Source organism: Nesoenas mayeri (assembly GCF_963082525.1).
Source record: "Nesoenas mayeri genome assembly, chromosome: 1".
NCBI lineage: Eukaryota > Metazoa > Chordata > Aves > Columbiformes > Columbidae > Nesoenas > Nesoenas mayeri.
Window position 1 is genome coordinate 115,879,585 of NC_137541.1, and position 144,179 is coordinate 116,023,763.

Here is a 144,179-nt window from a genome sequence, read left to right on the forward strand (position 1 = left end):
CCTCACAGATAAGATACAGAAATATGGCTGTACCAGTGACAGTGTCTATTCATAGCTGAACAATCTTCCTACAGGCTTTGGGAGTCTAACTCATAGCAGTTAGACTCTGAGAAACTCAATTTTTTAAGCCTTAGTCAACGCTCTTGACAAGGTAGCCTTGCCAACAAGCCAGAAAGAAGTGGACCCTTTAGTTTGTAATATTTTTCTTTATTTTGCTGCTTTTACCAGTGTTACATTTTAAAGTGGTCTTTAAGTTATGTATACAGTTGCATGTATACAGCAGCCGTATATGTAACTTGTATACAGTAGCTATCCTAGAAGCAATTAATCCAGCATGTGATTTTTCTTATTTTAATTACTGTTTGATTTTGATTTTCATGATCTGTTTGTTTTACATTTGTTGAGGACCATTTAAATTATTGTTTAAGCTGCAAGGCACTGTTAACGGCATAAAATAGTAAACATGTTTATATTTTCATAATGTAATATGAATCCCCTTTCCAAGCCAGATCCTGTCTGTTAAGACAAGATCTTCCTAGTGTACGTTCACTTTTAAATCAGGATAATCAGAGATTGCCAATCCCACCCCAGCATGTAGACGCAATGAGCAGTTGTTTTCATGTTTTAGTGTGCAATTTGTACAATACCCAGGGAACTAATGTAATTTGATTTCCTGTGGATTTGTGTTCTTTGTCTTCAGATCCTCTTTCTTACTAAGATAACCTCAGGCAGGTAGTCCTCTGGTCTATACACCCCCTGCTAACGGGACCACCCAGGGACTGCCTGCTGGGCTCCTGGCCTGGTGGTGCCAGGTGCCGGCCCTTAGGGACGGTCCTCTCCAGCACGGCCACCTCCCCACCACATGGTGCTTAGATAATAAGAGGGTTGCTGTGAACACTCAGAGCAGTGCTTTTGTAAAATTATACCAAAAGTGCATGCTCTGCACTCTTGGTAAGGCCTGCTTGGATACAGCTGGAGGGTGACGTGGGCCTGCAGGGGCTCAGCCTGGTAGGATCTCATTCCTCCTACTGGTAATGACCTGCTCCTGAAACAAGCTACCCCTGAGCCTCACAGAGGTTTTGTCTTAGAGGAAGCTAGTTGGTTCACCCGAAAAAGAGAGCTTCAGAGAGGACTAAGGTATGTGCTGCATGGGGTGGCCAGGGTAGCAGAGCCCAGGAGCATTTGGAGAGCTGTGTGATGAATGGGTAACACAAACCCAGGTGAGACCCATGGTCTTCACCATCACACACTCAGCTCTCCTCACCACTAACATCCCATTGCTTCACCCCAAACACCCTCCACCCTCCTTGGCTGTTGGCTGAGCAAGAGGAGACCTGCAGTGGGCCTGGGTGTGAGCCATCACCAGGCATCGCCTGGGACAGCCGTGATAACCTGGTCCCCTCTCCCAGCAGGATGCTGAGCTGGTTACTCTCTTCTACCCGATCACTTGTGATCTCTGCAGGAACAAGATATCTTCCTGACGCCTTTGGGCAGCAGGTTTCAAATACAACTGAGGGAGCCGGGGAGTAACAGAACAACTGCATATATCTAAGTTCCTTAGAAAAGTCAAACAAAATTAAGCCAAATAAGGTGGAAATCAACTTTGTCTCCCCCATGCCCTAAAAAAGAAAAACACAGGACCCCCAACTGTCTTGAAGTGACCTTCTCATAAAAGAACACCTTAATGATAACCTTAATAACTCATGCTTTTCTTTTTTTTTTTCAGTTTTTCCTGTGTTAGTGAAAGTCAAGGAGATTTTAGAACAAATTACTTATTCTTTGTTTTGGTGTTTGTTAGTTCCTTCCCAGTAGCCGACATTTTGAGCTTTTACATTTTAAGTGAGGTAATTTTGTCATCTGCAAGTTCACAGCATTAATGCTTTCATTAATAAAAAGGCAAAACCTGATACATTACATTAACTTTTATGGGTTTTGAAGTGAATTATTCAGGATAAAAAAAAGTCTTGCTGGTTGCATTAGCAATATTTACCCCTTGCATTATGTTATTTCTTTTTAGTGTGTTTTATCACTGGCAAAAATACAGCAGGAGTGCAGCTGGTGGAATTTAGGGTTTTTTAACCAAATCTTTGGTTTTTCCTTTATCCTTAAGCAGAAATATATCTTTAAAGCAATAAGCATTATTTTGAAGAGACACTTGAGCACTATGTGGGGAGAGTTCCCTTTGGTGATACACTTCTGACAGTTGTGCACCATTCTGCCTTGTCATCTATCCATAAAATCATTAAGTCCTTATGTCCTGCACAGGAGAAGATTTTACTTGGCCAGGAATCTTCGCAGCAGTGTCCATCCCAGCCTTCCAACCATCCTCCAGTTCCACCAAGTGCATGATGAGAAGCTAATTCATTGTGGTCTAAGGTATACCACTTACATCTAGAGTGCATCTAATCAAACAGTGCAAAGCTCAACAACTCTCATTTGTCATAACTGCAGAGGAAACACCAGCTACAGCAGAATAGTCCTGGATCCTATCCCTGCGTGTCCAGGAATGTAATATCCTTCATCCAGCGCATGATAGCAAGCAACGGAAACTAAATAACCATTTTGCCTCAGGAACGTTTCACACACAATATAAACAAAAAATTCTATAGAGGAAGTGGGTGAATGTTTCTAACAAAAGGGTCATTTCATCCTAATCCCTCAGACCTGATCATCAGGAGAAACCTCTTGAAGGTGGGCCTGGGAACTATGGGCTCAGTTATAACTCTGCACAGTCCCAGAAGCCAGACACTTAGCAGAGGTATGTTTTTGACATTTTATAAATTCCCTTCTCTTCTCTCCTGTTAACCTCTCGATGTTTTACAGGTTATAAAGTGTGAGTCTCTCTTTTTTCCCTCAGAAGGTAGCAAGCTTCAAATTTCTCCATCTCTTACGCATTTTACCCTCTCCTGCAGCGTGCCCCACACTTGACAGGTACCAATTACCTTAATTTTCAAGCAATGATCTAATTGGTACATAACCAGCTAAACTCCAAGCAATCAGTCTGAATTATCTTATAGACTCATAGAATCATGGAATAGTTTGGGTTGGAAGGGACCTTTAAAGATCATCCAGTTGAAGCCCTAGATCTTTGAGATCTGTTGCTTTGATTTCAGTCCTGAAGACTGTCTTTGTACATCTGAAAGTGTCTGTATTCTTCAACTATGACAGTTGGCATGTTAAAGAAATATTTCCTCTTCCTACAAACCTCATAGCTGCAGCAAAATGTTCTATCATCTTTACCTGATATTTCATAATCAATATATCTGTGCATTGTTAAGGTGCTAGAAAAGCTACACTATGCCTTATAATTATTTCTTAGTTTATAACTAAGAACACACAGAATGTAAACATTTAACAATACACTACATACACCTGTATGACAGGGAGGAACTCAAGGCTGTGTATTTTTTTTTCACATTTACTCCTGTGTGAACAGCTGTGAAGTTGTACCATTGCATTATGCACTTTTACATATTTATTTAACACTTCTAATAACATTGACGCTGATAGCTCATATTTTGATTACCATGGGGTATTTTAAGTATAATCTGCATATTTTTGCTGTACAAAATAACATAATTTATAGATTATTTCATCTTGCAGTGCTAGAGATATCTATGAAGTCAAGGAAAGTTTTCCATATACACGTAAGGAATAGCAAGTCAAAGCTAATTAGCACAGTGAGAATTTGGGAGGAGAATTTGCTTACTGTATTTGAAATTTTCCACATCTCAGGTGAGCTGATCAAGCAAAGAGTGCATTGTGACAAGCTGCAAGGCTGATTATACACTTTTGTATTTGTTTGAAATAGTATTTCCATGCAAATATGCAGTAGTTTCCTAAGTGAATGTCTACTGCTTACTTAGACAAGAATAATACTTTTCTTTTTGCTCTTTTACAAGACAGTTGGCTTCAAAATTTTACATTCAGAGAAGCTGAGTAATGCATTCAATGTAAGCAATTTTTTGCCCCTTTAGCTCTACAGTAGGTTTTAGTGAAACTTCCTTAAAAGATATATTCAAGAAGGGAGAAAAATGTGCTGATGTGCTACAGTTATGTGGTAAATGATTAGATAGGTAATTGAATATTTTTTAAGCTTAAGCTTTTATAAAAGCTAAAACTTTTAGCTTGTATTTTTCTTTAATCGGGTAAAGAAATAACAGGTTTATTAATAGCAAGAATAGCAGAGCTTTCTAGCATACTCAAAATTCAGCATGTTGTGTTCTGCTGTACCAAATTGGAATATGGGATGAGAGAATCCAAGCAATGTTCATTGAAAATAAGAAACTTAGTTTATATTTTTTGTATTCAGCCAATATGAGAGTGAATATTATCAATCAGAAATTTAGATGGTCTTTTATGAACACATGAAAGAAAGATGAGAAAGGCAACAACATCCTATTTTTTCTCTGTTTCTGTTGCTGTTCCTCTGTATAATATGCAGACAACCTAAAATCTGGAAACATGCTCCAAGTTAAATTCAACAGTGTTATAAAAGTAATCTTCATTTTCTGAGATATCTCTTTGGTCTTTAACTAGGAGATTATGGAGTTAGAAAACAATATTCCTTCCAGAAAATTAAGAAACAGAGTTTGAGGAAACTATTTACCAGATGGTTTTGAATTAATCAGGTATTATGTCAGAGAGTATGTACTAATATGACCTAAAATACTTGATACTACATTTTGCCATTGAGGGCCTCTATATGGCTTTCAGGGATGACCTTTGTTCATCATTAAAAGTAAGTGAACAAAATACTATCAGCCAGATGTAGAAACTGAAAAAAAAAAACCCAACCAACAAAAAAAAACCAAAAACCCCAAACATAATCTTGATTAACTCTTCGCATGTATGAGACTGAGCCAGTCTGTCATGTATTGGTTCTTGCAAGCACCATCAGCATCTAAATTCAGCACCCTTAAGGCAACTCCAAGATGCTACACCTGAAAAATGTGTACAGCATGATGAGCCCCACATTTCCTGAGTCCAGATGACAATTTAAAAACAATTATTTGAATAATAAACTTATGTGTGGCTACCAAGAACAATCTGGACCCAAAATTTTCAATCTATACATGAAACAATGGTCATCTTATAATTTCTACTCCCTGATACAATGAATTAAGCCTTTCAAGGAGGGAAATGAAGAATAATGCTTGACTGAAGTCAGACAGTGAGTATCTTCATGTGCAGGATAGATACTCACTTAGAAGATTAGCCATTTCCTGAACAGCTGACCAAAACTTGAATCATACTAATGTCCATGAACATTAAGCAAAGGGCATAAAAGTAGTTGAATCAAACAGCTGTTTGCTATTAGAATGAGTGTTCTCAAGTACTATGTAGGTAATATTTGGACAATGTATCTCATTGCTTAGGATAAGTTAAAGAAACCATTCTCTGGAAATAATTGTTTCTGCACAGACTTCCATTATCACATTTCTCACCCTATTTTTCTCTCCCATTAGCTGCCGTGGCACCTCATCTATGTCTGGTAAAACAGATAAGTGGTTGTCATCAACCCCACTACACAAAATACTCATTATATCTGCTCTCTGAATACTTCAGATGCTCTGAGCAGCACATTTCTCTTCCTCTGGCGCAGGCAGTTTGTCATACCCTTGCCTTCTGTGTGCTGACTAAGGGAAACGAGAGTTGCAGGGTTCCTGCTGGCCATGACGGCAGGCGCTCCCTTCTCAGTGGGCTCCTTGCTCAGCTCGCTCGTAGATGCAAAACTCGCTTCTGGGCAGCTATTCTCCTGGTTGAGAACCCACATTTTGTATCTCCTAATTGTGCTAGTACACACAGCACTGCTAGCTGGGTGAGGGAGGTGATTGTCCCGCTCTGCTCTGCACTGGTGCGGCCTCACCTGGAGCACTGTGTGCAGTTCTGGGTGCCACAGGATAGAAAGGACATAAAGCTACCAGGGAGTGTCCAGAAGAGGGATACAAAGTTGGTGAAGGGTTTGGAGGGGAAGCCATATGAGGAGTGGCTAAAGACACTGGGTTTTTTCAGCCTGGATAAGAGGAGACTGAGGGGAGACCTCATGGCGGCTACAGCTTCCTCACAAGGGGAGGAGGAGGGGCAGGCGCTGAGCTCTTCTCTCTGGTGACCAGTGACAGAACCCGAGGGAATGGCAGGAAGATGTGCCAGGGGAGGTTTAGATTGGACATAATGAAAAGGTTCCACCCAGAGGGTGGTGGGGCACTGGAACAGGCTCCCCAGGGAGGTGTCACGGCCCCAAGCCTGACAGTGTTCAAGAAGAGACTGGACAAGCCCTCAGACACATGGTGTGAACTGTGGGGTTGTCCTGTGCAGGGACAGGAGTTGGACTCGATGATCCTTGTGAGTCCCTTCCAACTCAGGCCATTTTGTGATTCTATGATAATTCTGACAGACTGAAAATTATGGAGCCATTTGCACTTTCTCCACAGCTGTGGGAGAAAGGAAAGCAGCTCCAGGGGCAACGGAGGAGTGGGGCCAGTCATGCTCGGGGAGCCCCTGCCTTTCCACACAGCCTGCTGAGGGACACCAGGTAGCCACATCTGACAAGGTGTGCCATTTGTAGGTGGTTGCAACGTAGTGAGATGTACCCAGTTGAAATGACTATGGTTTGGCAGGTCAGGACCCTCATTCTCTTTTGAAATAGAGAAGACTTATGGTGGATTTAGCCCACTAAGCGGGACCTAGATCTGTGCTAATCTGCAATCAGCCCCAGTCTTTCAGCCATATATTTCTGATACTTCTAACATTCCTTGAATAAAGGTTCAAGGAAAACTTCAAAGTCTACTATTGCTCAGTGAAATGAATACTAACTAATGACATTAATTTATGGACTTCAGTCAGATTCTTCACCTGAGTAAGGAATTAAAATTTTGTAATGATGTATAGTCACAAATTAACATCCGTAAGAACTGCTGGCATTTTTGTTCATCTACTAAAAAATCTTACAAGATGGTTGCATGATTCAAGACTTTTTTTTTTGTCATTTCAGAAAATAAAGGAGTAACTATTTTGTCTCTGAGAAGTTAAAATACATAATTTTGTTCATTTTTGTTTGGTTCGATATATTCTAGTAAAGATTTTCAGGAAAAAAAAAAGTACCCCTGAACATGTATTACTTCACGTGCATGTAGAAGTATAAACACAGGAAAAGGCAAACATTTAAAAGGACATTATGAACTGAAATTTGACTCTCATTCTAACCAAAGAAGTAATTGGTAATAAGTTTAAAAGTACAACTACAGAATTCTAGTAGTTAAGATTTCAAAAAGAAAAGTAATTTGTTGGTATCAAATTTGTCCATTTGGTCTCAATTTGTAACTCGGAGCAGTGCAAACATTAGAAATAGTGGCAAGCCAATTGGATTTTTAAAGTGTGTTTTGGCTAATATTAAAAAAGGCAAAACATAGAAATAGACTTTTGTTTACAGCCTAAACTTCAGCTTTTGTCCCTTGATGTTATTTCCATATATTTAGATCTTGAATTATGCTTACCTTCCCAAAATAATAGGATAAAAAACAAATGAAAAAGAATTAGTGTACTGAGAAAAAGCAGATTGCCTCACAAGTTCTAGCTTGCTTATTGCCTTCTACCATTCTGGCTACAAAGGCAGTGCTATTGCTCAAATATTACTACCACTAACTTCCCAGCTAAAATAACACTACTATGGCAAAAGTCCTAGTATGAGTTACTCCATATTTACCAAACGTATTTTATATGTATGTAATCCCTCAGAAAGGCTACATGGCTACATAAAATTCAGTATGGCATAAAGTTAGTCTGTATTATGTTCTGAAGTACCTGTTGCAGTGAGATAATGGAATAGCAATATAATAGCAGTTACCACAATTCAGTCTTTACAAGTCAGCAATGTCAACTGACATTTGATTATAATAATGTTTTATGAAAAGACAAATAATGGGGTTTTTTAGAGAAGTTTTTTGACAATGGGAACTATTTTTGCAGGTGACTGGCAATCAAATATAGACAGCCAAGAAAAACTTCTGGCAAAAAAAGAAGAGTGGAGTGACAAGCAGGTAACTAAAGGTTCCAAAATCCTACTACTGTACATCCTCCACTGTTAAATCCCTCTTTAGACTGGAAAAAAAAAAAACCCCTTCCATCCCAAGAAAGAAAAAGAAAACTGGTTTTACAAAATTATGAACTTCCTTCCTGTACTTATTTTTAGATTTAAGCTTTTCTGACAAATTATTTTATAAAGCTCAGATAAAACTATTGACACAAGATCTGAAATGGATCTGTGCTTTGGTTCAAATCATGTTACCATGCTTGTTTAAAATACTCTTAAATATTTTTTTTTCCCTATTGTTTCTTTCTCTATGATCACACCTCTGCACCCCCCCCTTTTTTTTTACATTCCAAAACTGCATAGTAGCCTTTCTTCTACCAGACTACCCTGTTTTGAAATCTTTAATGGTTTCTTGACAATACCAGTTTCACACGATCCTGTTGTCTAGCTGTTCCTCTGCCTATCAGTTCCCCTTGAGCCTTTCAGACAATTTCAATAAACTTTGAACAAGGGACAAGGGTTTCCAATGAGAATTCCATTCCTACAGATTTTGGGAAGATTGTTAGCAAGAGGAGGAAGAAACGCAAAAGACATACCCACTATTAGAAAAGCAAGTACAATTTAGTTATTATACCTCCTGGTTGCTATTAGCTAATTAAGATCCTGACTAGTCCAGCACATTTCATAGACTCATAGAACAGTTTGGGGTGGAAAGGGCTTTAAAGATCATCCAGTTAAAGTAAAACAGGCACTTTAGCACATGAGGGATGTAATTCAAGGTTGGAAGGGAACAAGATGCTCAGCCATAAGAAAACAGACCTCTTTAGTTCAATGCGCACACAGCAACTCTTGTGTTTAGGAACCGTATGTAAAGGAAAATAATCATCACATAATATGTAGCAGATAGAATTACGTGAACAGCCTCCTTCAACTTTATACCAGTGCAATGACAAACACTCTGTGTGCAGAGATGCATTCAGAAAAACTAAGAAAATGGCAGTAGTTTGTAAATCTACAAAATTTCTTGCAGGTTTTTTTTTACAACATTCTTATCTAGCACACTTAGGAATAACATCATTGACAAGTTTAAAGAACAGTTCCCTTCTTCCCTTACTCTAGTCCTAAGGCTGGAAGGAAGTCAGACTTCTTCAAGGTTCATGTGGATGAAGAGGACCATATGCTTGTCAAATCAATTTGTTAAACTCTGTCCAAAGCCTATGAAATGGACGCTTTTCACATGGACATCACATGGTTTATCTGAGGACAGTTCGGCTAAGAACCAACTACACAGGAAAAATGAAGTATTCTGAATTGCTCCCTCTCTAAAAGATATGCTTTTGGGCCTGTAAACAGTTGTTTTCATAACTGATCTCTTCTAAGCATTTGGTAGACATATAGAGAATTTCTGCTTATGCTGTTCATTTAACCCTTATTTGAACAACTAAGCAAATAACAGGAAAATGCCACACCATTTTTCCCATCATAAGAATTGTTCCTAATACAAAAACATCCTTTCTTCAATGTAAAAGACCACAGTTCCCTACAGAATATTTATCAAATTTCTAGGATTTCTACCTAAGCATGCATTCTTTTGTATCTACAAGTATGGAGCATAAATTGGGTTTAACTGCTTCAAAGAAACTTTCAAGAGTGAAATGACGCTCACGCCAGCATCACTGTTAACATCTCATACAACCAGAAATCAAAAGTGGAAAGACAGAAAGTTACAGCTATGAAGGGAAATCTTACACTGATGTGAGGAACGGAGAAACTAAAACGAAATGTCAATATTCTACCTCTATTTGTAACATAAAAGATTTGGCAACACAGAACAGTGTTTGCAACTCCTTGATATGTTACTTCTACTGGATTTTTTTTTCTTAATTTTGAATGTTAATTTAAATGTTCAGTAAGTGCCGTTTGAGACCTCAGTGTGACACACCTCACATCTGTCCCCAGGATTGTATGGAAGGTAGAGACTACAGCTGAGTTTCGGAATACACACACTATACCTAACTTTAAAAATCTGGATTCTAGCTTTGTTCCAAGTAGAAAAGCCTTAATATATGGTGTCTAGATATAGTAATTATATGCTGAACATGTTAAACTCATCTTAATTATTTGTCATTGCAATAACTTTATTGGGTTTCACTTACCAATTTAAGGGATACAGAGAGCAAAGTTCTCACTGAGCTGCTTGGCATTTTCTCATCAGATACACTAATCACCTGCCATGATGGCTAAAGAATATAGCTGTCTCAGGGCCCTGAAGGCAATAATGGGGTCCCTTGGCAGCCTCCCCCAGGGCCTGCCTGCACCCCTTCCCAGGACCCCATTTCAGCCCAGCCAAGCAGTGAGGTGTCCAATGCCCAGGACTGGGGCTGCTCTGGTGGCCCTGGCTGCTCCTGGCTGGTGGGTGGGATGAACCCAGGTTTCCAGGGCCTGATCGGATGCCCTGGGGAGGCCCTGATGGTCAGGGGCCCCAGGGAAAAGATGGGGGGGCCTGACAAGACCTGTGACATATGGGGAATATCTCTGCATATCTCTTGAATCCTCTTTGATTTTCATCTTGTCACCCAACCAATGGTGAACAACAACCTCTGCTCTGAGAGCAAGTGTGGAAATATCAGACACTGCTCACCACTCATTATTCCCAGGATGAAAATATCATCTATGTAATGTTTTGTGACCAGTGTGATATAATTATGCTTGATATTTGAAATGACAACTGTGAAAAATAAGTTTTATTTCCACACATCATTATTGCCAGAATAATATCCAAAATATACACTGCATAAACCAAAGACTTGGGCAAGTGCAAAGGACTCCCTTACTGGCACTTACGTGAAAGGACAAATAAGTCAATGAAAAAATATGTAAACCAAGAAGATTACTCATGTGCTTAAGTGATTTACTGGATTGGGCCCAAAAATACTGAAAATGTTGCAACATTGATCCTTGATGTGATCCCTTACAACAAATCTTAATGTCCAGGCAGTAACTTGTTTGATTTCCAAGCAGTGTTTTCTTTTTAAGAGAAACTTTGCTTATCTGCTGATTTATTTATTTTCTGGGAGCTGGCAGATACTATGTAATGCAGTGTCTAAGAGGGTGAACAAAAAGGAAAAAAATGATCTTTCAAAGGTCTGTGGTAAAATTCTGCTTTCTCCCTTCTGTTACTGCTCTTTTATGCTACCAGTTGCAAAGCTCTATAGCATTACTCTGCATCAGCAACATCCTAAGTTTCACCTTTGTCTATGGAGCAGTGTGGCAATACTTAGAGTTTAACAACTGGGTATAAACGCACCTATTAACACAGAGTTTTCCTTAATTCTGAACCATTCCCTTGCCACTATGTTTCATTTTTCCTTTCTTTTGGGTTAGTCAACGAACAACATAATGAGCTAGCTTGCAACTGGTCTCATTTTGTTTGATAGGCTGGGTTGAGTGCATAAGCTGGGAAGCCTGAACAGAAATGTTTCCATTCCCCACATTTTCATACTGAATTAAAAATGTTGCAAAAGGATTTCTAATCATACCAAGGATTATGTACACAGGGGAGTTAAACAAGAAGAAGTACCAAGGAATATATTATTCTGTCATAGTTCTCTGAGTTACCACTTGTTTTAGAACAATTAGCAAGTTTTGCAAGTGTTTACTGTCTCCTGTCTTCATACCACGGATACTCTTTAATCGGGACTTTATCTCACTGGTATCCTTTCGTTTCCATAGTTGCTGGACAAAGGTAAACTGGTAACATTTATCTGTAATACTGGAGAGGGCGGAAAAAAAGTTACAATCTTTTCCAAAGTCATCGCACCAGAGGAGCCACAACACCAACCCTGGAGATCTCTGCAAGCCCGAGTGAAGAGTGATGGGTACAGATTTTTGTTTGGGAGAAGAGGGAGAATTCCCCAGTCAGAAGCCTGGTGTGCAGTTTGCTTGTTCAGCAACCACAAAGTGTCATTACCGTCCCAATATCTTCTTTTATTTGGTGCCATAAATAGCTGTCTACTTCAGCCTATTGCGACCTTTGATTAGCATGGCCACAAGCAACTGCCGCCCTGTCAAAGCACTTCAGAATATACTTTTAAAACAGGAAGGTCAAATGTAAAAGTAAGGGAATAAGCATGAAGCCATTTTTTCCCCCATACAAGTGCAAAATTCCTCTTGTATCTCATTACGCTTCTGCAAACTGTATATAAACTCTAATCTAAGATCATAAAAATACCACCAAAGCTGAAACTACTGGAAAGCTGAAGAGGAATCAGTTTGTTCCAAACCTAAGGTTTCAATTAAACTAATGAGAGCTTCCACTCCTCTTGGGTGAAGGAACCCTTCTTCACAAGAGGGAATACTTGCTACAAGTTGTAAGAGTATTGTTTCTACAACTATTGTTCATATGTTGTTTTTTTGTTGACTTTTATGTGAACTGACAGTCAATTTCTTGGCAGATGGTTGAGCACATTATAAAAATCCGCTGAGGTGTCACTGTTTGGCTCTGCCAAAAAAGCCACAGTAGTTAGAAGGAACACAGTATTTGGGCTGCCATTAAGACAGGGGTCTACTTAACAATAAAAATAAATGAACCTCAATAAACACAGCAGTTAATTTTTAAGGATAAGAAGTGTCAAAAAATATACAATTGTTTGAGGTGCCATTGTGGCTCTAAGTCACCAAAACCAACAAAGAGCTCAAGGGAGAACACCGTGGCAGGCAAGGAAAGTCAAATGCATTATAGTTGCCGTAGTTTAAAACACTCTCCCAGGAGAACAAACTAGATAAATTGCAAATAGGAGAGAAAATTGATAAAGAAATTGATAAAGGACAAAAAAGGAGAAAGGAGGCCACAATAACATGCTCAGAGGAATGAAAAACAAGATAAAAGTGCTCTTCTTTTTATGATTACACATATTTCTAACCCAAATATAAACAGGCTTACACTTACACAGATTTTCACCATAGTTACGGCTTTTTGTTGTTGATGAAGAAAAAGCATGTAAAAATATTCTCAGTAAACAATTGCTACATTTGTGCAGTGATGATGCAGCTGCATCCTTTGTTAACTGAGTGGTTAATGTAGAGATGTACTTCAGATTTCCTTCCCAAAGAACACTATCTAATCATTAGCAAAAACAAGGACTAACTCAAACTTTGATAAAATAGGAAATAACAGTAGATATCACCACTTGGTTTTGAGCTCTACCTTTTTACAGAGAACAACCCACCCACAGCTCCTGCAATGAGCAACTGGTATTTTAGTCTTTGTCAGTGCATGGTCCAAAAGATAAACTTTTTGCACAAGAGCTAAGGCTGTTAGCTCCAGCCTCTTGGGCAAATTCCAACCCATGCAACACAAATTCCACCCGTGTTTTCAGCTGGATACTGTATTTTTCACTTCCTGCTCTGAAATTCTTGAATAGTGCTGTTAAAATAAGACTCCAACCTTGGAATACAAACAAAACAAAAAGTTAAGCATTATTTCAGGTATCCTCCAAGACCAAGTTTCCTAAACTTCTGTCCTTCCACAAGGCACACTTTCACATTTTTCTCCAGGTTTTAAATCCAGGTTTAAAGTTTCCCTGGTTACTATAACATACAGAGTATCTACATAGTGTGGGATTCTTGACGCTGTATAGCAGTCACGCACGTGGAAGGAAGAAACGAGCAACAGAAGATTCGTTTAGCTTTTTAAATGCTGCCATCCCCACACCAGGTATCTGTGCTGAGAGAGGCAGCGTTTCACTGAGGAATGAAGTCACCCCTGCGTGCACCCATGTCAGCTCCGAGGCCCAGCCCGCGGCCTAGCAGGGGCCAGTGCCCGAGGGACGGGACGGGACGGCCCGGCCGTCGTTGCGCTGACCGCTGCGACAGCCACAGCGACCGCGCACGCACTGGCAAACCCCGCCTCCCGCCTTGCTCGCCCAGGGTGTTCCCAGCCCCGGGCGACGAACGGGCGCCCCGCAACCGCCAGGGCTTCCCGCCCGCCTCCGGCCGCGAGTGGGCAGCCGGGGCGCCTCTGCCTCCCCTTCCCCCGGCTTTGTCCTCCCGCCCTCTCGCACGGCGACCCGAGAGCGGAGCGGTGCGGCCCGCCACCGCTTATCGGCCGCCACCGCCAGGCCCAAGGGGACGCGCCGGCGTAACGGCCGCAGCTGCCGGCCCGGCGAGGCCCAACGCGGCGGCAGCGGAGGGGAAGGCCGGGCCCAGAAGGCAGCGGCTGCGTGACGTCATTATCCGGGCCCTCCGCGCGGTTCGCCCAGAGGGTCACAATGGAACCCGCTCGAGCCCAACCGACGTGAAACAGGCGCGCGCGCGCACACATACACACGACACCGTCGTCCTCCCCCCCGCCTTCCTCGCGCGCGCTCCCCTTCGCACACACGGGGGTGGGGGTGGGGGCAGGCGGGCCGCGGCCCGGGCCTCGCCGCTGCGGCGTGAGTGACAGCCCGGGGAGACGGGGGCGGGGAGCGCGTCACGCCGTTGGGGTGGCGGAGCCGCTGCCGCGCTAGGTCTGGGCCTGCGGTGCGGAAGGCTCTGCCGGGGCCGCCATCTTGCCCAGGGCCTGGCCAGACGGAGGTGCGCCGCCGCCGTCGGGAGCGCGAGCAGCCGCCGCCGCGTCTCGCCTCGCTCCCTCCCCCCACCCCCCGCCCTCCCCTGCCCCCACACGCACGGAGCCGTCAGCGCGGAGCGCTCCAGCCGCCCGGGCCGGCCCCTCCGCTGCCACCTTCCTTCCTGCTCGCCTGCCTGCCTGCCCCCGCGCACAGCGGCCGCTGCCGCCCAGCCGAGCCCCAGGCCCCGGCGAGAGGCGCGGGGTGCGTGTGCGCCCCCTCCCCCGCGTGCGCCCGGTCCCCGGACGGGGCGGAGCGGAGCGCGCAGGCCCCGACCAAGCCCCAGCCAGAGTCGAAGCCCAGGGCCGCCGGGCAGGAGCTGGTGACGCAGGAAAAACGCCCCAGCGGTGCCGCCGGCGCCGGAGAGAGCGGAGCAGCCAGGTCCGGGATCTGAAGCGCGGGCAACGGCGGCAACTTCGCCTTCTTCCCTCCCGTCGCAGTACACGGAGCCTGCCCGGGGGGTCCCGTGGAAGCGGAGCCGCCCCCTCAGTCAGCCGGCTGCACGTCCGGGATCGCGGGGCCTGGCATGAGACTCTGCCCTGCTGGCTGCCTGGGATGAGGCAGTCTCCGGCCCTGTTCCTTCGGCAGCATCCAGCAGGGCACCTGGCCGTCGCAGCAGCAGCCGCGGGACAAGGGGAAGCCGTGCGGGGGTGAGTGGCGGAGCGCTGTGCCCGGGCGGGGCCGGGGCCGGAGCCGAGGCCGGGACGCGGCGAGGCGAAGCGGCTGCGCGGGGGCAGCTGTTCCGTGCTGCAGCCGGCGGCCGCCGCCGTGCAGAGCGGAGGGGAGGCGCTCCCCGGGGATGGGGCTCCCCGGGTCGGGGTGCAGGACAGCGGGGTGCGGCGGGGAGGAGGGGGCGAGCCGGGCCCCGTGGGGCGGCGAGCAGGGGTGGGGATAACGGGCGGCGGGTGGCGGCAGCGCCTCCCTCGCAGCCCCCGGCGTGTGGCCCTGCATCGCTGGTGTTTTGGAGGGCAAGGGAAAATGGCTGACGGCTCCTCATCCTCTCCCCGGCTGCCGGGGAGTGGAAGTGCTCCGCGCCCCTCGCGGGGCTCTGCCGGCCGGCCTCTCCCGTCGTTCCCCCCGGTGCCGCCGGGCGAAGAGGGCCCGGCGGCTCCCCGCAGCGCTGCACCCAGCTTTGCCTCCCCTGGTTCTCGCTTCCCTTCGCACTGAACGCCATTACTGAGGTGGAGTGATTGGAGCCGTGTAGGCCCGGGCGACGCCTGGAAATAAGGCCCTGCCGAGGCGCTTTGCCTACAGTCTCAATGAAAACCACCAGCACCAGCTCCTTCACGCCCGCTGTAAACATTATTAACGCGTAGGCCACTCCTCTAGTCTCGGCTTCCAGCAGCCCTATTTCGACGCACAAAAAGCGTTCGTGGATTTTCTCTTATTCTTCCTCCAGTTCGCCCTGCTGCTTATTCTCAAAGTTATGTCTTGGGGCTCGTCTGTTGCCATTTGTTTTAGGCAGTATAACCCTCTCCCCTTGTCCAAGGTGTGTGTCAGGGGTAGTTGCATGCAGTTTGGCTACCGATATTCTCTGTTACTGTCCTCAAGAAAACCAAGAGTTTCACCAGTTGGATGGGTTATTGGGGTTTCTTGTGTGTTGGTGATCACGTTATTTAACGTGTGCTGTCCCACCTTGTGCAGTATTGTTTGTATACTGAGAGAATAGCCTTTGAAAAAGATATATTTTATTCTTAAGTGATTTTGTTTTCATAGAAGCATCCAAAAGTGTTGAGGTTGTTCAAAAGACGTCATATTTCATTTTCAGGTTGCTCTCTCAGAAGTATTTTGGAATGTGCAATAATACACGACACAGGAGCGTATAGGAAAAAGTTATTTCACAAAATAATTGTTCTTATTAAAGGTTCAAGGGACTCCCAAGCTCACTGTAGACATATTGTGTCTATCTCAGCTGTCTTCGTGTTGTCTGTACAACTTGATTTATATTCACAGTTCTGCAATTATATTCATATCCCTGGAAGTCTGTATCATCCTGAAGACCCTCTGAGGTCATAGGCTCAAAGCTAGCACAAGGCCCACTTTTGCTGACCTAGTTGCAGAACTAGGACCTGTATTTTTAAAAAGTTGTTGAATTTAATATGCAACGTTAAGTATACTAGTGGCAACACTTGTTACAACAGACTGGGTAACCTGTGTTTTCCAGGTTCTCAAATGCCTGACAAATGGATGTTAAAATTGTTAAAGTTTAGGAGGAGACTGACAGGTGTTTGGAGGATTGACCTTTATTATGGAATTGAAATAGTGTCTTTAGTAAGAAATACGTAGGGTTGACTGAAATATGCAGGCAGTTAACTTTATTCTTCATCTTTTAAGGTTTTGCTTTGAGAAACTGGCAGGACTCCCCACCATTCCTGATCAAGTAACATATTTATGTCAGCAAAATCTAAGTCGTACAAAAGGGTGTTGGATTTTTTGTTTTTTACTTGTTTGTAGGTTTAGTGTTGTTTGTTTTTTTTAATAATGCTTTTGATTCTTTGAGTTTAAGTAATGTTGATTCTTTGAACTAACAAAATGTAGTAGGACATATCTAGAATTTTGGGGAAGCATATAAAATACATGTATTGGTTATTCTGTTGCAATACACTGGACAATAGCGATGTTTAATGGTAGCTTTGAATGAAAAACAATCATAAAGCTGCAGTGGAAGAAACTCAAGTATCAGCATTGAGGGGGGGAAGGAAGCTAGCTAAAAATAAATGAAAAATAAATGTAAGATTGTATCATAGCATATTTTTAACTTTTTTCCTTTTTCTCCAATATCTTATGTACTTTTGTGTAGGTTTTCTTAATGTTATTTCTTTTGGCTACCCTCTTAGTCTTTCCAGGCCGCAACTGCTTCATGTCTTGCAGAATTTGCCCTTGTGGTGATGCTTCTGCCGATTGAATTGACAGGAAGACTACATCTGGAGGTGGTAATCAATAAGAATGGTGGTAGCAAAACTATTTACTCTTTCTCTATCTGTGAAACACTGTCACCCTTATATAAACATTTTATTTCCCACATTGTGGTGCATTTGTACTCAGAAGTAGAGCAGTGCAGCTACTCTCTCTTCACACTTTTAGGTTTATACATTTTATTAATATTGTGGAATTTTTACAGGTGAGACTCAGGATAAAAATAGTGTATTAGTGCGTATTGACAAAATTAAGTAGGCTTCTAAGAAATCGAAGGTACCTGTAATACCTTTGTTCCAAGACATCTTGCATTTAATATAGAAATTAATTTAGGACTTTCCAGTATAATACAGCTTTTGGTAAAATATGTAGGAATTCAGTTATTTATTAGTTGAACAAATTGCTTTAAAGTAATTTAAAGTTATGTTCCTATCAGCTGTGTATTAAAAATATATTAAGTTCAGAACTTATTTCAGGTATTTGAATGGCAGCTGCTTTTGTGTTAGGCAGTTCTCTGAGTGTTTGTATATATATATATATGTTATTTCTTTTCTCAGAAATATTGTTTTATATATCCTAAGACATCTACAAACTGTAGGTATATTTTGAAAACATGCTGAGCAGGATAGCCTCATTTGTGAAATAAATAAATCAAAGGTGTTCCTTACTGTTTTTCACTCAAAGTGCATTTTTTTTGTTGTTTTAAAAAACAGACCGCCCCCCAGCTCCAAAAACTATTACACTTACTTTAATTCTTTTTCTTGTAACCACAAATATTGTTTAATTAAATCAGTAGTCTTGCTTATCCAGTGCTTGCAGAGACCAGTGTGAAGTGGTTGTCTGAAGATGTAAGAAACTTTACTGGGCTTTCTGTTCACTTGAAAAGCTATGTATGTGAAGGCTTTTGTGTCCTTTAGAAAATTGTTTCCTGGATGCTAGCATTAGTGTTAAGGTGAACATGTGGACATGGTATCTCCTGTTCAGGAATCTTAAGTTTTTCTTACAACATGGATGTGCCTCCTCTTGAAACTCTTTGTAGCTGCATCCAGTTTTTTTTATCCATATCACTCTCGTTTAAAATCTGAGTTCAAAATTTAAAGCTGTACTTAAAGGTATGTTTTGGGAATAAGCTTGGTAATATCTGTCTTCTGTTGTAGTACCATGCCTTTTGCAAAGCTAGCAATGCTGTGTGGTGTTGCTGTAGACTTGTCTTACATCATCCACAATGTTTGTGGTATATAAACACACAACTTTTTTTTTTTAAACGTATCTGAACTTTGTTATGCACAGTGTCTCCCTGACACAAACCTAAAGAAAAAAGAATTAAAAATTAAGCTACACCACTATACCTGCACCTTACCATCAGTGTAGAACATTCACCACAATCTTTATTTTGCTCCATTTTTTTTAAGAGGTTCTTATTCTGCAGTATCCAGTAGTGATGAATGTCAGTTGCTTAGCTGTCTTGCCAAGCAATTTGTTATGTTTAGGAGGAGTGGTTTGGTAAACCTTTGTATTGCAGAATGGTAGTTAAAAGAAACAGTCTTTCCATAACAGGAGCAAGGGATGGAAAGAAGGTCTTTCATAAGCATATGCTTGCATGCAGTAAGACTTGAATTTCTATACTTGAGAAGTTTGAGCTACTTTGGATTCATGTGTTAGAAAAATGCAGTGACATTTTCCACATATAAAATCCAGTTTTTGTTTTCTTATTAACGTAGGAACGTCTTCAATTTCTCACAGTTATAATGAATTACAGCTTTGTAATGAGTTGAGGTATCGTTTTGAAACAGTTACGTTGTGTTGGCTGTCTCTGTTATGCTAAAGGCTATAGCATGACTTGGGAATATGGTTAACAAAAAAGTTCCTTCTGCACTCATAACAGAACCTTGTTTTGACTTGAGATTTTGTTCTTTAGAGTCTTGAATAGATAATGGCAAAAAGCTGTTCTGTCATGACTTTACACCCTCAAAATGTCAACTATTGCATTTCTGAGACATTGCAGTGTCCTCTTGAGCCCATTGTGTGCTTTGAGCGCTTTCTATAGATCTAGTTTAGTAAAATAATTTAAAATACTGAGTGTTGATAATGTTACAGGAGAGCTGTTAATAACTTTCCTCACAAGAGGAGAGGAGGAAAGTAAGGTCCGTCTTAAAGTAGCCAATTGTGACTTAGTGTGAAATCTTCTTGCTTCTTTTTTTTTTTTTTTTTTTTTCCTTCCTCTGAGGGAGCTTAACAGCACAACTGGTTCCTTTTGCATTTTCTGTTGTGAATTTTCTGATATTCGCTTTGTTTCATAAGAAGCCATTAGTTTATTCATTTTATTTGAGAGTTGTATTCAGTCTGCTTGATATGAAAGCCTTTTGGTTGCCAGCTGTTGATGTGTTCAAATAATAAAAATTAAAATGCTGGGGAAAAAAACCCCATTTTGATACATCTGTGTTAACAGGCTTACTTTCTAAAAGAAACATTACTGATGTATGGTTTTCTTAAAGGATTTGTTAGTATTAACTGTGAGAGTGATTACTTGCTTTTGGTTAACGTCTTTTTGTTAGTACACCTCCAAAAGAGATTCATGGCATGTAAATTTAAATCTAGTAATGTTTTGAATTTGAATAATGTTTTAGTGGAACAGTCTGCCCAGGGAAGTGGTGGAGTCACTGTCCCTGGAGGTGTTTAAAAGACATATAGGTGAGGCTCTTAGGGACATGGTTCAGTGTTAGATTTAGGTTATGATTGGACTCAATCTTGAGTAATTTAAAATGATCCTACAATTCTATGAATGCTAGTATTTTTCTAGTTTTTCATCAAGTTAAAATGAAGCCTGCTTTAGAAGTAATGGATCGCTATCAGGAACATTATTGTGGGCAACTTCTATTTGTAGCATACTTGATCTGCTTGCAAAAACAGCATGTAACCCTGTTTTGTGATTTACACAATGTAATTGCCAACAGAAAAATGTTATTTTATTGCATGTAGATCTTTGCATGGACCTCTTAGCACATCATACTGTTTGGTAGTTAGAATTTAGCCATGAATTTACTCATAGGGGGAATTCCACATTGCATCATTCCTTAAGGATGTACATCTCTGAATGGAGAATTCTTGCAGAAGAAACCTCTTTTCCAAATATTAAAGAATTTCAGGCCTACCTTTTTATTAAGCTTTCATGTAAAGTACCCAAAACTCGAGTAGTAAAAAATTGTCCCTAGAAGAGCCTTTGTTTAAGACAAGTAATGCTATTTTTGTAATAGCTAAATGGCAACATGGAATGACACGGAAATGTACCTGATAAATTCCATAGACTTCAATCCTTAAAGCACTTCATTGCTGCTTAACCTTTTGTCTAGCTTCAGTAAGACTAGGTGTGGGAGGAGGAAAAGGTGGTGGTTTGGATTAGGGTCCCCTGAAATGGTGAAAGAAGAAAAAGGATGTTATTTAGAAATACGTTCAGTAAAGAAAAAGACAGTAGTGATATGTACTAGGTAGGGTCCATCTGTTACTAGACAGGCTTTTTTTGGTTGGAGGAAGTGTCCTCACCGGCACTGTGGTGTGGGATAGTGGCGACAGGTCTGTATTGACAGTGGGTGGAACATCAGTTTTCTTCTCCAGAAATGAAAATTGACAGTGAGGTGAAGAAAAGCCTCTTACTTTTCTAATATGAGAAAGAACATTGTTGTCAAAATATACTGGGATCTTAGAAAATGAGCCTTGCATCTTATGGTGTTTAATTTTTTCTACTGTCTTAGCAGTGGAGTACTTCAGTGTGTTTTTGTGTAAGTTTCAACAGAACAAGTCCATGAATTTGAAAGTTAAATGAGAAAGGTGGATCTGCTTTGCTTAATTTTTAGGCGAATAGGTTGGTGAAAGACCAAAATTATGATTAACCAAAAGCTTAAACTGTATTTTAATCTATATTTTATATTAGACTTCTTATATTTCTAATTTAGAAATAAGATGTTAATTGTTTGGTGATTTATAACATTTCCTTTTAATGCTTTTTCCTGAATCATTAGCCTGTGAGGATTTCAATTGTTTTCTTTTTAACTGTGACATAAATTATCTGGATCTTGGAGGTGAAAACTCCAGGTACTTGTTCTGCAGTTTCAGGCTCCACTTTTGCATAGCCCTCCATTTGCGTTGACCTGTCTTCCAGACAGAGGTTTATTAATCACAGTGGGACCTTAAAATCCCCGGTGCTTTTCCTTGCTGCTTATAATTGTGTGTGAATGTGTATACATGCAGGTGTGGGTCTGTGCATACAGACATACAATGGGACTTTTTTTAAGGTGATGTACTGACTTTTCCCCTGGGTGAGGTAGTAATGTCAGATTTCTTAAGTGCTTTATAGCTCCCTTGCTGTCTTGGAGTTTCTTTATGGTAGTTCTGGTGATTAGGTAGGAAAATAACCTCCAGATTGCCTGAAAATTCTTACTGTTCTTATTCTTGTGGCAGTTTAGCCAGATTGCTGCAGTTGACAGTTTGTAACGTGTCCAGTGAATATGTAGCTCAAAACATGGATTCCCCTTATGGCATTTGAGAAGCCATTAATTTCTTTCAATTTCCTTCCATGTTTTAAGACTGGGAAAACAGATTTTTTTTTTTTTTTTTTCCATAAAATGTAAAGCTTTGAAATGAAATAAAAAGCTTAATTTTCATCATTGTCAATGGATGCAGCAAGGTTAGCATAGTGGTAGTGTGAAACCTTGCTGTAAGTTAATTTGTCTACAGCCATGGAAAAAAAAAACAAAACACTTGATCTATATCAGCCTCTGGTTAGCAGGTATATGACTGAAGTTTTTCATTTATCTGCACCATCCTAAGATTTTTGACCAGGCAAAGAAGAGTTTGGTGATGCATCCTGTCATGAATTTTCCTTTTTCTTCGTATCACTTTCCTGATAATGGAATGAATATTTAGAACCACTAGCAACTTCTGGATGTGATGCCTGGAGGCAGCTGGATGAGGATAGTCAGTGACCGACATGATGTTAGTTTTGTTTTGTTACTGGCAAGTAGGTAGCAAAATGAGAGTTTGGAGATTCATATGGACTGTGTTGATTGATCCCTAGTTGGTACTTCAGAAGATAATTTTTTTTTGGAAATTGAAACTGTACTCAATACTTTATGTGCTGTTTGTCTATATGCTTTGTATATACTTAGATGTGAATATCACACAGGAAGACTGAGATGTTGTAGAAGTTGTATACATTATCTAGACCACCGGCAAGTAACTAACAGTTGAGAGCAAAGAATCAAAATCTCTCCTGTGAGAGCTGCTTCAGCCTTTTTAGTATGTACTTACAGTATACTACACCTTAAATACAGTTTGAGGGATTTTCAGTATTGATGAGCCACTGTGGTTCTTTATGGGTCTGAAAATACGATATATAGTAGTATTTCACACTTAAAATAAAGACTAACCCTTTAGTTCTACTTTGTTTATTCCAACAGCAAGGTTTTACTTTAAATGTGAGTTTATAATTGTATGTCATTTAACTGCTGAGTAACAGTTGTCCATCGGAATTCTGTATTCCATATCTATTTAACACAATCAGTTCTCTAGTGTATTTGACAAATTTATTTTCTCAGAACTTCTGTGCCAGAAATGGGAGGAGTGGGGAGGGAAAAAGCCTTAATGACTATGTTGACGTTTAAACAGTTCAGCTGTAATGGTTTTTACATCTATAAGAACTATGAAGACATTTGGGGGTTACATTTCTGAAGACTGGTACAATAGGTATAAAAAACTTGGCTTCTTTCACAAGCTGTTTGTTTTCTCTTAAGATACTTTAAGATGTTTTCTCTTAATAAGAAATGAGGATTTTTTTTGTTTAAATTTTTGTAGTTTAATCCTACTTGTCTGCTTTAAAGAAATGTTGTGGTGAGATTTTATCGATCTCATAAAATCAGGGTCTATGCATTTACGTTTTTTCTTTTCCTTCCTGAATATCTTCTGTTTAATTAATTCTGTATTTTCTTGTGCTGTTTTTCCTTGAAAATGTTACTTAGGAATTCAGAGTGCCCGATTATTTTAGTGGGTCTCTTCCTTCAGACTTTTTTTTCCTTTCCCTTGCTCTCATATGTCTGGGTAGCTCATGCTTCTGGGTAACTAATGTTTTGTTTCACCAAAATTGGTGAGATTAGGTATACACTTTGAATAGACTTCCTTGCTTGGAATACAGTGTCTTCTTTACAGACAACAGCTTGTCACAGGGTGTGCATAATCAGGTTTGTGGTTTTTTGTGTTTTGTTTTGTGTTTGGTTTTTTTTTTTTCTTTGCTGAATCTGTGAATATGAGGTTGATGTTTGAGGTACCTTACTTTTGCTGAAATGCTTGATAAGTGCAAGTGAAAAACATTTGGTTCCTTCCCACCCCAATTTAAAACATAAATTGAATTTGGATAGGAATGTTACTTTTTTTTTTCCCAGCTACAGTATGTATTATTTCATCAGGACTTGATATTTGTAGTACTTCAGAGCAGATTCCTCAGCAGACCTAAAAGCTTGATTTTTTTTTTTTTTAATTAATTTTTCAGTTGAATTATCAGATGGCTCAGTGAAGTTGCTTATAAATTGTGTGCAGTCGAAAAGAAATGATGCAAAGAGCCTTGGAAGAGATGCACAAGCCATGATCTATTTAAGTATTTTACCATTTAAGGGGGATATTTTCACTTGAACCGGAGGTAATTTAAGAAGATTCCTCTAAGTTCACATAAAGGTGGAAAATGGAGAAATGTGAGAATTAAACTTGTCATTAAACCTGTGTTGTGTAGTGTTGCCCCCTGCCCCACTTAATGGTGAACTCTTCCTCCCTTTGGATCTTTCACTCATTCAGTTTGGAAGATGGATTGAATTGGATTGTCATTCAGTATTTTCTCTTTGGAACTCATTCTGTAAATGCACGTGTTACATCAGTCTAAATTCCACACAGGGTAGAATTATTACTCAGTTAATAAATTTGATAGGTGCTTTTTACTCTCAGCCTGTACGTTTGCCAGACATTAATGTATTCTTTCTTACATCACTCTGTAAATTAAAAGATTTGTGTTATCTTTTGGTTGATTGGTGAAGAACTGAGGCACAGAGGCTGTAAACTTCAGAAGTACCTCCTGTCATAACTTTTCAACAGATTTTTGTTAGATGTTCAGGTTTTACAGACAAAGTAAACCAGTGCCCAGAAAAACAATAGGAGGATGAAGAGGCTAATCTCAAAAAGGTATGATTTTTCTAGCAACATATATGAGCAACACACATACAGAATTAACTTCTCGGGGGTTCTGTATAGCTGCCTTAAAACCCAGAGATTTCCCTTTGGCTTCTGCAGTTCTGTTTTCTTTTCTTGTAAAATATCATTTAACTTCTGCAACAAATAACATATGGACAGTTTCTCTTTCTGATACCTCAGTTGATTACTGTCTACCCGTGGGACTTAGTTTGATGGAAACTAACTTTATTTTGATGGAAATGAAATTAGAGTGGAAACCAGATTACTCTGAAAAACCCAAATTATTTAGAAGAAAAATGACAAATGGAGCCGTTGATAAATCTAGAGAGCAGGCTCTGTCTCACACAGACACAAAATTTTATTATATGAAAATTTCCTAAAAAGTAGTAAGATATTGACTGTCACAGTGGATACAGCTATTGTACTCAGTTACTGACACTCTGTCATCTCTCATTCCAGTTTTTGTGACCTGAATTTCCAGATAATATTTGAATTGTGCAGTCTTGTTTACAGTTTCATAACTCTGGCCTTTTTTTGTCAGCAGATATATTATTTTTTGCCAGCTTCTGTGTTTTACATCATCTGCATTACCCGCTGTAGCTTTGTCACTGATTTATGTACTTGTGGTCAGATTATTCAAATTCTTACTGCTAAGTTAATTTTCCCGACTCACTGTGATCGGTTAAGCATTCCGCTGGCTTTATCATAATTTCCAGGGCAAAAACAGTTTTTTGCCTTCACCTTGTTAGACTTCACACTTAGCCTGATTTGCTCTGGCTACTTAATGTTTCTTTCATGACTGAACTTGTGCTGTTCATGAACTGACATTCCTGAAATTTATCATATACTGAAGAGCTTTCTCTGCCTGGGTGTTCTTGTGATATGCATTACACTTGAGAAAAAATTTGGTCTTTTTGACTCTTCTGTGTTGTCAAGACTAATTTCTGTTCCAATGTATGTGAACCTTGGTTAATATCATAGCTCATATGTGCTAACTGTAATTACCCATATTTTGTTTCCTTCCTTCCCCCTCCCACCCTCTCCTTTCAGGGTGTATTTGATGATGGATTTACACTGGTGCTAGAAGAGTTGGTTCTATCTATGGTTATGTATTCTTCCTGTTCCTCATGCCCTTGTTAGTGCTCATATGGTGTGTGATGCAGCTCAAAACTAAAATGATTTTTATTCCCTTCCCCCAGTTACCTTTCAGCCAGATTGACTTCTTAATCTGGTTGAGTATGTGGTGACGCAAGGGCTAATACTAGTGTTGAGAAGGTGGCTGGGATGGAAGTGAGCAAGATGGTCCTCCTTCTCGAGGCAGTGGAGACTTACCTGATTTCAGACAGACTGTGAAGCTGTACCTTCAGCTAAGGCTTGTCCACATGCAGAAATACAATGAAACTTCTGTTTTAAAGTTTATCAGGGTATGATACTCCTACTGGAGAATAAGATTGCTGTTTCTCACCAAGGTTCCAATAATGGAAGCAGAAAAGATCCATATATGCACTGTGGTGGCAAAACTACCTTATGAGAGTTCGGACACTGTCACTTTGTGGTAGCTTAAGCACTGCCCCTAAAAAGAACATTTACAACTTTTGTCTTCTCCCTCTTGGCCTGTTGGTGGATTCAGCTGAAAACTGCTATCTTTATTTTGTGTACTAAAGGGAGGTGCTCTTTAGCAAGGGGGTTTATGGGATTTAGCAGTTAACCATTTTCAGTGCAGGGAGATTAGTAGTAATATGTGGGTTTGGGTTTTTTTTGTTTTGTTTTCTTGGTGAGTTTTTTTTTAGTGACACTGGTTTTCAGACAGAGCTGCAACAGAGTTTTAAAATCCATCCTCAGTCTTTAGGATGTGGTAGTAATTGATCATTATCTCCTGCATTTCTCAATAAAGAGGGTTATGACATACTTCTTGATAGATTTTATAGATACAAGAATATTAAGTTTCTGGGACAGTAGAGTCACTTTCTGTTTTTGTGAGGGAGTGGGTATAGTGGAAATAAGTCTCCTGTTTCCAACCCTACTTTGTTCTCAGTATACTTTCTAGGGGCTTCCTTACTTGTTCTTATCTAACTTCTTCTGTCTACTATTTACTTTTTTTTTTGCGTGTATATCAGACTATGGCCTTCATCGTGCTGGCAAGAAGGAGCATTAAGACAGAGAACAGAACTTCTGTTCATGTTGCCACTTCTTATTTCCCTGCAGAGAGGCCAGGATTTTTAAGGGGGGTTATTATACAAGTTCTCTGGAGCAGATAGATCGTTTTCAGTGATTTTTTTGAGCATTCAATCTACTTAGGCGGATGGCTTGTATAAGTTCAGTTGCAATGGAGCACATGTAAGGCAGTCTTAAAAAAAAAAAGCTATCAGCTTGTAATACCTCTGGTGAGCTTGTGCAAGCTTCATTTTTCAGAGTGAGTATCTAACTGAAATGGTTGTAAGGCAACAGGAAATGGCAAAATGTTTATTTGCAGGTAGCTAGCATGGAACTGTACAAAAATCTCCAGGCCGAGTTAGGCAGTTTTTATATTGAAAACTAGTTGGAAGTCTGGTGAAGTTTGTTAAGCAGCTATGAAGAAACTTATTAAAACATTACTTTCAATTCTGGTAGCACTTTCTTCTATATTTGAGACATTTTAAATTATGCTTGATGATGATGGTAGTACCTGAGTTCCTGTGGTTGATTTGTGCTTATCTAGCATTAGACGAAAAGCAGAGTTTAAGAAAAAAAAGTGAAATTAAAACTAGTACAGTAACGGGAATACTTAGATTATTTGAATTTAAAGCATTGCAAAATATCTGAGTATTTCACAAAGTTAATTTTGTCATGATTCAAGAATGTAAAATGCTTCCAACTTAATATCTGGTTTAGATGCTGTACCGTGCTTGAATTATTTGCAGTTAACCAAGCAATAATTTTATACTTTGAGGGAAAATTTCTGTAATGTGTTGATAATGTCACTGGATGGTAGGGATATAGATTAATAATACTACTTATTAGTTAATTAAAGATTTTTTTTTCTTAGTGTAATGTTTAGCATAGTGTAGGGAAGCCCTTAAATTCTCCATGGAGAAAACATAAAGGGAGTCCTAAGGGGCTAGTCTGATTTTTGCAGGCTAACTTTAAACTTCACTTTTCTAACAGAAGATTTATATTAATACTGTAATTGTGGTAGTGGCATTGGGTAGTGCACGCTATGGTGATACATCAGGTGCTGTGTATAAGCATGATTTGACAAAGAATAGTGCGCAAGTAAAATGTAGAAATAACATTGTAGTAATATCCATAATTCATTGGCTGAATGGCTTCAGACAACATTTCAAATATTTATAGTACTGAGTTTCATAAAGCCTTAAGTGCAGTATACTATAAATAATTTTATGTCTTAAAGCCAGAAGTGGAACGAACCTAGAAGGTGCTATTATGCCTCCCTTGAAATACTTGGAAAAGAATGAAGGTAACAAAAGCCATTCAGCAACTACAAGTAGCCTGGTAGAATGTATGAATCCCATCAGAAATCACAGAAGCCATGATGTATTTATGTATCTCCGGGTGAAGCCCAGGCTAGGGATGCCACTGAACATGAGAAAATATGATTTGGGCATTGGAACCGTTTGACGGGATCTTCAAAGGATGGAACATTGAAGTGTTACTTCCTTTTTTGCTCTATTTCCTGGGAAGAATTCAATTTGTAAATAGCGTTAAATTGCTCTAGTATAGCAGATCAAAGGGAGTGTTTTGATTTAAATTTCTTTCATTAAGTTTTTAGATTGTCTGCAGTTAATGTTATCTGTTATCCCTGGACAGTTGGACTACATAATAATAGTATGTCCCTTCCAGCTGAAAAATAAGTATATTCTTAAGGATTTTTTCCTGTTCCTCACAGGAGGAGACAGGTACCTCATAGTTGTAGCTTCATCAGCCAGCCTACAAAATTGCACTAAAATTGTCTGAGTTTTCTTTGTGCGCCCTGCAGCAAAAGAACACAACTTCCAAGGAGGTTTCAAAGGTCAGCTGAGCTAGAGGGTAAAGGTTCTTAGCAATTATTAAGAACAATTATTAACAACTCCCCAGAAGAAGTAAGATATTTGTGGATAATTTTCAGAATTTACAAAACTCATGTTCATCTCTAGTTAACCTTAGGACCTGATTTAGAGAGAAATTATAGAATCTAATGCAACCTAAAATGAAAATAAAAACTTCCTGTGGAAGTTCTGGATATGTATCAAAGGTTTAACTGTCACACTGACAATCTCAGATACAAAACCAAAAGCTTTTACAAAGTTGAAAGTCAGAAGGACTTTTTTGTGAAAGAAGGAAGAAATGTCCATTCTTAAAGATGGAATTGAAGTAGCTTCTGAAGTGGTTAAGAAACTGGAGTTTACAGTTTGGAGGAAAAATCTGCATAGGTGCATCAGCATTTCTTTATTTTTGTCAACCCAAATGTGAATATTGCAGACTTCTTATGGCAAATCTGAAGAAAATGTCAAAAAGACCCAAGAAACAAGCAAAAACCCCACATTTGCTGTGAAATGATGTAATGCCCAAACACAAACAAAATCAAGTAGGCTTAAGCTACTGTGGAGTGTTTAATTGGTGACATTCATCTCCCAAAGACAAAACAAAAGTGAAACTGTTAGCTTTTTACCAGCAGAACTGTCGGCCTCGTTTTAACTTGCTTTAGTACTTTAAAAATGGATACTGCTTAAGACAAAACTGTAAATGTAATAGACCATTTACTTGTGTTAGTGGAGTTGTGTGAAAAGTTACGTCAACAAAATCAGATTTGATTTGTTTGTTTTAACATCACCTTGTAGAAGCTAGTATACTTCTTGGGTTGTATGAATTTACTTTCAAGAAGGCTAGACTTTGGTAAAAATGGTGTTTACTGCTCTTTCTCTGGCATGATTGAACTGCTTTTAAGACATTTCTGCTGAAGTGCTTTTTTGTTTGTGTGTTGTGTGGGTTTTTTTGTTTTGTTTTTGTGTATGGTTGGTTGGTTCTTGGTGTTTGTTTGTTTTTTTTTAATAGTGTTGAAACCTTACCAGTATTCTTTCCTGTGCATAGCTGGTAGTAATTTTTTTGTACCTGACTATTACTGATTTTGTTTGAAACCTATTAAATCGAGGCCTTCCTCCCCATTTAGTTCTGTATTTTGCCTATATGTCTACTGTCTGCTTTAATTTCCAAGCAAAACTGTAACAATGTCACAGCACTTAGTTCATCATATGCTGGAAGATACAATTCCTAACACCTCCCTCTCAGTGGGAGAATGGCAGTGGTTGAAAATACTATTTCAGTGTTGCTGGTGTTCTGGGAATGCATTCATCATCCTCCCTTCTCACTTAGTATGAAAAATAGTGTTACTGAATATATTACTCTTTATCCTTTATGCTTTAAAAATAATGTTTAAAGATGGTTTCTGTGCATGGACATTATTTTTAATTGCAAGTGTAGCTATATATAGTTGGTAGTGGTATCATTTGGTCGTCTTAGTTCTATATGCTGTTCCAAACAGCCAGTAAATGTTTTCTTGTGTGACTAGCCAAAGATCTGCAAAACACACATTTTAGATACGTTCGTACTGTTCTTGAAGTCTACACCTTAAAAGCTCTTAGCGTGAAATAATATTATATTTGTAACTTTGGGCTCCAGAACTGAAAGGGAAATATTATGTCATTTAGAAAAATTGTGTATCTCTTCTCAGTAGGGAGAAGGCAGGTCCTCACTACTTTTTCTGATTTTGTTCATTTGCTTGATTAGCAATTACTGCTTTTTTTTTTTTTTTTGAGAAGAACATGTCAGTTACAAATACAACTCATATGGTATTTGCCTGATGGCTTCTCAATTCTTTTTCTTCTTTGACAGGCCAAAAAATTGAAGAAGAGAGTAGAACAGCAGTCTTAATGGACATCTTTATGCCCTTATGTCAAGGAAATAAGATAAATAGCAGTTGAAAACTCCAGAACAACTAGGCTGCCTTGGAAGTGGATGGTCTTTGGTGTTCTGTCCTGTGGTCAGTCTTGTAATGAGTTCAGATACTTGATTCAGCATGTTACACTCTCATCTCACTGGGCAGTTAGTTGGTGTGGAGGGCATCTTTGTTGCTACTTACTTTTTTTTTCTAGATGTAAAAGACTGTAACTCACAAGTTTATCAGTTCTGCAACCAAAATTATATGCTTCTGTTAAAAAACCCACAATCCTGAGATTTATTCTTGCTATAGTCATGTTTCCCAATGTATGCAAAGTTTTCTGTGTGTCCTTTTTTTCTAGGTAAATGGCTATGGCACTTGGCTATGTTAGTGCACATTTTATTTTACCAAGTTTATCAGATGATCCAGATTACTCTGTGACATGTTCTAATTGTTTATCACCCCATTATTTTGTGTCCCATGCACAAAATTTATTAGTAATTTTATAGTTTTGTTTATGTTATTGTTAATATTGGGTAGTATGGGATTGAGAATTGGTATGTGAAGGGTTTGGCTAGGAATGTTGTCCCTGTTTGTTAAAATCATGTTAATCTGGTGTAGATCAGTGGAGATTTTTTTAATCTGTTTTGTTTGCTGTAAGTTTAGTCAGACAAGCATGTAAAAATGTGGTATGGAAATTCAAGTAGTCTCTGACTCCTTTCACAGTTATGGTAAAGGAAAGTATTAAATTGATTTAATTTATTAAATTGTAGGAAGTTGCATTAGTGGCTATGAGTTTCACTAAATGGGTTTATGCCCAGAGATGGTAGTTTGATTTCTACTCTCCATTAGTCCTACTCCTCCCCACTTCCTTTCTGTGCTATTTTGGACTATATCCTGTTTTTCAAGTTCTAGTAGAAGTTACGTCTGTACATTTCTCTGGATTCTTGGTCATATTGTATTCAGTGCAGCTTGAAAATATTTAGTATAAGTTTTTAATTTTTAAATATATAACATTATAAATATTGGAAACAGAGTTTTTTGTTATGACATTGATGCATCTTTTGCGTTTAGATTCAGAGCAGAAATACTACTTACTATCAGGGTGTAAGAGTCGGAGATATGTATATAAATATAAATTAATGATTTATATGGTGGTTGATAGGATGTTTTAAATGTATTAATTATGAATGATAGTAATAGGTGTGTCCCAGGAAACATATATTAATTAAAAAATAAGGATAATCAATTAGAATAAATTGCATTAAATGAATTGCATTAAAAAAAAATTGGATACATCATTCTCTTATGTTAGTATATTGCAATATGTTTATCAAAAACTAAATTTTATCCTCAAGTGCAGACAAAATGCAGTTTCATTTTCTACAACATTAGTTGCTCCTTGTAGCAAAGAGGCAGAGCAGTTAAGTTGAATATGAAGTAACATTGAAAGTTAATTATCCCTTTTTTAAATGAAGATTTTTTTTTTTTTTAATAAGTCTAATAGTGTAACATCTTGAAAATATTAGCGTTTGGATAATACTTTAAGGAACAAACAGGGTTCTTGAAGTTTTCTGGAGTGAACTTTGTTATGTAGCTTGGAGAGGTGCGACTATTGCATCCATTTTAGAACCGGATGAACAGCTTGAAGTATTTGATATGGCCAATGACCAAACTACAGATTTCCTAACCAGAAATAAGGAACGAAGAGCATTTAATCAGTCTTTGGTGCAAACTTCAGACATACTGTTTTCTTAAAGTAGTGGTAAGTAGCCATGATATAATAATAGTTATTCCCTAGATGGTAGACTGTCAACTGTGAAGGTGTGTATTCCTTTTAGTCTAGAATATGATTTAAATGTAAACATTAGACTATGATTTGTTCTCCCTCATAGTGTTCTACTGCTGCCTGTAAAGGACTGAGGTTGCAGTTGGACCCACAATATCAACTCCATTCTAATTGGCTCCATGCTAATTTGGGTTGCAGAAGGACAGCTGCCTGCATAAATGAACTGTAGCATAATTGGAAAAAAGTATAGCATTTTGTTGCTTAGCAGCATGAGATTGAATCTGACTCTGTCTGAAACAAATGAACATATTAAAGTTCTAAGTTCTGGGTTTTTTAATTTTATTTTTGAGGTTTTCCTGTTGTAGCTTGTTCTGTTAATACAAAGTGAAAGGAAGTCTTTCTCACTTGTTTGCATGTTCCTTTTGAGTTCAAGAAAAGGGCTGCATAGTAAGTGAAAGTCATAGTTCAAAACATTTAAGCATTTTTAAGATAGATGTTAGTATTTTCCAGATAGAAGTTACTAAGTTTGCTTTCCTTATGTTATGGTGAACACATATATTAGTGCTTTTTTAATAATTCACTTGGCTTCATGCTGTTCTTGGAAAGTCTAGTTTGTTTTACTGTTGTGACCAATATCCTTATCTCCCAGCATAAAATCCCACATTATGTAGCTACTTACCAGTGCCTTCAATGTAGTATTTTCATCACTTGGAAATGTTGAAAATAAGAATTTAAATAATAGAATTGCAGGGTCTGTAAATTTTATGTCCTTCCTCCTCCTGTCATTGAGATACATTGAATATTGTTGAGAATACAGTTTTGTGCCGGTTGAACCAGTGTAGCTCCCACTGAAAGCTCCAGAGTGATCATGCCGGGTGAGAGACCCAGTCTTGCTCTGCACTCTGTCCGTGTCAGCGGCCTGGAACAGATGCGTTCAGGAAAGCTTGGCAGCAAGGCCACAGCTCACTGGGGGCGGGGTGGGGTGGTTAATCGTCTTAACATTGGCTGGTTTTATATGTAAGACATTGACTGCACGCTTGGTGCTGTGTCTTTGGCATTGTTCTCTATGTGCTGTCACACCAGCAAAATACTTTTCCTTTAGAACAGGAAGCAAAATGGACTTTTCTGTTTGGTAGCCAAAACTAAGCGTATGATCCTGAGACCTGACCTCTTGTTACATTATCTGGGAAAAAGCATCATGTACCTTAGGTAACCAGTGGTACACTGTCTGTTAAATGCATCAGGAATTGCTGGCAAGTGGAAGTCTTTTAGAGAAAGACAGTTTTTGCTGCTGTCCAGTTCCACTTTGGGGCCTAACCTTCATTGATAATTGCCTTGAAGTAAGACAGCTGAGTGGTGTAAAAGATTTCTTTTTTTTCTATTTTTTTTTTTTTTTAATGAAGTCTTTTGGAAAGTTATTCCATGTGGAAGCAAGAAATTATTACATTTTGAAAATGTCCGTTTTGTTGCCTTGACATGCAGGGCCAAATACCGTGTTCTCAGCCTTAACCTGAATACAGTTTGCTTTGGTTAGAATTTCCTGGCCTCCAAGCTTGATATGTCAATAAGAATTTTATATCAAAACTGAGAAACTTTTGATGGAAGGGGGATCAGCTTTTAACCAGAGAAGCCTGAGGAGAGACTTTACTTCTAATCACCTGAGAAGGGAATCTGAGAACCATAAACTTAGGATACCTGAAACAGTTAAGTGTAGTCAGGTTCTGCTCTTTACAGTATTTCTCAAGTCAGGTTACATGAGAAACCAGATATTGTCTAGTTTTCTGTTTGGAAATTTTTTTTTCAGAAGGTGAAATAATCTGTGTGACTTTGCTCTAACAGAGCTATATTTAAAAAAAAATGCTCTTTGTATCATTAAGCCTCCTATGTCTAGTTGCTTTTTTTTGTTGTTGTGGTGATGATGATTTCTTTTTTTAATAGTGATGGGATAAATACTGAATTCTCTATCCCTATTCTTGAATTATGTCCCATATGTCAGTGTTTTAGTTCTTTTAACACAGGATTTAAATACGGCATTTTCATTTCTTAGCGGTGGTTGAACTTTGTTTCCCCTAAATCTCATCCATATTAAGGCTTCATTCTTTGAATGTCCTCAGAAATTTAAATTTCCAACCAGACCTTTGCATGACGTATTCTCTAATGCTCTGAAATGTGGGCAGAAGACAATAGGATCAGACTGTCATACCTCTAAGTCAGTATCTCTAATACAGATAATATTTGTTACTCAGGAAGGAGGAAACATCATTGATTAAAGCTAGTATTTGTGGCAGCATTCCTCTACAGTCTCTTCAGCATAGAATGCTGTGTAGCTGGCATTTGAAGATCTGAATGCATTTAGATGACTCCTTTGAGGTCATATTTATGGGGTTGAGAGTTGTGGTCCCTCTGCTTTGCTCTTGACCTGACAATAAGCAGCAATGCTTTCTTTTGGAATTCCACTTTCTATGCTTTTACTGCTTGCCTAGTGTATGGTAGCTGCAGAAGCATCTTGTATGAAGTGAAGTTGAATACCATTAAGTAGATGTAGCTTAGCTATGGTTAGTCTCAACACTAAGCTTTGAAGTTAAAATCCTGAAAGAGCTGAAGTCTGTTTCAGGTCATTCCTCTTTTAATTTTTCATGTGATATTGAGAGCAAATAGAATGGTACATTTGCATGGATGTTCCCAATGCTGCAGAAACCTGTGCTGCCAAGTGTCTTAATTTCAGATGTATGTGGAAAGATAAAATAAAAGATTACTTGAAGTCAACGTATTTTTCCATGAGAATAGTTTTAGTTCATAGCAATTATAGTTACTGACAATCTGTCTTTTACTGTGTCACTTAGAAATTTACTGCTTTGAAAGAATGTGTTGGAGTCTAATGCATGAACATTGACTACTAGGAGAGGGAATCTAAATTAATTGTCTTTGTAATATAAACTATTTGAAATAACCTTTTCTGTGCTGCGTATCAGGTATTTTTTAAGCATTGAAAGTTAGACACTTCTTGCTCTACTGAATAGTAGCCTAGTGACAAGTCTTTCATTAATCATTGAATGCATTTCAATTTTAGTGCACGTCAATGTTAATGAGAAAATTGCTGGGACCACCAGTTTTCTATTCTGATTATATAAATAATTTCTTCCTTCCTGAAAGATACAAGGAACAGAGAAAGAAAGACAAATGTGTGGGGGTGTGTATAGATTGTAACTACTGAATTAGGTCAGTGTTACGGTTTTGGGGGAGATGTTTCCAGATGAGAAGGTGTTTTGATTGAAATAAAGGAACAGGGTAGAAGGTTAGACTTACAAGTCTAGAATTTTTAGACTAAAATCACATCATAACCCTTGTGATGAGTCAGTATTTTTCAGGATTTTAATAAGACAGTTCCCAGAATCCTATATGAAACAAATCTGTGATGCCTTTCATCCTAAAATTTATATTGCTGCAGTTAAGCTTTTTTTGCAGTATGACACTTATGGTGAAAAAGCATATGATCTGTGAGATCCCATTCATGCAGGAATGTCATTCTATAAATAATGCTGGACAAAAAATAATTATTTTTTCTTAGCATAGCTGTATGATTTTTTAGAAAGCTCTGTTTTTACATGTTGAGTAGACTAGTATCCTGGCATACATTGTTACCACACTGCAGAATAGATTTTGTGGCACGTATCCTCATTTGTATATAACCAGAAGACTTGAAATAAAGGAAAAATAGGTCTGTGTCCCTATATAGGTCCTAGGTTATGTACATGTATAATGAATTATATGTTGAGGTCTGCTACTGTCATCTGTCACCTTGTTTTTGCCTTTTTTTTTTTTTTTTTCCTGAGACTCTGTAGTATAAATAGCTAATTTAGGAGAAAGGCTGTATGTATTGGGATATTTCCTTTTGAGGAGGTGACTTTGAGAAACTCAGATGAAAACTATTCTAGAAGTCAACTGTATTAGAAAATTATGATCCTGGATCATTATATGCTAAAATGCCATCATTTGTATTCGTTGTTTCATGTTATACTGTAACAGAGTAATATGTACATACAAATACATTTGCTTCTGATCTAGCTTTTATCCAGGAACCTATGCCTGATTTTTTTTCCTGGCTTTTGAAAAGGTGCTTGATTTCTTTTCTTCCTCAAGCAAAATTAACCTCTTCTGCCACACAGGTGGGAGATTGCTGGCTGTGGAAGCTGAGGTGTGAGGCTCAGATGTGCAGCTGCACTGAACGCTGGAGCCTGGAAGCAGAGGCCCGTTGCAGAGGGCAGCACCTGCCCGGCCGCCTCTGGGCTGTCTGCTGGTGCTCTGGTGGGATGCTGCTTGCAGCAGCTGGTGGTTTCACAGTAGGGAGCATGCTGAGGCAAAAAGCCCTACAGTTGTCTTTTGCTAGTGTTACTAAAATGGCAAGAAGTTGGGGGAAGCAAAAGCTGACTTTCACTTATAATTTAGTGGTGGATCAGGGTGTCATAAGGAGATGGGCATTCACTCAGTTGGCAATCAAAAGCCAATGTCAGTGGGACTCAGTCTGCATAGCCTCTGTAGTGGTTTAAACCAGGACAGCCTTGTAGATCACTTGATAAACAATGGAGTATTTAGTTTGTCATTTAACGGGTGCCTGTCTCCATCTTGACACTGTATCAAAACATCCATTCAAAGCTTTGGGTAACAGTGATAATTTTTTTTTGCATGGCTTACTGTACTGAATAAAAAATATCAAATATTGTAGAAATGAGAGGTATGTAAAAATTAATATGGTCTCTATTAGAATTCAGCTGGATACAGGCAGTTTGAATTTTTTCTGTTGGGCTGTCTCTTTACTCAAAACCAAGGTGTCACTGCATCAGTTTACATTTGTTTATAAAAAAATCACATTAAATAGGTGTAAAGGCTATTTTTTAAGTGGAGCCAAACTGCGTTGGTGAGTTTTAACTGTAAAAAAACTGAAATTGAGTAGTCTCAATTAAAGAAGTGATGGGTATTTGAAATTTCATGGGTAATCAGTTCCAGAGGTATTAGAAAAGCAGTGTGTTGTTCTCTGTGGGCATGCAGTTTGATGTTTTAAAACATAAATCAGTGGCTGAAAACTGGACTGGTAAATTATTCCCTTCTAATAATGTTTAAAATGCATTAAATGGATGGTGATTTGTGCTTATGTAAATATGTTTGTATACTCTGTAACTAGAAGGAAAATACCTGAATGAGGATATCATTGCAGTTTAGAATATGCAGATGCTACACGCAGCAGTTGGACTATTTATTAGGGGTGGAGTGGTTTTAGTTAGCTGCAGCATAACTTGAAGTTGAGAATATCACATGAATGGAGAGAAGTGATGAACTTGCTTTAGAATTTGGCCTTGTCTTGTGCACATGGCCAAGCCAAGTGCACTTTCTCTGGAAGCTGTAAAATACACTTTTCTGTGAATGTAATTTAAGTAACATGTATAGAGTATCGTGATTAGAGTGTTAAGCAAACAGTCACTAAATAAGAGGAAGAAAAAGGTGGATTAGTCCTTTATGTAGATTTCTTGTATTTACTAATGTCTACAAAATTCTGTATATTTTTGTAATACAGGTTTTTACTCTGTGAATTTACAAGATTTTGAATAAGTTGATTATTTCAGTAGTAGTTTTCTTGTATCTCCTGGTTAAATTATGTCGCTTGCCTTGAGCAGAAAGGAATTTACAAGAAGTCTTTGACCAGATCCTTCAGCTAAGCATAGAGGCAAACTCTGAGGGTAAATCCATGGTAGTGTAAGTCAGTCTTAACAGGAGAGCTGCAGTTTTGTCGTGGCTCCCTGGCTGGCATTAGGATGAGTCCTCTCTCTGGCGGTCCAGTACACTAGTTAAGGTAATTAAAGAAACTGAAAATTAATTACAGTCTTTGAAAGTTTGTGGGGTTTTGTTGTTGTTTACTTTAGTACTTTGAATTGGTTCACTTCATAATAGTTCAGCCAAAAGCATTAGAATAAGAAAAATGTGAGACTGAAGCAGCTTGCGCTTCATGTAAGTTAATGTGGAACCACAGCTGCTAGTGGTCACTTTTTTATACAGTTTAAGCAAACCTAGAGCAGCAGTGTAGCTGAAAGGAGCTGTTTCACCATTTTCCTGCTGCTTTACCTCATTCCTGTTATGGTGGTGATTGAGGAAGGTTTGTTGTGAGAAGAGTTGACTTGGGGCGGTTGAAAAGTACAATAGGAGTTGGCAGAAGTTTGATTTCATTGGTTTATGCAAGTACCTAGAAGGCTTAATCAGCTAGTGCAGAGGAAGTGACTGCATTGAACTGCAGTAGACTACAGTGTGTGAGTGTGTGTATGTATATATATGTATGGCAAGAAGCTTAGTTTTGTTAAGATTTTCTGCCTAGTGATCTTTCTAAACATCGACAGAAAATAAATACTGAAAGAGGAGGGCATTTTAATAGGTGCATTGATTACAGTTATTTTTTTAAATTGCATTTAAAAAATAATTTTCTTCCTAAAGAAAATCTGAGTTGGTAATGCCTTTGTTCTGAACTTAGCAGGCTTAACTAAGTCCTGTGAATGTGAATTCTGAAGGGTGGGGATGAATTACAATTGACTGTATTCAAATAATATTGTTTTATTCAGAAGTGAACGTTATTTTAGTGACAGTATTCAAGAACTCCAAATTTGTTGGTGCTGTTAATATTGGAGGCTGGGCAGGGTAGGAATAGCGTATTCAGGCTTGCAAATTTGAACAATTTAGGAAAGGATTTTAAAGTGTTTTGGAGAAAGAGAACAGCATTGAAAATTAATTTGAGATGAGATTGCATATTTGTAACTGGTTTATTATGACTAGTGTTACAGCAGAATTTTCAGTCTAACTTGTTAACTCAAAGATTTTGCTGATTGAATCAGGAACTTAGCACTGACAAATGAATGTTGCTGAGAGCTCATATAATTCTCTCTACCACCCTACTTGGCTTTTGAGCTTTCTGAGTACTATTGTTGGTTTATGTAGTGCTCGGAAGTCTGAGCTGCTTTGAAAATTGATGTTTCGTCTTCAGTGGTTACACAGTGGTATATAGTGGAATTGCTGGTATAATTTAATGCAACTTTTTATTTCTGTATTTAAATGATGCACAGTGAAGCTGAAATGCATAGTGATTATTGAAGTGTTGGTATATCATGATTATAAAATCAACCGATAAATCTGATGTCACAATTTTATTCATATAATCCACTAAAATACTTGGTGGGATGTGATGGGCTTTGCAGTGGGCCTGAAAGGCCCCTGGACCCAACCTTTCACAGACATGTGCTGGACGAAGGGAACACAGCTCAAATGCCCTGAGTAAATACTGATGTGCTAATAGAAGATTGACTGCAAGGTCTCTATTAGTCTTAGCTGAGGTAAACATCTCCAGTTCCCTCTCAGACATCTGCAGTTGGACAGTGTCAGGAGGAGAGTATGGGAAAAGATGACAAATTTGGCTGTTTATGCTCTTAACCAGGTCATTTCTACATAGACCTCAATCAGCACCCTTGAATTCAAATTGAAAACTTACTGTAGCAATTCAAGTACAATAGAGTCTGCTGCATTTTGGATGTGTGTCAGTTTCTCAGTGGTTATAGAGGTAATTATCAGTTTAAGTTTTCCTTAGAACATTAAAATCAGCCTGAATATTTGGAATGTTACCTCCTGCTGATGTCTTATCATGTTATATTTTCCAGGTACAGATTACTTTTGTATGTATGCGTCAATATACCATATTGTCTTTTTTTTTTTTTCCAGGTTATGCAATGGTCTCTGCAAGATGGCGTGTTCTTGAGTTGGAGCTTTTTAAAGCAAGCATATGCTGGTACTTCAACTTTACTAAGTGGACTATAATTTCTTCTCTCACAACAACTACCTAAGCAGACAAAATTGCAAAGATCTGCCCTGTGTCGAGTATGACAGCCACGACTCGTGGCTCTCCGGTAGGAGGGAATGATAGCCAGGGCCAGGCTCCTGATGGACAGTCCCAGCCTCCCCTCCAGCAGAATCAGGTATGATGTTAACAATCAATTTGTCTAAAAATAAAGGGTTTAGTTCTTTAGAAAAAATGTTTCTGAATTATTTGAGTTTGTGTATTCCTAGAGATATCTAGTTAAGTTAGGTATTTTTGTGTCTGTGTCTGGAAGTACAAAAAGATTTTGAGGGATGAAGGCAGTGCTGTTGGCAAACTAGATACTGTCAGGGAGCACTGCATTGCAAAGATATTCCTTTTTCAGGCAGTGGCATAGTTCTTTCAAGCATATTTATTTTGGATAGGAAGCCCTCATAGAATAGTATCAGAAGCTTCCTCAGAACCGTATTGTAGAGTTACCTGCCACAGATTGGTGAAACTATCCTCTGGGTCCAGTTTGATGCTGAGTTCTGTAAAAGCACTTATTGGATAAACGCTTACAAGTGGGTATCAGCTCTTTAAGATCAGCTTAATTGAGGTCTCTGTTCATTGTACTAGAATTTCTGAACAATGTAGTATGTTTCTGTTGAAGAGGTTATCCTGCTTTCAAAAGACAAGCAAAAACTTTCAAATACTATATCATAATGTGATGATTCTTTTTTGTTGGGGAAAAATACCAGAAAAGATGCATTTAAACAGTGCAGGCAAACAATATGTAAAAGAAAAGCCACACTTTGTAATTTAATTATGAAGATGATAATTAATACCGTGAGGTTTAATTGTTGTTACTTCCTGAGAATTAACTGTTTTTTGGAACCTCTTTGGTAAGCTGACCTTGGCTGCCAGGTAAGGTCCCACTCTGTTGCTCACCTCCTCCACCTCAGTGGAATGAGGGAGAGAATCGCAAGGGACAAGTGAGAAAATGTATGGGTTGGGATAAAAGCAGTTTAATACATGAAGGTAAGGTGGAGAAACAAGTGATGCAAATGCCATCACAACTAGCTGATGGATGCCCAGGTAGTCCCCAGGCAACAGCTACTTTGGAAAAAAACTTCTGCCTCTGAGTGTGACACTGTATGATATGGATTATCTCTTGGGTCAGTTCGGATCAGCTGTTGGGACTGTGTTGCCTCCCAGCCTCTTGTCCACCCTCAGCCTACTTACTGTTGGGGGACACAGTGAGAAACAAGAGGCCTTGAATCTGTGCAAACACTACTCAGCAACAGCCAAAACACTGACGTGTTATCAGTACTGTTTTGGTCACAAATCCGAAACCCAGCACCATACAGGGTGCTGTGAGGAAAATTATAACTCCATGCCAACCAGACACAGTACAATGTATGAAAAATGTTCTGGAGGGTTTGATCCTCCCATGTTGTCCTAAATTTTGCTGTTGTGATTTGAATCTTTACTGTCAATTCATACTATTTCTATATAAGAATAAGCGTACATCTACAAAATGCATTGTATTTTGCATGGCCCATCAAAATGGGCTTAACTGTTCATGTTCTTGGAGGTTGGTTAGTAGCCAGCTTTAGTAGCATGTTACTTTTTTTTAGCAAACTTTTTTAGAAAATGATTTCTTCTGTGCTGTTGCTGAAGTTGGTCTTTCTACATAAAATAGTCATATTTTCTGCAGAAGGCTGAGAAAAACTAGAGCATCCATATAGTCTCTGTTTTCACCTTCTGGGTAGGTGGTCTGCTTAGAAGTCTGTTACAAAACAGCCCACTTTCCTCACTGGAAAAGTAACTTGATTTTTAAACTGTCAGGATAGGAAGCATATAGCACATTTCATTCTCTGTGTTTTTTTGTTCAGAGACACAAAATCGAATTATTTTCTTATATTTTATGATGACAAGTACTTACTTCAGGTGATTCTTTGAAACACAATGTGAAGGAAAAATGCCAAAGTAAGTGGCACGTAAGTGCAGACAGTATTTAAAGTATTTTCCATACCAATTTTAGACTTCTTCACCTGATTCTTCCAATGAGAACTCCCCAGCTACCCCGCCTGATGAGCAGGGCCAAGGAGATGCTCCACCCCAGCTTGAAGATGAGGAGCCTGCATTTCCACACACAGACCTGGCAAAGTTGGATGACATGATCAACAGGTATTTTCACACATTTTTCAGAGGGTGTGGATTATTTGGGCAAATATCTTGAGAGTGGAATCAGGATTCTTCCATCTTTGATTCACTGGATTTCTTGAAATACTTTTTTTCTTTTTAATTGCGTTAGAGTTGTGAAAAGAGGCTCAAATCAGAGTTGTTTGGTGTGGTTTTTTTTTTAATGGAGTGCTCATCAGGGCCTACAGAGATGTATATCCTTGCCCTATATTAAACATTACAAAAAGGAAAGGATTCTTCATTTCTAAGAACCACAATTGAAATACAGTGGGGTTTGTTCTGTTTTTGAATATAGGCCTCGATGGGTTGTTCCTGTATTGCCAAAAGGGGAATTAGAGGTTCTTCTCGAAGCTGCTATTGACCTGAGTAAAAAAGGTAAGCTGAAAACAGAATTAATGATTATTGGGCCAGTGTGTAAAGTCTTTTCTTGTTCTTTTGAATGCCTGGTGGAGGCTTAAAAATTGTTAATTATTTCTGTTAAAATGCTGATCCTGAAGATTGTGTCAGAGTGGTTTGCAAAACCTTCATAGATCAGGAATTTTAGAAAGTCATCAATGTAGTTTGAAATTAGGTGCCTTAGCATGAGTAGTGAAGTTGAATAAGCACACAGCAGTAAAAATCTTGTCAGTCCTGTCCTACCTGCTTTCTGTATTTGATATCAGACCTGGTGGGTTTGATTGTTGTAACAGATACTAAAACTCAATTCTAGTTTTTTAAAAATAAGTTACTAATCTAGATTTCCATATATCCTGCCATAAATTTTTGTTAAAATTTGGCATGTACATACTTTTGAGAATATTAGAAAAAAGCTAAAATTTTACACAGCATGACTTAATAATTCTACCATATTGCTTCTGTGTCTGACTTGCTTGGAATTAGGACGTTTCTGTATCAGGACTGTGTGTGTGCTTGCTAAATTATACTAGTCAGATTGACAAGTTTGTTATGTGTTCTGGAAAGTTCCTTATCCTAGAAAGTTGCTATGTCTCCTGTTCTGTTCAGTGTTTGTTGCCCTAGTACTTGAGTAATACCAGAAGTCAGATAAAAATATTTTTCAGGGTTATCTTCACTTAGCAGCTAGTTGTGTTTTAAATATAGTGAAATACAAGGTGCCTGTTCCTTACTTCTGTAGAGTGTGATGAAGGTGACTGTTAATAAGGATTATTCTTAGGCAGTTTTAAGAATAAAATGCTGCTTGTGGTCATGATTTACTGGGTTATCTTGATTGTTTTCTGTTTTTTTTTGTTTGGTTGGGTTTTTTGTTTGTTTGTTTGTTTGTTTTTTTGCTTTGGAGCACTCTCTGGAGAAATAAGAATTATGGTGCACCCTTGTGATGCAAAACAGGATAATGACATGATGTTGCCAATGCTGATTTATCAGCTGTAGTTGCTCTTTGAATTGGCTTCTTTCCATGTAGCCATGTCTGGCAGGAATCCTAAGGTGAATGTAGAATTTTTCAAGTGATCACATTTGTTCAAGGGCAAAAGAAATGCCAACCTAAGGGAAGAAAATGCAGACATCTCTGTGTCTGGGCTGTTGGAATAGTGCAGTAGAAGGAAATTTTCCGCTTGTGATTTATGAGAGCGGAGATGTATGTACTGCCAGCTGTTAAGTCATCTTAAAAACAAACAAACAAACAAACAAAACCCCAAAACAAACAAACAAAAACAACAACAAACCAAAACCAAGCCAAACCAAAAAAACCCCACAAACAAACCCTACCAAACCAAACTGCCAAACTGTCAATGCAGTGAAGTAGTAAGAGTACTATGAGATTTTTGGCTACTCCTAACATCAATGTACTTCTTCAAAGTGTCAGACTTAGTTGGAAGTTTGCAAACAGTCTTCTCTTTTTCCTCTTGAAGTTGTGACAGAGAGTGGAAATCTATTAATATGCTTTTTGCACTTCAGTTGTTATTATTCTGAAAAAGGCTTCTACGTTGCTATCGAATTATTCTTCATCTTGCCCTCTACGTGAATTCCTGTGTGTATGTAGGGATTACTGGCTGAGTAGAAAACAAGGAAAGCCGTTAGAAGTGGTTTTTTGTTAACTTTGTTATCTTTACAGTTGCATCCAAGTTGTGTGGTTGTTACTTTTTTCCTTGCTACTTGAAGTTACATGATGGCCAAGGTGCTGCTTTTTTAAATAACTTCCAGTGCTCCAGGAATATGATAGGGTGCTCACTTGGTGTAACTGACACTGTTTTGGTAGCTCAAAGCTTGAGGGGACGCTGTTTCAGAGCTGTGTGCATATAGAGAAGTAATATAAGTGATTCTGTTGTGTATATTTCTTAACAGATAAGAAAATGTGTTCCATTATCTCACTAAGATCTAAAATTGCACACCTTGCTACCTGTCTATGGGCCTTTTTCTTAATCTGAAGAGTTCTGTTTCCGAATGGAAGAACTTAAATGAGAAATTGACAAATAACCAGCTTTTAAATTACATAAATTCTATAGTGCAAGCTGTTATTCATTTAGATTGTGAAGCAACAAAACCTAAAAGCAGCCCACTATATTTTTTTTTATCAAGCACCATTTTCCAGTGGTTAGGATTCTTAAGTATCTTTTATTCCTAACATTGCCAGTGGCAATCAGCATTGACATTCTGGAGTGACTTTATGGTAACTGCTTTGTTTGTGACCGTGTCTATAAAATAAGAGTGATATTTGCATCCTCTTTAAATCTTTTCAAGAACTGACATTGAAAAGGACATAACAGAATTGAAAGTACTCATAAGAATTAAATGTTGTTATTACCATCTTCAAGTACAAGGAGCAAATTTTACAGAGTATTATGAATCCTGTCTAGACTGTTACTTGCATTGTTGCTGACAGATGCATTTGTTTATAGAAGATTTATCTTTATGTGTAGGCATCAATGTATTATTCTTTGTTAAGCAAGCCGTAAGACTCTCAAATGATTGTCTAGAGTTACTTGCTAATAGAAGAAAACCTATTAGACAAATAGTTTTTAATAGCAAGACTGATATTTATCTTCACAATAATTCTGAAATACTTACGAAGTGTTTTGAGAAATGGCTCCAGAGATAAATGTCATAGTGAGTTGGATGCCATAAATTTAAAAATAAAAAATCAAAACAAAACATGGTTTGTTTGGGGTTTTTTATTGGCTGGAATATTCTCCACTCTTACTTTCAGAATCCCCCCAACAACTCTGCACTGCTTTGCCTTCATTGTGGATTTTATTGCTCCTAAAGTTTAAGTTCAATTTTTAGCATGCTACCAAAACTTTCCAGTGTGACACACAAGCAAGATGCAAGGCAACTTTTAGAATTTGTAGCTTATGTAAACTGAATTGAGATTTCACTACACAAGTTAAACTTTCAAGCCTGATCTGAAATATTTGGTTTTGATTAATTACAAGGGCTTAAAGAGTGGGAGGGAATAGAGAGGCAGCCCTTAGAGCCTCCAAAAAAAAAAAAAAAAAAGGCATATGTGTACATGAGCACATGTGCATCCAACAGCTAGGCAGCCCGACAAAGAGAGTTGTTTCCAGCATCCTCTCTAAAGACCATCTCTGTCTGGATGATCCAGATCGTGCATTTCTGTGAGACGACTCCTGAGTTCCTTGCTGAAGCTTTATCTTGTGTGTTTTCTTGAAATGGTTATTTTTAGCCATCTATCCAAAGCAAGGACAGCAGGCTTGTGCTGTCGTGTTCCAACATTTCTGAGCCAGGTGTTTGGGCTAGAACCAGTTAAGTGAAATGAACTACAGCAGGGCCATTGCAGTATCTTGGTGTAGATACAGTCTCTTGATGATTAAGAGTTACTAAGAGTTATTGAAAATCTACCAGAATCTGAGAGTGCCACGTGTAGCCACTCTGCCTATGGGCAGGTGTGGGTTTCCCCAGAGCTTATTAACTCCAGATCACTGTCAGTTCTGCAGGGTCTGCAGCAGCCCTTGCCAAGCTGCTGAAAGCTTTTTGTGCTGCACCTCCAGAGGCTCCAGCTTGGGGGCTTCCAGTTCTGCAGAAGAGGAGCAGGGTGATTTTGCTTGTTGTCATGGTGCTCTGATCCTATACTGCTGAATACTCTTCAGATACAGAAGACTTTCTTCATATACAGTTGCATCTGGACTGACAAGTTTTGTGGATGCAGAATGTTTCTGCTCTTGCAACGGGGTTAATACACTCTCTCTGGTTTATCTGGCAAATTGACCACTTTTAAGCACAGAGATCAAATGTCCCTCTGTTCTCCCTCCAACCCCATAGTTGCAGCTCCCCTATACTTTGTCTCTCACCTTTTCCTTTCATATTCAATTTTTTCTTACTGCATAATCCATTTCCCTAACTTTTCTCTAAATACTTAGCTCAAGGCTGCATGCACTCCCCTTATCTCTTCTAGTCGTCTTTATCCTTCTCAGCTGTCAGAATCTGGATAACATGCAGAGAAATGGCTGTTTGTGGTCTTGCCTAAGAGTTAGTGATACCAAATCTGATTCAAGCCGTAGATGCCAGTGTCTAGCGTAATTGCCCTTTCTCTTCTCACTGCCTTTTAATTGTTCTTGCTTCTTCTACCAGCCTGTTGTCTTCTAGGACTCCTCTACCCTGATTTTGGTGTCTTTGTACACACTTAGCCTTGGTTCCTTCTGTGTCACCTGTTGTGTCAGCAGTATGCAACATTATGGGAGAAGGCAGAAGGTGATTGTATATCCAGGAGTCATCTAAGTATCTTCTGAGGTTCTACATTTTCCCTCTCTTTCCAAGTTCAGTGAAATACAGAAAGGACAGTGTATTTTGAAACATACTCTGTTTGGGTACTTGTGACCTTGGTTTGAAATGTCTTACTGACTGAAGCTGGCCAATCATTGTGGGGGGAGATGGTCCAAGAAGTACTTGAAAGCTTGAGACAGATTTCAGTGCAGTATTACTGGTGCTCTGAGGAGAATTAAAATCACTTGAGTGCCTGCTTTAAATTTATATTCAAGAATTAAGTTCATTGTTACATTTGGGTTCAGAAAGGAGCATTCCCCCAGGTGAAGCTGATGACATTGGGTGTGTTCCCTGTCCTCTGTTTTGTATAGAGTGAAGCTGTAGTCTTTACCTCCTTGAGGAATTAATTTAACAAAGTCCTTTGTTTACTGCAAATGCCTGAATTTTAGGCAGTGTCCATCTTTCTTCTTTTGTCATGTCATTGCTGTGGCTTGTGGCCTTTTGTTGCTGGTCTTAGCACTTACGATATAGTGTAGGGATGTCATCTAATCCAGACTGAAAGCTATGTAGGAAGATAATGTGGAGTTTTTTATACTTGGCCACTTAATGTATATCATGTGCCTCTGGTAGTGATAAAAAGAGTGAACACTGGAGTAGTTTTCAAGGAGGTGACTGGTGATCTCCAAAGTTTCCTGTTTTACTTGAATTGCTTGGGAGTTGCATCCACCATAAGAGTATCGGCTAGCAAGCCCTGTTACCAGGAGTCTGGAAAGCCTTTGTAGCGTGTACCAACAAGCAGGGCAGGTATTGTCTGACAGCTTTTGAAAGGAACCTGTTGTACAGTTGTTTCTGACCATGAGGAACTTTAATTTGATAACTCGGATCAGTCTTTCCCAAACCAGTGGAAGTTACTGTCCAAACATCTCATTAAGGAGGTTGCAGGGGGAGGCATGATGGCAATAATTTTTGTGAATCTGGATGGTGTGGACTTGTTGAATGCTCAAATTCCCTGTTTGAAAATTAAACTTGTTCTGTAAAGAAACTGTGCAGGCAGGTCACAGTTTTCTTTTTATAATGTGTCCAATGCCTTTCATTGTTTCCAATGTGTACATTAACACGTTCAGTGGGGTATTTTTGTTCTTGACTTTTAGGCCTATTTAGATTTTCTTAACCGAAATTTTGAAGGGGAAATACAGATTTCTTGAAATACTGGGTTATAAATAACTCCAGAGTTTTAAAATAGCTAAAAGAAAAGTATGCAGCACTATTCTTTAAAATTAAATTTGATGTATGGTGACTGCAAAGGTTTACAGCAGCACTGGGGTCTAGATGTGTTGGGTCCTGGCAGCAGAACTACAAGAAACTGTGTAAGTCAGGGTCAGAGACAGAAGGATTCATATTTATTTTTGCAGGTTAATTGTCTGGGAGATTGAGCAGGTCTCACCCTTTCCTCCTCTTCACTCACTGAGTTTTACTTGTAGCAACTAAATGAGAGAGAACATAAATGCATGTATACCGGAAGAATGGAAGATAAAGACTGTACTTACTGTTCTTTTTGCTACTATATCTTCAAGTGTTGCATGTGTGGAAAAAAAAGCCCCTATCATATTAAAAAAAAATGAAAAATTATCTGTAGGAGTGCAATTTTTGAGGTGACTTTACTAGAACATTAATCTGTCAGGTTTTTGTCCATTCAAGCTTACATAAGCTTGTTTTCATCCAAGGCTACTTTTTTAAAGTAATTCAGAAACTTTGAATACCCCACCTTTCAAGTACATATCACTATGTTCTATTTTTAAAAGTTAATGTAACAACTAATGAAATTGCATATCTAATAGTTTGTGGTTTTTTCTTTTCTATTTTAAATAGGCCTTGATGTCAAAAGTGAAGCATGCCAGCGATTTTTTCGAGATGGGTTGACAATATCTTTCACAAAAATCCTTACAGATGAGGCAGTGAGCGGCTGGAAGTTTGAGATTCATGTGAGTTTTAAAGTTGTGTTTCTGAAAAGCATAGCAATTTAAATGAGGAAGGGCACTGCTTTCGTGAGTATGAGGGGACTGAAGAAACTGAATCTCATTTTGAAACTCGTCTCAACAGAGAACTGGGAGAACTCTTGTATACATGGCTCTAGGTGGGGAAAATTCAGCCTTCTATTATTATTTCATCTTATTGCCTCTGGTATTTTTGGAAGGAAGTAAAACATGAGAGGTAATATGGAGAGGAAGTGAATTTTGTTCAGTAGTGCAGCTCCTGTCAGGCTGTCTTTGGCCAGATGTCTATAGAGACTTGATTATTCTTATGTGCAAAGTAGGATGTGAAAACTTGCTTTCTTAGTAAAAGCTTTTAGCAGCCTGCTAAGTTCCGAATGTTTGTAGCAGCTATTTGAATATAAAAACTACTTGTTGGACAGTTAGTCACATGCCAAATGAGAAACTGAAGATCTTCATAAACAAATTAAAATCTGTGAGAGAAATGGGTGAAAGAATGAAAAGTTAATAGTTCAGTGGTGATTCATGAATGTCTCAAATATATGTGTCGGTTTCCTAAATTTAATCTTTAGGTGAAAACAGTTTAAATTTTGTTTAAGGCCTTTATTGGCAGAAGTACAAATTAAAGTGCAACATTGTAAAGCTCTTACGCAGTTCTGCATGTTAGGTTAAAATCGTTTGGAGCTTATAGTACATATTTATCCTACAGTCACCTGCCATATTTTTGACTGTTGTGTTTTTTTTTTTTTTCTTTTATAGAGATGTATTATTAACAACACTCATCGACTAGTGGAACTATGTGTGGCCAAGCTGTCCCAAGATTGGTTTCCCCTTCTTGAACTTCTTGCCATGGCCTTAAATCCTCACTGCAAATTTCATCTGTACAATGGTACTCGTCCCTCAGAAACAGTTCCTGCAGGAGTCCAGCTCGCCGAAGATGAACTTTATGCCCGTCCTCCTGACCCACGATCACCAAAGGTATGAGAGCATTTTCAGACCTGTGTTTTTAATTTTATGCCATGGTACTTAAATACACAACAGCCAGAGAGAAGTGTTCTAGAGGGAGGGAAAAAAAACCAACTTCACTCTCTATATCACTAAGATGTTCTGCTGCTTTTGACTTGTGCATTAAATCATCATCAGTTACATTTCCCCTCTAACTCTTTCAGTCTTTAATCCACAATCAAACTGTACCATGTTTCTGTGGTAAGCTGGCACAGCTCTGTTGGAATGCCATTCCTGCTGTGTTAAGTGGCTTGCTTGTATTTACCACTTACTGGATTTACCTTCTCACTCAACATGATTTTGCAGGTGACATATTTTGAGAAGATTATGTGATAGAGTAGGAATTTTCTCTCAATTTTCTTATAGTTCCCCGTGATGGGAGAAATGTTTTTAATTGGACATGACTTGCTAGTTTCAGTGTGATTTTGGGGTTCGTTATTTGGTTTGGTTTTTGAGAGCTTTGGTGAGGAGTTCATTGGTGGTGGTAGGTGTTGGTTGGTTTGTTTTGTTTTGGTTTTGTTGTTGTTCGTGGTGGTGGTATCTTTGGGTTTGTGGTTTTTTTTTTTTTTTGTTTGTTTGTTTGGTTTTTTTTAAAAAAAAAAACGACAGTGCAGATTAGTAATCTGTTCTGGTTCTTGGGTGGGTTTTAGAATTGTGTTCCAAGTGGCATTGGTACAACTTCAGGAGCTGAGTTACATTTTTGTTGCTTTCTTCCTCTTATTAATTTCTTTTTTTTGTAGAACTGCTAGCTATTGATACATAAGAACAAAAGATAAATAACTCTGTGTCCTTGGACTTCCTTGCATTGCTTACTGTGTTTAGAAGAATGTTATTTTGCATTCTTACTTCTTTGATATGCAGCATTGTCACATCTGGTGGTAAAAATAAATGCCAGAATCTTCATGCTTTCTGTAGTAACTTAGCAGCCAAAGAGAGGCCTAAAGTGTAGTCATTTTTATTCCTATATATTTGATAAAATTATCTGAATAACAAATAACATGTTCTTTGACATGATAGTGGGAAATACAGTGTTGCCTATTTGTAAGGATTTTCTTAAACCTGAATATTTAAAGTATATCGGTATGTTCACTGTCAATTCTTTTACCTTTTAAGAGTTTATTGTGTAGAGGCTTTTTAAAAGCAAGTTTTGTTACTAACAGGTGCTTGAAAGTATTTCTAGATGATAATATGTAAATGCTGATAAATAACTGTTTATTATATTGCAGGGTTGGCTAGTAGATCTTATCAACAAGTTTGGCACATTAAATGGATTTCAGGTCTTGCATGATCGCTTCATGAGTGGATCAGCATTGAATGTTCAGATAATTGCAGCTCTCATCAAGTAAGTTTTTAAAAAATAATAATTACATATTTTGAAAAGTTGGACTAAGTAAATTATTATACTAATATATTATTAATATAATTAATAGCTTAGTCTTTTCTTAAAGTGCTTCCCCTTGCTTCATCTCTTAACTAGTTTTGTTTACTTTCAACATTTCATATGCTTGTAAATAGACGAGTTTCTTGAACAAATTGCTCCTTACTATGTTGATATTACACAACTACTGATTATGGCACTTTGATCCCTTTTTGTTTCTTTTTAGGCCATTTGGACAATGTTACGAATTTCTAACATTACATACAGTGAAGAAATATTTCCTTCCAATTATAGAAATGGTTCCACAATTTTTAGAAAATTTAACAGATGATGAACTGAAAAAAGAAGCAAAGAATGAAGCCAAAAATGATGCTCTGTCAATGATAATCAAATCTCTAAAGAACTTAGCTTCAAGAGTTCCAGGACAAGAAGAAACTGTAAAAAACTTAGAAATATTTAGGTTAAAAATGATACTTAGGTAAGATGCTACTCCTAATATGATATGCTACTTCTGACTTTTTTTCCACACTTCTTACATTTAATTTTTATTACAGGTTGTTACAAATTTCTTCTTTCAATGGTAAAATGAATGCACTAAATGAAGTTAACAAAGTAATATCCAGTGTGTCATATTATACTCACCGGCATGGTAATCCTGAAGAGGAAGAATGGCTTACAGCTGAAAGAATGGCAGTAAGTTCTCATCTTCACCAAAATTCGTTGAATAGATGTTCTTCAGCCTTATTACTTTAGGAAGTGGCTATATACTATGGATGCTGTGCACACTGCTCGTTTTTGTATTTAGTGTTGTAAATGGTGTCACATCATGTTAATAAGTCATTTTACTCATAGTCTTCCTGTGAAAAATTGCTGTATTTGTTTCAAAGCTGTTGTTGAGAATTATTTTCAGTGCTGCTAAAAAGGGATCCTTAAATAACATGTTTTCTATATAGTGTTTGATAAAACAAAACTCCCAAAATAGTGAAAACAACACACTAACAACAAAAACTCAAACAAAACCAACCAAAAATACCCCGAACCTATATAGAATAGGTGTGATTCATATGAAACTTTATTGCCACTGTACCTAAAAATTAAATGTTCGTTTAAATAAGAATCCAGTCTGGGTTTTGTGCTTCAAGTAATTTTTTTTTCTCATTAGAGCTCTGACTACTCTGCTTTTCACATTCCAGAAGCTGGATTTATTTGGTACAGGAAGTTCTAGATACCACATTTTCATTTTATTTAATATTTACATACTTTGACTGCTGTTTCACGCTTGAATGCATATGTAGGGTACTATTAAAATGAGCATTTTTAAAGTTAAGGGAGGGACAGTTTTTCTCTTCATCTTTCTGAAATTTAGTTGTGGTATGTGATTTTTGCACTGTTTTCGTGCATCTTTGTGACTGGCTATCTGTTGGGAGCTTTATAATCTGTAATAGAACTGGAAAAAAAAATATGAGTTCGATGTTTTAAAGCAAGAGGACGAAATGAGTATTTCATGAGACTAGCTTGAATATTTTAAGTCTATAATCAAAACATTGTTGGAACGTAATGCTGTGTACATTTGTTTTCTCTTTCAGTGCTCAAAGCACATGCTGCTTTGTTTCAGTCAGAACAAAAATTACATGACCCTACTCTGACTGTGTCAGTGACACCACTGAAAAAATTGCATCTACTTAAACATGGCTTGAATATTTTGCTCTAATTCAATTAGAAGCATTTAAAAAAACCCTATAAGTGGCAGTACTTCAGTAATCTAACCTGTTTATATTTCACTCCTTGCTTGAGCCCTTTTTATGTGATATGCTGTAGGCATACCAGTAAAGATGGAAGTGTTTTAAACAATTGTGAATTGGAATAGAAAGGATTTGTTCCTTGAGTAGAAGAGTTGACTGTTCTTACTATTGGCTTTTTATGCTTGAAGTTGTTTGAACATTTTTATGCTTTGTGTTCATTATTTCAGCATGCCTGAAAAATACTTCCCCTTAAGATATGACAGTGACTAGCATATTGGTTTATTTAAAATGCTGAGGGTTTTTTTAAGGAAAATAAAGACTATAAAGTTAGAGATAAATACTTTCCTCTTGTGCTGCCTGTTTCTTACTTCACCTAGTTAGAATATTGTATATAAAGTCATTCATCTGTAACAGGTTGAAATTTTTCTTTTTAGCTTAAATATCACTAGCAGCTCTTTAATAATTTGAGATGGCAATACTTTCTTTTTATATTCAGGAATGGATCCAGCAGAATAATATCTTATCAATTGTGTTGAGAGATAGTCTTCATCAACCTCAATATGTAGAGAAATTAGAGAAAATTCTTCGTTTTGTCATCAAAGAGAAAGCGCTCACTTTGCAGGATCTTGACAACATTTGGGCTGCACAGGTAAAGAATTCAACTTCTTGTCTGCTACTGTGCAGGAGGGATCTTGTTCTATGTCATGTATTGTGAAGACGACAGCTAGTGCTTCTTAAGCTTGGTGTCAGACAAACCTAAAGAAAAAGTTTAAATCAAATTACGTTTTATTTTGGAGTCCTGGATCTCAAAATAGTCTTCCCAAATATCTTCAGTAGAAAGGGTCTACTACACATGCATGTAAAGTCTAAAGGAACAGCTCGGAACATGGTGCAAAGATTATCATTTTTAAGCATTAAGGAACCCTCAACATTGAGCAAAGTCTAGATTATGAAAGAATGTGGTCAATTATGATTTAATATTTTAAAATGCATTAAGAGTATGTATTGCTAATTTCCAAGTTCACCACTGTTGTACAAATTTTTCCTGGACAAGTGCTGTTGATAAATCTTCCAATTCTTTCCTTCATTGTAAAGATTATGTTTGAAAAATTATAAATTATAGATTTTGCAATGTTTTCTTGTTTACTTAAATGATCAGCAAAGCTCAGCTTCGCAGCTGTGGGCTGCATGAGTTTAGCACACGTGAAGGGCAGCTGAAGAGACAAAATCATTATTAATTATTGAGTAGACAGAAAAAAAAAGGTTATTTTAGGATAGAAACAAGTGTGAGTGCATATATCCATGTTCATAAGTAATTGGTGGTAAAACTAACTTAATTGTGCAAGTAAGCTCTTAAGCCAGTCTTTCAAGTGTGGGAAGGCTAATATCTGGTTTCCAAGATGGAGGGCTGTACCCGTTTTGACAGGGATAGATTTCATAGTAGCTTATATGGGACTATATAGGTAAAAACAGAAGATTTACCCATTAAACTCTTTATCTCAATCCCCAAATTTTCTCAGTTTTACTCTTATGATTATCTCCTTCATCCCACTGTGAGATGGAGAGTGAGGAAGTGCTGGGTAGTACTTAGTTGCCAGCTGTGATTATACCATGACAAGGGCTAATGTAGGAATTGGGTGTTATTATATACCTGGTTTGTGTGTTCATGTTCTGCTGAAACTGCAACAGTTTGGCTTAAAGTGGATTTACCCAGGTGTCCCTATTTTCAGGCACGTGCCTGAAACATTTGGGACTACAGGTGATGAAGTGGAGGGTTGACTTGAGATCTCTGGTGTTTCAGCTAACTTCATAATATCTAGATGTCAGTTCCATCATGATAGTAACTGCACAGGCTGAAATTCAAGAAAATCTTTATCCTCAAGTCCTGTTCAGAAAATTGCATCATGTAACAGAGATTATTTGTATTAAGGTCTGTGGTCATACTGTTAGTTTTCAGCTTGTGGTCTGTAGACCATTCCAGACTGTCTTTGTAAGAAATCTTTGTGGAAAAAAAAACTTTGAGAAGTTATTTTGCTGTTAGTAGGCTTGTATTAACTGTATCAGAGGCTCACCTTTTATAAGAAAAAAAAAATCTGGAATTTGGACAAAAGTCATCCAAGCAATTATATTACTCATAGTGCTGGGAAATGGAACATGTGGGTAAGCTACTTTAAACCCAACTTTTTACCCTTCCAGAAAAGTGAGAAGTCTACCCCAACAGTTGGGAAAAAAAAAAAAAAAAAATTAGGAATAAATCTCCCGTGCTTTCGAATACCTGGATTCCAATTAGGTAGCTGCCACAGTGCACTTACTACAGTTTTGACCTGTATTTTTTTTTTCTGTGTCGAAGTTGAATTCACTGTGGCTCTGGCCATGGAATTAAAATAAACTAAAAGATAAAAATCTACTAATACAGAATGATTTTTACTAACTTCACTGCTCTGGGTGTTTAGTAGTTTTTAGAAGTCCTTATTAAATGACTGCTTCGAAGAGCAGTTGGAGCATGAAATTCAGTAGCAAGGCGTTGATTTACTGTGTAGCTTTATATAACAGGCAGGCTATTTTAGCTCTGGCTCAGTACAGCAATGGTGTGGTTTTGCTTTCAGGCTGGAGCTGCTACATTGCTGCCTGGGTTTAGAGGGTGCAGCACACACAAATTCACAGTTGATGGTATGGAAGTGCCCTGAGAATCTTAGGATAGAACTAGAATAAAAATAAGTAGTTTATGAAAGGTAATAAAATCATACTGGTTTTGCCTGTAGAAGGCAACATAAGTTTTATTGAAGTGTTTTCATGTCTTAGAAAACGAATGCTCAAAAAAATAGAAGTATATTTGATTCAAGGAGTAGTGTTTGGAGTCTTTAAAGGCAAGTGTTAAGTTGCAGCCTGTTGAGTGGCAGGGAAAGATCCAGCTGGACAAGACATGAAATTGCAGAGATTAGTGCTGGAGTCTCATTACTTATATTCTAGAGTGTTTAATTAGAACTTGACATGCATGTCCCTGTTTCAGCACAGCAAGCTGACAGTTCACACACCAGGTTTCTTACCTTTTCCTGCTATGTGTTACTGCTTCCACAGACTTCTTCCTTCTTAAGGGCTTCCCTTAAGTGTCTCTTACAAACCTCCCAAGACAAGATTGTTATATGCCTTAGTCTTCTTGCCCTGCCCCTCCCCCAGCAGTTATGCATACTTCTCCTTTTATTTGTTATGTTGTAGTTGTTCTTTCTGGCCTGTATGCTCTCAGTTTTTCCTTCTATCCAGGAAATGGTCTGATCAGAGAAAAAAATTGTACCATGTTTTGCAAAATCAAGTGGAATAAGTGGTTTAGTTATTCCCTCTCTTGTAATCTGACTCATAACATGAAAACAAATGTTACTTTTTTTTAATGAAAAATCCATGGCCAAAAATAAAGTATTTACAGCACAGCATGTAACAAGGCTGTTAGTCTCTTTTTGTTTTTAAGTGAACTTCTGATGCAAGTTTTAGAAGGAAATGAACTTCAGAATTTCCAAACTGCTCATGCATGCATTTTTAATACTGTACAGGATTAATCATATGACAGTTTTCTAGGTACTTGTTTCTCATGTTTTATTCTACACTTACGGGGAAATTTTTCTGCAGTAAATTGGCTATTGATTCACGTAGTCCAAAATGGTTGATTTTGATGCATTTTCCAGCCTGGCATATAGGAAGGAAACTTTCTTCTCATCCAGAGTTAAAACTGAGCTAGCTGTTTTTTCCTTCTTGTCTTTCTCCTTAAATGTCAAAACTGTGGTGTACACCAAAATCTCATTTAAAAGTGTGTGGTATATAACTCAACATCTTGCTACTGGTTGTTTGATTGTAAGACTTCCTAAGGTTATAAGCTGCTGGACTCAAAATGCTGTCTGCCAACAGGTTGTTTGTAATAGAAGGCTTTGGTTGTCCATGATTCCGCTAGCACGAAGGCAGTACTTCAGCCTGAGAAACTATGTGGAAATACTAAAAATTGTTTTACAGCTTAAAGCACCTCAAAGAAATACATTGAGGAACTGGATTTGGAGTCCTTTTTTAAAAACTAGACAAACTAACTACATTAAATTAAAATACTGATCGGTAAAATACGTTTTACACTTTATTGTCTACTGTCCCAGCACAATTTTGTTAAAGAAAATAAATATTGTGACAGTACAGTATTTATATTCCAAATAAATACTTGTGTGCACACACAGAGCACACTTATATACTTAAACATACAAGGGAAATCTAAATATTGTGACTTCCCAGTGAACTAAGTATTCAGTTTGCCATACTGTTCCCACAGCTTCAGCTTTTCTTGCTGGCCACCTTGAACAGTTGTCTTGTAAAAATGATGTAGGGTGTCTTGCTGCTTGACTTAATATGGATTGCTACAAATGTTGGTGGATTCTTTTTGTCTGACAGGCAGGAAAACATGAAGCCATTGTAAAAAATGTACATGATCTCCTTGCAAAATTAGCTTGGGATTTCTCCCCCGAACAGCTCGATCACCTGTTTGATTGTTTTAAGGTAACTATGCATGTTTGACTGTATTCAGGAAATGTGTTGTTAGTTGGATACAGATTTGTGACGCTTTCAACATCTACTTTCTATTTATTTTAGATACAGGCAGTTCTCATGTGTTAAAAGACTGCTTAATGTATATAGCAACAGTCTACAATATTTAATGATAGAAATGCCAGATTGTGCTACTCTTTAATGAGTGTTCATTGTGAGATTTTCAATTTACTTCCAGTATAAAGCAAACATTTGTTATGCTAGTTTAATTGGCTTTTATTTTTATGATTTAAATACTTTTAGATAATGCACATCTATTGAAGCCTGTAGTACTGAAGTGACATTTAACAGTCCTAGAAATATTGAATTTTTGCAATAAAATAAGTTACTTATCTTAATTAACTTTTGGCATTTGTTCTAAATTATTAAGCGTTGGCGATTTAGTCAATAATGTTTTTCTTCTATCATTAAAGTAGGTTTCATCAAGTTTACTGAGCATGGCTACTTTCAGTCTTTAAGTGGAGGAGATCGAGGGCTTCCATTCTTGTCTCCCCCAACTTCCACTTTATCATGTAGTAATTTTTTTGTGGTTAACAAACATAGAGAATGAAATAGTCTCAGGAAGAGAATGTTGAATGTTTATGAACAGTTTGTTTCTGAAAGTTTCTTATTCACTGGCTTTAAGATTAACATTTGTAGGTTCCAGTAGTGGTGCTATCCAGCTTGTTTTCATGTTTCACTTCTAGGAGGTGGTCCGCTGCACTAGAAAATCCAAGTCGGCTTTGTAGACTCAGTTTTCTGCTTTTAGAGGAATGTGTTATAGTCATGTTTTGGCTAATATGCAGTTTGTGCTCCAATTAATGGGGGTCTCCTGATTTGGTAAATAGGGTCTAATGGTCTATAATCTATTAATAGATAGTCTCAAGTTGAATACACTTTAATTCTAAATGCTAAAAGTGCTGTTCACTTCTGTATGACTTATGTATAGCTCTAATGTGCTGTTTATTTTTAATGCAAGTAGGTAATGTGAAAGTTCTTTATATAGTTGCACCACTTTATTGTTGCATCGTTTGCTAACGGTGCAGGTTGTGTGTGGAATTTTTTTTTTTTAAAGAGACTGGTTTTCTTATCAACTAAAATCTTCTCTTAGGCAAGTTGGACAAATGCAAGCAAAAAACAGCGTGAGAAACTACTTGAGTTAATTCGTCGTCTTGCAGAGGATGACAAGGATGGTGTGATGGCACACAAAGTGCTGAACCTTTTGTGGAATTTGGCTCATAGTGATGATGTACCAGTTGATATCATGGACCAGGCTCTTAGTGCCCATATTAAAATCTTAGATTACAGCTGTTCACAGGTGAGTAATTATGTTCTATTGTGAGATCAGTCACTGACAGTTTCCTTCAATTCTACATGGAAAATTCAAGCGACTTGGTAATTTAGCAAAAGTGTTCCTTTTGCTGATTGATCACATTGGAGGAATTAGGAAAGAACCCTACCAAAGTAAAGATGGAGAAAGAAGTAGCCCGGCTTCCGTCTTTGCTCTTTCCTAACTTGATTAGGCTAATCTCTTTGGGTGGGGTGGTTTTTCAGTAAGTCCTTACCTGTCATGTGTAATATTAGAAATGACTTAGCAAAGGTGTGAAAACTATTAGATGCTCTTCTTCCCCACCTGAACTTCTGTGGCAGTCTACCAGAATTATAATAATAATAATTCATTGTGGTTTGAAATTAATCCATTATCTGTCTTGACAGCCACTCTCAGGTTTTGTTTCTTGGTTGTTAAGAAACAGTGTGTCATTGTTTCTTGATATTTTATAGCAATTTACACTTGAATACCAGTGAATAGAAATAAATGAAAGAGGGAAAGAGCAAATTATTTAAACACTGATGATCCTATCTAGCTACAGGTCTTCTTAAATACAAACTGGACACTTGAATGCTTGAAGGCAGAGAGTTTGTAACACACTGGTAGCTTATGCAGGCATACAGTGCTGTTCAGATACTTTTCTTATGCTTGTGTGCTTCAGAACTCAGTTGATCTAGTATTCGTGTGGCTTTGTACATTCTATTCTATCTTGGAAAAAAAATAAGAGAGTGATGATAGTTTCCGCAATATACTTGATTTTGATTACATACATGTGTTTTTAAGGATCGAGATACACAAAAGATCCAGTGGATAGATCGTTTTATAGAAGAGCTTCGCACAAATGACAAATGGGTCATTCCTGCACTGAAACAAATCAGAGAAATTTGCAGTTTGTTTGGCGAAGCACCACAAAACTTGAGGTAAGAATGGAATGCAAATAAAGTTTTGTCTGTTAAAAGTTGAATAGGTTGGAATGATGCAAATTTTCTTTTTTTTTACAAGAGGCAGGGAAAGCTTAGGTGAAATCAGAACATGTGTTCGAAGATGTTCTTTAGTTTGTTTTAGTGTCTTTAAATAGCCTCTGAAAATTCAGACACCAAAGTTCAATAAGAGAACGTTAACTATTTCACCCAACGTGTCAAATTTTTAGAATACTAGTCCGATTTGTGGAAAATCTAGGTTTGTTTTTATGTTATCCGTGGACTTCTCTGCCTAACAAGGGAATTAACTTATAGATATATTGTGTGTGCATATATGTATGTATGCACACACACAAACATAACCACCCATCCCTATTCTTCAATGGTAAATTTATACAGGTCATATAGTTTATTTAGGTGAAATCAAAGGTGACTTTTTTGGTCTGGGAAAAATGCTCTATTGATTCTCTCTCCTGAATGGAAGAGATTAGAAATGTATTGGGTTTGTTTTATTGTGGGTTTGGTTTTTTGTCTTTTTATGTGGGAGGTTGGTTTGTTTTATTTTATTAAAAAGAAGAAAAGAGAAATAAGCAAAGCTGTTGTCTGTTTGGGCTTGTTAAAATATATGTGCTTGTTTTCATTATTTTAAACGTCTTTTTACTAGAGAAATGTCTGAGATTCTGTGCCCCTAACATTATCCACATCATAGCTTTTACAAACTCCAGAAAAATGTTTCCTTATCAATATTGCACAATTGCTGTAATTCTTATAATCAGGTAAACTATTCAAAACAGTGTTGCTATTACAGTCTGCTTGCCAGAAGGATCAAGGCAGGGAAAGCTGAAGAAAAGAAGCTTTCAGTTTACAAAACGCCATCTTCTTACTGATTGTGCTTGTAGGAGCTGTGATAATATTGCATTGCTGGCTTTTGGAAATTTCTTTATTAATTTAGATTGTGACATCTTTCTCAGCTTTCCTGATGTTTGAATCCTTTACACTTTCACATTAATGGTTGAGGGTTTTGTTCAGTGAGATTTTGAAATTACCTGCTTATTAGCAGAGAAGTCTGTTTTCTGCCTCTTGGAGTCATTAACATTTTACTTGCTGTAAGATCTTGGTGAATATATGCTATGTGTACAGTTAGATGGCTTGAATATCTCTCCTTTTTTGTGTGTCAGACAGTATCTTCCATTCTTCAGATTTCAGTGAAGCCTGCACTGCAGTATGTGATAATGCCTCATTTTTACGCAGAATTTGAAAACACACAGCAGGAAAATAAACTTCAAATTAAACGTTTTAGTCAAGGGACTTGCAAAGACCTCTTCCTGTGTAGAAGCCTTTATTAGCATGATGCTGTTGAGGGAGTTTTTTTGTAGTTAGGTAGTGTTACTGCCTAGGTGGTGGGAAACCTAGTGAGTGAAAACATTGTAATCAGTGATTTTTTTAGTCCTCTGACTGTTCTGGTAACTCTTAACATCGAACACAGTTTGGAAATTGCAATGCCTGCATTTAATTGCTGTATTCCTGTTCCTATCAGCTTACCTTATCTGACTTAAAAGTTTAATCTCTAGCATCCTTCTAGAATTCAGATCAAAAATAGATCAAAGCAAATGTTTGTGACAACTGCCTCAAAAATGTTTCACAGGGCTTTCTATGTGCAACATATATCCCATAATCTGTATTCTCCTCTTCTGGAGTGATTCAGTTGATTGGCATTGGCAATTAAAAGTTTGGTCCAGAATGACTAAGGCTGCTGATTCTTGGCAAAAATAAGTATAAGTTATCTTATGGCGTTGGCACTGTAGAGATTATTTTGAGCAGGAGGATTTAATTATTGCTGGTTATTCATGCAGTTGAGCGAAGTGATGAACTGGTTATACAGTTGCTTTGGCAAAATTTAACTCCCTGAGTACAAAGAAATGCTACATGTTTTGGGAAGTTTAGCTTAACCTGAATTGCAACCCCATAGGAAAATAACTCTTATTTAGGTGCAAGGATTTTTATGAGTGCAAAGGTCCTTATTACAGAACAGTCAACTTTATTACTCAACATACTGACCTTTAGTGTACAGATAATTAATGATCTTAATTTTCTGTGTGTTGGCTGATGGAGGTAGTGTCCTGCAGACCAATTTCAAGCACTTGAGTTTGACCTGTATCTACCCAAGCAGTAGAAGATGGGTCTCCTAAATTACTTTCTCAGAAGCATTAACTGAACTCTTCTGTAAGAGTTTAAGGGTTTTGTTTGTGCTTTAAGTCAACAATGATGCTAGCTTCAAGTCACTTTTCAGTGTTAACAGTAGAATTTGCTGGCTCTGGTCATTACTATTTGGACCTTTAATGGCTGCATTTGTTCGTTTAGTAGAACTCCTCTCAACTTCAAAAGCTAAGTTACATGTGCAGTATTATGTTGGGCAAGTTATGTGTGCAGATAAATAATTTTTAAAAAATCCATTTAAGTTATTTGGAAATTTGCCTTTGGCATGTTGCCAATATTTTTCTAGCAAATAAGCTAACCAAGATGATGAATCCATGTGTCCAAATTTACTATTTATGCATGTGGTTGAGAAAGGAGGAAAAGTAAAAAAATGTCTGGAGCAAAAGATTTATTTAGTCTTCTGCTAGTAATGCTTTCATTTGGTGATACAAGATGGATACAAATGCATAATATTATGAGTATATAAATGTACATGCCAATAGCTCAATTCAGCAAAATACCACGTCTTTCTTCTGCTTGTTCCTTCAGTCCAGGGGTGTCAGACTCATTTTCACTGGGTGTCACATCAGCCTCTAAGCTGCCTTCAAAAGGTGGAATGTAGTTCTGTGACTGTATAAATGTAGGAGTAGTTACATTGGTATAGTCCCTGGTTTTGTTTTCAGCATATGTATTTCCCAAATAGTCTGTGTTCTTATTTACTGCTATGTATTGTAAATGCATCTCTCTGTCTAGAGGTAACATCTTGGATAGCCACTAAAAAAGAGGCATCCAGTCTTTTGCTGTTTTTGCTGCTGGTTTCTGCTGAGCAAGGAGAGTTGATGGTGGAATGAAGTATTAACTGGAAAGTTTCTCAAGGTGAAAACAAGAGGATGTTGTTTCTGGGTATATGAAGTCCTGTATGAGTTCTTTGTGCTTCCATCCATTTTGTTTTCTCTCTGACAAATGTCTGGAATTTTTTTTTTTTTTTTAACATAATTTGTGTTTTAGGTGCCTCTTTCAAGCTATTTTGGGAAGCTCTGCATAGTATGAAATTTAATTTTCTGAAGACATCTGTGCTTAGCAGGCCAAATTCTGTTGGTTGCAGATAGCAGAATTATTGGAAGGGTGTTGATGGCTTCTGTCTTTTAAACCCAGATTGACAATGATCTTTGGCCCAGTGAATCGATTCATCTGTTTTTGTTACGTGTACAGTGAAATGTGGTTATTAGCTGCAAGGTCGTTATCAGCTGATGCTGGAACTGGTATTTCTTGCATTCCCTAATGTCCTCAAAAGGTGTGGTGATGCAGCAGAGTGCTGTAGGCATCTAGTATGGAGATGCTGTTTCCTAGGAAGAATGAGAGTTTCTGCCTGTAATCCACTCAGCTAATTCTGGGATCTGGTGTTGAAGGAAAGCAGAACAATTCTGAAATCACAGTTAAATTTCTTCAGGGAGGGCTATGGGGTCAGCTGAGTGGCAATACAAGGAGGAACACCTTTCTTTTTCTCCCCCAGCCTCTCCCTTCCCTCTCTTTTTTCTATCTCTTTACCATGGAAGAGCAATGCAAGTTTGTATTGTTTATGCAGCGAAGATCAGTGCTCCGATCTACAGAAGCTGAGTCAAATTGAGACTCTTATGGAGAGTGATTAGTTCTCAGTTCTAAAATTTGATTGTGTTCATGGGCTTTGAACCCAAGCTCTGTATTTTCTCTTGCAGTTTACTTTTATAATTCAAATATGTCTAGTATTGTTTGAGAGCAGCATTTTTGGTCAGATCTTGATAACCAACTTAAACTATCATCTAATTATTTATTTGAGGTATTTCTTTTTTTAAACTTTTCTGGTTTTTGTTAGACTATATGCTCTGCATAACTATGCTTTTTATGTTTGTACCAACATTTTTTTCAGCTAGATATTGTTAGAAAAAAAAAATGCAGGGTTGTGCAGGGTTGGTTTTTTTTAAAGTATTGAAAAAATTGTTATGTTTATTGGCTAGTGTTCTTTTGCTGTAGTTTTAAGAACATGAGCTTCATTTTGAAAATCGACCTAGTTTTACTTTATGTTTTAATATTAAATTTAGAAAAGAATATCAGATGGGTGTGGAAGAAGCTGTGGTTATGCGTTATAGTACAGTCGAGGGTCTCTGTCCTTACTATAGTTTGTGGGCAGGTATTTCTATTCCTCTCTTGCCGCAGGTATTCTCCCTGCAGCATACTGAGCTGCTCAGATTGCTTTGATATTTTTCATACATACTGTAACTTATTAATTAACTGCTTTCAATAACCGATAAGAACTGTTGATGTGTAAGAAGAAAAAAGAAAAAGTTTGTCAGAGGCTTAATATGTTTTCTCTTAAAGGTCTTTCAGGAAAATTTGGAACTTGAATCAAAGATGAGTTTCTTAAATGGATTTCTGAACTATTAGGTGCCAAGACTTCTTCACTTTTCTTATAACACTTGTATTTTAATTTCAGTCAAACTCAGCGAAGTCCACATGTGTTTTACCGACATGACTTAATCAATCAACTTCAGCACAATCATGCCCTAGTTACATTGGTTGCAGAAAATCTCTCTGCCTATATGGAAAGCATGAGGCAGTATGCTAAAGGTAAGTTTTAAAATTAAAATTGCCTCAAAGTGTATGAAAACTCCAGTTGAAGGTGGAGTTAAAACCAAATTCTCATAATGAAATAACTATTAAGTTTGTTTAATTTTCAAACATCTGTGGGATTGATAGCCTTCATGTCTAATTGGGCAAGAAAAGCTTAAAATGTTAACATTTTGTCTCATGATTGAAAATTTGTATTTTACAGCAGAATATGTGGAAGTGACAGCTCTTGTTTATCTGTGGATTGATAACCATCATTTTTTCCTATTTAGGCTGGGCTGATTATTTTTGAGGAAAGTCCTAATAATAATTTTGGATTTTGTCCCACTTGTAATTTTGAATTTTTGTAGACTCCTTTGAGAAGTTTTTTAATCTCTACTTGAAGCCAGTGTTTGGAATTTGTCAGGGAGAAGGACTTTAGACCACAGAGGTGCTGTTTCTTTTTAGCAATTCCATTTCTGTTTCATTCCTTTCTCACTGCGTTTGTTATCATCAGCACTTTGACAGCAGATCATGTTAGTATTTCTGTATTTCAGGCTAAACTCAACCCTTTGCTGGTGAGTTTACACTCTTATTCTGGACGAGCTTTTTAGCTACTGAGGTAGAAGTAGGGAAGTGAAGGAAAATGATGGACCAGGAAACTCCTTGTTACACTGGACCACAGTACTTTATTGAGTTATGCCAAAACACACCCCCACCTACCCACCCCATCTACTTCACTGACTGGAACTAGGGACAGTTCTACCCTGGCATCATAACATCCTACATTCAAAAAGGACACGGTATGTCATGCAGGAATTCAGTGTAGATTGTTCAGAGAGGACAGGATATTCACACATTGTAAAAGTGTATGTGTGTCTTCCAGTGCTTAGTTAGTTGCCTGGATGGCCTTAATTTTGGAATTAGTTTAATTTTTGGGTACTTTACAAAAGATATCCAAAATATATCCTTGAAAACTTGTTTGAATAGTGGCACTATATTAAGATGATAGCTTCAGCCAGGTACAGGTCAATGAGACATTTAAGCTAAATCTGCATACTGCAGCTATATTTCTCTATTCAGGAATACATGAGGGGAGTTACCCTAATTTAGTTTCCTTAACTAATGATAGCATTGCACTAATTAATGTTAAATAATACTAAATGCTTTGTTCTGTTCTCAAGCAATACTGTCTTAGGCTTAGCTGTCTTCAGAAAGGTGGAATAGAGCAAATATTATTTCATGTAACTTTTGCAAGCTATTGCATTGCTCTTTAATTTTGCTAAAATGCTGCAAAAATGTAATTTCATTTATAATAAACTTCACATCTTAACTATATGGATAGCTTAGAATCTATAATTCTCCCTTTCTCTTGGTCTTTGGCCAGCTATGAAATATGGGATCTGGCCTCAGGGTTAGGAAGGAGACATAATCAACAACTGTATTCCAATGCAGTGTTGTCTTTGTCCAAAAATAGCCTACACATACTATTAATGTATAAACTATTATTATTAATTCCAATTATTTTTGAAATCTGAAGTCAAAAGCTTAATTTTGACAATATTGTTTACCTATCAAACTGCTGATGACTTGGGCAGAAAAAAAAATTAGGCAGATGTCTTGTACCAAAACACACATCCCGTTGCCCTGTACCTTCCCAAATATAATGACTCGGTAAAACAGTAATATAAATCTTTTCAGAATGATAGGAGTTACAAGCATGCAAAGAGTTTAAATTGAATCTAATTACAAAGCAATTAAATTGTGCTTTCTTGAGACAAAGCTGCTGCAGAACTTATACTTGTTTGCATCAGAGTACAAAAACAGATGAACAGTAGCGTGGATTTTTTATTAGATGCTTTATTACGTGATTAAGGGCAGCCAAAAAATATCTCCTAATGTTCCAGATAGTGCACTAAAACTGTAATACACAGTTCGTGTGCAACTTCTCTTTCAGTTTCAGTTTTATATACTAAATAGAGCAAAACATAGAGCACCATGTAATTTGCCTTCCATGGAGGAGGATAAAAGATGCTGGGGAGATGTAGGGCAGGGAGTGCTATAAATGAAAGAAAGATTATTATGATTGCAAGGGCAGAAAGAACAAACTGGGAAGCTGTAGAATTAAACTGAGCTGGTGGAAGATGAATGAGACAGAGGGGGAAAATTCAAGGCAAATATCCAAACAGCATAGGTCAAACAAATGCCATAGGAAAAAAAAATCCAATTGCCCACAGATTTTTTTCGGCAGTTAATGCCACAATTACTGTGTGATTTGAGATATTTTTAAAATTAATTTTGAATTTGCCATATTTTTAATTTCCCTTGAAGGCTTCCATAGTTGTGTTTTGTGATGGAGAACAATGTTCCTATTCTCCTGTTATTCACTAACGCATATTGTTTTCTATTATACTCCCTTTTATATGTTTGCCATTTTAAGGCTAAAGAAAAGCCTTATCTATGTTTCAGAAGTTTTTCCATGATCTGTGACTCTCTTGTAGTGAACTCACCCTTACCTGCACCTCTGCAGAGTCCTCCATGAGATGAGACAACTGCTATTGCATTTTGTAGTCCTGAAGGAGGTCACAGTTTCATCTCCTTGACTATTTATCGAAGACCTTTTGAAAATCTGAGGAGATTGCTAGCGAGTTCTCTTTCTGTTTTTCTGAAGTGATAAAAAAATCCAAAGTGTTAATGAAATGTAATTATTCATACAAATTGTGCCGTATGATCTTCTATATGTGTTTATCGCTGATTATACTTAAATTTTCAGCCGGTCCTTTTTTGATGTATAGTTTCTCTGTTCATTCTTCTGCTCCTGCATGTAGAAAGAATTTTTAAGGAGGTCACGCTTGGAGTTGCAAGATCCACAGCATGGAAGATAAATGAGGCAAATGTAGAAAGAAAGTGAGAGGGGGAGGGTATTAAGGGAGACTGAGTTGTTTTGTAGTCCAGAGTTTTTCATACATACTGCTTTTGGGCAACTGACTGGCCTTTAATACCTGAATTATTTTTTCACTGCCACTATTGATAATCATGTCTGTGAATTAATCTGTAATCAGGAAAAAAAAAAAGACCAGATTGTCCCCAGAGTTAAAACAAACACCACCACTACAACTGCACCCCCCAAAAAAGAAAATCAAGCAAAAAAAACCCACACAAAACCACCAACACTTAGAAGTTATTAGTTTTAATTTCTTTGCAATGTGCTTATCTATTGTAATAGTTTCTTCTGCTAAACCCACATCATATTTTTCAGGTTTCCTACTTCTAATACTTAAATTTTCATTCTGCTACTTTTATATTCTTTCTTCAGAATTTTTTCACAGTTCTTGTTTTCGTAACTGCCCATTTATGCTCACTACATTAGGACTATAATTCAAATTTTCAAAGGATTTCTGGTGAACATCTCCAGTTTTGTAGACATCAGTTAACTACTAGTCTTCTGTTTTCCCTTTTACTGGATTTTTAAGCTAACATACTTTTTGCATTTGTATTTAGATTGCACTATTTATGAGAATTATTTTTCCCCTGATTTTGAAGTACCAGTGATGCAGTTCAGCTGTTAGACTCATTTGTGGGGGTTTTTTTGCTCCTTGATATAATAGGAGATACCGATTTTTCACTTCTGAAGATAGATTTTACTGTTATTCTGGATGTTGTCATGATACAGTCTCCTACAGCTGGGTCATCTTGGTTAAATGCGATCTGTATACTTTAGAAAATAAGAAATGTAGCATTAATTAGTTTATAATGGAGCTGTCATAACGAAGATGTGTCGTGGTAAAATATTACTAGTACAGATCATGGCAGTGCAAGTACAGATATAGATTATTTCTCTTTAATTTAAAAAACCAAAACAAACCCCAACCAAAAAAAAAAAAACTACACACACACAAAAACCAAAACCCCCAAACACACTGGATAATCTGAATTATATGCTTGGTATACTTTTATTGTACCTACTTTCTGACTTCAAACTGACTACTCGAAATAAGGAGAAATTGATATGAACAAATAGAATGTAGGTTCTTAACTGTTCTGTAATACTTCCATTGTACTGAACAATGAGCATATATAAGTGTTGATTTGATTATAGATCTCAGTAATCTTTGCCTTTACCCGTATTAATCTATAGTGAAATATTAACTGGTAGCAGGCAGCTGAGAATTATTTTCATATACCTTACTGAAAATTTATTGGGTTTTGAGTGGTTTTAGTTGTATTCAGACTAATAAGTCTTGAAACACGTCCTGTCTTGTAGGGTCAGCATGTCTTTTCTGAATGTATTGTCTAATAAAACATTTTATATTTGCAGAGCATGGTGAATATGATCCTCAAACTGTAAGACCAGGAAGCAGATACAGTCATGTGCAGGAAGTACAGGAGCGACTTAACTTCTTACGGTTAGTTTAAACATAATCATTTGTTTAACTTCTGTAAGAATACTTTAAAGAAACAAATAAACAAAAAAGTCCACAAACAAACAAAACCCCACAACCAACCAACTAAACAAACAGGAAAACCAAAGCCCGCCCTGGTATCTCTATCTTTTACCTAGCTTCAAGTTGCTGTGCTAACTTCTTTCAAAACTCCAATGCAAAAATACACCAAATGGTTTGGTTTGTGTGTGATTTGTTGGTTTGGTTGTTTTTTTTCTTCACAGAGGGCTTCTCTGCAAATGTTGCAATATTCAAATAAATTTTATTAGGATGTTTGCAATCCAAGGCTCTGATTCTGCACTGAGATTTGTGTTGACTATTTCTGTCTATGTACAAAGCTCTACTGACTTGAATACAATGTGTATACAGTTACATACATGTCAGGAGAACTTAGCTGAAAATTGAAAGTATTCCATGTAGGGATATGTCCATGTGTCCTTAGTTCTTGTACCACACCAAATTTAAATCTGTGATCATAAAGTGACATGTACTTGTGTCAGACATTATTAGATTTTCAGCAATCTCTTAGAAAGAGGTTAGAATAATAATTAAAAAAAATCACTTGGATGACTTCTAACCAGCTGCTGTTCGATTAGAATAAGAAAACAAAGGATCTCTGCTCATCACAGAGCTGCAATATGTTGATGCTTTTTAAGCTGTGTCTCTCTTAGCTTCTTCTTACTTGATTTTAACCTCTTTTTTTAAAGACAAGTGAAAATAGATGAACTGTCAAACCATCAAGTTCTGAAGTATTTTTTTACTTGTTTTCTAAGGGAGATGTTTTACTTTTGAAATTTTACCAAGAATTTTTGTGAATTAAACTGAAGCGCTAATGGTTTAATGAAATTATACAATAGCATATGGATAGCAAACTTAATTTATCACTCTTGTATGTTAAAAATTGTAAATTGGTTACATTTAAGTTCACTAGTTGTTAATGTAAAGGAATTTATGAAGTGCTGTGGCTGTCAAATGTAGAATATGTAGGTAGCAATTTCTGAAAAGCAGCGCCATAATTTAGTCCCTGATTTCTTTTACATAGAAAAGATTTTGAATGATGTAAACGATTCTGAAGAACTTTATCTTCTTCCTGAAACTTTCTTAGTATTAGCTCTCAGAGTTGAAGTTCTTAATAATTCCTTAATAATAATTTAACACCAATGAAAAACGTACTTAAAGGAAAAATTTCCAGTTCATTGACTTCTGCTTCTGGCTCTGTTCCATAGAATTCAAACCATATTTTGTGATTTTGCTGAAGTGAGTGCTAAAACATAGTTAGTGATTGCAGTGGTAATTTAATCTCTTATGTTGTGACCTGATTTTTAAATAAATGGTTTACATTAGGGAATGTGCATTTGTATATAATATGTAAAAAATGTTTGGTATTTTCGCGTAACACTTTTTTTTTTTTTCTGAATTTTATTCCTTTTTTGTTTGGACTTAGAAGTTCTCGATCCATTCAAACTTACTGAGAAATTGTAGCCTAATTATGAATGGACTGATGATGCAAATTAAGTTTTTCGGGGTCATACTTCTGACATGTACATGTATAATATCCATATTCACCTTTTTGCTGAATTGTAACTCTAGATGTCTGTTAGACAGTGCTGTTAATTGTCTGTTTGTTGTTGCTCAAGGTTTTTGTTGAAGGATGGTCAGCTGTGGCTCTGCGCCCCCCAGGCAAAGCAAATATGGAAGTGTTTAGCTGAAAATGCAGTTTATCTTTGTGATCGCGAAGCCTGTTTTAAATGGTATTCCAAACTAATGGGGGATGAACCCGACTTAGACCCTGACATTAATAAGGACTTCTTTGAAAATAATGTGCTTCAGCTGGATCCTTCCCTATTAACAGAAAATGGGATGAAATGTTTTGAACGTTTCTTCAAAGCTGTGAACTGTCGAGAAGGAAAACTAGTAGCAAAGAGACGAGCTTATATGATGGATGATCTGGAATTAATAGGATTAGACTACCTTTGGAGGGTAAGTTAATTGGAGGAAACATCTGAAAGGTTAACTGCTAAGTCTTAGTCTCTTTTTACATTTTTAGGGTTGTGTACTTTATTAGTTGTAGACTGAAATTACAAAAAACTACCTTTTCCAACTAAACCTATGGGCATTGACTCCACTGTCTTCCCAGTGAGTATGTAAGTTGGTAACTTTGTAGGCTGATGTTTAATGGAAGGTTATTTGAACCATCAAGTCTATTTGTGTATGCACATGACATTAAACATTTCCCTATACTGTTTAAGAATGATCTAGCCAGGTAAATTATCTGTAAGCTTCTTTCTCTCTCACACACACTTTGGAATTGATATTTTGTGCACTTTATAAGCTAGTTCATGTCATTCATTCTAATATGGTAAACTGGAGTGATTCAAGATTAGACCAAGTGATCAGTGGTCTGAATTTCTTTTTAATATCCACAACTTTTTGCCTAAACATAGTTATAGCTTTTCAATAGGAAGATGGTAGCTTTCTGAAGCTTGCCAAATCTATTGGTGAAAAACATCAGTATCTAATTTGATAACTGGATTTTTTCCGAGTATTTCTAGTATTTCTTGTTTTCAAGAGCTGTGTTAGAACCCGCAGTAGCACATTGTGATATGATTATCATGGCTGTGTTTTGCAAAACGTGCTGCACCAGTCTTTGGTAATTTTGGTTGTGGTTTGTTGAAGGGTTAGGTATTTTAATCGTGGTGATAATAGTTAAAACCAAAGTAGATCACAATTTTTAGACAAAGAAGTTTTCACACGGTGTTTGCGTACAAAGTGCCTACATAATGCTAGCATGTTTTAGTTGTGGTAATCAACTTATGTGGATCTGCCCAGCCGTTTGGCAGCATGACGGAATTCACGAAGCCTCAGCCCAGTATCCTGCAGGGGTTATATGGAGGGGCTTCTTTCAGACCTGGTGGCTGGTAATTACAATTTAGATTATCAGGTTAGAAACAGAACTCATTTGCCTGTCCCCCTTCTACCCACTTACAGCCATTTAAAATTATGCTTTTGAATTCTGGTAATGTAGATTATTTAAGCAGCTGAAAAAATACTTGCCTTATTCTCTGAAACTAGTGAAAATGGAAATGTAATGTGAAGATGAATATATAAACACTGCTTTTATTCTTTTCATAAAGCATTAGGGTTTTTTGCTAACTCTGAACTCTTTTGAACTAGTTAATTCTTAATCTTGACTCATATAATTTCAGTCTAAGGTGCATTGATTATGTTTTGTAACTAAGCATTTTAGTCACTTTTACCTCATAAAATAATTAGACACACTGTTGTGTCAAGATACTTAAGTAGTTGCTTTGGTTTTAAATTTTATACCAGAAAGTTTTAAGAAGTTCTAATGCCTTTTTTTTTTTTGTTATGCTAGGTTGTGATTCAGGGAAATGATGACATCGCGAACAGAGCAATAGATCTCCTTAAAGAGATCTATACTAATCTTGGCCCGAGGTTACAAGTTAATCAGGTAAAAAACAAAACAAAACCCAACAACACAAAACAAGCAACAAGAAGCCTGGACTATAACATGATAGAAAAGCAGTGATAAAATTCAATTTGGTGGTAATTTTGTATCTGAAAGCTTTGAAAACAGGGAATGGTTTTCCTGTTTTGGAGAGTATACTCTTGAGTCCAGCCATTAGCTTCTGGTCAGATGCAGAGTTAAAGAGTTCTTTCTGATATTTGCGAACTGAACCCTGATAAATTTTTCATATTAAATTGATCTGTTGTATTTGCTCTTTCTACTCAGAAAACAGCTCATATCTTATACTTAGGTAAGGCTTTTGTTGAACCTCCAGTTTTGGTACTTCTTGTACTAGTATGTTCACTGGATGGGTCTGTTGAGGGTTGTCACAAGCTAATCTAGTCTTTATTGAGGTCATGTCCCTTAGAAAGGGTCACAGAGTTTCCATATAATGGCCAAACTGAGCTCTAGCAGATCAGATATTTTCTCCCTGCATTGATAGTTGCTGGGAGCTGCATTTCAGCAAACTGACAACAAGTTTCTGAAAGGACAGAGGAAGTGAACTGTTGGGATTTCAAAATTTAAGGGGTAGGGGGATATTGTCCTCCAGACAATCTCCAATTGGTAGCTTGCCAGTTATATTTCTTAAAGCTTTTCATACTTGTCCTCAAAACACTTTCATAGTCTTCAGAGCTGCAAGTTGCTAAATACAGCACAGCTGCTCTGAGTTGTACATTTACAGCCATTCGAGTTATATCTTACTGCAGTGGCAGATGGGCTGTATGCTTCTTTCATGCTATAGGTCTGGGCTTGCTAAGCATACATGTATCTGTCCATCTGTACGTGGTTGGGTCCAACACTTTCTGGAAGTGTTGGATTTACTTAACACGCACACAAGTATTTTGTTTCAGTGTGCTGATAACTCCTCTGCTCCTCAGCTGCCTGTAAGAAATGTTAGATATGAGGCAGAAGGAAAAGATTTGCTGTACCTGCCACTATCCTGAATCTAGATCAAACCCCATTTCTGAGTTTATACAGCAAAAGTGTGTATCTGAAACTGAGTGATTTGAAGGGAGTGTGGAAGGGTGGAGATAGTTGTTCTGGCAGTCTGTAAATGTTCACTCTTGGTGTAGAGTAAGTTGACCTGTCATAGATTGTCAGCTTGAGATTCTTTAACGTAGTCTAAGGAAGTGAATAAGAGAAAGTTCAATTTAGTGTTCTCTGTGCAAACTTTCACTTATTCTTTTAAAGTGCAAGTTTACACTGTACAGTTGCAGCTACTGATGACACAGAAGATTTTTACAGCACACACTAAATTAAAGCTATTTATCAGTAAGAGTTTATTTTAAAGTGGAATAAAACAGCTTTATAGAGTAACTTACTTGGTTTTGTTTTGGGTTTGTGGGGTTTTTTTTTTATTTATACCATTGCATTATCCTACTGAAGATATAGTTTTTAATATTCCTTGTAATTGAACCAATTTTTAAATGTAATTAGGTAGTGATTCATGAAGACTTCATTCAGTCCTGTTTTGATCGTCTGAAAGCTTCCTATGATACACTATGTGTGTTGGATGGAGATAAAGACAGTATCAATTGTGCAAGACAAGAAGCAATACGAATGGTGAGAGTGTTGACTGTTTTAAGAGAGTATATAAATGAATGTGACAGTGATTACCACGAAGAGAGAACTATTCTACCTATGTCAAGGTATGTGTGAAGATGCACTACTGTCATTTTTATTTCTATTAACTAAAATATTACTAACGTCTTTATGATTTTTACATTCTAAAGCGTTTCTAATCAATGCATTTATAGAATATCAAAATTCCATTTTCTTTGCTAATACATGAAACTCTGATATGTAATTAAAAAAAAAAGTAAATTGAAATATCAGACAAATACAGGCATGTATGAAGAGGACAGCAGACCTGACAATAAACTTGTTTCTGATGTTTTGTTCTATAATACAATGTACCTGTTGTTTTGGACGTATTTATTTTTTTCTGAAAATTATTTAAAAGCAATACCATTCTTTAAGTTAGCATGGGAAAAGCTGCTTTGTTTTTCTTAGTCGTGTCACACAAAAAACCATGTTAGTTTATATTTTCATTTTCCAGAGATGCTAATCTTAATTTGCAAGCTTAAATATAGGATTATCTCTAAGTGAAATATTCTGTGTAAATTCCTCATAAAAAGGGGAAGAAGAGAACAGCACTTTGAAAGTGTATTTTCTGTATGCCTTCAGTCTTCTTGTCCTTGAGTAGATACTTAGCTTAAATCGTAGCTGCTCCTTTGGTAACTAACTTTGATATAAAGAAAAAGGAGACATTTAAATCCCATATTGTGTAGATGTTTTCACACACAAAATACCCCAACGACAACAACACCTTTATTTCTTGGGAGAGGAAAGTAGAACAGAAAACTGTTCAGATGTTCCAGTATTAGTAGCTGCTTTCTGTGGGAAGAAGGTCTCAGAAATATGTAAGGAATACACTGAGATTTCTGTAGAATTATGATGCAGCTAGATATTTTTTTTAGACGTGGTGGGGGTTTGTTGTCCTCTTATTTTAAATGCCATTTTGTCAAGAAAATCGAAGAGATGGCTGTTTCTTCATGGTCTGTCAGTAATTTGCAGTACTCTTAGAGCATTTTAATTGTATATGTTGGTTGATGAGTGCTAACTTCTCTTGTCAATTGTGGGTGCATCCTTTTTGATATGGGCTGCTTATTTGATTAGGCTTTTTCCCAGGTCTTGTTGGCAATGAACTTTTGTGGAGAATTTTGCCTTCTTTTGTTGCATGGGATTAGTTTGTTGGGCTTATCTGGCCACATCTTTCCTAATGAGTTCCTTGCCATAGTGCAAAGTATGACCAGTGCTATTGTGAAAATGTTTTTTCTTCTTTTAATTTTTTTTAAAGCATTCTGATTTTTAAAATTGGAATTCTACTATAAAACTTTTAACAGCTTATGACAGAGGCATTAAGACTTGGTGACATGATGTTTTTTTCTGGTTTTGGTGTATTTAAAACTGAGTTGTTTTGCTAAAAGAGCAAAGCATAGTTGCCAGTCTGAACTTTATTTGCACATTATGATCAGGAAATTACAAGCAAGAGAAAATACCTCAAGCTTCGTAAGAGACTTCTTAAAATTCTGTCAGTGTTCCTAACCTGACAGTAAAGCTGACCGTATGTTTAATGCAGTTGTGCTGAGTGCGGCTTCTTGAAAGTTTCTGTGTATGTTATGTGTGCGTAATTGCCTGGGCTTTCACAAAATAAACTCATGCTGGAGTGTATCACTGTATGTAAAGATTTGATGTTGAAGTATCTGCAACACAAAATGCAGCAAGAAAAATAATTTATTTCATGAGGGCAAAAATAACTTTATCTCATTTATTTTCAGAGCTTTCCGTGGTAAACATATCACACTAGTAGTTCGTTTTCCAAACCAAGGCCGGCAGGTAGAAGATTTGGACATTTGGTCTCATACAAATGACACAATTGGCCAAGTGCGGCGTTGTATTCTGAATCGCATTAAAGCCAATAGTGCACACACGAAAGTAGAACTGTTCATCGGTGGTGAGCTGGTGGACCCTGCAGATGATAGAAAATTAATTGGGCAGTTGAATCTCAAAGATAAAACGGTAAGTGTTGCGGTTATTTATGTCAATTGAGGTGTCACTTCCCTTTTATAAATACTTGAAAAATACCATGCATGGAATCACTTATTCTTTTGAAATACTTCCATTCCTCCTGCTTGTATTATGCCATTAACGTTATATCAGATGCTTATTTAATAAAGAATCTTCATTTTTGCGTAATATTAAAACTGTGACTCTGTTTTTCAGCTAATTACGGCTAAGCTTACACAGATAAATTCTAATATGCCCTCAAGTCCAGATAGTTCTTCTGACTCTTCAACTGGTTCTCCGGGCAACCATGGCAATCACTACAGCGATGGTCCAAATCCAGAAGTTGAAAGCTGTTTGCCTGGAGTGGTAAGCATATGCTGAAATGAGCAGTTTAAAAGCATATTTTCCCTATATTTTGTCTTTAATTAATGACTTTAATGTTTTTTTATTTGCTTATTTTAAGATCATGTCACTGCATCCTCGATACATCTCTTTTCTTTGGCAAGTTGCAGACTTGGGCAGTAGCCTAAATATGCCACCTCTTAGAGATGGAGCACGTGTTCTTATGAAGCTCATGCCACCAGGTTAAACTTAATTTTATTCTGTTTTATCTTATAATATCCAGTATAATAATTTCTCACGTGTTATATTAAAATAAGGAAGTATTTTCTACTTTCTGGTAATTTATTGATACCGTAATTTGTGACATCCTAATTAGGATTGTAAATGTATTTTTTAAATAGTTAATTCTTGTCTGTCAAATGAAGTTGTGTAGTTTGCGGTTGGTACTGGGGTTCAGTGCCTCAGTGCATTGAAAATGCGAAAAAGTATATTTTGAAGTGATCTTGTAGCTCTGCTTTAACAGGATCACTTTTGTACTGACAGAAATAATAATTGCAGAATGCTTCATAGTCTGATCTTGTCTGTCAGATTTTTTGCAATTTTTCTGAAACACTTAACGTTTTTCAGATTTATAATGGTAAATATTACTGTCTTGTTCTGGAGTAGTTTTGTTACAAAATGTTCATAAGTTCTGTTTTTATTGCAGATAACACTACAGTTGAGAAACTAAGAGCTATTTGTTTAGATCATGCAAAGCTTGGGGAAAGCAGCCTTAGTCCATCCCTGGATTCTCTATTCTTTGGTCCTTCTGCCTCACAAGTGCTGTATTTAACAGAGGTTTGTGATGCTTTGCCTGTTTTTTAAAATTCTTCAGCTCTCTCTTTGGCAATCCTTTCTGTAATAGTATGGAAGTCTAAGATGAAATTCTGGTTTGAAATTTAACAACTGAAAATACTTAGCAATTTACTAGCATAAACTGGTATATGGCCAATTCTGTCAAAGCATTGCTTAAGTAGTATTCCAAAATAGACTCATGTTCATTCATCTATATTTAAGCTAGAGCATTTATGTTAGTTAATGCTGTATTTTGTTCTACAGGTAGTTTATGCCTTGTTAATGCCTGCCAGTGCACCTCTGGGAGAAGATGCCAGTGACTTCCAGTACAACTTCTTAAAAAGTGGTGGTTTGCCTCTTGTATTGAGCATGCTGACTAGAAATAACTTCCTGCCAAATGCAGATATGGAAACTCGAAGGGGTGCCTACCTTAATGCTCTAAAAATAGCCAAATTATTACTAACAGCAATTGGATATGGCCATGTTCGAGCTGTGGCAGAAGCTTGTCAGCCAGTTGTGGAAGGCACAAGTACAATTTCACCGGTAATGTAAATATTCCTTGCTACAGATACCAATGTATTCTGATTTTGCTCTAGTCTGCAGCAATATTTATATGCTTTCTGTTGACATTCTCTTTCACTGAGTTGCATGTTAAGAACTCATGGTACTTTCAGATAAGGTTGTCTGATGATTCTAAAAAAAGAGCTCAACTAACTAAACAAATCCTGTTTCTTCCTGGCGATAGAAAAGTTATGTGTGAGATTCACTTGCTCTATATATGATTTTCAATGGTTTGCATGACTGTCAGTACAGGTGACTTTCCATTTTCAAGTATGTCTATCCCGTAAGTGTGAATTCTAATTCTTTTGAGCTGTTGAGTCTGCTGAAGGGTGCGCTTCTGAATTTCTTGTATCTCCTGTTTATGATTAGAGCACAAAACAACAGAACTGATGCTGAGTTATGCCAGCCCTTTTTCTCAGAAAAACAAGTCCTTGGCTTGCTAAATTCCTAATTCCGTCCATTGCTTGTAGAAAATTCTTGCAGGGTACAGCTAGGTATGTTGCAGAGTTTAGTGCTGATAGTTGAAAGGTGTCCTACCCTAAGTTTTCTCAGTTGGAAAAGTGTAACACAGGTGTTCTGAACTGTGATCTCACATGTCTATAATATTATATCTTATGCATGTGGGTCTGTTGCAAACAGATTGCTGACCACTTAGGAGGTGTAACACTTGTCCATGACTGCTGACATTCACTGTTTACTGTTGCAAACATCTAACTTTATTGTTAAATGATTTGTTGGCAAAAACTTCATGCTGTCATCATCGTCCTGTTTGAAGGACTTTGGTCTTGGTACTTTTTACCGCTTCAGCACCAATAAGCTTATACCTTGGGATGGAGGTGAGATTTGTAAATATCTTATCATTTATCTTATTTAAAGGATAAGTACTATAGCATAAACTTCTGGCTTGGCTTTCTATCAGTCCTTAAGAGAATGAGATAACCAAGATTGAGTCTGCAGTCTTCTAGTTACTGGTGTCCTGCTGTCACTAGGGCCTTTTAAGTTTTTATTTTCTTCCTTGCTTTCACAGAAAGTTGAAGCAATAATGTTGTTAAACGTAATATTCTGGTACATAGATCCTGATTTGCCCCATGCATATTGTGTTTGATCACTCACAGCTCATTTCCAATAGCTAATTGACTGTGTAAGCTCTATTAGTCTTAAGTGGGAGTTCTGTAGTTTTGCTCCCCAAATTAAGTGTTTTAGTGAAGCTGACAAAGCAAAAGGGATATGACCAGCACTAGGTGTTACAGAACAACTTCACAGTGTCTTTTTAGCAGCATTTGAGACAGGTTTTTTGGATGAAATGGTACTAGAAAATGAAGAAACTCTGTTGTATAAGAAGTTTTAACTTGTAACCACAGCACACAGTCTTTTCAAGCAAGTTTGTCTATGAGAAGGAAACAGCCATTTCAGATCTGAACTGTCAAAACTACAGAGCTCTGTCAGCCCAAGGAGAAGAAATGCTGTGTTCAAACCAACACAAAAAAGATAAAAACTTACCTTGCTACTGTTCCTGTTGTAAAAGCATGATAAAGAACAGGAGGGATAATTCGGAACAGAATTCTTCAGTAGTGGTCTAACTCAGATGTTTCAAATGTACTCAACTATAATGGACACTGCAGCCGTGTTCTCTCTGGACACTATTAGCTAGTCCAGAGGGAGACCCATTGTTTTAGCAAAGCCTTTCTTTCCTACATCAACAGAAATGGAAGGAGGCATTGTAATTGTCAGTGTTCTGTTAACTTGAAATAATCTGATCGATAAACAATCCCCCAAACATAAGTAGCTTTCAGCAAGTGCCTCTTCTGTTTACTACTTGTACTCTGTGCTTGTACACTGTAGCATACAGAGTCTTCAGATGTGATGGTATCTATTTGAAAATGAGGGGCTTATTTTTCTTGGTGTTTGCAGTTTCTGTAAGTAGTTTTCCTTCCGAGATCTTATCTACTTCTATCAAACCTTTCCAAGTGACTTTAGATTTTCATATCTTCTTGCTTGCTTTTTTTCCATGTACAAGTAAGTACAAGAAATACTTTCTTCCAGATAAACCAGGCTACGCATGACCAGGCAGTGGTGCTACAAAATGCCCTACAAAACATTCCTAATCCAACTTCAGAATGCATGCTGAGAAATGTAGCGATACGTCTTGCACAGCAAATATCTGATGAGGTTAGTGAATTCCTTTCTGTACCACATTTTATTTTTTTCTGTAGTATTTTTTTTAAAATTGCTAAATTTATTGCTTTTTAAGACATGGATTTTCCTTCTAAAATGTCATGAAACATTTTAGGTAATGTTCATATGGTTCGTAAAACTAATTAAAATATTTAATAGTTGTTTCCATATGAAATGATGAAATTCAGTGTCTAATAGCATGAAGAGGCTTGAGTGAACTAGGCAGGTTCCGTACAAGCTCTTTAATGGCTAATGAATATTGTTACATTTAGGTCAGAACTTCAGAAAATTGATGTATTAGACTTAAAGAAGCTAATGGATATTTTGAAAACATTTTTGTGGTACATTCTTCTGGTTTTGGTCTTATATGTTTTGGTTTCTGAGTAACATTCTCTTCCTGAAGAGGAACACAGAAAAGGGGAGGAAGCTTTTAAATTTTCAGCGTGATTTTCAAATGCTGAAAGATAAGTCTCACATCATTGCCAGTGTATCTTTATATATTGAAAATGCATTAATGAAACAAGTGAAAAATTGGATTGGGGAGCTCTGTAAAGTTAAACAATGTGCTTTAGAAATATAATAGTCTTATCTGTGTGGTACTCTGTGGTATGACCCAACCTCATTTGGATTTGGAATTATGAGTCATGTCAGCAAATACATTAGTTAAATCCGCTGAATTCAGCAGAAGGCAATATTGGAGCTACTTCAACTGCCTGTTTCAGGGTGAATCAGGATTCCTCAGTTTCCAGTATGGAAGCAGTGAATGTTGTTTTTCTGGACTCCATAGACTATAATCTCTGCAAAGCTATCTCCAAACATTTCTGAACAATCTAAATAAAACTAGTCTTGTATTATCATCTTAATGTTGAAAAGTATGCTATTTCTTCCAAACGGCGAGCAGTGTCTAAAGAGAGCACGATGTCCTAGACTGCAAGAATGAACCATGTGCCTTCCATTAGTGGTGGTACTGCATCTATCGGTGATTTTATGCCTAAAATCAGCTAGTTGAACTCTGATTTATTTAAATCTGTTCTGCAGAAGAGATGTCTTTTGAGGTGAGGTATGAAGAAGGGTTTTTAGTTGTGGTGTTGTCCTTTTTGGGGGACTTCTAAAAAATAATTTATTTTTTTTTTCTTTGACCAGGCACATCAAAGCAAACAAAGTCTGAATTTTTTTGACAGTATTGCTCTTAAAGTATTGTGTGTAATTTTATGAATTTATGAAAACTGCTGTAGATAAAAATTTAATTCATATGTATTTTATTTTACCTTTAGATTTGTTTTTTCTCTTAATGTTTTGATTTCAAAGCCTCTTTTCAATAGACCTCACAACTAAAAAAAAATCTGACATGGTTTCCCTAGGCTAGACATAAGACTGCAGCACAGAAAGAAGTCTTTCACCTTTTAAAAAAAAAAATTAACACTTCAAGAGTTTAAAACTACAATGAGATTTAAAAAAAAAAATACATTTCTGCGTGACAATTTTTCCTTGTAGTGCTGTTCCCATACAGTTGCTTTGTTGTTGACAAAGGTGAAATACCTATTATTTGTCCTGTAACTAGTGTTCATTTCCATATCAGCAGCAAGTTTCCTGATGCAACTAGCTTGTTAGTTAAGCCTCTTAGAGTCTTGGTTTCTTATTAAGCCTACGCGTTAGAAGAATGAACTGTGAAAGTTTGGAGAACTGTCTATCATCTGCTTTTAAAGTTTGCCTGTTATTTGGACAGTTCTACTTCAAATATAGGCTGCAAATGTTTAGGTTTTTTTTAAAGACGATGCAAACTATTAAGTAGTGGCAGTTGTATATTTTTCTAATGTGTGTATCAGCAGAAACTATTGGATGTTAACTCAGACCATGCCCAAAATACTGAATAGTGATTCTGCATTCATAAGATACATGATCTGTGTTCTTATTAATTTTAAACCCTCTGTAACTTGACTATAGAACAATTCTTTATATGTTAATCACATACTTGATAAGCATTAGTTTGTCTATCTAATGATGAGCAAGCAGAATAAATACCATGGAGGGGTCAAACCCCAAAATAGCTTCAACTTGTAACGTTACTTCAGAGTTTGGCTGCCTTCCAGGTGCATGCTGCATGGGTTGTGTCTTTTTTCACCAAATCAAGAATGTTTTAGCATTGAAGTTGGTAGTTTCTGCTGTTCCTTACTCAGAAGCAGAGTTGCCAGTTATTTATCAAAAATGCTAACTTTCTTGTAATTCCTGGTACTTGTAGCATTGCAATTTAAGATTCTCTAGTAATCTAACATACATGCGGCTTTCAGTTAAAAAAGGAAGTTTTACATAAGTGAAGTACAAATGCTTTTCAACATCTTTTTTTTTCTATTTAAGGAATACATTTGTTAGAATTTAGTATTCATTGTAATGTTACTTGCAACTGCATTTACATCTTGCTTTGGTTTATTTATCTTTTTTTTCAGGCTTCAAAATACATCCCTGATATCTGTGTTATTAGGGCAGTACAAAAAATCGTTTGGGCATCAGGCTGTGGGTCAGTTCAGCTGGTTTTTAGCTCAAATGAGGAAATCAGTAAAATCTACGAAAAGGTAAGAATTCCTAAGCAACAACTTCTCTATATAACTGTTCCTTTGTTTACAAAAGGAACAGGGTCAATGAAGTCAGGCTTAGAGTGTGATGAGCTTTTAGGTAGGTATCTTGGTGATTACATATTTTGGAGTCTGGTATATGTCGGTTGTCATATCACAGTTTAGTTTTCTATTTCTTGGTAACAATTTAATTGTACCTTGAATCTGGTGTCAGTTCAAAAATGCACTGGTACTGTAAGCTTCTGTAACATGTTTTCAGCCCAGTTGGATTCCGTATCTAAATAAGAAATAAGCATTTCTTGCAAAGCGAATTTTTCTAATATGCAAGCTTAAAAGGTCTCTTCTACAGAAGTTGATTTGAAGCATATGTGTAGTCTAGAATGAGAAACAAGATCTGATTGATCTGAAATTAGCACTGAAGCACTGATAAAACAAAATAATTGCTAATCCTTTGTAGTTTATTTCCTTTTATTATGTAGATATGTAAAACATCTTTGTGGTTTCACATGTGGTTTACGCAAATTATTAGATTTTATAACACCTTGTGTTTAATGAATATTGCTTACAGTTGTAGGAAATAGTAATCTGTATTTTGACAGTGATTTTAAAAAAAAAAAATTGTTCTCTAAACATCTTCTTGTTAATCTTAAAATCAAGTTTAGTAATCCCCAGTACTTATCTGAGATTAAAAGGGAAGGGACTATATAGGGAGGTTTTATTCTTGGTATATTAGCTGTTGTGCTTAAACAATCAGTTAGAGGAAGAATATTTACTTCAGCAAAATGCAACACCTTTCCATTTAGCTTTTATAGTAGTATAATAACATTTGTTTCTATTGTTGTGAAAATGACTTCTTCATTAAATAAGTTGGGGTTTTTTTGAGGTGATAAACTTGAATATAAAACATGGCTTACTTAGCAAGGCAGTCCAGGCATATGAAGATGTGCTCTTATAGATATACATTAGATGTTTTAAGAGCAGTAGTGCACTAGAGAAAATACACCTAAAATAAAAAATACCTAAGTGTTCTTTTCTGACATTTTTCTGGGTGAAAATTGTAAGTTGAATTCTGTAAAAATACTTTCAAACAATTGAAGTTTTAAAATAGGTGAAATTTAAGCTGTGCATTATCAGTCATCCTTCAAAGGTTGTGTGTGTATGTGGTTTATTTTATTTCATTCTTATTGACTTTTATATGGACATTTGTAATAAATGGCAGCTGCATTCAATTTATGCTAGGCAAAAGGGAAATAAAAATTCAATGGAAAAACTGGAAACTAAAAAGAGGAACAAATTGCTGAAGTAATAAGAAGAGGAAATAAAATGTACTTCGTTGAAATGGCATTAAAAGAGAGGAAAGTATCACAGAAATAGAGAAATACAGTGCAAGAAGAGACATGTTCTTAATTTAAGGAATTGTGTTTGGTTATAGATGAGACAAAGTAACTTCAATGGTGGTTTTATAAATACTGAATATACTGATGACTGGCAAACACTGGCTTAGGGGAAAAATTATTTTAAGAAAAATGCTTTCCATTTTCTAAGTTGACCACTAAACCTTAGACTTTTAACTGATAGGTTGTAGGAGCATTTTGCTAAGTCTGTGGGGTAGAGATTTATCATTAAATGTTAGTTTAAGAACAAAAGCAGACTGATTTCTGTGGAATCGGGAACGTTGCGCCAGGATTCCTAAAAAAATATCAAAGGCAACTGTGGCAAGTGTTTTTTAAGAGGTACTTGAGAGTGTCCCATCAAGTATGACTTCTGAAAGAATGTTGTGAGCACTTGAAGAAGCTTCTGAACTTAAATGGTGAATTCAACTGAACTTTGAAGTCAATAAATTATTATGAGATCATAATTCTTATGAAGTCTCTTCTGCCTCCTGCCTCAAAAAATTCTGGTATGGGAGTTCTCTTGGTGGTTAAAGAACACTCCGTGACTTTCAGTGTTGCCAAATGGCATTTTCCCCATTAGTTTGCAGAAGGCCCAAATGCACCTAAAATACTGCAAGTTCTGCTTGTACAGACCCATCAGCTCTTGGTGCCTGAGTACAGGGGAGAATTTGTTGAGTTTAAAATGCACTTTGCCTTTCTACTAGATCCCTGTGCCTATGCAGAAATAACTGTCTTTTCTAAAAAGGGTGCCAGTGCAGAGCGTGTGCAGTCCTGAACTAGCTGAAGGCATTCTGCTTTTACTTTTATATCTTGAAATGTGTCAGAGTTACCACATCCTACTGCATTGCTAGTGACTGTCTCTGATTTTCATCTGTTATGCAAAGACAAAATACTTTCTGTTGCTAGACCGAGACATACATTGTCATCTGCTGCTGCTGTTTACAATTAGTTATTTCTTCCGCATTGTAATCCCTTCTTTCTGCCTACTTAATCTTGATACTTTTCCATATATAAAACAAATACTTGTTTTATACCTCTGGTTAATGTTGCTAACCTGCAGCCATGATTACTGATGAATTAAGATTGAATCCTGCTCACATTCAGTTTCTTCAGAACTTCTTCAAGCTAGTTAATTTTGGCTTAGATGGAGGAGAGGGCTTGTTTTTATTCTCAAAGTATTTATTATGGAAAAGTATACCAAAATCCACTCACTTGATTCAAGTGTTTAATTGAAAGAGTAACTTATATACCAATTAGAAATATCCGTTCATATATCAAAAGTCACCACAGAAACTATGGTTTCGATTTAATTCAGCTGTTTCATTTATCTGGAAAATAGTGATGTTTTTGATCAAATAAATTGTGATTATCAAAGCTTTTTAAAAGTATAGCCTTTCTCTGTTTTAAGTAATACCTGTTTCCAAAGCTTTAAACCTCAGGTTCTGAGTAGTAAAGAAAAGCATTTGTTTTATTTAAAAATAAAATAAAAATTCATTTATTTAAAAATAAAAACAAACAAAACCAAATACAAACCAACAGAAAAACCCAACAGTACTAACTAGTGTAACTTTTGCCTACAAACTTACTGTTTGACTTCTGGCTCCCTAAGTTCATACTTGGAATCCACCTTTGAGAAGCACAGTACTGGAAGTTCAGGTCCTCCCAGATAGTTCTTTGAATCACATCTGAGTGGAGTGCATAAAATACTTGGCACTGATAATCACCCAGTATAAAAATTTGTGGTTTGTGTTTGTATTTAGTTTATATACCTTGGAGCCACTTGGGTTTCGTGTTGTTTTCTTTTTTCTATATCCACTTTGTGCTCTCTTGTTTATTTTCATAGACAAATGCAGGAAATGAACCAGACATGGAAGATGAACAAGTTTGCTGTGAAGCACTGGAGGTGATGACCCTGTGTTTTGCTTTGATTCCAACTGCACTGGATGCACTCAGTAAAGAAAAAGCATGGCAGACATTTATCATTGATTTGCTATTGCACTGTCACAGCAAGTAAGTTTTGGTGGTGTTTTTTTAATCACATGTATTTTACAATTCAAACTTAATATAAAACCTAAATGCAGAGCAGTGACTTCCTATTGAAGTGATTTTTTTCTGTAGTTGTCTTAATTTACTGTTTAGCAATATAAATCTGTAATTTGAATATCTGTTGTAAAGTGGTAGCTATATCAGTCCCATCTTCTTTGTACTCCTAAGGAGAATATTGTCAAGCCAGATGGATACCTGATAATGTGCTACTGATGGCTTTAGAGAAATGCATTTAGAAAAAAATAATAGGTACTTTTATGTTTTTTGGAAACTATGTGAATACTCACTACATTAGAATGTTTATTTAGCTATAGAAGAACTTTCATGCCTTTTCTTATACATAAAAACAAGATACAGTACTAGCAGTTCGAGGAGAGAGGAAATTAAGGAAATTAAGACTTAATCCTCTGGTTTTCTTGCATTGTAATGGCATGCTAGTGACTCCTCACGAGACTCACATGTATTACATAGAGCTGTCACAGTGGAGCTGTCACCTGGTGCAGCAGCCGGCTCTTGGTGGAACCCTTGGCACTGTTGGGGGATGGACAGACAGGGAAAACCAGCAGGAGCTGTCAAGAATGATGTGCTTTAGTTGCCCTGCAGTCTAGCTGTAGAGTTAAGGGATCTCTTGATGTCTCCAAGCTTTTCCTACAGTTCTCCTTAGGCATCATCTGCATCATACAGCATCTGTGTGATCCCAGAAATTTAGCCCATCTGAAATTGTGAAGTATTTGAGGGTGTGCTTTTAGAAGCCATCCAGGTGGAAAGTTTTTCCAATGTTGTTATTAAATTTAAAGTTAGCAGTGCTTTGAACTGCTACCAAAGATTAAACTTTAGTTTTGTAAGGTATTTCCACTGTTGTTCCAAAAATATCTTAACTTGTCTTTGAGAAATTACAGAGATCAGAAATTTGCAAGGTTGTCTAAGCCTTTCAGTACATTTTAAAAGGAGTCAGATTGTGGTGCTTTCAGATAACTGGGGTCAGAATTTCAGCGCCATGTTTTGGGTTTTTTACTTTTCCATATAAAACAGGTTGAAAAGTCTTATGTTCAGAAATATTAATATAACAAAAGGATCAATAATATCATCAGAGCGTATCTTTACAATGAACTACTTGCACACGTTGGTGAAACTGTGGAGTGTTGTTATTGGAATCCGACAAGCTTTATTATTTTGCAACCTCTGATACAAGGTGTTGAATTTTCAGCTTCACTGGAGCTTGTTATTATCCCTTAAGTTAGATAAGTTTAACAAAACATGCTGACAAATGTATGTTGTAATCTTACACATAAAAAGAAACAAGCTGTCTTTCACTGGTTTTGGTAACTTTCAAGGCTGATGAGTAAGAAATAACTAAATTTTATTTTTAAAACTGTCAACGATTAATGTCAAGTTACGCTTCTGGCACTAAGTGCCTGTTGGCCACATGTCAAATTTGGAGAGCCAGTACAGCTGAATAGCAGGGGCAAGTGTCAGTGCTGCCTTGTCTTTTGATTTTTGATGTGAATCCAAAGATTTGTCAGATTTGTGGCTTTCTTAATTGTACAAATATAAGTAGTGGGTGATAATTTTTATAATAAATTTCACTGTAGTTATGTGACTTTCTGGTGTTTTATTCAGAATTTACGTGACATTTCTCAAGAGTTCACCAGCATTTGTTTATATTTCAGTTAATGTTTGGTATCAACACTTTGCAAATAGAAGTATTCCTTTGCAGATTAAGTTCAGTGAGTAGTTCTTACTTTGGGAAACTTAAAGATTATTATCTAATATAGTGGCCAAATCTGTGTGATCTACTTGCTTATTTATTGGCAGTGTTACAACATTAGAACTTCTGGGGCTGTTTCTGGTGTGACATGTCTCTCATGAAGTGGTCTTAAAACCTTTCTTTAAGATCTGAATATCATAAACTGAGATTCTTGTCATTTTACATCATCTGGAAAGCCGTCATCACAGTTAGATACCTTTCTTTTATCACTACCACCATTTATCAGGTGTCAGAGTTAAAAGTTTCTTATTTGCTATAACTTTCACTTGTTTGGATTAATAGGCCAGGATTTTGTCATCAAGAATAACTGAAAGGAGAAAATACTGGGATATTAGTTTTTTACTATTAATCTATTTTGTGATCCTTCTTGCTCTAAGAATGCTGTGCCCATAACACCTTTTTTGCTGCCAGAACTGACAGAATAGCTGTGTTAATGTTTACTTTAAAAAATCAGAATGAGTGTGTTTAACTGTTAATTGGTTAAAAAATAATTAGTCCGCTTTGGTTTACTGTTATGGTACAGCGTAAAATATAGAAGTAGTTACTAGTAAGATAGTAATGTTTTGTTATTACAAACAGAATAATGCCAATGACAAACCTACTCCGAGGATGACCTGTTACCACTCTCTTACTTTGAAAACTTCAAATGCTCTTTGTGAGGATTTTTCTGTTCTGGTCATATTTCCCTAGGGAAGCGAACTATTGGTTCAAATTAGGAACTTCTGTAAGTCTTAAACAGTTTAGTGTCTGAATTTCATTGTCTGGGTTCTATCTAGCACAGCTTGTGATAGAGGTGGAACGTCTTTTTAGCAAAACTGACAGTCCTGATTTACAGATGCAAATATATGCCCTGGATTTGCCAGCCTCTTCCACTGGCTGCAACTCATGCTGTTTTGAGCTTTGTTGACTAGTACCAGCTATTTCATATTGTTACGGTTAGTGAATAGTTGACTGTTGTACTTCCTAAAATACTGAAAGAAAATAGATGAGTCCCCAGGCTGTGGCTTCTCTGTCCACATGCTTTGTTGGCATGTCAGCCCAAGTCTGAACAGCAGTGGCTTAATTCCACAGTTACGTTAGCTTTTTGCTTTTCAAAAATAAGAGTAGTATTAGCAGATGGAGTTGGGTTTTGTCAGAGGGAATAGTTTTTGAAGGCGTCTGTTATACAAGTGGACTGCTGCTCAGCACCTTATCTCTGCTTTCTTTCTCACCAGAATGTGAAATGAGCTGAATTTATTGTATGGAAAAATGGTTCTGATTGTCAGTACAAGAAGCTAACCATTCAGCTCTTTTTGCTCATATACTTGTGAAACTTCTGGTGTTGACCATAATCTCACTTAGGATGCCACTGTTGATTATTACGTGATGGTTAGAATAGCTTAAACACGAGTAGAAACAGACACCACTTTGAAAATGAAGACTTTGAAGTTGGATTAAGCTTTAACAAGTTCCTCTTCTGAATTAATGTGGAAACAAAGTAGTGTTCATAGTGCAGAGAAAGCTTAGCAAATACCAGACAGAATTCTGAATATCCTTCCATTTTCAACTATTGTTCTCTAATCTTCTATCCTCAATCAGAGAACAATGTGAGCAAAAATACATATGAGAAAATCTTTTGGTGCGCCATAAAGGACAAAGAAGATTATCAAGTTCAGATCTCACAAATATGGTCTTTCCAGAAAAGATCAGATGGATTAGGGCGTTCGTGGGTTTCTTTCCAAGGTTGAGATTGCATGGGACTTCTACTGTTTCCTCATAGTGTAACCACAAGTGTTGGTTTCACTGAAAATGAGTTAATTTTCTTCATGCAGTTAGAAACGTTTCTTTTTCATAGCTAGCATGATCATTATTTGGACTTAGTTTGAGAACAAGAGAGAACAGCCCAGGACAGAGTTAATGTTTTTAATTGCTCTGGTCTGAGAGCCAAGGCCTCTGAGCTCTGCCCACAGGTGTGAGGCATCGAGGAAGGGGGGCATAGATAGGGCAGAGCTTGACTGACATCCAAACTAATTAATAAGAGTATTCCATGCCATTAGTGTCATGCTTCGTATTTAAGAAGAGTTGGGATCTTCCGTTTTTTTTCTTCTTATCTGTTGCTCTTTTTGTTGGAGCCAGGATGGAGGCCTGTTTGGGGGAGTTTTGTTTGTGACTTTCTTTGGTTTGGCCTTTTGCCATCCTGCCATTTGCAGAGGCCTCTGGTCCTTTCTGCCTTTTTCCTCTTTTCTCTCTCCGGGATGAGCTGGTTGGTGCATGTGGAGTGAGGAATTCCCTTGAGTATATTTTATTTCTATTTTATATATATATATATTTACTAGTAGTGTGTTAATATTTTGTTACTTTATTAAACTGTGTTTATCTCAGTCTAAGTTTCTCCCTTTCCTTTCAATTCTCTGCCCTATTTGGGGGTTGAGGGAGTGTGTGGCTGTTCTGGTTATATTGCTAGCTTGAGTTAAACCACAACACCATGCTACCATGAGAAGCAGAATGCAAAATGTTTAATATGAAATACTAGCTCAGTTCTTACTCTCCAAGGTAGTTGATTTTATGGTGGTAACCCCTGAATACAAGACTGGCTTAGTCAGCAGCAGATAGCTGAACAGTCCTAAATGATCCTGAAAGCCAGACGTGCTCCACTGATGGCTGCAAAGTGTTCGGTGGCTTAAAGAAATAAAAATTCTTACTGCCTGTGTAAAGCAGTGGCCCTTATACCCATTGAAGAGGCTGACTTCTGTTAAACAGAAATCTCTGTCCTGGAGCTATCAATCGGATGGGGTTCAGGTTGTCTGCCCTAATGGAGGCATTTGTTCTCCAGCTGTTTCCCTGGGTGTGAATTCATCATGCACCTCATGTCCTGTCTGCCAGCTCCTGTTGTCATGGTGTCTAATGTGGCACTAGGTGACTGCATTTAGGCAGCTACATCCCTCCCATGGCTCCTGAAGAGCTCTTAGATTGTTATAGCCACGTGAAAATATAATACCTGTGTTCAAATATTGTGTACTCCTTAGAAGACATAACAGCGTGAAGTGTGCGTTTCCTTGGTCGCATTTCTCACTTTAGGAAAATACCACCTCTATTTCATTCCACCTTTAAGTGCGTGAACCTGACCAATGTCTATGTAATGCGTCCCAAGCACATGAAGGGCTGCATCTTAAAAACATTTCCATGAGAAGTTTTATGAAAACGTCAGCTCAGCAATCAGATCCCATTAAATGTTAATTATTACTGAGAACAAAACAGACCCTCTCCACCCCACAGTCTTCTGCAACTAAAAGCAATGTAGTAGAACTTACAAAGATCAGAGAAGGGTGACAAGGGAGATCAGAGCTCTTGAAATTACTTCCATCTGAGGAACAACTGAATAGCTTCATACTGGAGACGAGATAAATGGTGGGAGAAGAATACCACAGAGACCTTTAAAATTAGAAGTAGTAAAGGGAGAATAGATAGAGAACAGTGTTCTTTGCATAAGAACATCTTGAGCATGATGTTGAAGCAGTGTAAACCTTCAGTTTGGAAATCATTTGAAGGGTTCTTTTATGAATTTGTCGACCGAGAGCCATGAAATACTGCTTTTGGTAGTCTTCTGAACCACAAATTGCTAGAAGCTGAGAGAACATTCTGGAGTAGTGTCACTGCGTGCTTCTCACTTCTTGTGCGCTTTTCTAGGTGTATACCAGAAAGAGCGCTCAGCCAGGTGCATCTTTGCTCGGACCACGTGGTCATTTTTGCATGTCTTTCAAGCACAGTTAACCATACATGAAAGAACCCTGAAGGAAATAAGATTTTTTTTTTGTGCTTTCCACATTGACCTCTTGGGCAAAAAACGACACCCACACTAAAACGACACTGTAAAACTCAGTTTCTTGTATGTTGAGATACTTTCATAAAGTGTATAATTCACTTATATTCTGTCCCCACCCAAGAAGAGTTGTTTCTCATGTTTCTTACAAGATATAATGCCCAGACAATCTTAAAACTTGAAAGAGTAGCGTTTGCCTTATTTTTTTTCCTTAAGCTTATGAATTCCCACATAATTCAAGTGATTAGATTGCATTCTTAAATAGCCACTTGAATTTTCAGGGGTCATTTTTTCCTCATTTCTTAATAATGGTAAATTTTGGTCACTGCTGTAGTGATACATAAGAGCAATTTTACTAGGATTGTTTTGTTTTGTCTTTCAGGCACAATTGGGGCTTGATGAGAAAAAATATTTAGGGTTGCAAATTGCTTGTGTTATGCAGTATTTGCAGACAGTTGCAAAGGTTTAGTGGTTAGGTGCTGCTAAGTTTATTTTTCTTTTACCTTTAAATGTTTGATTTGTGGAACAGGTTTGTGATAGTAATTCGTGTGTCTAAAATTTCACTGCAAGGAGAAACTATGATGGGTAGTGAATTATTAAAGTATTCCTGTTTCCTGCATTATGTACAGTTTCAGAAAATGGCATTGAGCAGATAAGCACAAACTGAATTGGTTTTTTTTAGTGTCCTGTTTGGATGGGGAGATTGTATTTAATGTTTCTGTTAAATTATTTCCAGAACTGTTCGTCAGATGGCACAGGAGCAGTTCTTTTTAATGGCTACCAGGTGTTGCATGGGACAGAGACCTCTCCTTTTCTTCATTACCCTGCTGTTTACTGTTCTAGGGGTAAGTTTGTAGAGGTAAAGGGTTCAGTACAATGTGGACTTCTATAAAAAGTAATAATAACAACTATCTGCAAGAAAAAGCAAATTGCTATTAATAATAGTCACTGTAATAGATTCCTTTTAACCTATAGGCAAGCAGCACAGTCAATTTCCATTTGAGTTAGATAAGGGAGAAAGGGGATTTTTTTGTATGTTTTCTGTTAAGAACATGAACAATAAGCTTTAATAGTGCATTTCGTTTTCAGTCAATGCCAACCTTCAAGTAAAAATAATTAGCAGATTAGATAGATGCCTACAGTTACTGCCACCTTTTACTGGGCCTGCCAGGGCTTTTCAATTCTGCGTTTTCATGGCTCTCTTGAACAGTTGATCACTTCACTGTTTCCCATCCAAGTACAGAAATTGCTACTAAAATAGTCCAGAAGTCTTTCATTAACACCTGTACACAATTATAAACTTCTGAAAGGTTGAAAATTACCTTATGCTTATTTTCTTTCATACTTACTGCTAGTTTTAGGGAAAATATGTTAGTGTTGCACTGTAAGTAGAAGCATCTATGAATTCTATATAATTTCTTTTTGGTTTACATAGAGTACTGCAAGAGAGAGAGCTAAGCATTCTGGAGACTACTTCACTCTCTTAAGACATCTTCTTAACTATGCTTACAACAGTAATATTAATGTACCCAATGCTGAAGTTCTTCTCAATAATGAAATCGACTGGCTTAAGAGGATTAGGGTAAGTTTTAGGATCAATTTATTTCTGATAATCAGCTTTTTGCTACTTTCTTGTAAAGTATGATTTTAAGCTTGGAAAACTTATATTATGTAGAGTATTCTAACTTTCCCTTAAATGGCAGGATGAAGTAAAAAGAACAGGGGAAACAGGTGTGGAAGAAACTATCTTAGAGGGTCACCTTGGAGTAACAAAAGAGTTGTTAGCATTCCAGACACCTGAGAAGAAATACCATATTGGTTGTGAAAAAGGAGGTGCTAATCTCATAAAAGTAAGTTAAGATATTTTGACCTATGGACTTCTTGTTTTGTTTTGGGGGTTTTACTATAAATAGTTTAAAAGAAATTTTGTATCCTGTGGCCTGTAACCATAAGTAGTCCCAATTTAACTGTTTGACAAAGGCTTCTATTTGGAGTTTAATGCTTTCTTTATTATAAAAAGAATTTATTTTTTTTTTAATTACATGTTTCAGTCATAAGGTTACTTAACATTTCATTCTATGGAACCACTGCATAATGGAGTTGCTATAACCTCGTAAGCTGTTTTTCTAAGATTTGGCAAACATCACACAAGGATAGTGAGCTAGATACAGCATATTCCTGTACAGGACTGATTTATTTCATTACCCCTGTATTGTCTCTTCTCCACATGTTCTTAATCAGTGCTGTTAATGTTTATGGCAGGTTTGAACAAATGTATGACATCTGAGCATGTCTTTAGTCAGTCATGTTTTCTTTGTACTTGTGTTATTATACAGCAGCGATTTTGGGTTTTTTTAGCACTAATTGATAAAGACCTTTGTAGCTAATTCTGGCTTGGCAAAAGAAATTTTTTATCAATCAAGAATAATACAGTTTTATTTTTAACTTGCAGTGAGGGGGTGTATTTGCAGGGAACCACTTTAGAATGGAGTTATTCTGTTCTAAATTTAAAACTTGTTATGGTGTTGGTCTCAATTTTAACTCTTGAGCTTTTATTAAAGTACTTACGGTTCTCAGGTATTCTTTTAGGTAATAACTCTTATCGTGTTCTAAAATAGTGTGCATTTCTATGGTAACAGGTGTTTTATCTGTCTTTTTTTTTTTTTTTTTAGGAGTTAATAGATGATTTCATCTTTCCGGCATCCAATGTTTATCTACAATACATGAGAAATGGAGAATTGCCTGCTGAGCAGGCCATACCAGTCTGTAGTTCACCAGCTACTATTAATGCTGGCTTTGAGCTACTAGTTGCACTAGCAGTTGGATGTGTCCGAAATCTCAAACAAATTGTAGACACCTTGACTGAAATGTATTACATAGGTACAGCAATCACTAGTATGTAATATTTTTCATTATCTATTTTCTACTTCTTACTACTTCTTAATGTACATATTGTGTATAGTTTTTGTTTATCAACTGAACTAGGTGCTGAGTTTTTTAGTTTGTGGTTTGTTTGTGGCTGCTTTTAATATTGCAAAATCAGGCTGTCAAAATCTAGACAAGTTTGTCAATGCAGCCTTTATTTTTTCTTCTTTATGCAGTGTATATTCTGACTTGCATTACATGATTGCATTCAAGTTCCAGCCCCAGTCACAGTCTGACCCTTCCTACCCTGATTCTGGCTACTCCCCTTTGTCCCCTCCAGCTCCCAGGAACCTCATTCTGTCTATATCTTCTACTTTTGTCTCATTGTTTCAGGCTCTGCCTAACCAATCCCAGAACCTCATCAGGTATCTTCAGCTTAGTTTTAGTGCCAGTCTCTTGGTTGCTCACCTGATTTGTCATCATTGTCCATACACAGACACAGGTCCACTGCCCTGCTTCCCTTTCTGATTCTGTACTCATTCTCTGCTTGTCATAGTCCTTTCTCAGAGGTTTGTTCTCTCAGTTTTGGCCTTATTTTAGCACAGCCCTGCACTTGGAGAACTTTCTCCTTCTCACTGGAGAAAGGTTATAGCAACTGTAGGATGTCTTTTAAAACCCTGTAGTCCAATGAAACTTGGGCTGATTTTCACAAGGATGGCAAAAGGCTCATACTTAACACAGATTTTGTTACCAATACAAAGCATGTAATACTTTTTAAAAAGCAAGCAAACTAGCATATTTTCTGCAGCCTTAAATTGAATCGTGAAACCATTTTGACTGTAATATTGACAGGGAAAGGGTTGGTAGAGGGGGAGAGCCCCAAACCGAGCAAACCCAAGCTCATATGGGAAGGAAGGCTGGGAGAGTTAGGGTTGTTCAGCTGGAGAAGAGGTCTCCAGGGAGGCCTTGTTTTGGCCTACTTAAAGGGGGCTCATAAGAAAGATGAGGAGAGACTTTTTTCCAGGACCTGCAGTGTCAGGACAAGGGACAATGATTTTAAACTGAAAGAGGGTAGATTTAGATTGGACATAAGGAAGAAATTATTTACGATAAGGGTGGTGAGACACTGGAACAGGTTACCCAGAGGAGTTGTGGATGTCCCATCATGGGAAATATTCAAGGTCAGGTTGGGATGGAACTTTGAGCAGCCTGGTCTAGTGAAAGATGTTCTTGCCTGTGGCAGGAATTTGGACTAAATGTTCTTTAAAGATCCCTTCTAGCTCAAATAGTTCTGTGATTTAACAGAATGTTTAATCTTGTAGAGCTTAGGAAAACTATAAGCAACTAGAAATAGTATCCCATAGTGGGAGTTGTCCAGTACCTCTCACAAGGGCATTGCTATTTGCCCAGTTGATGGTATCTGTGGGTTGTTCGAGGTTTTTCAGTCTCTTCCTATCTGGTTCCATCTCAAATGAATAAATGAAAAGGGCAGTTTAATGTTTTTTTCCCGTCTCATCCTTTTTTTCTTCACCCTTTTCTATTGGAAAGTAGTGTATTTCTTATCACCTCGCAATTAGAAGGATTTTATGACATTTCCTTCCACTCAAAAGCACAATAGAATGCCAGATCTCTGTGACATGTCAGACAGAAGAGAGAACACATGTATGAACTGTGCATGCTCTGTGTTTCATTTACCAAGTAAAGCTTGCTTGTAAACATGCATGCTCTCTTACATTCTTTTCCATCTGTAGTTTTGACTGAAAAAAAATCTGAACAACAGGTTAGCGTAGGAAATGTGTGATCGTAAGTGTATTCTGAAGAGATGTGAGAGGACTGAGGGTGATGACTCAGGAGGAAAAAAAATCTATCAGAAGTCATACAGATAGCATTATCAAAAACTGTTTCCCATCCTGGCAGGGAAGAGTGAGACATAAGGGAAATATTGTAATTTTAAAAGGATTCTAAATTTGCAAAAGGCTTATAAGCCGGTTATATATTCTACATTCATTCAGCTGAATTCCTTGGCAAAGAAGCTTGCAGGTATTGAGGAAAGACTTCTGCTTGATACACAAAATAGACTGAACTTTTGTTACACCACCTTTTTAGTTATGCAATAAAAGAAAATGGTATAATGTTAGGATTACAGCTAGAATTATTGTTTTAGAAGTTGTGTTAATTTTATCAATTAAGTTTTCTGATGGAACATTTGTTTTATTAATTAAACTGCAGTGTGATATAGACTAATGCTAAGTTTATGCAATTTCTGTTTGTATTGCAGTGATGGTCTAATTCCTTTACAACAAAATAGTTTCCTAATCATATCCTGCTATTTTCTTTTAGCTTGTGAAGCGCTTACAGAATGGGAATATCTGCCACCTGTTGGGCCTCGACCACCAAAGGGATTTGTAGGACTAAAAAATGCTGGTGCCACTTGTTACATGAATTCTGTCATTCAGCAGCTGTACATGATTCCAGCCATCAGAAACGGGATTCTTGCAATTGAAGGCACAGGCAGTGATGTAGATGATGACATGTCTGGGGATGAAAAGCAGGACAATGAGGTAAATTTAATTACATAGAACTTGCTTATCTTTAAAATTGATTATATTTTTTTTTTTTTTTTTTTTAATAAAAGGTTATAACAAATTTAAATTGCTAATCACTTTACTTTCCATGGCTAGCTGTGGAGACAAGAGTGTAATTTTTTTTTACAGGAATAGGCTCATTGCCGGAAAGGCAGTTCAAAAGATCCAGGGAGGGCAGGGTTTGCAGATTTCCTCCTCATGTATTTGTACTTGAAAGCTCCATACACCACTTTTGCCACCAGAACTCTGTTAATGCATACAAAGCCATTGTTTTTTCTGATGGGAATGTGAAATAGATTGTTGAATTGAACAATGGATAAAACTAGCTATGAGACAGCTACATAGCAAAGTTAATTGCACTTTTTGGTTTTCCCTCTTTTCAGAGCAATGTTGACCCTCGAGATGATGTGTTTGGTTATCCACATCAGTATGAAGACAAACCAGCACTAAGTAAAACAGAAGACAGAAAAGAGTACAATATTGGAGTTCTGAGGCATCTCCAAGTAATTTTTGGTCACTTAGCAGCTTCCAGGCTACAGTACTATGTACCAAGAGGGTTTTGGAAACAATTTAGGTAAATAAAAAATTTAGTATTAATGTCTGTTCACTGGACCACTGAAATGCAACAAAGCTAATTGTGTAGTAGAAGAAATAATAGTGATGTTAAGTGTAAATTAGCAGAACTTGTGCAGCACTGTATCTATTATCCTACCTTTTCGCCATTCTGTAGAAGTCTTTTAATAGACCAGAGTTTACAGCAAGATGGTTATTTTGGATTATAGCATTTCTTGACCTTGATAATTAGACTTTGAATTAAGTATGTTATACACAAAACCTAGTTTTTATTTATTAGTAAGTAAGTGTCAGGGACATAGTAATAGTTGGTATACTACATCACAAGCCAATAAATAGTTTTGCCCAGTAAGAGGGATGGATTAATAGCTTAAATAATATTTTTTTAGAAAAGAAATTGGAGGACAAACCAAATAATATTTGACATGAATGTGCTTTTGTTTTCAGACTTTGGGGTGAACCTGTAAATCTACGTGAACAGCATGATGCTTTAGAATTTTTTAATTCCTTGGTGGACAGTTTAGATGAAGCTTTAAAAGCTTTGGGCCATCCAGCAATGTTAAGTAAAGTTTTAGGAGGGTCCTTTGCTGATCAGAAGATTTGTCAAGGATGCCCACATCGGTAAGTGTTTTAAGATTCTCCTCTCTTACAGAAAAAGAAACCTGTATTTATATCCTTGTAAAAGTGACTAAAGAGTCAAGAGTGGATATTTTTGTGTGGTTTTGGATTGTTTTTTCTTAAAGCTCATAGAATCTACTACCTTGGTTTTTCTACAGCCTTAATATTAGTTCGTCTTCATGTGCCTTGAAATACTTGACTCTTAATGCTTCTACTTAGAAGGGGAGGAAGATACAGCTTTTTTATGCTAAATGTGAAAACAACTTAGGGACAAAATGCAATGTATAAAATTTTGAGACATGGCCAACAGCTGTTGCTGTCTTCTGTCTTCCATAGTATGTGGATAGAGCTGACTGACTGAAATATGAATCTTCAATTCCAATGAGTAAAACTCTGTTCATACTGTGTAAGCTGTAATTATGGAGGATTATGTAGCAAGTTTATATTTTTCTTTAAATTTTTGCTGTATTTATAGTTAAATTCAAATGTGAGTACTGAAATTCAGCTCCATAAAGGGTATGTAAAAAAGAAATAATAATACTCATAGCAAGTCAGACAGAAAGTCTGTAGCCCATTCACTATCTTCATGATGGTGATCGAAGACAAGTGCCTAGTGAAGAAATAGGATTAGGCATTGTAAAGTTTACTTCTCTATACTTTTTCTTCTGTATCCCGTATGATTAAGATTCTAGATGTCCTAATGATGGACTTGTTCTTTTTCAACAGTTAACTTTTTTATTATTGTGTTAGATCTTGTGCACTAACAGTTGGCCTTCTTCACTACATATTTCAGATCATGTGTGCTTCCTAAAGGATGTAGATCTCTCTGCACATTACCATTGCAGATTCTCTTTATTTTGAAAGTTGACCATTTATCTTTATCCTTCAGTTAGTAATTAAAAGACAGTAAAAAACGCTGGTACAAACTGATTTAATTGTGGTAATCTTTCAACTTCAGTTGAGCTCGTGTGAATTAGAAGAACTTTAAGTGAAACATCTTAAGTTTCGTAGGTTAAAATACGTGAGCAGAAGTAAGTTGAAATATTGCAAGATAATGTGAAAGCACTGGTTATATTTTATATGCAGTGGGTAATTAAATGGAAGATACAGATGTGAAGCAGCCTGAGTTACCATTCGTTACTGATATTATGTAGTATCATAAAGTATTATCTGTCTTTTTGGAACTTTACTGGATTTGCATAATTGTACTTAATAGAAATGATACCCTGATTCTAGTTTAGGGAGGAGAAAACTGATGATAAACTAAACTATTGGATTGGAGTATGACAGATTAACAGTCTTTCTGAATTTGTAAGTTATTTAACAGATGAATGAATATTACTGTTTTGGTTGAAGTGTTTCTAAATATTAATTTATTCACTGTTATAAAAACCTCTGTATGCTTGATTGCATATGAGACAAACACAAAGCCCTGCATGATTATGTTAGAATAGATGTAACTTTTTAAAGGTACTCAAAAAAAAAAAAAAAAAGAAAAATTGTTTCCAAGATGTTGTTAACTGTTTGTGTCTCAAGCATTGCTGGCTCATTGCTAGGAGTTTTTTAAAGGTTATACACAGTAAGTCAGAGCCAGTCACAAATATGCAGTTATTTTATGGAGTCAGTTGTTCAGTTTTTTTCAGATAGAATAAAAAGGCTTTGTTTTTAATGTATGTCTTTACGTATGATACAATATTTGTGTTTATCAGTCTAATTCCTGACAGTAAAGGTCAGCAGTGGAAAAAGTACTTTGCCATCTCTGCTTCTGTACTAGCTTAATTTAGCCAAGAGCCTGTTATGCTACTCTAGCTACTTTAAAAACAAAAGATGTGCTAAAATGTTCAACTTCCCCAATCTTTTCAGTGAACTTGAGACTTACAAGTCATAACTATAGTTAGTGCAGATAAAAACATACAATATGCAGATACCGTAATGTATTTGTAGGAAGACTACAATATAAAGGAGTTCAGGGGTTTTTACTGCTTAACTCCTTTTGCCAGACGTTAACTTCAAATGCTGAATAAAACTTTTGCAGTCAGGTGCTGTGTGGCACCTGTAAAACGTAAAAGTTGAACACATTTCTACCTTTCTCTTACATCTGTCTGTTCATCGGTAGGTACGAATGCGAGGAATCCTTCACAACTCTGAATGTAGATATAAGAAATCACCAAAACCTTCTTGATTCTTTGGAACAGTATGTTAAAGGAGATTTATTGGAAGGTGCAAATGCATATCATTGTGAAAAGTGCAACAAAAAGGTAGGGATTCCTTGTATATTAAATTTGTGTACAACTGTGATGTTATAGCTGTGCGAATTCCAGTCTTAGTTCACGTTGAGGGGAAAAAAGTTATCCTTTAATTACTGAATTTGGTTGCTGGTTAGAGTATATGAATGGAAGCTTAAGAGCAGGTAACTGTTCATGTCCTTTTTTTAGGTTGATACAGTGAAACGCTTGTTGATTAAGAAGTTGCCTCCAGTTCTTGCGATCCAGTTGAAACGATTTGATTATGACTGGGAAAGGGAATGTGCAATCAAGTTCAATGATTATTTTGAATTTCCACGAGAACTGGACATGGAGCCTTACACGGTGGCAGGTGTAGCTAAATTGGAAGGAGATGATGTAAATCCTGAAAATCAGATAATACAAAATGAACAGTCTGAAAACGAACACTCTGGGAGCACAAAGTACAGGCTTGTTGGTGTACTTGTACACAGTGGCCAGGCCAGCGGTGGACATTACTACTCTTACATTATCCAGAGGAACGGTGGAGATGGTGAGAAAAATCGGTGGTATAAATTTGATGATGGAGATGTGACAGAGTGTAAAATGGATGATGATGAAGAAATGAAAAATCAGTGTTTTGGTGGAGAATACATGGGAGAAGTATTTGATCACATGATGAAGCGTATGTCCTACAGACGCCAGAAGAGGTGGTGGAACGCTTATATTCTTTTTTATGAACGTATGGACACAATAGACAAAGACAATGAACTAATAAAGTATATTTCAGAACTCGCTATCACCACTAAACCCCATCAGATTAAAATGCCATCAGCCATTGAACGAAGTGTACGGAAGCAGAACGTGCAGTTCATGCACAATCGTATGCAGTACAGCCTAGAATATTTCCAGTTCATAAAGAAGTTGCTTACTTGTAATAGTGTCTACTTAAATCCTCCTCCAGGTTAGTATGGTAGTCCAATAATTATGGATTAATTTCTTGCAAGAAGAGTTTTGATTTGTGTTGTCAAGAATTTGTCTAGCCAGTGGAAATTTTGTGCATTCTGCTTTGAATACTCTGTCTCTCTGGACTTCTGCTGTTAAATATCTGTTGTTTAGTTGTTCATCAGTGATAACATTATTCAGCTTATGTGCTAAGTCATGTTAAGATAATTAAGTTTGTGGGCTGGGCTGTTCTACTGAAGACTGTTCTCAAAGGTGAGACATTGAATTTCTAAAAATCAAACATATGTTAGCCTCCAGGTACTTGTCATAAGGCTTACGTATTCATAAGATACATTGTTGAATCTAGAGGCTGTTTTGATGAAGTTTCTTGTTGGAATTAGAACACAATCTTAGACAAAATAGTGATCTGGAATCAGTTAAATTATTAGAAGTAAATTGCTTCTACCTTGTCTACATGTGAGTGTTTTGATTTTTCTTTAGGACAAGATCATCTGTTGCCTGAAGCAGAAGAAATAACTATGATTAGTATTCAGCTTGCTGCTAGATTTCTCTTCACCACAGGATTTCATACAAAGAAAATAGTTCGTGGCCCTGCTAGTGATTGGTATCTTGTCTTTTAACAACAATTACCATTTTGCAAGTTTGATGTCTGTTAAATGATCCCAGTTATGTACATAGGACAATAAAAGGTTGTAGTGGTCTTGTCCCGTTTTCCCCTCTCCCAAAAATACATGGTCAAGGTGCACATGAAAAGGGAGGGAAACTCAAACAGAAGTTACTGGGAAGAAATGGAGCCTTTAAACTGCTGAGCTGAATAGCTTCAAAATTCCTTTTGAGACCTTAAATCTACCTTTTGACTGTCTTTTAAAAAGAATGAAGGAATAGAATCTATCACTAGCACAAAACTAATAGATTATGTATTCTTATTCAGAATGGTTTGTTCATAGTTTGAGTAGTTTTAAAGAAGGCTCTTTTCAACCTGTTTTTGCAACTTCTATTTGTATTTTGTTTCTGAAACATTTATATGGTCTTTTAGACTCTGTTAGCAGAGTACTTTATGTACATTGCTATGGGTCTGCAGTTCAAAACTGTAGTATAACAAACAGTACAATCATATTCATAGGACCACAGCATTTTAGTCTTTAAGCTAGGTTATTCTGTATTGGGGAGAGGAGTGTGGGTTACTACTGGTAGAACTAGAGAGAAAAACTAGTATTCATTATGACCAGTGGTTTAACAGCTACTAATAATTAGTTGTGGCATGGCAAATACATGCCCCATTTTTTTCTCTAGTAGTAACTTGCAGAGTAGCTAAGTTACTCCTGTTATTTTAAGAAAATAAGAGGAGTTCAAATATTGCTGAAGAAGGGGGACAGAGTCACATAAGATCCTCTTTGGAACAAATGTTTCATTCTTTGGGATTCCAGGGGGTTTCTTTGTTGGTTTTGTTTGGAGAGGGGCTGGGTGGTGGTTTTTTGGTTTTGTTGTGGTTGGTTGGGGTATTTTTAGTTCTGTAAATGAGAACATAAGTTCCTGGAAGGCTACATATTTAGTTACCTGTCTTAAACACAGCTCATGAAATCCACCTCACATATTCTCCACTGTTCACCCTCTCTCCAGGTTTCAATACAGAGGCAATGATGGCTGCTGCTTTAGGACATGCTTTTAGTAGTAGTTTGGGAGCTAGGGGATGTAATCCTGTCCTAGTTCGTAAGGGTGGTAGAAGTGCTACACTTTAAATGTTAGTTTTTAAATTGAAGTATCTTTTAAATTTGTGATTGCTAGTAATAGACAGTTTCCATATAGGAACAACAATTTAGCTGATTGTAAGCATTTTGTGAGCAAAAATGTTTGGAGAATCAGCTTTAACATGAGTTTTCTTAAAATTCTTCAAAATAGTGTCCACTAAAATTCATTAATGTCTGCATTTGCTCGGAATCTCTCATTTGTGTCATTTTCTATTTCAGGTATGATGCATTATGCATCCTTCTTCGTCACAGCAAGAATGTACGCTTTTGGTTTGCACACAATGTCCTTTTTAATGTTTCAAACCGCTTCTCTGAGTATCTTTTGGAATGCCCTAGTGCAGAAGTGAGGGGTGCATTTGCAAAACTTATAGTATTTATTGCACATTTTTCGTTGCAAGACGGACCATGTCCTTCACCTTTTGCCTCTCCTGGACCTTCCAGTCAGGTATTTAATATTCTAACAAAAAAAACTTTTGAAACTTATTCTTACTTCTTCATTATAAGCATTTAATGTAAGTTCTGGAATAGATGCATCAGTGTTGACAGGAAAGCTGTACAGTCCATTTTGCACTACATAACATGATGTAGCTCAACCAGTTTGTGTGAGAGTCTAAGGGGGTTCAGTTTCCCCTCATCAGTAAATCTCTGTGAAGACTGAATAGTGAGAATTTTGAGTTGTGAGTGTGAAATCTGCAAAATAAAAGTAGTGCTTTATAATAACGTGTAGGGGAGTGAACCCTTGTTTTTCATTTAGAATTAAATAAGCAAACAAAGCAAACAGCATGAAAACATCCAGGAGTTCCTTAAGGTTTCTTCCCCCATGTCCTGCAACACTGAAATTGTCAAAAATTGTAACTTTGCATAGGAGTAGACAGTGAATTTCCTAATTTTATACACCTAGAACTGTCAAAGAAACAAAAGAAAAGTCTTAATTTAATACTTGTTACAACAATATTTTTGTTTAGGCTGTTTTAAAATTTAAAAGATCAACCTTTTCGAGCCTTTGGTTTGTCATGTTTTTGATGTCTACAGTAAGACACTTTTTATTTGTATTGTTCCACTTACTTCAGAGTGTTTTTCAGTACTGCATCCAGGAAAAGAATTTGTATTAAGTTAAAGCTCTGCATATGCTTTGACACTGTTTTTTTTCATGAGGTACACCTGTTGAGGTGATTTGGTTGTTTCTCTTAGACTATAAAGTTCACAGTGGAACTTCATGTGGTTTTCTGAGTATTTAAGTCTAGATAGTGTTGGAGGAAAAGTTCAGTTAAAAGCATCTGTACTTGCATAATTTCTAGGGCTTGCATGTTATTTAGTGACAGGAGTCTTATTCCCTCTATTTGTCTTTGAGATTCAGGAGATTAACCAGCTGTTAGTATTTTGGAGCTGGTATGAATCCCATACCTTTTAACCAATTCTGGTTTGTGCCATAGTAGAAAGTATGAACTAAATAAAGGTTTGATAGATTCAGCCACTAATATTAAACCTTTTTTTAATAGGCTTATGATAACCTAAGTTTAAGTGATCACTTACTGAGAGCGGTACTAAATCTTCTAAGAAGGGAAGTATCTGAACATGGGCGCCATTTGCAGCAGTATTTCAATCTGTTTGTGATGTATGCCAATCTAGGTAAGCAAATTACACACACTTTTACTGATGACACTAATAAGCTCGTTCTTATTAATGATCCAGTTACACAGGTAACAGCAGGAGAATCCAGTTTTTTCAGCCTCAGGTAGATTGTTAAAATGTCACATAAATGTTCTCTAGAGCATCTGTGTTCCTCCAGTTTGGAGTTCGAGGCTTTAGTCTTTCTCCCATCCTTGGATGATGAACACGAGAAGCTTGGAGCAATAAGGCAGTGTCCTTCTCAGACATGTGGGGGTGTAAAAATGGCAAGAGAGATGATGCTTTGTTCAGGGCTCATTTGCAGGGAGGTCGTGAGACTGAAGAGACATGTGGGGCTGTCAACTGGTTTGAGCCTGAAGAAGCTGAGGAAGATAAAAGTTCAAAAAAGAGAGAGATGCATGATTCTCCTTTGTCTGTATATTCCAACTGTGCTCTTTCAGTATTAGTTTCTTTATTTCAACTTTGAAGTTCACAGCTACAAATGCAAAACACTGATTCCATATCTGTATTGCCTTTTAAAGACTCTTTGGGAGGCTGAGGAAATAGCTCAATCTGTATATGTTCTTAGAGATCTTTGTTTGCCAGGATGCTTTCACTGTAGACATCACATGAGGTAAAAGAATGCAAGAATCAGAGATTTCTTTTCATAAAGACTACAGTCCTCAATTTTCTGATGAAAGGTTAAATTTGAGATAGAATATGATTGCAAATGAGTATTTATTTTTGGCATCTTTCAGTACCAGACTAGTAGAACTACCCATTATATGCATGGTATAATAAAATTGAGATGAAGTAGCTATCAGTTTTGTTGTGATGGACATGAAATACAGGCTGTGGCACTTTCAGCATCACCCGTTTTTTGTCAGGATTTAATTGTATCCAGCATTAAAGCAAGCGAGAGATCACTTTTACAAAGATGTAACTTAAAAACTGTCTTAACATAATGGTGGATGACCTCAGCCTGGTGGTAAAGCTGAGAGAAGTAGAAAGGTTAAGAAGCATTGGGGAGTCTGAGAAAGAGATAGACTGGGATCACGCTCTGGCCTCCCTGAGACAGGAAAGGCCACCAGTAAAAGAAACAAGATCAAGGGAGTTCTGTGTCCTCCCCCTGCCAGACTGAAGAAGGCAGGTCAAGGGAAAGGAATGAATGGAAGCAAGTCTACATGCAGGCTGACAGGCGAAGCCCCCCACTTGCCCACCTCGCACTCCCAGGTGCCTTTGTACAACAGGCATGAGGCTCTGGATGTGGAAGGCCAGGCAGTGGATGAGACAAATGGAAGGTCTGTCTACACCACAGGTGTTGACAGGATCAGAAAGGCCTACCCCCTGTGTTACAGCCACCTCCGTGAGGAAAAAAGAAGGGTTATAGTTGTAGGTGACTCCCTTCTGAGGAGTACAGGTTGTCTAATATGCTGGGCAGGCCCTCTTTAGGGAAGTCTGCTGCATTGCTGGGGCCCAGGTTAAGGACATCACTAGGAAATTTCCTAGCCTGGTACAGCCCTGGGACTACGGCCTGTTACTATTTTTCCATGTGGGTGGTGACGAAGTTGCAACTGGTAGTCTGAGGATGATCGAAAGAGACTGCAGGGCCTTGGGTGGTTGGTAAGAGAACTAGGAGCACAGGCTGTTTTCTCCTCTCTCCCTTCAGTTGTTGGTAGTGACATTAGAAGAAACAGATGGACACAGTCTATTGATACATGGCTCCGTGGCTGGTGTCACTGCCGAAATTTTGGGGTTTTTGAGAATGGGGTGGCCTACATGGCACAAGGTTTGCTGACGTCAGATGGAGTTTATCTTTCTCATAGGGGAAGAGGGTCTTTGCACATGAGCTAGCAGGGCTCATCAACAGAGCAAATTGTATCTTGGGCTGCATCAAATGGAGCCAGCAGGTCAAGGGACGTCATTCTGCCCCTCTGTTCCGCTCTGGTGAGACCCCACCTGGAGCCCTCTGTCCAGCTCTGGAGCCTCAGTGCAGGAAAGACATGGATCTGTTGGAGAGGGGCCAGAGGAGGCCACAATATAATCAGAGGCTGGAACAGCTCTGCTGTGAGGACAGGCTGAGAGAGTGGGGGCTGTTCAGCCTGGAGAAGGTTCCAGAGAGACCTTATTGTGGCCTTTCAGTACTGAAAAGGGTCCTATAAGAAAGGTGGGGACAGACTTTTTAGCACGGCCTGTTGCGGTAGGACAAGGGATAAGGGTTTTAAACGAAAGGAGGGGGAGATTCAGGCTAGACGTGAAGAAGGAATTTTTTTTCAATGAGGGTTGTGAAACACTGGAACCAGGTTTCCCAGAGAGGTGGTAGATGCCCCATCCCTGGAGACATTCCAGGCCAGGCTGGATGGGGATTTGAGCATCCTGATTTAGTTGAATTTACTGGTAAGCATGGTATGTAGTATGTTTTTGTGGTGAAACTAGCTGTATGTTTGGATTTACTTTTTGTGTTTTTTTCATTTTTATCTTAAATTGTTTTTATCACTCTTATTTACACTTACTGCATAGCGTGGCACAGTTGGAAATGTATTAAATTTTTATTTGATGTATCTAGGACATGATGAAAAAATATACTGGGGGGGGGGGGGGGGGGGTGTGTGTGTTCATCCTGTCCCGAGCCTCACAATGAAAATGTTGATTCTTTGGCCAAAGGGCTTGCTCTTAACATAGATGCTGGTTACTGAAGTGCTAATGAGCACTGTTAGATTGTAGTCATTTAGAGCTCTCTTTCAATGTGTTTTTTCAACTGAACACAATTTTCTTGTGCATCTTTACTGATTTGATTAGGATTTTTTTTCCTCAGAAAGCATAAATGATGGTTATAATAAAACCCAGCAACTGACAAGTTATGAAACATTGTAAACACTAGTTATTTTTCTTAAAAATAAAAAGTATTGTCTGAGAAACAAGCTAGATCGTTTTGTTTTGTTTTGTTTCTTCCCTGTAAAGGTGTAGCAGAAAAGACACAACTTCTGAAACTAAATGTTCCTGCAACCTTCATGCTTGTGGCTCTGGATGAAGGTCCAGGTCCTCCAATTAAATACCAGTATGCTGAACTGGGGAAGCTGTACACTGTTGTGTCACAACTGATCCGTTGCTGCAATGTGTCATCGCGGATGCAGTCTTCTATTAATGGTATACTGAATTTTAAGTTTTCTTTAGAGTAATTGAATATATCAGTAAATGTCTTTTGTATATATTTAGCTATTACGTGTAAAATGGCTTAGCTGGAAAAATGTTTGTCTTTTATGTTTAGCAACTCCTTTTTGTGTAAAAACAGAAAGCTGTTCTCTATTTTATGCTTCTTGCCTTATTCCTTAAAGGTACAGGAAAACAACTGAGTAGTAGTTTGATTACAAAATAGTGATAATTTTAGAATCATTTAAGCTCATTGTAAAGAGTTGCAGAAAGATCTTTTGATTCTGAGTAGGCAATAAAATAATAGTTACTTTCATGTTACCAGTACAAAAAGTAATCTATACAGAAAAAACACTCTTAACAGGCTCTGAAATAGCTAAAACTGCTTATCAGTAACAGGATCTTGCATTGTTGTGGATAGGTCTTGAAAATTATTTGGTGCTTGTTTGCAGTCAAGACAGCAAACAGAAGTCAGCACTTTAATTTGTAAAAGATGAAGAATCAGCTAGAAATTGGTCAACCGCAGTATAAATCATTAATATCTCTAGTAGTTGAATAGAGTGCAGTTATCTTTGAGAAATGGTGACAGAATGTTGGGCTACGTGGACTTTATAGCCTGTATATGTACATGTTCTATTAAGCATATTTTAGAAACCCTAATTAGGAATCTGTAGAGAGGCTATTTAATGGCAAACTCATTACAGCTTGATGTGTCAGGCTATAAAGTCAATAGGCTAGAATGTGCTGTAGTAAGATTAATGAACTGAAAATATTACTGTGCTATAATTAGCTTCAGAACCATTTGGCAATTTTTATTTGGTTTTGTTTCCAGTGTATTATTTGAGGCTTACACTGAAAAGATGATATACTACGAAAAATGATTGCATATTCACTGTATTCATAATATTGTACTAAAAAAAATTACTTTGTATGAACATTACTCTGACTACTAATTATGATTAGTATTTACAGACTAAAGTTATTTTTTGCTTCAGCATATTAATTTAGAAAAGTTCTCACCTGGACTTCTGGGCCTCTTCAGACAATAAAACACTGCTACATTTAGAAACATCAGGAGCAAATCAACAGTCCTTCATCAAACAAAATGAAGTTTACTAAATCAGATACATTCATTTTTATTCCTTCAAGAGTATATGACTTCTCTCTACACTAGAGATTCAGACAGGACTGTTTTGACATAGGTATTCCTCTGAACCCTTTCCCATTGCCTAGTGAAATAAATAGACCTTGCATCCTAAAAGACAATTGATTTGGGCTTTGTTACGCAACCAGTGAAGCAGATAAATTCAGGAGATAAGAGAATTTCACTGAGGAAACTCTCGGTAATTTATCTTCTTGCATATGAACATGTCTCCAGCTCTTCTGCTTTGATTGTCACCACATAATTGTACCTGAGAGGGACAAGTAGCTCTCTCAGGCAGCAAGTGTCAAGCTTCACAATCAGGAAACTTAGTTACTTCATACCACCATATTTTTCAAAGAAAATCAGCTGTTAGGGAGGCGCTGGGTTCTTTTTCTATCTACTGTTTTTGATGAGTTACACCAATTTATGTTCTGTTGTATCTACACTGACAGTACTTCAGTACCTTTTCATCTGTGACAACTGTTCCAGGTAATCCCCCACTTGCCAACCCTTACGGTGATCCTAATTTATCTCAACCTATAATGGCACTTCAGCAGAACGTAGCAGACATTTTGTTTGTGAGAACTAGTTATGTGAAGAAAATTATTGAAGATTGTAGCAACTCTGAAGAGACCATCAAGTTGCTTCGTTTCTGCTGTTGGGAGAATCCTCAGTTCTCTTCCACAGTCCTCAGTGAACTTCTTTGGCAGGTAAAAATAAAAAGCAAGGAGAAAGATGGGAATATAAATGTGCATGATGTAAGATTCTGTATTTATTTGTTTATATAAATGTATTTAATACTGAATAGGTGCTTGATAGATAAACTTTACTTAAGATGGCATCCTCTGTCAGGAATTACACTTTTAGGTCTATACATCATGTTGGAGTACTATGAGAAGTCCTCTTATGAATTCAGGAAAGCAGTTGACCTTTTATGAGTTAGGAATGCTATGCTATGCTAAGGATGGCAAGTAAGTAGACTGAGGTGGTCTTTAGGTGCTGCAAGAGCATTTCCTAAAACCTTTTCATCGTTATCTGTGAAAGAGCTTCTTAGGTTGCATGAAAAGTTAGAAGCATTTCCTAAGATCTCCCATGTTGGGTTTTTTTGAGTATGTTCATAAGGTTCTTTTTTAGAAGCCTGCAGAACATACTTGGCTTCAGACTCAGGAAAGACTCTTTGAGACTGTCTTGTTTTTAATTTGTAACCTCTGTAATGTTAATCATACTTTTCCACTCCAAAGAATATTTTTGACTTCTGTTAGCTCATCTTTGTATTAGCCCATTTTTTCCATGTAAACATCACATTTTTGTTTGACACTTGAAAGAATCATAATAAAAATCACTTTACTGCTATTTTGCTAGCCATGGATTTTACATTTTAGGGTAACTTTTGAACATACTGTCTAAAAGTAACAATATCACTGAAAAATACCTTTTTGTAATTTTGCTTTTCTAAAGGTATTTTTTAAGGTAGCTTCTTATCATCTCATGCTTGGAGCTTTAGATCAATTGTGTTAGAAACTCATGGGGAAATGTCATTTGCAAAACGTTCTATTTTTTTAAAAAAAGGCCCAAAAAATCCTGACACAATCAACATTTTTTAAAAACAAGGATGCATTGTATCTTGAAATACCCTTTACATTACAGTAAATTTCATTTCAAATTCATTTCTTGTATTACACCATATAATCTGCATGCTTCAAAGAATGCTTTCTTATGTTCTGCATTTTCACTTTTTAAGGTTGCATATTCATATACATATGAGCTTCGACCTTATTTGGATCTGCTTCTGCAAATCCTGTTAATTGAGGACTCTTGGCAAACTCACAGGTTAGTATTTACCTGTCTTTTTATAATTCAAGATTATTATATTTTGTATATGTTGTTTTCCCAGCAGTTCTGTTGCTAATCCTTTCAAAATGTTTGTTGTGAGTATACAGGGTGTTTCGAAAAGATGAAACCAATTTGAAATCACTGTGCTTTGAAGTTGTGTCCATCTTTTTGAAACACCCTGTATATCACGTGAAAATACAGGAATAAAGCATTTTTTCCACTTTTATCTCAAGTTTTGAGATAAATCTACTTTTTTTTTTTTTTTCTCCCCTTGACCTTCCTTACTATAGAGAAATTTACTACTTAGTCCTATAAACCCAATATAAGATTTTTCACGTACAAGAGAATGTGCCATTTAGGCTAAACTCATTTGTATTTACTGTGAGATGCTCATACTGATTCTTAGAACCGTCTTACTCAAGATGGTCTAATGTCAGTCATAGTAGTGATACCAAGAGATGCATGAGGTGTCAACTTGGGAGAAAAGCTTATTTCCTACATAAATATTTGCTATCTGATCACATTTCAAGATAATTTTAGGTTCAATACATTAAGTATTCATCCAGTATCAACCTCTATTTTCATATGTCTACAGAATAAGGCTTTTGAAAGTTGAGATTTCAAAAAAAGTAATTGTTGCAGATGCTGACTATTTGAGAGAACAGTCAGTTTTTCAGAAGTTTTTTGTAGAAGTAGTAGGTGGGGTAACACGAAACAAATTTAATCAACCTAATACCTATTTCAAAATGTCACTGATTCACATTAAGTGAATATAGGTAGTAATGGATTTACTAAATAATTTGCAACCATGTCCCCTGTGCCATTTAACATACTTTGGGTTAAGAGTGCACTTACTGCCTGCAATAAGGGTATTGGAGTGAACTCATGTACTTAACCTGTAGAAGTAGTTTGTGCTCTTGGATGTTATCAGTTGCTTGGCCTTACTTTAGAAGATGCACTAAGAGAAGGTGGTGGTCTGGCTTACCACACTTCAAAACATGAAAGCTGAGTTGGAGGGATTTCTTCATTTTCTTTATAGGAATTACAGCTCAGGTAAGGGACGAGAATACCCTTTATACATTGGCTTTTTGGTTTTGCATATACATGTATATGTAATGCATATATAATGCAGTTTGTTTCTGTTTTCTTCCTGGTAAATACTTCCATAAGATGCCTTTAAGTCCATATACTTTATTAGATGTGAAGTAAAATAATATATTTTAGGGTGGAAACGCAGGTGGGAAATCATGGAAGTGGTTGTTTGGAATAGGGCTATGTTTGAAGTAAAGGGTTATGAAGGAGGTTGACTGTTGCAGTATGGCTTTCACTATACTGGGCGATGTACATCACTGCATATTCAAGGTTGCAGTCTCAGGAATAGCAGTGTTCATTGGAGTGGTGTTAGGCTTCAGCAGAGGGCTTGTAAGTGGCCAGCTGCAGTTATCCTCCGATTTCTTGCTGCCACTTCTGGGAGTTGCTTGGTCTCTGTTCTTGGTTTTGCTGTGATAATCATAGACTTCTAATTATCTTTGTCATCTCTTTCAAAAAAAAAAAAAAAAACCACACCCAAACAAAACCAAACAAATATAGTGTAATTGTCCATAGTAAATGGTAGTATCTTCTAACTTATAGAAAACAAGCATCATCTGATCTTATACAAGTGCTGCTTGTATTCTTGCACTGTGAGATGGCCACTGCTGCTCTATGGCATCAAACTCGCTCTCATAAATTTCTCTTGATTTGTCAGCTTCAAGTGCCAAGTTTGGGATAATAGAGTTACAAGTACCATTAAGATAAATCAGCTGAAGTAAATCTCATTGTCATTTTATAGATAGAGCCTAGGTTGGCAGCTGCCTCGAGTCCATTCAGTGACTGTTGCCAGGGCTCTGAAGAAAGAGGGCAATTGATTTTCCTGCAATGAGTGTAGTAGCTCTTCCAGATGTCAGTGTCAGTTCCATGCCCTTCTGACTTTTTTTCCAAAGTCAAAAGTATGGCAGTTCTCATTCTAGCACAGTTTCAGAGTGGCAATTAATTCCTCCACCCCCTGTTCGAGCGCAGAAGGCACAGAAGGTGGGCTTAGTTCCAGGGAGTGCCCAAGCCCCTTATCCCCATGCACAAATGTGAACCAGTTGTCTCTCTTCAGGGGAACTGCATCTAAGAGAGGGTAGCTTTGAGAAGCATAGCTGTTAAGTAAGTCAATGTTCTGTTCTGGATTTAACTGTTCCAGTTCTGTAAGGACCTGTTGGGTTAGCAGGTCTATTTTGTAAATGCAGTTGATTTTAAAAATAAGAAAGTTACCAGTTGAAGTTGATTGCTGTAATTAGAATTAATCACACTTACATGCTTTATATATCTTATTCTGAGAGTTTAAGTATTATCATGTGTGGTAAAATTATAAGTTATGTGTGTGATGTGTCAAGTTAGTTTTTTGGTTTTAAAAAAACTCTTACTAAAACCAGAAGCTAGAATATGAGCTATCCTTTTATAATTACATTGAAAATGAAGCCTTAATTCAAACACTAGAACTCTAACACTTGAAGTTTTATGGGGTTTTTTTTGTTTGTGTTTAGGATTCACAATGCACTTAAGGGAATCCCGGATGACAGGGATGGACTATTTGACACCATTCAGCGCTCCAAGAATCATTATCAGAAAAGAGCTTACCAGTGTATAAAGTGCATGGTAGCTCTCTTCAGCAACTGTCCTGTAGCCTACCAGATCCTTCAGGTGATGCTTCTCATTCTATTTCTTTCTGCCTTTTTTTCCAGTTCTGTGTACTTAAAAAAAAATTTAAAACCACCATTATTCAGTTTTCGTCACCTTGATGAAATTAAAACTTTGAAGTACAACTCATTTGAACCTTCCTGTTTCAGAAGGTCAATAGGTGGGATTGAAAGCAGTTTGATTAAACTTGCAGTCATGATTCTGTGATGCAGCTGCAAATCCACAGGCTTCATAACAGATTTGAAGTTTTCTCTGTGCAAAAAAGGACTCTCTGAAGACTCTGAAATAGAGTCTTTTAAACAGCAGCTTGTGTGTTCATAGTCTATTCTCTGGTAGCTGATGTATAGGCAGGGAAAAATAAATCTGTTTTGAAGAATAGAGAAAATAATTCTGAACTGTTAATTTTCCATATGCAGAGCAATGGAGATTTGAAGAGAAAATGGACCTGGGCAGTAGAATGGCTTGGAGATGAGCTGGAGCGTAGACCATACACTGGCAACCCCCAGTACACCTATAATAATTGGTCTCCACCAATACAAAGCAACGAAACATCAAATGGCTACTTCCTAGAGAGATCTCACAGTGCTAGAATGACTCTGGCAAAAGCTTGTGAACTCTGCCCAGAGGAGGTAAAGAATTAATTTGACTTCTGGTAATAAAATTGAGAGAAGTGCTTCTGTAAATAATTAACTTTAGCAACAGCCTCCAGTCATTATAGAGGTAACACATTTTATAAATAAGGATTTCTACTTTTGTTGGCTTCTGTTACATACTCCTGTGCATTTTTCCACATTTATTACTGTTTCCATAGACATCTGTCACTTAAAGAATTCACAGTATAGAATTGAAGTTCACCATGTAAAATAGATTGTGAATGGGTCTGTTTTTCCCAATAATACATTGATGCGGGAATTTTTATGTAGCACAGTACAAGCTTCGGGTGACGTGATGGGGTGGAATTTTCCTCCAAGCATGTCTGAAACAGTCACTTGCATGTAGGAATTGGTTCTGGAGAGTATAATCATAGTATGTTTTACTTAAATAAATAAAATGTTTTTTCAAACTTCAGGAACCAGATGATCCTGATGCCCCAGATGAACATGAGTCTTCTCCACCTGAAGATGCCCCACTGTATCCCCATTCACCTGGTTCCCAGTATCAACAGGTAAAAGCTCAGAGCTGAAGCATTTGTTCAGAGTTTGAGGTTAACTTTTTTTATCATTTGTGGTAACTTAAATTACAGGTACTTAGCCAGAAGCATGTTATTGTCAAATATCACACTTGTAGGAATAAAGATTCACATCCATTTTGCCAAGAATAGCTTCACCATCAGAGGTTTCAGGTGAAAAATTTAATGTTACCAGATCAGAGATTAATCGTTCATAGAAGGAGCAAGGGGACAGATGTCATCACGGCCTAATGCATACTGAATTTGATGCTGTCGTATTTGTTGACATCGATAATATTTTTTGAGTTGCTTTCTTGTTTTTAAATACAAAATCAAGCCTCAAGGCCTGATTTTCAGTTTAGGTAATCGGAAAGCTTTCGGAAAAATGCAGATGGCTTTGCTACATGTTAATTGTGCTATGAACCCTGATCTTTAATTTTTCAGTACATATAGAATCTAAATCTGTTAAAAGGCTGCTTTGTTAATATCTCTCAGTGGAAAGGCAGATCTGAAAGAAATCATAACCATGTTTTTTACTGAGTTAACTAAATTAGTACGTCCCCCACTTAGTTGCCATTTTTGTTCCAATTCATTTTATATATTCCAAATCTACTAATTTAATTTCCTTTCCTGCCCAAACCCATTTTTCCTCCATCTTGCTTTCCTTATTTGATGTTCTGAGCAGAGCAGTTGGTAAGTCATACAGATTTTCCCACTCCTTTCTGAGCTCCTGAGTTCAGACGCGTACCGTAACCTCACCATGACCCGTGTGATGTGTTCACTTTCTTGCAAGAGATGGCCTTTCTCACTAACACACACAATCTTCGTAGTCCTGGTTTCTTCACAGTTGGTTAAACTCTGCAAAACAATAGATAGATGGCGGGATGTTTTCATTTGCCAGATGCGTGTATGACTTTTTAAACTGAGACACAGCATCTGGAGAAAACCACTGGTCTAGATTTCATTCAGTTCTGTAACATTAAAGTTTTCCCTCATGAAAACTGAAATATGCTGCATAAAGGCAGGTATGCTTTTTCCATTGCCATAGGAAAAAAATTTAAGCTGGTTGAATCTGTTGGTAAAATACGTGCACAGTTCAATGTCTGCAGCACATAGGCAGCCTCTTTTCGTCTCCCTTTTTTTCTTTCTTGCTACTTTTGCTTTGCATGTAAATGTTTGTTACTCAAAAGCTGAGATTACTATTTTAACTAATCCTTTTATCTTTACAAGTTGAAAGTTTGTTTACCGTCTGTGTAAATGAAAAGGTAAGTGAATGATGTGATGCCAAGGAATGAAGAAACTGTGATGTGTGTTCCTGTGGATATTACTACACAAGTTCAGTGTGCTTGAGAATACTTTTCAATAGTCTGAATGTCAAGGGATTAGGAAACGGTGCACAAGTTTAATGTCCCTTTAAAATGTTTATGCTTTATTCCAGAATAACCACGTGCATGGACAGCCATATACAGGCCCGGCAGCACATCATATGAACAACCCTCAGCGAACTGGCCAACGAGCACAAGAAAATTATGAAGGCAGTGAAGAAGTTTCCCCGCCTCAGACAAAAGATTAGTGAAATGCACATAATCAATTAACTTGCTCCATCAAGACTGTGCACCCAGGCCTTACAGTCCAACTTTTCTCTGTGTCTGGCTAATATTTAAAACTAGAAAAAACTATTCCTAATCAACATGGAGTGGAGAGTCTATTCACTGTCTTATCTGCAGAAAATTGCTGTCAATATATAACCCGCCTGCAGTGGAAAGTGTATAGTGTTTTGTAATAAATGGCCTGATGCTAATGTGTAAATGGCAAAGGTGTATATAGTATATTAATGTTTGACTGTTAATTCTTGAGCAAGAAACATTTTTTTTGTCTTGATGAGACTCACAGATCTACAAAAACAAAAAATAATTTCTTGGTATATCTGCTGCGCTCTGCAACCAGTGTTGCCTGCCTCATGGCAGTCGGATCAACTCCTTTACGAAAAAAGCCTATCCATGTCAACCACAAAAATAGTTTCATGTTAATTCTTTGCCACTGAAGTCGATTTTACTATGAGCAACGTAATGGCTGGTAACCTTTTAATTATTTGGTTGATGTGGAAAATTGGTGATGTAACATTGTTTCTAGATCTTTTTTCATTGCCTTTTTCATTCTGGTATTAGGTTAATCACTTTGAAGCTATAGTTATGCTGTAACATTTAGCATGGCTTCACACCAAGTTAGTGTAGCCAATGAGGGGGAAAAACAAACAAGTGACAGCAGTTGTCCCAATGTGACAACTGGATTGCTCAGAACTTTTTCTTCTTACACCTAGACTATAAAAAGGGGAGGGGAAAATGTGACAAACAAGTGGTTTTCAGTTTCACATATGTTCCTCATATCTGATGTTTGACAGTTCTGTCTCTGGGTGGGATAAAGAACACTTAGTTTTCAGTAATAGGAATTTAAAAGATTTAAAACAAATATGCAAAAATTTGCTATGCCAGGATGCCTGGAGCATAATAGACTGTATTTGGTGTGCTTGTTTTGTTTCTTTGGTAGAGCTTATTAGATAAACTTCTAACACTTTCCTTCTACTGCATCCCAGTGAAGTGGAAGTCAACAAAATCACACAGTACTCGTGAGTGCCACTGCACCAAGTTAACTTGCTGGTTTTCTGCTCGTTCACAGTTCTACTTGGAAGCGAGAATTGTCTTAGCTCTTTATCCATTATACAGGAAATCTTAACATTAGAAGCAGGGTTTAATGATAAAAGAAACTACTGGTTAGTCAAATACAATTCTGAGGTATCTCTATTCCAGAATAAACATTTGTTTAAAGACTTCAAGAAACGCATCAGTAAATACTGTATTTAAATGAAAATTGGTAACTTGAATGTGTGTAATTTTTTTGGAACCTGTCTAAAAACCAAATACCCCTGCAAAACAGATACAGCCCACCCTATACTATTTAAATATTTTGCTGTTTTATTTTATAGAAATTATTTTGCTGAATTCACAAATAGAATTTGATTTAAGAAGAATGTTTTGTCCTGTGGTGTGTGTTGTTTTTTGGGTTGTTTTTTTTTAATGGACTGCACAGGAAGGTGAATTCTGTGCAGTGGCACTATGCTGAATTCTGGAACAACAGTCACATTGAGATTCTGTGCACAAAAAAAGAAAATTGGCCCTTAAGAATAAAATAATCAGGACAATTACACTGTAAAAGTTTCTTAATGTGATTTATCTTGTACTTTTTGTATGTTTTTATATATACATATATATATTTAATGAGCACAAGCTTGATGGTGTTTTTTACAAATGAGTTGATAGAAACAAAGCTGCTTATCGAATTAAAAGTCTGTAGTTTTGAAATGAATGAAGGAACATTCAGTCGCAAGTGCATTCTTATGCATTTAGTGTAACAAGGAAGAGACACGGAAGACTTTTGGATAAGATCACTTTTATGCTTCCATGTTTTCCCTAGTGCTCAAGTTAATTCAGATTTTTTCGTAGTTTTTTTAGTAATACCATTTTACCTGGACTCAGTACTAAGCTGGGTAAAGTTTTCCCGTTTATGTTTGGGAATGCTTGCTGGAGGTTTTAACTCAAAAGTTCTACCCTGAGTACTCAAATTGAAATAGTTCGTATTTATTTGAACCAGTAATTGTTACACAAGCTATCTCAGAGGGGATTATTATGTATTTTTTACTAAATCGGTAAAATATATAGTATGCTAGTTCAGCCTTGCCAAATGTCTTAGCTTTTAATAGTGCAATGATTGTAGAGATGTGTCAGACCTGTGACACTTTCAGGCTGTGACTCTTCAGTCATACACACCCCTGTCCCTGAACTGGGACCAACTGCGGTGGCAGTTGTTTTTCGGGTGGCAAATATTGTGCATTTTGTGACTTTTGAAGAAGGATAGCTTGTATTGTTTGCAGCTGCTGCTTTTAAATGGATAGTGCAGGAAAAGTTGCAATGTTTTCTTCGCTCTAGGCAAAACAATTTCGAATTGTACTTAACAAATAGTGTACAAGCAAAAAGTTTCATATGCATGTTACTGTCACAGCATTTTGGCAGTGGTCATTTCCAGGCGATACACAGTACCTCATTGTTGATGGCACACTTTAAAATAGTCGTCCTCAAAGTGCCTGAAGATTTAATTCCCCCATCACTAACTTCAGTCCTCTTTTCTGTTTAGGACAGTTTCTAGGGAATCTCTGGTCTTCCATAGAATGAGCCAATAAATAGGAAAGCAATTGCTTGTGTTCCTCACCATGTAACATCAAATACCCAGGAGCTGAACGTTCATAGGTTGATGTTATATGGTGGTTAATGTGTAGTTTGACCTACGGGGAAATTGGTAACCTGCAGAATTTCTCCCTCTTGTATTATTTGGTCTGTGGTTCTTTGGTGACTAAAATAAGCTCTTAACACTTTGGTACCCTTGGTGTTAAAAGATCAGCACAGCCATATATAAAGGGAGTTTAGTTACTGTTTGTGTATCAGGAAATGTTCTGTTTTGGTCACAAAGTGGGTCACCTACACGTCCGTTATCCCACTGAGACCAATGAGGTTGAACAGGGTTCAGCCAAAGCTGAATTTGCCATGCAGAACCTCATTTAGTGGTGATGCACAAGCAGTAAAGGACTCCTCTTGACTTGGAATTTTTCAGATTATTTTCCCTGCTGACTGCCAGCTCTGAAAATTTGAGTTCTCTGTTTTTTAAAGCTAGTGTATCTTACTGAAATTGAGCTAGAAAGAAATTAAAATTTCACTTTTTCTTTTTTGTATTAACTTTCCTTTAGACAATGTGAGAAAATTGTGTTCGGGTAAGTGCTATTATGCCTTCTCAGCCACTTGGTTGTGCCTGGCTTGTGTGTTCTAGCATATGTATCATGAAAAAGCACTTAAGGTTCCAAAACTTCCTATGTATTTCTTCAGTTCTGGAGGAGAATGAGATCAGCCATTCTGCCAAAGCTAAATGGGCAAAAAATTGGCTGCTGTAGCAATTTACTTCATTTTTTGTTTCAGTAAATTTTGTCTACCTCCAAGTCTCTTGACAGAAATGAATAGGCCGATAAATTATGTCAAGGCAAAATGGCTCAATGTTTTTGTTGGCATGTGTTTTGGTTACTAGGCATTGCAGTGAGGCTTTCAATGCAATGAATTTAACTTCAAATTAAAGTTAAAGACTATATAAATCAGAGGAAGAAATGGCATGTTGGGAAATTTGCAGAGTGGCCAATTAAGTGTTTAAATGTCTCAGTTAAGCCTTGTTAGTCCGTGCTTGCAAATCCACATTGAAAGCAAACTCACCCCTGTGGTGAAAGACACACACCTTAATTTTTGGGAGGGTGAGATGCTGATGCTGACCTCACATTTGTTAAGCCAGGTGTGGGAGTTCCCTGTTTGTGGCTCTGCTCCAGCAGTGTTACCAGAACACCAGTGATTTTGGCTCCCCATCTTCTTACCTCCTGTGCTCTCCCATCGTGTTTGTGATATCACTTTTCTCGCAGCCATGAGGTCTTGGGAATCAAGTCTAAACCTGCCTTGTAGAGCAGGACAATAGAGGCTTTCTGGAAGAGAAGTAGGAACCATCTTGTAAATACCGTGTGCTGCGCAGCAGTACTGGAATAAACAACAAGGTGCGAGGAGCCCAGCTAGGGCCTTCAGCGTGATTTCTGTTCCTCTTGCAAGTGGTCTCATGAGGAGGATGACAGCAAACGGCTCTGTAAAGCTCAGGGTGTTTTCTTTCTGGCTTGCAGCTACAATCAGTCTACACTAGCTCAGTGAAGATCTCTGTGCAGCAGCAGCACAAGCAACACTCCCAATCTGTGCCCCCCGTGCTGTTCCAGGGTGTCCATTACACCTTCCTGCTGTTGGGCTTTGGGGTGGTCCCGTTAATACATGCATTTATGCTGAGACTTGTCCCCGATACAGACCAGACAGCTCTACTGCACTAGAAGGGCTTTAACCCAGTCTGAGCACTGTCACTTTTTACACTATGTAAATTCCTAAGATTCGTACTATAGATGTCCTTTTATTTCTAAGGTATAAAAATTTCTCTTGGACTAACTTCTACAATGTCAAGTAATAATTCTTTTGTCCTTTTTTTACAAGAGCGAGTGTTCAGTCCTGCCCCTGTAGCGTCTCTTAGGGCAGGCTGCTCACAGGAGCGTGCTGGCATAGATTCCAGCACTTAAATTCCAAGATCCTCATCCTGTAATCTGATTTTCCAAAGCAAGCTGTGGTGGATCTGTGGATTTCAACACCATTTCTATGAGTCCTGCTGATTTCAGCACCGAAAGAGTTGCTGATGTGTTGTAGGGTTCAGCATAAATGGGTCACCGGGTGGCACAGAAGAGGGCTCGCTCTTGCTTTATTTACACTCTTTTGCAGACAGTGAAATCAAGACAAGCACAGGAGAACCAGTTGCTGAAGGAGAAAACCACTCTCTTGAATAAGGGCTAACTTTTCATCAGATTTTAAATACCTAACTATTTTTTAGCTTTAGAATTCCTTAAAGCCGCTTTTTGATAATAAAACTGACCCGCAGGCTGTCTCCATAGAAGAATTTGATATAGCCTTAACTACATCAGCACAATTTTGAAACGACAAGGTCATTCTGTAGTGGTCAAAATAATGAACAAACGTCTTCTTGTTTTTAACAACAGGCTAACTATGAATAATGAAAAGGGCGGGGCGGGGAATTAAACAGGTTCTACTAATTCATCCAAAAATCTAACCATAGAAAAACATCCAGTGCAGGAAAACAAGATTGTTCCCTCTCTTTCTGTACACTATTTAAAGTGTCTGATAATGCTTATTTTTAATATCCAACTGCTATTCCAGCAACTTGCTTTATATTGGCCTAAGCAGTGTCAGCTGCAGTTTGTGGCTTCCTGATGCATTTGCAGTTCCGTCCCCTTCAGTCCTTGCCAGAGCAAAATCTTTAAATGTTTGTTTTTCCCATAAAAACCAGTTCCCCAATGCGCATTTTCGTGATGTGTTGTTTCTGTTTTCGTACAATGACCAGGACAGGAAGAATGCTTTCCAAGCGTGGTTTCACCTGAGCCATTAAGCAAGCAATTTTGTTGCTTTTCTGTAACTATACCTCTGTGGATGCAGCTTTTAAAGGTATTTGCCTTTTTTTGGAGCTTTATTTATTGAAATGCTGCTCAGTTCTTGTCCATCACTTCTAAATTTCTGTTCATCATTTCTCACCGTTCTTCCTTACCAAGTTTCTCACTCTAGACTGCCAGGATCATTTCCTATTTAATATTTTTGTATTTTCTTGGAATCAAATCCCTTCACTTGCCGTGATGGTTTTGTTCAGTTCCACCTTTTCTATCCACACGTGCTGTTGTGCTGTGAGCTGCCACAAAAGCACCACGTTTGCCGGGCTGCCCGGTGCTCCCAGCCACAGCCGTTCGGTCTGCAGTAGCAGCAGCCACAGGCTTGACCAGGTGGGCTTCGTCATCTCTTAAATCTCCTCAGAAGTTATGTGGGATATGAAAGCCGCATGCTGCTGATAGCACTCTGGAATTAAGTAGCTTGTAGCTTATTGGGGTTTTGTCTTCTGCTTTACTTTCTATCTTGAACAGTTGGTTTCTACAGGCGAATAAAAATGGTAGGTCTCACTGGAATCTGCTTTTGAAAAGAAGGCTGATCAAAAACCTGGATATTTCTTAATGTATTTGTTTGTATTTAAATATCTGGTAGGTGCTTTAGAGTATTTAGAAAGTCACAGAATCATAGAATGGTTGGTGTTGGAAATGACCTGTGGAGATCATCTAGTCTAAACCAAAGTCGTCTGGAAGCAAATTCAAAAGCTTAGAAACACGAAGACTAGGTCTTCAATATTTGATGATGCTCACAAATTCTGCGTACAGGTCCTGCTGCGTGATTAGGAACACGTGAAAGAGCAGAAATGGAAATATTTCACTGAAGGGAGAGGTGATGCTTTGTGACATCCCTGGGGATGGGACGAGCTGAGGGTGCTTTGCCTGGGCACACACCACTGGTGGCCACAGGAGTGTGAACCCTCCTGGTGTGACCTTGCCTGAACTGCAGGCTTCCCCAAGTACCCAAGGATTGATTTCCAGCAAGATGTTGATGAAGTAGCATATGAAGCGTTTTCCATTATTTTTCTTCTCTAAGATATGTCTACAGAGTTGAATCCTCTGAGCAAATAAGGACGGGGAGTGGGCTGAGCGAGAGGCTTCACAAGCTGCTTCTGTTCATGCTTTCTACCTCTTGACATCCATTGCTGAGCCGCCGCGGGCTGACACGCCGGGAAGCAGTTTGGAGCAGCATGGTAGTTTGTGCTGGGTCAGGCTGGTATATGGGTGCAGAAATACCTGGTCAGGCATCCCCCAGGGGTGTGTGAAATCATTTGAAATGTGACTCCAAGAGTAGGTACGTATGTTGGCATCAAAATGAAGGATCCCGCATTTTTTCAGGTGGCACTACGTGGACTCGTAAGCACTTGTACTCGGTCTCTTGTGCTCCCTCCTTACCCAAGGGAAGCAGCATAAAACCCTTTCACAATGAATATTGCTCAAATAATGCAGCTGCAGGGAGGTGTGTGTTTTCCTAGTGATGTTGATGTGGTTAGGGAGGGAGGGGTGTCAGAATGTGAAAAGCCAGCGTTCTGCAGATCAACCCAGGTGTTTATCTAGAAAGAAATGTTACTGCTTGCGACCGTGGTTGTGTGTAAGACTGAAATGCTGAAACAGAGCTGTGTAACCCTCCCACTCTTGGGTCTGAGAGAGACCTGGCATTGGCTTTCTGAGCACTTCTGCAACCTGAACCAAAAAACTGCTGTGGGAATGTAGACTTACCATAGAGCTGTGGCGAAAAACTTCAATCATGTCACTTCTGTCGCTCTTCAGAGCAGTCAACATGATTTTGATGTAGGTTTTAGATTATGTATATATAAATCTGATTGAAGTACCAACAGCAAACCATAAATAAAATGTGGACTTAACTGAAGAATGGGCTAGTGGAGGACTCTTGTGTTGAATTTATTAAAATATGAGGTAATGAAGTCGTTGATGGAAGAGACATGCTGCGATGAAGACAGAAATAAAGCTGGGGTGTCCTCCCCTCGGGAAGGCAGCCAGGGTCGCTGTTGCCTTTGAGTCCATTACAGCACATGAGGATCGACTCAATTGCGCTGTAGTCACTGGAGGAGAGTTGGCTGCATGGGAACGTTTCTGGGGTCACTCCATCCTCCTGCCTACCTGTAACTACACTTGCCTCTCCTTGGGACCCAGTGGCAGCTCCAGGGACAAGTGTCATTTCACATTCCTGGTGGTCAAAAGCCAGTACAGGCTCTTGGAGAGCTGCTCCTACCTGTGTATTCCTAACAAGCCAGTTACCTGGTTACTCTGCTCTACCAGAGCAACGGCCAGCACCTAAAATGAATTTGAAGTGGGTGTAATGCAGAATGACTGGAAACCTTCGGTTTCTGATGTTTCCTCTTGGCACTGGCTTTGGAGGTGTGTGAACGAAAATACAAATCAATGGCAAATTACTGGGAATTTGTAGTACTAACATTAAGTAAAAAACAGTTTAAAGAAGACATCTCTGGGAGCAGGTAACACCGGGGTTTATGATAGCTCTACTCAGTTGATGTATCTCATCTGAGTGGACATGTGTGTGAATTTTCTGGACATTGACACCTTAGCACAAATAAGAATTCAAGATAAATTTGGGATATATCCCGATAGATCATTACCGGTTGGGGGTTGCTGTAAACTGGGAGAAGAAAACTTGATTAAGACAGCATGAATGTAAAGTGATTCCTGTGAATGTGCTCTGTTCTCACATTTCTCTGAGAATTTGTTAATGCCACAGGACAAAAAAAGCCAATTTAATTTCTATGGAGACTGTGAAATATGCAATGACTTATTGATCACCCAGTTCCCTGAAAACTTGTACGATTTGAGCTTCTGTGGTTTTTGCACTAGCTGAAAATATGGCCCAAAGCATTTCTCTTGGCTTTGATACTCACCTGGTAACTTCTAACACACGAAGTCAGCATCATCGTTTTGTTACTGACGTTCATTTCCCTCTTCTTTTTGCAAAAACTCTCTGGATGGATTTGCTCTGACCTTTTTCTACCATACACAGTTCCCTTGCACCTCCCTTTGTGTTTCCTCCCTCCCTGCACTGGTGCGTAGCCGGCTGTGGATCCTCCAGAAACACATTCCCCTTCTGATTGACCAAGGGTGGGCAGCTACTTTGGGGGCATCACAGTAGAGCTGGGAGGCTGTGGTGTGGGAGCACTGGGGAGATGAGTCTTGCCCGTCTCGGGATGAAATGTGGCTACTGCTGTGCGTCTCGGGGCAAGTTAGAGGCTGTGAAACAGCCGTCGGGCTGCTGAGGGCTCCGCGGAGCAGTAGATCAGAAAGGAATAATAATGTTAATTAACGTGTTATATTATAATGGGAGAATTTGCGATATATGTTGATGGTTAGATAGAACTTGATGTTGTACAATACACCCTTAAGAAAGTATAAAGAAAATACTGCTTGGTTTTTCAGTCGGTGGAAATTTGAAGTCCTTCTAAAGGAAGAGTTTTTAGTGCTTCACTGGTATGTATCTTTTTCTTTTCTTTTTTAGCAAGTAAAGCCTTAAACTGGAAATAACCACTGAAATTCCTGCATGAACACATAACATCTTTCTTCAAAACAGAGTTTGCTTCATTTCAAGATTTATTATATCCTTGTAGCCATGATAATGTTCAAGGGAGATTACTATTACTATTACTATCACTATCACTATTACTATTATTTTAATAATAAGTATGGATGTAGTTTTTGAAGTTGGGCTGTGTGGATAGTGGCTCATGTCCTCTGTGCAGCATTAGGGCTGGAAATTGAGGCAATCCTCCATGAATTAAGGAACCTGGCTATATAAGCAAATCACCTGTGTATTCTATCACGTTGGTAAAAACAGCTGGTTTGAGCAAGAGGTTGCTGAATATGATGTACATTAAAATATAATTACTAGGGGTGAATATAAAAGCATACAAGGAGTATATGGGGGTAGCAGAAGAACAAGACCATGCAAGGACGCCATTGTTTTTTATTGAATATGGTTTGCATTTATTTTGCTAACTTAGGTTTGAAAGTGTTTTTATATTAAAGCCTCTTCAGTAAAGCCAGGAGCTCATAAATCCATCCACTTCACCACCAGGTTCTTCACCTCTCCACAGAAAGGGGGATTTAGAGCTGGGGGTGGAGGGACCACCCTGCTGGCTGCTGGGGGTGGGGGGAACTGATGGATGATGCAGATGATGCAGACACAGGGGAAAGGGGCAGTGGGGGAGATGCTTGAGCTTTGGTTTCTTCTATTGGCACTTGATGGCTTTAGTGGTACTTGAGCTGACCCCGGAGCGCAGCAGGTATCGGCGCACTGCGCAATGGAGGCGATACCAGGCAATGCGGGAAAGAAGGAGGGATAATTTTAATCCGTTTACTTCACTGTACAGTTAATCTCTCCCCCTTGAGTCCCAAGACCACCCCTAGATCATGGTTAAATACACCAAATCCTGGTCTCAAAAATGCTCGCTTTATGGATTGTTCATACTGCTGTGTTTGCACCACGTTTTTCTTGTTTGAAAGGAGTAAGCCTACACCAAGGATCCTCCCAGACAAGGTGGTAAAGGAAGGCACCTTCCTTCTTCACAGGGTCCCTGTCGTGTTTAATTTCTGATTTCTACAGTGTTAAATTCAGAAGGATCTGCCACCCCGTTCAGCTGAACCTCTTGCCTGCCACAGGTGGCTGACACTCCATTCCACCCACGCAGAGGCCACGTTGACATTGACTTCAGTCCCATTTTCATTTTCCATTCAGTGTGTGCACAGATCCTCCCAGCCTGAAGTAACTTGTTAGTAACTCAACGGTATATTTTGATGAGTATTTGTTTTAATTCCTTCCTTGTCACATTGTTAGTTCTCTTAATTCACCCAGTCATGTAACCTGCTGGAGTTCACCGTGTATTCTACAGCTTGTCAAGTTAGACCTTCAGTTTGGAAAACATATTTCAGTGTACTGATGTTTTTAATTTTACGTTGGTCTCTTTAGAGCCTACTTTGTTTTAGCCACTCACTTTATTTAATTCCCCCTTCCCTCTCCCTTCTTTTCAGAAATTTTTAGCACCTGTGGTGCTAATGCCTGAGAGGGAGCATTTTGCCCCTGGAAAATTTTTATCTTGTGCTGTGGTCACTTGCTAATATCAGTGTGGCTTTTTAATTTTAAAATTATATGTTACTAGGCTTAAAGTAGTTTCTCCTCCAAAGAAATTAGTTTCTGCTGTTGCTCTTCTATATTTTGTCCTGTCAGATCATTTGGCCGCCTGGCTGTAGGTACCCACTGTTTCACTAAGCAGCCACTGCTCTCAGACCTCTCCATTGTGCACCAAGGGGCTTGGCTTGGTGTCGCTGGCCTTTGTACCACCTTCAGCACACTCATGAATTGTGCTCTGTGTGGACATGGACAGAGGCTCCCAACAATTTTTTCAAGCATCATCTTGTGTAACATTCCACCTCTGACTTCTCCTCCTCCTCCAGTTCATTTTGTCCGACTTAGTCCTGTCCTACTGCTCTGAAGTGTGTGTTGCCCCAGGGACCAACTTATGACCTATTCACATGCATAAAGCTTTTATGTGTGGACAGACGGACATCCTTAGTTGACTGGCATAAACATCCTGTTCAGCACAGCTGGGGGGTGATGTTTGGAATACACTCCATGATGTTTCACAACCCAGTCTTTCATCTCCAGGCAGTCTTTCCAAAGGAGCAGTTAGAATGCGTTGTGAGCGTTCAGACCTATAGGATGCAAACACAAAAGATAAGCCTCCACTTTGTAGCAAACTTTACAACAAGAGCCTACACTTTAATAACAGTTAGTTGCCATGAGCAGTTATTTCTTAATTTGGTGAATGGACTCACATCTTCAAAATCTTCATACTGCTGTGTGAATTTAAAGTGATATTTAGAATTGCATCCTATATATTTACATTAAATGCGTTTGTAGCTGCCTTCAGCACTACAATATGGTACTTATTTATGCAATTATTCCATACCTGTAGATTTAGCGCACCGATACTCCAGCTGTTGGCTGTGAATGGGGGACAGTCTGTGGCTACTGCTGGAGCCTGGGACCAAGGCAGCAAGTGGTGTCAGTAAGAGTCTACCCCTTCCCTAGAAAATATGTGGAGCCAACAAACCCAAGTGTGGATGGAACCCACAGCTTCTGCAATCCTTTAGATGCATTGAACGCAAATTGCTCTGAAAGTTCTTTGTACCAATGGTCTGAAAGAACAGGTTTCATGCAAAAAAATGTCTGTATTGAACATATTGTGAAATCTTTCTTAACTTGGTTCTTGTCAAGGTGGTCATCTGAAGATTAAATACTTAACTGTTTTTCTTCTGATCTTGTTTGAGAGTGGGTAAAATTGAAATCCATGCCAGCAGCATACAGGCACATAAGCAAGAGCTCCTGACCTCATGGCAAAAACATGAGACATGAACTTTCACAACCTCTGATGGTATGGCAGGTATTGCTTTTTAGGTTTTTTTTTTTCCCCAAATGTGATATTGTGTTTCTTCAAGGAGTGTGGTTGGTTTTTCTAATTATGTTTTCCTCCCTAGATGCATGTGGCCAGCTACAGTATTATTTTTGTGAGTGGATATGGAAAATAACTTCTTGCTTCACATTCCATGGGATTCTTTTCAATATAAGGTCATACTTGTACGTGCAGGTGTGTCACGGGCATTTTGGTTGCTGCATGAGCTACCCTGCACCCTTAGGGAAAAGAATCTTTTGCTCAGAGGAGCGAATTTGCTTTTGTATTCCCTCCACCTTGTCATGTCTTCCAAAGGATCCTTGCTTTGCCATGTTTGGGAACATCTCACCCCCTGAGGAATCCACACCTCTTCTGGTAGCACTTCGGGCTTTGTAGGAGTTATCACAACAGGCTGAATGAGATGACCAAAGGCCACCTGGGATCTGACCACTTCCCTCTACCACTGCAAAGAGCAGCAGAGCTGCAGTGGTGCCCTCAGCACTGCGGTCTCCAGCAAAGCCAGAGGTGCTGCAGAACATGAACAGGACTCCTGGCTTGAGTCTGCTCAGAACTGAACTTGAGTTCCAGCTGCTTTGGTAGATTTTTTTTTTACCTCCAAAGGCCAGTTCAGGAAGGCTGTGAATTAAGCCATTTTGTAATAAGCTCCCATACCTTTTATCTAATTCCCCACCCCTCCAACATGCCAGCTTTTCACAGGACAATCACTTGTAGGAGAACACAGCTTCCTCACGGGAAGCATTAGTGCCATCACCTGTGTTAGTGCAGCACATCATGCTGTCCTGCCATGAAAAGCTGGACCCCCCCTTTGCTGAACCACCTACACAGGAGAGATTTTTAAAGCCGTTTGCCCTTTCTGAACACTGATGAGGAAAGGTGGCAGGTTGCATAATACTTCAAACTTTTGAGTTTTGCTCAGGAGGGAAGGATCTTCACTTCAGTTGAAGCTTGAGAGTTCAAAAAGGAAACCCCAACTTGACAGTAATAGTAGCTGAAACACCTCTGTAGAGTTCTAAAACTCTCACAGGCTTTTCCTCCAAAGAAACATCACAGGTAAAAAATGAAAAACAAGTGCTAGGGTCTATAAACTTCAAAAACTGAGCACCCTTTAACCATTTCAGCTTGTTTCCTAAATTAAACCAGCTAACTAAGGAATTACTTCAGCCTAAGGAACCACATAAACTAGGCTGGTGTTAACATGTCACCTGGGGACAAGAGCTTCTACATAAACTGTTATTCCAGCCTGTAAGACCAGCTTACAGAGTGAAAGCGCTGGCTGAAAGAACTCCTGCTCTTGAAGGCAGGGGAAAAAAAACTTCATCTCCACTCACAACCTTCCCCTGTTGAATATTATCCCTGTTTTAGCCACACTACAACAACAGCTTAAGTTAAGCTTCACACAAGAGTTATGTTTGAAAAATTTATTCTGTAAACTCCACATGGGGTCTTCAGTTCTCCTTCTCCTGCACAGTCTTTGTTCCACGCAGTCTGCCTGTACGACGGGCAGCGATGAGACCAACTTTGCGCCCAGCAGGAGCGTCCCTCCTGATGGTTGAAGGCTTGCCAATGTGCTGATGGTTACCACCGCCAAAGGGATGTTCTACAGGCTGTGGAAAAGGAAATCAAGTCATCAGTACAATTAAACAACAAAAATGAGTAATGACGTTAAACAGCAGTAAACTGATGCAAGGGAACAAAAAAATTTAACTGCTTCATTTTTCATACAGTGCAGCAACCATGAAGTGCTGCTAACTACCCTAATTAACTGTGCAATCACAGGGTAGTCTGTGGAGCTTTCCAGACCCATGCCAGACTGCTCCCCATATCAAACAAACTCTTTCTAAACTGTAAAAAATTGAAGTGAAAACTCTAAGTGCAAGTCAACTCACATTCATGGCCACACCACGGACACGCGGCCAGCAGTTTCTCTTCGCCTTGTATTTGTGATAGGCACGGCCGGCCTTCAGGATGGGCTTGTCAATACGACCTCCGCCAGCAACAATTCCTGAAAAAAAATTACAGGAATGATCACAAGTGTGAAAGGAAGAGATTAAGAACAAGGCTAATTCCTAAGAATATTCAAGGTCTAGGAACAGGCTTCTGAAGACTAACTGCAAAGTAACCCAACTGTATGTTCATCCAGTGTTTTCCAGCCAACAAACAGAAGATGAAGCTCACGCTACTCGCCACACATCAAGTGATCCGCAAGGAGGCACACACTTTAATTACAACTTTTCAATCCATACATATAGGATTTAGTGCTTTTTCTAAAGCATTACCCATTTTTTGCTAGAATGTCTTCAGAAAAAAGAAGTTTTGCTAGTGTTACCACTAAAGAAAGTGTGAATTTGAAGAGCTCAGTGGCCTTTAGAGCCCTTCGAGGTTTAATAGCTAGTTATCTCTGTATTTATTCAATTCTACTACAGTAACAGACCACAGACTATTAATTTTGATGTCTTGTATTTGGATGTAAGGACACTTGGTAACTTCTGTCTCACAGAGACAAATAAAACTGTTTGAGTCTAATGTTGCTCTCTCTCTGCTTGCATCTTTAATGCTTTCCCAGGACTACATCAAATGTCAGAAAACTAGTACAGCTGTCAGTTAGGTGTGTAACAAACCTGGTAAGAAGTTTCCTTCTTAACAATGGTATTTTTATACATTGTCAGACCTTCCAGAATACGTCACATAAACGACAACACCTATAGGAGCCTGAAGTACTACTCCTGTAGGTTTAGTCACTGTATCAAAGGCAGGCAGCCATCAATGTCATTTTCTGCAGATGTTCCTCCCAGAGGACTGCAGATTTTGCAGGCTGAGTGATTCCATCACAACTTGAGGACAATCAGCATCTCCTTTTCTGTCCTCTCACTAGGTCAAACTATCTCCAAGTTTAAGTTCCCATTAACAAAAGCAAAGTATAATATATCCATGCTAGGCACCTGTACACAGACTGTACCTGTGCATAACCCTAACTCCAACCTGTACATTACACTATCTTCTAGGCAGCATTGGGAACTGGAGCCCCACTTGAAAGCTTGCTTAGCAGTATATAAACTCAGTGGCAAGTTCACAGTTGTCACTTCTTACCAACAACAGCTCTGTTTGCAGAAGAAATCACTTTCTTGGAGCCAGAAGGCAGCTTCACTCTGGTCTTCTTCGTTTCTGGGTTATGAGAGATAACAGTGGCGTAGTTTCCAGAAGCACGGGCCAGCTTTCCACGGTCACCAGGTTTCTCCTCGAGGCAGCACACAATGGTGCCTTCTGGCATGGTGCCCACAGGCAGGACATTGCCAATGTTCAGCTGAGCTGCAAACAGCAATCACATCATCTACAGCTTCATTCAGGCTCCTGTACGTAAATTGCAATTCTATAAAACATGTGTCTCTGTGCACAGAAAGTGGGGGCACCACATAAACACTTAAGCAGCAACAGGCAGGCACTTTTTGACTTGAAACATTCTGAAAGGCAGCCAAAATGGGATTCTAGATAGGACAATTTAAAGACAAGAACTGCAATTAGGCTTGTTAATCAAAACAGGCTGCTTGAGGAGACAGTCATCTCCAGGAAAAAAAAAAATCTAGGTTTGCCTGAAACCAGTGGAAGCTGTGAGAGCTCACCACTGCACTTAAACATCCTGAACTTCACACAGACACATTCCTGTGCAACCTGGTGTTCCTGCTCCAGCAGGGGGATTGGACTAGATGATCTTTCGAGGTTCCTTCCAATCCCAAACATTCTGATTCTGTGTATGCAAATGACACTCGCCTTAGCCCTCTGAACCTGCCCATGCAACACGCTTCTCATCCTAACTCACCTTTCTTGCCGCAGTACACAAACTGACCGGTATGGATACCCTCAGCGGCGATGAAAAGCTCGGTTCTTTTCTTAAACCGGTATGGGTCACGGAAGGCAATCTTGGCAAGGGGAGCGCCTCGGCCGGGATCATGAATGATGTCCTGTTGGAACGCAGATGTGCTTTAGAAAAGGATACCGCATTTGTTGCGGGTTCTGCAGAAACGGAAGAACTAGAAAAACTGGAGATGACTACTGCTGAGATAATTCTCACTAGGGTCCCCTTTTCTCGGAGAGATCTTAATTTCTCCTGACATGAATGAGCTGAGGATTCACATTTGTAAGAATACAACCTCAAATATCTGTATCATAAATCAATGACTCTAGTTAAGTGTGCTGCTTGAAACTAATGGTTTTATTCCTAACATGCTGAACTGTTTTATTCCTGACATTCTGCAGATATCAGGTCTCTCCGTACTAAGCAATTCACTTTCACTAGCTGCCTGATCACCCTTGAGTGGAGACAAAGTTGGACACAAACAGCAGCTTCTCCAAGTGTCTTCTTCAAACTGAAGCATTTCTAACATTCTGATATTAAGTACACCAATGTTATATAAGTCTCTAAATATGGAAGCACAGAGCTACCATTTCTTTTTCTCCTGGAAAAATGTCAATGCTGTTCCTATAGTACATTAATATTCCAATACACAACCATGCATTTAGATTACAGCTAAGTAATTAAAGCTCTTTCAGATATGTCTGTTCTCTAGGAACACACAGATGTTGTTGATGTCCAGCATTAATGTTTTTTCTGCTGTTTTCAACCCTATCAGGCAAAAATCCCCATGTCCTAAGTAACTGCCTGCCTACCTTTTATTACCAAACTCACCTACAGTAAGTGGGAAGAGTGTTCTTTCTCCAGCCTGAAGATGACCTTGCTCTTAAAGGCTCAGAGCACCCAGCCACATACCCACTGGTCCTGTTTGCAGTCTAAGTTGCTGACACCCCAAAAAACCCTACAGCATACCTGAAACACTCTACCATACCCCACATAAAGGTATTGCCTTGCCCCTGCTGCTCAGAGTTATGACAATGGATTCTAATCAGTGTTTACGAACACTGTTGGAACTTTTTTTGTTTTTTCTTAAAGATGCAACCAGCTATGGGCACAACTCTCCCCACCCAGGTTTCATGAGGTACTGAGAGATCTCAGGTGATATAGAAGTACACTGGTATTGCTACATTAGCAAAGCTCTCACAGAAAATCGTACTGACGCCTATGTGCTGCCACTTTCTTTACTAACACGCTGTTATAAACCCAAAGCGGTTCAGCAATTCAAGGAACCAGGCTTTAGCAAAACATGAGAAACCTGAACAAGCAAGAACCAGAACGGCTTTCAGCACGGGTGACAGGACTTCACACCGCGCACCCAAGCGGGGCGCAGCGGGACTGGTGCCCGGGCTGCTCCATGGTGAGGCCGCCGAGGCACCCGCGGTCGGCGCCCCGTGCCGTACCTTGACGATGCCCTTGATGTACCCGTGCCTCTCGGCGAAGTCGACGGCGCGGAGCTTGGCCGGGCCCTTGCGGTGCTTCACGTGTGCGCGGAACACGGACCCCGCTCCCTTCCGCTGCCCCCGGATCACGCGGCCCATGGCGCCCTGTGGGCAGAGGGCGGCGGGCGCCCGTCAGCAACGCCGAGCCCCGGCACCCGCCCCTCCCCCCCACAGCCGCCGCCGGTAACGCCCGGCCCGGCCGCACCGGGCCGCAGCTCACAGCCCGGGCCGCAGCTCACAGCCCGGGCCGCAGCTCACAGCCCGGGCCGCAGCTCACAGCCCGGGCCGCAGCTCACAGCCCGGGCCGCAGCTCACAGCCCGGGCCGCAGCTCACAGCCCAGGCCGCAGCTCACAGCCCGGGCCGCATCGCAGCGGCCCGGCCGCCCCCGCGCGGGAGGGAGGCGCGGAGCAAAGCCGGGGTAGCGCCAGGGCGGGCGGCGGCGGCGACCGCGCCGCGGGTTCGGGGGGATGGCGGCGGATGAGGGATGGCGGCGGATGAGGGATGGCGGCGGATGAGGGATGGCGGCGGATGAGGGACGCGGCGGCCGGGCTCCTACCTCCTCCGCGGCCTGCCTGGGAAAGAAGGAAGCGGCGACGTCACCGCGGCGCCAAGGCTCTTCCGGCGCGGGGAGGGCGGGCGAGCGGGCGGCAGTCGCGCAGCCGTGACGTCACGCCGCTGCCAGGTAACGGAGCCCTCGGAGGGGGTGGGGTTGCTCCTGCGCTCGGCCCCGCCCCGCCAGTGACGTCATGGGCCGGGCGGCTCCGCCCACCCGGAGGCGCCGCGTCCTCGGGTCCCCCTGGGGCCGGCCCGGGCTGACCTGGCGGTGCCGGGCGGAGGCGGCGGCGGCAACGGGGAGCCGGGCGGGTTCGCTCCACACCCCCACCCGGGGAGCGCCGTGTCGGGCGGAGGCGCCAGCCCGGGCGGGAACCTGAGGCGGTTGCCCGGCGGCTTTTGACGCGGCTCTGAGGGGCTCGGGGGAACCGCCCCCGCCGGGTGTCTCACAGGTCATCGCTCCGTTGTTTTGTTCTGTTCTGTGGTGCAGTTTTTTGCTTGTTTGGTTTTGGTTTTTTGAGGCAATTACCGGTTAAAAATTCGGAGGGCTGATAGCCTGTTGCCTGGGAGACCTTGCGTAAACAACCAATTCCTCGGGCCGAGAGCTGTTCCTAAAATAAGCCATCATGCCGAAACCTTCCTTAATGAGCCCAGCTGAAGATGCTGTTTGCAGAAAAGAGGCTCCTTGGCTGATCATACATTTTTTTAAGATTTCTGTGTTGTGCAGTTTAACAGCTACAGATTTCACGTTAGGAAGTGACTGAAAAGGAAGACCCTGCAGCCACCCTAAGCTGCCTTTGCCAGATTTTTATATTAATTAGGGCATAATTTGAGAGAGAATGCAAAGCAGCGGTAATCGTCTTAGTGCTCCTAATCAACTTGTACTACGCCCTGGAAGGGGAATTGAAAAGTGCCTTAACTGCTTTAACAGTTGGTTAGGTTTCAGCATCAGAGGCCCTTTTCCCCAAAGAGGTCAGTGCTGATGACCCAATTCGCTGGAGATGGACTTATTTGACTTCAGACTGACTCACTGGAAATGAAGAAAAGCTCATCAGTGTAGGCCCATACACACAATGTTCTCCTTGCCTTGAACTGAGAAGCAGCAGAGCATTCTGTTTTTCCTTGACAGGTAGATGAGCTTTCCCACATGAGGCTTCCCAGAACAAATGGAAGTCATACCACTCATTACAGGCAAAAAAATCCTAAAACTAAGGGCTCTGAGTCACAATCCTTGTCAGATTCAGCCACTGCAGGTAAAGAGACGAGCACAGCCAGTTTTGTCCACCCTCCCCATCTGCTGGAGGTGACTATCCCTCCCAACAAACAGCTGACACGCCACCTTCTCAACCTCAGTCCCGTTTGACCTATTGCACCTTGATGGATTACAACAAACTGCCACTTATTTTGGTTTACATTGATACACTGAGTGAATAACTAGAGACTTTGATTTATGCTTCCTGCTGGCCTTGGTTGTGGGGGCTGGAGTGTTGCTAGATTTTGCTCTGACAAGAACTAGAGCTTTAAGGAACTACCTGAACTTCCAAATAGTGCCCAGATATCCACCAAATTACCTTGGTCACTCCTCTTTTATGTTCTTTGTAGCAAATCAAATAAAGGACTTAGTAACCAATTACATAAGAAGATAAGCAGTTGTGTAACATGCACTCATTCATTTTATTATCCTGTATCAACTGTACTTTGTATTCATTTTATTTTTAATCCATGGTGCAGCCTTGTGTGCTGCTGTCACCGTCCGTGAAGCTGCAGCCCCTCAGTCACCTTGTGGGCTTGCTCAGCTGCCCCGCTGCAGAGGTGTTGCTGCAACACAGAGGGTCAGGCTGAAACCAAAATAATCCTTTGCTCCTCCCTACCAGCTTTTTAGATCTTCTGAATATTGTTAGAAACATCCATACAGGGTGAAGAGTTCTGAGTTTGTCATCCCAAAAGATGCTGTTTCAGCCTTTCCAGTGACGCTGAACGGTTATTACCTGTTTGTATCACCTCAGGCTGTGTTTATGTGCACCTCAGGATCACAGCATGCTGCCTGCCCAGGGTTCCACTTGGATGATACCATCCAAGCTGGTTCTAATGTGGTTTTTTTATCAGAGAACAACAGGAGAAGGTTGGGAATAGTACATGTCTAGGTCTCATCTCTGTATGTGCTTTTTATTTCCTTAGGGTACGCTCCCAGTTGTAAAAGCCTTCCATGTTTTCTAGCCCTGATGGAGTTTGGGAATCCCAGAGAAGACATGCCAATAGATGACAGAGCTGCATCAATGATGATGTAACTTTATAATTGATTTCTCCTGCTATAAGAAACAGCTTTAATCATTAAGGAATAACAGCACTGTATTACTTGACCCAGCCAAGCATGGACTCAACTCATAATAAGGTTAAATATTTTATCTAGCTGTGCCTTCAAAATTTCAGGGATCTAAAGAAATGTAAGTAAGTGGTTCACACCTGATTGCAATTAAAACATACTGCCCAGGGTTCATCAGAACAGTGTTGCTATGTGTGGTGCCTTTTGCATCTTGGTGCTGGAGAAATACGATTGTTGGGCACTACCAGCGGTCACTATTCTGTTAAACTTCTAGGAGGTAGAGGCAGTGCCATAGCTTGAAACGAGGCTGTTCCCCTCCTCACTAACCCCCAGGCCAACACTGTCTCCCCAGAACCCATCCGTAGGGGATTTTGTTGCATGAGGAGGAGGTGGCCGTGGCAGAGGTGCAGCAGGACAAGCCCACGCTGGATGACACAGTGTGAGACATGGGGCTGCCAACAGCATGACAAAAGCATTGCCTACTGTTAGAGAAGTTCCTTTTCCCCAGCTTTCCCATAGCAGAGACTCAGGCATAGATTCCAGAAATTATTCTAAAATAAATACTTTATTTGCAAGGTTCAGCATAGAGCAGCTGAGCTGGGTGCCTCCTGAAGAGGGACTCTCAGCAGGAAAAAAACATAGACCTTTACACCCCGACAGTCCAAGCCCCCCACTGCCCCATACATAACTCTGAGCCAACTGCAAAATCAGAGTTTGGGGTCTCCCTGCTCTTCATTGGATCTCTTCATTTTTGTCAGGCAGACTGTCAGTTAAAGCTCTGACCTTCAGCTGCTATTTTCCACCTGCAGCTGGAAAAATCAGTTCCTGACAACAGCCAACACATTCTTCTGTTTAGTCTTCTGTTAGGTGCAGTGCTGTTCCTTTACTCAACTCCAGGGACACAGCTCCCCTTATCTTCTATCTTGAAGACTCCCAGCCCTTTCTTTTTTAACTTTATGAAGCAGAAAGTTTCAAAGATTCACAGTTTGCAGAAGTTATGCTAAGCAATTTCTATATTAGCAGTTTCTAAACAAGTTCTACAAAAAGCAGTATACCAAATAATTCAATCAGCTAAGGCAGACTGTTTTCTACCACCACCACTATAGGAATTGCCCAGCACTGCCTCCAACAGCGCTGCTGTGCAGCAGCTGTTCTCTGGTGCAGCCTCGAGTCCTGAGATTTTGGCCTTCAGTACATCATCTGTGGTGACTGCAGCTGCTTTGGCTTCAGACATTACTCCCTTTACTGGCTGCCTTGCCTCTCTGGCAGGACTCACAGCCACATGGAGGCAGGGTCAGCGTGCTGGATTTTCCCAGCCAAGGCTTCTTTTCCCACCAGAACTCAGGCTGTGCTAGACCTGGGGGAACTGGCTCATCTACCTTGAGGGTTCTCCAAGGCTGCACAGCAAGCGCAAGGATGTCTGGATAACCCCGGCACATTCTGCACATCTGCACGGATCAACTCTGCTGTACACGGGCCGGTGTCTAAGGCTCTCAGGAAGCCCCAGGGTACATGCATTATGCCTCCTGGCCATGTGCACAGAAATCTGGATGGAAGCCTGACAGTGCTAGGCAAAATAGGGGATGTTTCCAAACCACAGCTGCTGCACATCCCAGCCTGATATTTTGACAGCAACTTCCTTCTTTGGCTGCTTAAATCACAGCAGGCAGCTGAGATGGCTGAGGCATAGCCCCACAGCCTTGCTACCAGGGCAGTGACATCCAGCAATAGGGAAGCACCCACACTGCTGGGGAAGGCCAGGTCTTATATCACTGTAATTGCTTCCACAGGGCTGTGTCTGTCGAAGCCCCTCCTCGCACATATCCCCATGGCTGGCAAATTTGCTGGGATAATGCAGAAAGGTTAAAAACTATGCCCCCCTGATTCTGGAAGGGTTTTAGCAGACTCATGGGTACACTGCTGTAAATGCAGCACACTACTTGCATGGAGGGAATAAGTCAAGGGTGTGTTGCCTTAATTAATCCTTTCATGACAATCACAGGCTAATTTGCTAAAGGTTAATTGCACTGTAAACAGCAAAATAGGTGGTGTTCTGCTTGCTACAGATGGTAGCCAGGGAGAAATTTTGATGAGATTGCTGTTAGCAGAAAGGGAAGAAGCAGCAGGGTTTCCCTAGGACCCCACCTTGAGAAGGGAACAGATAAAGAATGGAAGCCCCTACCTCTATCTATGCATCTTTCAAAGGGAAAGAAAATAAAGTATGGTCATAGGATTCATCTGAGCATTTCCTCTTGAGGAGTGATATGCTACAATGAAAATAATCCTGATCTTCTTCAGGTGAGCACATACCTCTGTTTACGGTCTTGCTGACCTCTCTGGGGCTTTGCATGGGATTAGGAACCAACATTTATTCTCCAGCCAGCCTGCAGTGTCACAGTTCCAGTTTGCAAAAATAACATGCCTGCTAATCCCCAGCAAACACACTCAGGGCGATCCTATTACTGTGGGGTGCTGCTCCCAGAGCAGGACAGCAGGGGTGCAAACCACCTGCTTCCACTGAGGCAAAGGAAGTGCCACAGAAAAGAGCTACCACAGAGGCTCCTGACAGGGCAAAGCCTCACCTCCTGATGTTCATGCAGAAAAACTCCATTGGGTCTCTAAAGAAACACCCTGGGCCTACAGTATCCTGTATCTTTTTTAGAATCCCCTCACAGCATCTCCCTTATGCTATCCTCAGCATCCCAGCGAAGCACAGGCTGCTCATCTGTATTCAACTCTTCTGGCTTTTCAGAGGAGACAAAAATCCATCTGCTGAGACACCACAGGCCTCTATTCCAGTGATTGCTCCCAAAATAAATACCTTTGCTCGCTTCAGAGGAATTTCTCCTGAAAGGACCAGCTTCTGTTTGCTGTCTTGAAATAAATATTCTCCCTCAGCTGTACCCAGCTCCCTTCTCCCGAGCATGGCTCATTCCTAAACCCTGGAAAGAGAGCCAGGAAAATTTCATGAGCTTTCCCTTCTGCTCTTGCATGAAGCAGATGAGGTCTCTGGCCTCTTGACAACCACTTAATTATAATTAAATTGTAGCTCTTCTCGAAACCTTCCCTGTAGATATACCACTGAGTGACCTGGAAGGAAACCTTACTCTTTACAGGGTTCCACATGTTTGCAGATCATAATTTGCAAAGCAAAAACGTACGTAGAAAAATCCTTGCCAATTACCTCATCAGCATGCTCAGCCTGTGGATATAACTCCCTTTGGAGTTACTGCTTTCATGCATCAGCATGAGAGAAAAAACTGGCATCCCTCTCTCTTTGGTAATACTCATGGCATTCCCTGGGCTTATAAAGGTGTGGCAAAGACGTCGCCCATGGGGCACAAGAGACTTACAGCTGTGTCAGGGCAGGTTTTATCACAGAAGCACTCAGGTGAGATTGGAAACACGTGCAGAGGAGAAGATGCCAAGCGGGTGACTCGGCTTTCTCACCCAAAAGGGGAGTTGACTTCTGCATGGCCAAGCCTCTGCTGGAGGGTGTGGGTTTGCAAACATTTTTAAGGACAGCCTGGATTCCTTGTGAGAACAGAGACCCAGTGCTGCAGAGGTGGAGAGTCCCAATCAAAACAAAGCAATTTACACTTCACAGATGGGTTCAGCAATGCCTTATTAATTAGGTTCTGGTGACCTCTAGAGGCTTTTACCCCAAAGCATCTGATTTCTCATGATCTTTCACGTTATGAAACAATAGGCACAACAACAGTTGTGCTCCATTTGAGTTTCAAAACAAGATTAATTTTAGTCTTAACGGGGAAAGAATTGGAAAACAGTAACTGATGGTTATTCTTTTCCTCCCACTAAATATGGTAATAGGAATTCCCTGTGTGCAGCAACCTCAAAGTCTGCACGGTGACTGTTGTAGGTATTCTGGAGATTCCCATTTTGCAAGAAATTTGCTTTGTGCATTGTCCAGTAAGAGAGCAGACACTTCTCTCCCTTCATTATCTCTAATGATACATTCAACAAATCACCGATCCTGGGAAAAACTACCCACCTATCTGATGAGGTAATCTGTTTCCTTACGTGCATCTAAATTATGTGTGTTTAAGATACAGGCGTTATACATGCATTTAAGATACATGTTTTTGCAGAACACAGCCTTTGTGGACTAGTCCTTGCCAAGGGTGTGTTCAAATACTGTGCTAGTTCTCTCAGACTGGAGTTTGACCATCTTTTCTGAACAATTATTTTCAGCTGTGAATAGGGAAAAATTGACAACTCACCAGATTCAGGGCCAAGCAACACTGTATGTGGGAAAATTACCTTCTATCTATATTGTAAAGCAACAATAAAATAATCTGCAGGGAAAATGATACAAGAAAGTGTCTAAGAAAAAACTGCAGTGTTTTAATTATGCATATGGATAAGCTTTTTTTCTTAATGAGATAAATAATAGAGGCAGCTGATGGAGAATTGGTGAAATCCACTAAGCTAATTTTCTTTCCTCTTGAGCAGCCGAGATATGGGATTGAAACTGTACCGAGGAACTAAGAATTGGAAGGAGAGAGAGACGAGGATTGAGACACTGCCCAGAGAGACATTAGGGAGTTAAGAGACACCTAGAGCCGTAGAGAATCTTAGCAAGAAACAGATAGCAAAGCTGGAGGAGGAGCAGAAGCATATCTGCAGCTATGCACAGCTCAAAAAACTCTTTAGCAAACTTGCAATTTTACAGGGTTGTGTGGGAGACCTAAAGGTTTCTAATTTAAGAGCACCCGGCTGTACTTCCAGATTTAGCTATTAGTTGCTTTTCCTACCCACTCCCCCCCACCCCCCCCATTGTTTTTGCCTTGGCATTTCCCTAATGGGGCTCCTACACTTCAATGGCAGCATTTGTATGGTGACAACATCTCTGGAGGCTCCAGCTCAGGGTAGTTTGTGCATCCAGCTTAGAAAACAAATAGAACAGCACAGGATCTTTTTTCTTGCTTGATAGATGTGACCCATAAGAAGGGGAAAAAAGTGTATGTTTTGGGGTTTTTTTGTTTTCTTATGGTATAATGATGGATGACCTTTTTTTAAAAAGAAATTTTGATTATTTTCTTGTGCAATTTTTTCATAATCTCTCACTTCGTTCTTGCTCTTTTTGTCATGTAGGCAGTAGAGCTGAAGGGATTTCGCGCCTTGAAACAGAAAGGAACCATGAACTACTGAGGGGAATTAAAAATGGAGTAAGGGGCAAAGATTTTTAAAAAAGGGATTGTAAAATAATTTTTATTCAGACTGTGTAAAAACTCTTCTGAGATTTTTTTGAATCAAAACTCCTGAGCAACACATGGGAGAAAAGCTCAATTTGTTAAAGATCTTTATTCTCCTGTATCTTCTAAGTGCAATCTACAAAACTGATTTGCTTTTGTCAGTCCTTTGAGAAGTCCTCTAGCAAGAGAAGGCTGGGGGTGGGGGGAACTTCTCTTTTTTATATTTGTGAGATAAAAGAAAATGAAGCTCTAAGGCCACTTGCATAAGCTTTGTACAGCACCATGAAGTAAAACAAAACAAAACAAAACAAAAAGGCATTTCTTTTGTAGATACCAAGAAATGCTGGCTCTGTATAGTGCACAAGCATTTTTAATTTACATAGGCTTGTTGTCTGGGTTCTTTAGATCAATAGTACAACAGTGCTAATCAGAAAATGACAGTTACTTCTCCTGGGTAAAACCTTTTGTATTTTTCTGATTTCTTAATGAAAAATGAGAGAAAAATATTGCTTTTGCCTTTTCTCCAGATACTGGTTTTCCTTCCTTTTTTAGAGATAAAATAGGTGAAAAAGGAAAGAAGGGAGAAAGAAAACAAACATAAAATGGGAAAACAGAGAAGCGAAACTCCTCCTCCCTCTAAGTAATGTTGGGTTTCTTTTCATTAAATATGCATTTAAGATTTCCATTTCCAAATGGAAAAAAATGTGACTGGCTCAAAATATAAGAACAATGCTTAAGGGCAGGCCTAAAGAGAGCAATAAATCAGTGCAGAAAATAATTTGCTTGGGGAATACATCATGATTAGAACATAAATAATCCTATTTTCTTCTATATGCAACATAAACACAGCTGTGTGCACAGGCACAGGCACACGCACATAAACATGTTCATATATGTACACACGCCTTGGACCCATTTCCCCAGGGCAGTTCTCTGACAACACGAGAGGTGAAGGGTTATGATAGAGGGGTCGCTGACATGGTGTTTGCTGAAAATCTCAAGTAGTGGAGACAAGCTCTCAGAGAGCGCTTAGAGGTGCCACCAGGAGGAACCAACCCTTTGGCTGGCAGCTAACAGGAAACTCCATGTACCAGTCCCTGTAATGAAATACTGCTTATTTCCAGGTAATAGTAACAGTCCAAAATCATTTGCTTCTCTGTGGCAGGATCACACAGTGGAGGATGGCTTTAAATTGGGGCTGTGCTGGGAGAGGGGCTTACCACGGGACGTGTCTACTCCAAGCTCTACTCCAGTGCTCGGGACCGCTGCACAAACCATGCACAGGTTAGATGCTTATATGGGGCTGATTTAAAGCACACTGTCTGAGGCTCCAGAGACTTCCACATGGCCTATACTCTCAGGAGCCTGTTGCTAGCACACAGCAAATTTAAGCCTCATGCTGCTGACAGTAGACTGGATGCAGGGCCTATGCACAAACCTATCTCATGGCCTACAGGAGAGGAGGTTGCTCTCTGGGCTCGGCAAATCCAAAGCACTGCAGGTGCTGCAGATGTGCTTGTGCACATCCACAGCATCCCTGTGCCCTCCCAATTCTCAGCCCAGTCTGAAGCACAAGGAAATGGAGAACAAGTTTTCTGAGCAGCTGGGGGAACTGGGGCTGTTTAGCCTGGAGAAAAGGAGGCTGAGGGGAGACCTTAATCACTCTCTACAACTATCTGAAAGGAGGTTGTAGCATGGAGGGTGTCCATCTCTTCTCCCAAGGAGCAAGCGATAGGACGAGACGAAATGGCCTCAGGTTGCACCAGGGGAGGTTTAGATTGGTTATTAGGAAAAATTTCTTCTCAGAAAAGGTTGTGAAGCCCTGGAACAGGCTGCCCATGGATGTGATCAAGTCAGCATCCCTGGAAGTGTTTAAAAGACGTGTAGATGAGGTTCTTAGGGACATGGTTTAGTGCCAGAGTTAGGTTAATGGTTAATGATCTCTTCCAACCAAAATGATTCTACAATTCTATTTTATAGTTTGTTTTCTCCATTTTAGATGCCCTCGCTGGCCTTCCAGAGTTTGCC

At 38.5% G+C, this 144,179-nt stretch overlaps 2 protein-coding genes across 6 annotated transcripts; one reads left to right on the forward strand and one right to left on the reverse strand.

The window, feature by feature from the left end:
- The first annotated feature begins 14,698 nt into the window (after window positions 1–14,698).
- Window positions 14,699–118,445, forward strand: USP9X (ubiquitin specific peptidase 9 X-linked). Of its 5 annotated transcripts, none has more exons than XM_080341170.1 (45): window positions 14,699–15,290; window positions 40,236–40,489; window positions 42,356–42,501; window positions 42,812–42,891; window positions 49,060–49,172; window positions 49,941–50,159; window positions 51,413–51,528; window positions 51,791–52,042; window positions 52,119–52,257; window positions 53,803–53,955; window positions 57,729–57,833; window positions 58,972–59,178; window positions 59,974–60,110; window positions 64,777–64,910; window positions 69,208–69,295; window positions 70,969–71,311; window positions 72,708–72,803; window positions 74,298–74,509; window positions 76,202–76,442; window positions 76,647–76,796; window positions 76,894–77,014; window positions 77,479–77,609; window positions 77,871–78,149; window positions 80,211–80,336; window positions 82,787–82,912; window positions 86,150–86,316; window positions 92,656–92,764; window positions 93,355–93,501; window positions 93,623–93,769; window positions 94,592–94,799; window positions 97,125–97,345; window positions 97,753–97,943; window positions 98,390–98,563; window positions 100,677–100,818; window positions 100,996–101,746; window positions 102,229–102,352; window positions 103,716–103,941; window positions 104,996–105,125; window positions 108,066–108,251; window positions 109,888–110,108; window positions 111,140–111,228; window positions 113,802–113,958; window positions 114,372–114,584; window positions 115,025–115,120; window positions 116,562–118,445. In XM_080341170.1, exons 2-45 carry the CDS (start codon window positions 40,394–40,396, stop codon window positions 116,694–116,696), a joined length of 7,644 nt encoding a protein of 2,547 aa, XP_080197296.1. In that variant the 5' UTR covers window positions 14,699–15,290; window positions 40,236–40,393; the 3' UTR covers window positions 116,697–118,445. The 5 variants fall into 5 exon arrangements, with proteins under 5 accessions (XP_080197296.1, XP_080197295.1, XP_080197297.1 ...); XM_080341169.1 differs by having other exon boundaries at window positions 14,700–15,290; window positions 94,592–94,814; XM_080341171.1 differs by having other exon boundaries at window positions 14,700–15,290; window positions 51,464–51,528; window positions 94,592–94,814.
- Window positions 118,446–130,116: 11,671 nt separating this feature from the next.
- On the reverse strand, window positions 130,117–134,736 carry RPL8 (ribosomal protein L8). The gene is made up of 6 exons (XM_080363647.1): window positions 134,617–134,736; window positions 134,021–134,164; window positions 132,528–132,669; window positions 131,801–132,019; window positions 130,600–130,715; window positions 130,117–130,317 (listed from the first exon to the last, which is right to left on the reverse strand). Exons 2-6 carry the CDS (start codon window positions 134,156–134,158, stop codon window positions 130,159–130,161), a joined length of 774 nt encoding a protein of 257 aa, XP_080219773.1. The 5' UTR covers window positions 134,159–134,164; window positions 134,617–134,736; the 3' UTR covers window positions 130,117–130,158.
- Between the last annotated feature and the right edge of the window lie 9,443 nt (window positions 134,737–144,179).

What these genes read in the sequence shown, in the direction of transcription:
- USP9X (XM_080341169.1), top strand. Translation starts at nt 40,394, where the DNA reads ATGACAGCCACGACTCGTGGCTCTCCGGTAGGAGGGAATGATAGCCAG. An exon ending in CGAGGTTACAAGTTAATCAG is followed by an intron (nt 72,804 to 74,297) that starts GTAAAAAACAAA and finishes AAATGTAATTAG; the next exon opens with GTAGTGATTCATGAAGACTT. An exon ending in GACTCTTGGCAAACTCACAG is followed by an intron (nt 111,229 to 113,801) that starts GTTAGTATTTAC and finishes GTTTGTGTTTAG; the next exon opens with GATTCACAATGCACTTAAGG.
- RPL8 (XM_080363647.1), bottom strand. Translation starts at nt 134,158, where the DNA reads ATGGGCCGCGTGATCCGGGGGCAGCGGAAGGGAGCGGGGTCCGTGTTC. An exon ending in TGCAAACAGAGCTGTTGTTG is followed by an intron (nt 130,716 to 131,800) that starts GTAAGAAGTGAC and finishes ATTTTTTTTCAG; the next exon opens with GAATTGTTGCTGGCGGAGGT. An exon ending in TCCGTGGTGTGGCCATGAAT is followed by an intron (nt 130,318 to 130,599) that starts GTGAGTTGACTT and finishes CCTTTTCCACAG; the next exon opens with CCTGTAGAACATCCCTTTGG.